The sequence below is a fragment of the Zootoca vivipara genome, chromosome 11 (genome assembly GCF_965207765.1).
Source record: "Zootoca vivipara chromosome 11, rZooViv2.hap1.1, whole genome shotgun sequence".
Taxonomy (NCBI): domain Eukaryota; kingdom Metazoa; phylum Chordata; class Lepidosauria; order Squamata; family Lacertidae; genus Zootoca; species Zootoca vivipara.
The window spans coordinates 46,705,878-46,850,056 of NC_142594.1; the positions used below are offsets into that span (position 1 = coordinate 46,705,878).

Below are 144,179 nucleotides of genomic sequence, written 5' to 3' on the forward strand. Positions count from 1 at the left end.
CAAAAAGTGTTTGACTACATAGAAAGGAACTTTAAAAGGGGGGGGGGGACTTCCCAAGTATTTGGAGTGGGTAACATGGAGTAGCAATGTGAGTTTCTGCACGGATTTCAATAATCTATAATAGGCATGTAGCTAAACAATAGTGAATGGACTGTCAGAGAGATATACAGTGTACTGTTTGCATTAGCTATAATTTTTTTAGTAGAATAAATTGGGAGTGGGGAGTGACAACAGAATGGCATGAGAATGAGGAATTTAAATTATCACTATAAACATGATGTGGCAATACCACTCGCAAACGTTGTTGAATTTTTAAAAAGAAGTTCAAACGCTACATTAAAATGCATGGGTACAAAACTTTTATTTTCAAAAATACACTGTATAGATTATTCAGACCTCACTAGTGACTGTGTTTTCTCTTTTAACAGAAGGATAATAAATACTAGCCAGTTTGAATATCAAACCTAATCCAGCTCCACATTACTGTGAAGGAACTGATCAGAACATGAGGTCTGCTGCTTATGGAAGACCATCCAATTCAAGTTATTCCCCTGCCCCCATTAAGTCTGCATTTCCCATAGATACAAATTATTAGACCTAACACTATAATTTTAATTTAGATTCTTTTGCTTTCAAAGTCCTAGTCACTAGTTCAATTCTCTCTTTTAGCAAAGTGGCTTCTTCAACATTTTTGTGAGCTTGAGTATTCTTCAGCAAGAAATGGGTGAGGAAAAGCTTCAAGCCTTCATGCAGCATTCCCAATTTTGGGTTGTCAGCCAACCTGGAAAAACACAAAGAACTCCAAATTAACCAACCCAGTGTTTTCTTTAGGGCAATGTTACTTCACTAGCAGGGTACAGCCAGGATAGAGGCTTACAAAATATTCTGGAGCATTGTATGGCTAGGCTCGTGACACCATAAGGAAAACCAAATTAGGGCTCTGCAGCAGAACAGATATGCTCCAGGCCTCTGGGGAGAAAAGACAGAACCCCTTTTTGACAGTAAGGTGATGGTTTGACAAATTCTACCTGAGACCAGTGTTCAAAACTCCCATTGTTCTAGGTGCATTTTGTGACAGGGAATTACATTAGTGTGAGCAGTTTCTGAGCTCTAGGAGCGGGATTGCACCTAAGATTTCAGATTAAAATTGCAGAGTGGAAGGAAAGGAAGAATTTTTTCTGCCGCCCCACTTCCAGCTACTCTTTGAAGACTGGAGAAGAGACCCTCTTAAGAATACTGGCAGGTGAGCAGGGGAAGGACTAGACCATGCGAAAAATGAACATAATATTTTAGTTGCAGTTCATTCATTTTCAGCTTTGTATTCTTGTTTCTAAAAAGTGCACCTAGACATTCCGTTGTTGCGCTCATATCCTAGGTATAAGGTGCCATTTAGCTCCCAGCTGAGACAGAACCCCTTTTATCATTAAAATGATCGTTTGACAAATTCTACCTGGAACCCCTAGGATGACTTACTTTCCAAAGATGTGGTTTAGTTCTTCTGGATCTGTTTTCAAGAACAGTGCAGATAGTACTTGTCGTAAGAAGTGGACTTTTGGCTTGTCTAATTCACTGAATTCAATTACCTAGTTAAAAAGCAATGGCATGTCAAAAACTCTTAAGACACTCTCAAGCAATTAAGCTATCATGAAAATGCTAATGTTATTAGTATTAAATAAATCACCTGTACATGATTACCAAAAGAACAGTCATTAATAATTCCAGAGAGCTCAGCTCACCTGTTTGAATATACAATGGGACCTAAAGCTTAATTGTGAATTCAATGCAAAAAAGACATCTGTTTATTGCACATACTGGCCAATTACAAAGAAGTGGGAAAGATTTCATGAAACATGAGGAGATCAACAGCAACTTGCTTAAATCTTAACACCCTCAAGGATAGCTAAGAGGGCACTTGCCAGCTGTTGTCAAACTACAGTTCCCATGCTGGTCATGCTGGTTGGGGCTGACGGCAGATGTGGTCAAACAGCATCACCCTGGGTACCCCCTGCATGGATACCGTTGCAAACCTAGATTCCCCCCATAGAATAACTATTTGCTCTGCCTTGCTTGTTAGGTGACGTTACATACCAAATAACATGTGCATTATGCATGAGCCTAACATGAGATCTAAAAGTAAAGGGTTTTTTTTAAAAACAACAACAACAGTGTTTTGCTTACCTTGAAAACAGTGAGGGACAGAGACTTAGTCTTCAACAGATGAGCCAAGAGATTAACTAAATTTGATAAAGCGGTAGTGGACAGGTTTCTTAAATCTCTTATTTTATCCCACATACTGAACTGGAATGTCATCTAGTTTAAAAAATAAAAATAAAAAGAGAAAAGGCTGTTTATTAACAATCCTACTCTCACAGGTAAGCTGGTTGAGGGGCCGCAAAATGCAATCCAAGTGCTGCTCTGCTGGCAGAGAGGAAGGTAACACTACCAGGTTGACATTTATATCACTGGAGGACCCTGCCCTGCCTTCAGAGAGCTTAGAGGTAAAGCGGGGCATGCTGGGGTGGGCACAGGGGCACTAAATCTAAGCCCCTTTATTTCCTGGACATGTCCCAGAAACTGGCACAACCTTACCCCAGCTCAGGGGTTGGCACAGTTCATTCTCCTCCACTGCAATCAAAACTACCAACCTTCCCCATGGTATTATAGCAGGTCATAGGATATGGTGCTAGCTTCACCAGCTGGCCTCCCCCTCCCCGCCCCAAATCATCAATTTAAGGTAGGATCACTTTGTGCAGTTAATTAATTGTTGCAGCATTGCAAGTTATGTGCAGTGCATTCTGACAGGCCAAATGGTGATAGCCTCTGACTCCAGAGGGAAACTTTTAGACGTAAACCAGTTGGAGGATCAGAAGTGGAAGAGAGTAGGGTACAGGAGAGAGATCTTCCCCCTTTTTTGCTTTTTCTTCTGGTCTAGCCTCTTTGGAAAGGAGGAGAGATCATGCTTGCATCATCAGTCATTCCCTCTCTTGGAGTTGCTTCAAGGAGAAAGAGGACAGAGGGGAGAGGGAGTACAGAATTGAGGATTAATTTAAACACTGGAGCACGCTCTCTCTCTCTCTCTGTGTGTGTGTGTACTTTCATGTGGTCCAGATCATTTAAATGGGTATGGCAGGGAATGACTCTGAAATAGTTCCCATACAATCCATCACTAAGCTGCGGTTCCTTTCTGAGACAATGCTGTTGTTTGGCTTTACAAGCAATATGGAAGGGTTATTGCTCCCCCCAAAAACATATTTTCTATTACATTTAGCAATCATGTGTTTAGCTACCATATATTACCATTTGATAACACCACTTTCATTCCCAGAAATTTAAAAGGTGCAACCAGTAAAGAGAAAGTTCTTAGCTTACCTGGAATCGCTTTTCATATTCGCAAAACTTGGCAGACAAATATGCATAGAAGGGGTTATAAGTCTTCTCTTGCAGGCAACAGTCTATGAGGACATGGACAATCTCTCTCTCCTGCTGATCTTTCAGCCTAAGCCTAAAACATCAATTGCCATTATGTAAATTCCATTTCCTGAATGTTTAGGCTCAACCACCATAAAATGGAAGAGTTACTGCCACCCAATTCATTCTTGACTCGAACTCAATCCATTATGCATCAAGTAAAAAGAAAAGAAAAAAGGATCTAAATAGTTTATGCCAAACCAGTTTCTTCATTGCAGTGTATTCTGCATAATGATTTCAAGAATATATGGACAACAAGATTCATACCATGGATTTCTGGAAAAGAAAGCATTCTTAACTGTGTGCTTTGCATAATATAAAGTTGTGGAACGATTACTAATATTGATAAAGAGAAAAGTCTTGACAGGAAGGTTAGGTAGGAGTATGATCCAATTCAGTGGTGGGCAAAAGAATTGGGAGAGGGAATCCCTCTGTATGACAATATGTGGATAGCTCAGTTGGTTAGTGTGGTGCTGCTAACAAGGTTTGAACCCCAAATAGGACAACTGCAAATTCCTGCATTGCAGGGGGTTGGACTGGATGATCCTCAGGGTCCCTACCAACTCTATGTTTGGCCTCTGGGTTACAAAAATCTGGGTGATTTACAACCAGCTGTCCTTCCTGGGGCTGATGAGAGCTGTAGTCCAAAACATCAAGAGAGGCTGAGGAGAGGCCAAGCTATTCTGAATTAAGAAATTGCTAGTGGGTGACCGAAGGAAAAACTACCCTCTCAAGTTTTTCCAATTCCTAATTGAGGGTGTTGGGGATTTCAACCAACCTACAGTAATTACAAAAATATAATCAGCATTAATGAGTTCCTACTGGCTGTCTCAGCAGAAAGTCTGGCAGGACTGAACGGCCTCCTTACTCACGGAGCTGGACCATGCAGAGGATTAAGACGCTGTTGGCAAGGAATAGTCTTAACTTGTGCTGTACCTGTTCTGTCAAATAAGTCTGATTTAGATTCCAGAGCTGTCAGATGCTTGGCAGCACTAAAGCCAATTAAAATGAAGAATGCTTAATATTATAATGCAGAGAGTGTCAAGCACAAAATTTGCATCCTTTCAAAATGAGGCTTTCATCTATAGTTACCCAGTCGGAGATGGCGGGGATGGCCTGATTTTGCTAAGGTATAGATAAAATGCTTCATTTTACACCAAGTCACTTTTCAGTGAAGTCAATGGAACAATAATGTGCAATTTGTCGCAAACAATGCCACTGATCGCCCCACAAGATGTTATTAGTCAAGAGGATCAAAAGTAATGCAACCAATTTCTGTAGCTAGCGGCAAGGGTCACCAATGGTGCTCTCCCTGTCACATGAGACCCTCCTTGTCACAAACCACTTCCCCGCTGAAATTATGCTTGAAAGAAGCATTCTTTTGTAGCCAATACAATAAATTGTGCTCGGTTGAGGTGTGTATGTGGTGCCCACAAGTTTCTTCAGTTTGCAGATGTGCCCACAGAGTAAAAAATATTGGCAATTTCTGACCTAAGAGCTGAGAGTGAACATAGGGAGATATGTGGATGCCAGAACACTAAGGTTCTCGTATATTTATCCTGCAGGATTTAGTACCGGCTGTTAAAAGAAATGCTGTGGTACATAGGCCATTGTCCAAAGTTTATGACAGGTGGCCTTTAACCTGAAGATGCAGCTGAAGGCTCACCAAAATCCATGAAGTGAGTACCTCACATTTCATACACAACAATGATTCATAGCTGAATTTAATTTTAGATAGTGGGGTCTATGGGACCTCCTGTTACATTTGTGCATATATGCTTGCTTACAGTAATAATGTTTTTGCAAAAAAATATATGCAAGTTTAATTTAAGCCACCTGCAGCTGAGCTGGTTAGACTTAAATTTTTGAGAAACCTCACAAGCACACCCTCTTAAGCATGTTGTCACTGTACCAAATTAAAAACAACAAGGGTGCATAGAAATGTGTTCCTACTAGGCACTCTCCAACTAAGAAACTTGATTGAGCTTCCATATTTACTCTTTCAAGTGCTTCCCCGTTTCGGCTTTCTCTGATTGGGTTTAAACAGAAAAGGATTCCTTCACTTGGTAAGTGTGCCATTTGCCTATGATTTAAGGCAAAAAGCAGCCTCTCTCTCTCTCACACACACCCTTTTGGTTTTCTGAGTGGCAACTAGTTACAGGTAGGTAGCTGTGTTGGTCTGAGTCGAAGCAAAATAAAAAAATTCCTTCAGTAGCACCTTAAAGACCAACTAAGTTTATATTTTGGTATGAGCTTTCTTGTGGATGCACACTTCTTCAGAAACAGTGGCAACTGTTTCTCATCTTTACAGATGTAGGGTCCACTCCTACATCAGAATATTAATGTTGCGGTCTACTTGTTCAAACGGAGGATTCTTGCCGCTTTCTTGAGCAGTGATAAACTCTGGGAGCAACATTACATATGAAAGAGACTTAGTGTTGTGTCCTTATAGTACATGTTTTAGTTAATATTCAAGTAAAGCATATTGGATAGTAACAGGCAGTCCACCGGGCAGCAAACCTGCAAATGTTGCATCAGATCCCAGAGAGCACCTCCTTCCGAGGCTTTATCTCAATTTAGACAACTCTAGCTAAAAATCCCAGGTCTCATCTCTAAATTCAAATGACCCTTTCTCTCCCACGCTCCCTTATATGTATACACCCTGCAGAGTCCTGGTTTTGGACCCCACCCCCTGCAGGTAGATTGCCCATTCAAGAGAACATTCATAGCCATTATAGGAACATTAAGGCTCTTTTGTCAGATCCCATCAGGGGACACTTTAGGGAAAGCCATTTACAGTAATCAGATAGATGGACAAACTCATACCATCCCCTCTCTCAAAAGTGGTTCAGCTACCATTAAATGGCTCCTGGCTGAAAGTTCTCTCGGGAACAGAGAACTGGAGAAGTTAGCAAGTAGAATATTTCCACACCAATTACGTATATTTACTTCTCTAGAGAAAAAATAAATTCCAACAAGTAACAAGGCCCCAGAGCATTCCTATACAGGCACTCCTTTGGCTCCCAGTTTCTCAGAACATGAATCAGAATATCCTTAATCATAAGCAGTTCCTCCTTCTGAGATGAATGGCATTTCAGCAACAAAAGCAGGGTGAGGTTTACTCTTTGTCAGTGCATTTAACCACCAAAATGTGATACCTACCTCCACACCGGAATCGAACAAGAAGCTTGGCAGCTAACATTTGTAAGGCAATTTCTACCTAGGCACCCCAAATCCCTGAAGTAGGGAAGATACCAAAACAGCTGATTCCAAACACACCACTCTACTGACACAACACACCTTGCCCAGGGGCTCCACAGAATTCAATGTCTGTAGCTCTTACGTCTGCTTGGAAAGCCATTTCTAAGCATGCTTCCATAAGGAACATGTGAATGTCAAACAGTCTTGCGGTGAATAGTTCTTTGCCAAGAACCCCCTGAGTAGTTCAGCAGGAATTGTAATGTGCCAGGCTCATGAATCTCCTCCAGATTTGTTACCCCTTCCGCTTTTTACTACACATGCACTGAATCCTGTTCCATTACAATATGTCTTTCTCTACAAGCATATTCTGCTAAGACTGACTCCGCTCCAGAGAGCTGCCATGAAATCTTCCTCTCCTCCCATGCCCCAGTGGTAGTGGACAAGACCTCTAAAAGAGGCAGATAAGCTTCTCCATCTGTTTACTTCCCTAACTTTCAGGCTTCTGAATTATTCCCACAGTATGGCTTAGCCTCTGGGGTGTGCAAATTTAAGGGCCTGGTCCAACCCACTTAAGCTTTCATGGCACAGAGAAGAGGTTCTAAGAGGCTTAAGAAGAGGTTCTTCTCACTCATGGCTGCAGGCTCCAGCTAGTCTCTCTGCAAACCACTCACTTCCAGTGTGGAGAGCATTTTCTCTTGCTCAAGTCTGTCAGAGCCTTTCCCCAGCAGCTTTACTAAAAGTGTTTCTTCCAGCTTTTTTATTCTCATCACTGCTGACAGGCTCCTGAGCAGACAGTCCTTCAGGTGCTCATTCATCCCACACACAACTAAGAGCTAAGAAGCTGGATTTCTGGGTCAACCTTGACCCCTTGTAGCTGATGTTCACTCATGTCCCTCATCTCCTGCCATGCAACCTCCAGGCTCACTTTCAGAACTGCCTCACATTCCTTGGAGTCTTGTTCTTTCCATGTTGGTTCAATTTACACTACCGGTAGGTCCCAGTATGTAATAACAGCTCATATTCCAGACACCAGTGTTAATGCACTCTCTGCTTTGCGCATGGCAAAAGTTTCCAAGAGCGGCACAATAGGGTTTCATTTCATTTTGACAGGGTCCAAGAATTAGCTTGTCTTACCGAGAAACCTCTTTGTCCTCACTATCAAGTACTTGAGTCTTCTTTAAGGCTTGAGGGACAGGTCCCTCACTTGCACAGATATGTACTTAGAAATTTATTTACCATATTTATATTCAAGCTGCTGAGCAAGTGGAGCCTGCTAGAGGCAGCTGGGAGCCTTTCTTGATAAAGGATAAAGAATACTTGACCCAGCAAGTGTGGGCACCTGCCTTTAGATGAGAAAAATTTGTGAGTTTTAAAAAATCATTTAATTTAAAGTTTACAAAAAGAGCTTACGGGAAACAGGCAGACCTCAGAAAGCTGTCAATGCAGCCACACACAAGGCTGCTCCAGTTTAGCTAACCCAAGCTAAAACTCTCCTCTTCAAATTCAACCTCTCACTTTCATGCTGTCCCCTTCACCCTGCAGAGCACTAGCTTGAGATCCCACCCCCTGCAGATAGATTGCCCATTCAGGAGAATGTCCACAGCCATTAAAGGAACATTAAGGTTTTTTTTTTTTTACATCCATCAGGCAACACTTTAAGCAAACCATCAGGACTGCCATCTGATTTCAGTTAACAGGCCTAAATTCACAAAAAGGTGAAAAAAATTTTATTTTATCCTTCTATGTATGAAGCAAGCTCTTTTTCAAAAATTGTATCTTAGGTTTCAATCCTATGTACAATTACTTGAAAGTAAGCTCCACTGAATATTTTACTTCTGAATAAACATGCTTGAGATTGCACTGTAAGAATGTTTCTAACTGTTTCGGGTTTGCACCAGGTAGAATGCTCCAGCTAAGACTCTTATTCATGAGAAAGGTATTTCACATCCAAACAGTGGCTTAGGTTTCTGAAATCATCCTACCCTGGCGACTACTTACTTTAAAAGTTTTTCAAAGGCATCCAAAAAGTCTTCGCTAGTCATCAAGATACAAAATATATTCCTCCTTATATCTGTGTTCATTCTTTGCTTACGAGCAAGCTCCAGAATCTTCGAACTCACCTGAGTAGGGGAAAGGGTTGAAAACTTAACATTTCACAAACTCTTAATATCGCAGATGAATTTCATAATTTCAAACAGTCTAGTAACATCTTCACCAGGAAAATGAGCAAAGTCAAATGTTTGGCTTTCAAGCTACATTACGTTCTCAGGAATTTTCAAAATGTAATCCTCAGGGCCAAAGTACATAGTATGTTATTCATACTTTTTGAAAAGTGTGAGTAAAATGGGTACAGAGGTATAACTTGGTTTAAGAACAGCTTAGTTTATGAACAACTTGGATTAAGAACACTGCAAACCCCGAAGTAGGTGTTTTGATTTGTGAACTTTGCCTTGGAAGCAGAATATGTGCCGCTTCCTGTTGAGTGTGTTCCGTTTGTAAATTGAGTCTCCCGCTGCTAGGGGAAAGCACGCCTTGGTTTAAGAATGCTTTGGTTTAAGAACGGACTTCTGGAACAGATTAAGTTCGTATTATTTTTTTGAAGAAAAAGCAGCAACAAGGATTTGATCTGGAACTTGCTCCCAGCCCAGCACCAGTTTTCTGCCGTGAAGCCCCCTTTCCTACTTTCCCATGTCGTAAGGCGGCTTGAGCTTGGTTTTAACTATGGAAAGGTGGCATACAAATAAAATGATGTATGTCTGTACCTTTGAACAGATTTTGAAAGGAAAAAAATTCTAAGCACAACCACCACAAATACCTTCATTTATGCTAATTCATAAGCCCTGTCTTAAGACACACTTCCAGAATGACGTTAAGAGTGAGGATCCCATTTACCTTTCCTACAGGTAGTATTGGTTGAATTTGGTTGCTGGTGCTGTCAATCATTGGCGCTCCGGTCCATGACGATCCAACAATCCACCACCGACCAACTTGTTCAGCAGTTAGGAGAGATTCCAATGACACTCGAACTTGAGCATCTTTTCCAGAACTATTATGAGTCTTACAGAAAGGAAAAATGCTATGTCAGACAATTTTTTAAATAAAGGGTTTTATACCCAGTTGTTAGCCTAATTAGATGTCCTCCAGTTACATCTGGCAGCAAATACGATGGAAACCTTGGCTGTTGTTTGCTTGAACTGAAAGTGCTCCTCTTTTTGAACCACTGAACCACTTTTTGAACCACTTTTTTGTTGCACTAAGACAGTCAACTGTTCTACATAAGGAGCTCCTAAGGCCCAGGATGTTAGTAGCAGCTTTTGCTAATACTCAAGTCTTTGTTCACAGTGTATGAAAGAAATATAGCAATATGGTTTTTCATGTAGTTTACCAGTGTCCTCTGTAGCTTTCTTAGTTTCTCAACCGGCTCTGGATCGTAACCAGGGATTTTTCTCATGTCATTGTTTTTTAGTGCCAGCATGGTCTCCAACATGAAACAAACCTTTAGAAAAACACAGTAAGTCTGCATTATTGTTCCAGTACCTAAAACGGCAAAGATCTGCAGCATAAAAAAATGGACTAGAACCGAAGTTTTATAGCCATCCCTAAGACCAATTTTTAAATGTGTCAAACAAAATCAAATGTTTGACTGATTTATGAAGAACTGAAGAAGCTCTAGTTTGTAAGTTTTCCAAAGAATGCCCAACCCATCATACCATAGTGCAAGTGGTGTTGGAAAAATATAGGAATACTAAAGTTCCTACCAAACTCTGTTTTAGGGTGGTATTCAGTGCTTTCTGCCTGCTGATGGAACAGGGAGAGGGAGGTGATTATTACTATTACTATTAGTAAATTTGTATATCGCCCTTCATCTGCAGATCTCAGCGTAGTTCACAACATGAACAACAAAAAACAACAACACAAAATACATAAAAAATGTAAGAACAAAAACCAAACCAATAATCCCCTTTCACACAACACATTTAAAAGAGTATCAGATGTTAATCAGCCAAAGGCATGGTTGAAGAGGATTTTTAGGGATTCCTCCCCCCCCCCAGTGCCCCTCAAATCTACTTGAGGGGATGAAGAAGAAATTGCCAACAAATGCCTCGCCTCTTGTTCCGCTGACAGATTCCTTCCATCACAGAAAGCATGGGATACCACATTTTGATAAAAAAGTTATCCCAAAAAGGTACTTTAAAAAGGCATTCATACCCTTGACTGGTCCTGGAATTGCTTTCCTACTGCATTTGCTTTTTTCTGGGCCTCCGTGATAAGTTCTTTTAGGGCCAAAGCATCATCTTTCCTCAAGGAAAAGCCTACATTTTTCAGCAGCAGCAGAATTAGTTCAATATCCTTTTCAGAAAAAGTGCTAACAAGCTTCTTTAAGATGTCGAAGATCAGCAGTGAATGCACTACATAAAAATTATACAAATGAGCAATTAAGATAAGGAGGTTCTCGCATTCTTTCCCTTCAGCTTCACTTTTGTAGACTTCATCAAATTTCCGCACCACAGTTTCCAAAAAGTGAGCACCAACCTGGAACATTTAACACACAAACATGATCCATGAGCTGCTGACCAATTAAGCACTTTAAAACAGATAGCCAACAATTTATAACTAATGTTGTGGTCCTAAAATTTGCTGACCAGCAATTTAAAAGTAATATATAATAATATATAATATTGGCTGCTGTGCTAGCATAAGATTACTAATCACTGCATTAGGCTGCATTACACAGACAAGTCCTTTCACTCAAGATTATTTCACAAGCTGAATGAATTTTAGTTTGGCAGAACACTCTTGCAAATGCTAATGAGCTATATCAAGGTGATTAAGAAAAAACAAAAAAATTCCTTCAGTAGCACCTTAAAGACCAACTAAGTTTTTATTTTGGTATGAGCTTTCGTGTGCATGCACACTTCTTCAGATACAGTGAAAAAACAAGTGTAGCTGTTCAATACAATTCACAAAGCACAGAAGTCCACTTAAGCACCACTTTTGAAAACAGCCTTAGATTGCAGTGGATGGTGATGCTCCTGTACACAGGGTAGGACAGTTATTAAAATGAACCCCTCTTTCTACAAATTTATTCAATTAATTATGGGTATTGGTTGATTACAGAAAACATGAAGTGCTCCTTTGTTTAAACAAATGCCCCCTTTTCAATAAGTGGTCTTTAAGGAGCCTTGGGGCACCTTAAAGACCAACACATTTGTTTCCTTGACATAAGCTTTCCTTGACTTTAGTCCATCAGATGCATGAAGCATATTCCTGAAGTTGCAGGTGTGTGTGTACATATGTGGGCAGAATTGTAAAAAGTAAGGCCAGAGACAGAAGTACAATTATGTGATTAACTGTGGTCCTTTGTAACAAATGCCTCTTTTCAGAAATGGCTGGAAATCAGAACATGCACTCCTGGCTCCTAGAAACCAGTGTCAAACCTCCTATTAGTTTTAATAATAATAATAATAATAATAATAATAATAATAATAATAATAAATTATTTATACCCCACCCATCTGGCTGGGTTTCCCCAGCCACTCTGGGCAGCTTCCAACAGAAAAACAAAATAATCGATTAAACATTAAAAGCCTTTCTAAACAGGGCGGCCTTCAGATGTCTACTAAAAATCTGTTCCTGTTTTTCTTTGACATCTGATGGGAGGGCATTCCACAGGGCGGGTGCCACTACCAAGAAGGCCCTCTGCTTGGTTCCCTGCATCTTGACTTCTCGCAACAAGGGAACCGCCCGAAGGCCCTTGGTACTGCACCTCAGTGTCTGGGCAGAACAATGGGGGTGGAGACACTCCTTCAAGTATACTGGACCGAGGCCATTTAGGGCTTTAAAGGTCAGCACCAACACTTTGAATTGTGCTCGGAAACGTACTGGGAGCCAATGTAGATCTTTCAAGACCGGTGTTTTGTGGTCTTGGCGGCCGCTCCCAGTCACCAATCTAGCTGCCGCATTCTGGATTAGTTGTAGTTTCCGGGTCACCTTCAAAGGTAGCCCCACGTAGAGCGCATTGCAGTAGTCCAAGCGGGAGATAACTAGAGCATGCACCACTCTGGCGAGACAGTCTGCAGGCAGGTAGGGTCTCAGCCTGCATACCAGATGGAGCTGATAGACAGCTGCCCTGGACACAGAATTGACCTGCGCCTCCATGGACAGCTGAGAGTCCAAAATGACTCCCAGGCTGCGCACCTGGTCCTTCAGGGGCACAGTTACCCCATTCAGGAACAGGGAGTCCTCCACACCTGCCCGCCTCCTGTCGCCCAGTACTTCTGTCTTGTCAGGATTCAACCACAATCTGTTAGCTGCCATCCATCCTCCAACCGCCTCCAGGCACTCACACAGGACCTTCACCGCCTTCACTGTTTCCGATTTGAAAGAGAGGTAGAGCTGGGTATCATCCGCATACTGATGAACACCCAGCCCAAACCCCCTGATGATCTCTCCCAGTGGCTGCATGTAGATGTTAAAAAGCATGGGGGAGAGGACAGAACCCTGAGGCACCCCACAAGTGAGAGCCCAGGGGTCTGAACACTCAACCCCCACCACCACTTTCTGAACACGGCCCAGGAGGAAGGAGCGGAACCACTGTATAACAGTGCCCCCAGCTCCCAACCCCTCTAGACGGTCTAGAAGGATGTTATGGTCGATGTTGTCAAAAGCCACTGAGAGATCCAGCAGAACTAGGAAACAACTGAACTATGGCAAACAAATTACTACAGAACACACAGAGTGAAATTTGTAGAAGTACGTTGCTTTTCTCTGTGGTCAACATGCAAAGATCCTTGGCTTTTTAATTACAAAGGTGTGAAGTACTACTTAATGAAAGTTTTCTGAAATAATGACTTTATTTATATTCTACCATTCTGCCTAACAGCACCTGATATGACATTGTTTAAAAAAACCAAGTATCATAAAATCTAAAATGACCAAAGTGTCATGAAATTATTAGTAGAAGCCAAAGGCAGAGTAGAAAAGTTCCTTTATTACTGTGCTACTCATGTAATTACCTCAATTCCCACTGTCCGATGAAGGATGCTAACTAAAAGCACATGCTCCATCACCAGCCTGGAAGGCATTGCTGATTCTGTAACGCAAGCACTGATAAGGATATCTGTCAGCGTTTCATTCATATCTTTTCTACTGTTCCCCATGTAGAGCTCCTCCAACTGTCCACTTATAGAGGCTAAATTTGGTTCACTCAACCTAATGGAAAATAAATCATATAGAAATAAAGTTAAACGTTAGCTTTAATGTTCTGTTTCATTTTAACATACAGTCATATGAAATGTATTTAAAATGTGTGTTCATGGGTGTTTGAAGTACAGTATATATTTATAAATACACTTTTGTCCATTTGAGAAAAACTGATAGGCCATTCAGCTCAATTTATTTGCTTTATTTCCTGCCTTTCTTTCCCTAACTGAACACAAAGTGATGCCAATAATACTTGGACCAACAAATAAAAGTTGCAGTAGGGCAAGTTAGAAGTCCTTAAATGTGCTGTCTTGGCTGATTTCTGTAAGGAAAATTTCAGTACTCCCCATACAAACTGTCCTGTAATCATCACATGAGATACTTCTTCCTGTCTGGAGGTCCAGAGAGTGGCAACAGGCCTTTTCTGAGGTGACTCCCCATTTGTGGAATACTCTCCCCAAGAAGGCTTGCCTTCATTACATACCTTTAGGCACCAAGCAAAAACCATTCTTCTTCTCACTGGTCTTTGGCTAATAAAACAATCTCTGGCCTTTTAAACTGTGTTTAGGGGGTACAGTACTGTTTTTGTTTGTTACTGTTATATATTTCTGCATTTTTACATTGTAAACCACCTTGTGACCCTCGGATGAAGGGTGCTAGAGACATTTAGTAAAATAAATAAAATAAAATACTACCTGTTAATTAGGCCCTTCAGTGTTTTCCTCAGCCTTTCCAATTCTTCCCTTTTTGGGGCATCTATTGTCTCTTCAGACCTTCGCATATGTGGGGGAATATACTTTGTAGCATCTTGGCAAGGATTCTTTAAGAAGGAAAAGAAAAAATAGACGATGTATTAATTAAATAATTTAATATTTGAGAAAAATGGTTGAATATTGAGATCTCATGTGATTTATGAATGAAAATGAACCTGTTCTGTATATTTTACTACAATGTAAGCCATCTATGTGAATGCTTGGCACACTGATATTGCCAAAGGTGGGAAACAAATGCTCTGTGACAATGCAATAGCCGGCGTGGTAAAAATCTTCACATTTTAACATTGGCATCTGTACCTAAAAATGTAAATGGTGACTGTGACAAATGTAGGTTTGCTAACTTATAGACGTTTGAAAGGTACGCTCATTGGGAAGCTTGGATTAGCTGCTGCTTTCAAAGGAGAAAGCTTGTTGCTGTGCACTTGTCAAAGGCATATCTTAGGAAACACAGGGAGCTGCCCGATACCAAGTCTGAACATTGGTTCATATAGCTCATGCTGACTTGCAACAGGCCTCCAGGAGTTTCTTTCAGCCTGACCTGGAGATGCCCGGAAGTTAACCAAGTACCTTCTGATTGTAAAGCAGATGTACTACCAATGAGCTATGACCCATGCCTATCTCACTAAGTATTGGTACACACAGACCCCCTAAATATCCCGCGAGATACTTTAAAAAAAAAACAGACCTCATCCTGCTCTCCAGGAGAGGTGGGTTCCTTGGCTCCAGACTCTGGGCTTCTTAGGTCAGGGGATCTGCTTTCTTCCTCTTCATTCTCGCTTTCTCCTTCCCCACTGAATTCTTCTGAGCTTATTGGGTCTTCTCCCAGTGCGAAATCCTCCTCGGCCTCTTCTCCCAGACCCACTTCCTCATCTCCACTCAGCCCCTCTTCCTCAGACCCCTCTCCTCCCTCTTCCCCCGGCCCCTTTCCTTCTTCCTCTCCCTCTCCTTCCCCCTCGCTGCTCTCGTACAGGCCGGAGAAGGGGCCCCCTGTCACCAGGGCTCCCAGCACGTAACCCAGCCCGTCTCTGGCGAAGCTGGGAGGCAAGGTCGCCTCCATCCCCTCAGCCAGCCCTTCCAGCGGCTGCTTCTTCTTCTTCCGACGCTTGCCGAGCCCCAGCTGCCTCTCCAGCCGCCGGATCTCCCGCTCCTCCTCCTCGTTGGCCGCCAGCAAGGCTCGCTTGCGCGCCAGGGCCTCGGCCGAAGGAGAGGCCTTCCCGGGTCTCTCTCGAGGGGCCTCGGCTGCGGCGGGGGGCCGCTTCTCTGGTTCCGGGGCCGGCAGGGAAACCTGCTTCTTCTTCTTCTCCTTCTTCTCCGGCTGCAGCTCTTTCTTTCCAGCTGGCGCTGCCGAAGGAGGAGGCCGAGGATTTTTCACCGCCTCGCCGCCGTTCAGGAGGCGACGACGCCGGCTCCGTTTCAACCTGCGCTTCTCTCGACGCAGCTCCCGGCGGTTCTTCCGACTGCTCGACACCGGCAGCGGCTCCTGTAGAGGAGTCGAGGGGAGGCCGAGGCCGCCGCCGCCGCCGCCACCACCACCCTCGGACCCCCCGGCAGCCGCCACGAACTCCCGCACCGCCAGCCCCAGTTTCTGCAGATTCCCGGCCTTCTGCTTCTGCCGCCCTCGCCTCTTGCTGTGCCCCTGTCCATTTGTGGCCGCCCGCTTCATGGCCTCAGCCGGCGTACACAATTCAGGCCTTTCTCTCCCCTCAAGCGTTGCGCCTCATGGGCGCCGCCATCTTGACGCGCGGCTGTTTCGAACACGGGCCTTAGAAACGGCAGCGCCACCTGCTGGACCTTCGTTGCAACCTGGACAAGCTTCGGGACCCTTTGCCTGTTTGACTCGTCCTCCGCAAGGAACGCTGGGAAATGTAGTTCCCTCTGGGAACGGATCCTCTTCGCAAAAGCATACAGTAATTCCCTACTTGTGACTATTTCCCAGCCACCTTCCTACCCGGTTTTCAGAAAGTTATTATCGCTCCTTTTCCATACGGTTTTCATTTCGTTGTTCATCTGCCTGTGTGTAGCCGTAACTCTCAACAAAGGCCACCTTGCCATGCTGTGACTATAAACTGAAAGCAAACAGAATTCAGCAATCCATTGCATATGAGATTATATCAACAAAATATCAACAAAAGGCAAATTTTTCAGCCTCCCAAAGCAATTACTCATTAAGAATAAGTAAGAGGCCCAGCCTTCAGACTAAAAAGACAGGTCCTACGCCTAGAAAAGGAAGAGAATTAAGATCAGCTCCTCAAGGCTGCAAAGAACTGTTGAGCTACCGTATAAGCATTAATAGGTCTGATTCAGGTCAGGCTGATGTTCCAAAACTTCCCTCTTCCTCTAGCATAGAAAAAGACCACACATTTGGTAAGAGAAAAATGGTTTACTAGTTTACTGTACTTGCAAACTCTCCAATGGTCAGATTCCTGTACCTTTCCATACAGCATTGAGAAAAAGTTGCACAAGCAGTAAAACGCTGCTTAGTTACAGTGATGAAAGTTCATCGGTATAGGAACTCCAAAGTGGTTTGTGAGAGCCATGTAGTCAGAGTTTGGAGCAAGCAGCTCAGACTTCTTTACTGTATATGCTGAGCTCAGGTAGATTGGAGGATGAAGAACAGGCTTGATTGCCCAGTCCCTCTCAAAGTGAACTAAGGCTAGCCGGACAGCTTACTCTATGGTTAGCCCCTTCATGCTTTAGACTTAAGCATGTTGACTATATGAGGCTGGTTATCCCACATAATGGTCAGAGTAAGTGCTAGGCGCACTTCCCTGGGTATGCATATTTATAATACATGCTTTATTCATAAATTCAAACTTGGATTCAATAGGAATGGATTTGCTTACTGAAAACATTTCTACCCTTCCCCTTAGAATATTTGAGGTGGCTTACAAACTGGTGTAGGCCCATTTACAACCCTTCTCTCACCACTATTCCTTGTGCATCCTCACAAGAGCTGTGCAGGGGGTGGGGGAGGGCATTTAGGGAACTACGTAGGTCATCAGTATCTCCCACAGCATCAGCCACAGTGTTTGATAAAGTACAGTGATTGATAAAAGCACAGCCAAGCAAAAGGCATGTGCATGTGTGAGAGAGTACATTGGGAGGGCGAGGAGAGAAGAAGGAGCCAGGATTCTTTTATTTTTCTTGCTTTGTTCTTACCCTAAAGGTGAAAAGGAAACTGAGTCGCTGCATCTGGCCAACCTTCAGCCATATTACTGATAATTGCCAGCAATAAACCAATTTGCCAGCTTTGTCTTATTTGTATCATCTGCAGTGCCTAGCTAGCCTGGACTTGCTGTCCCTGGGCTGCAGTCCCAAGGCTGTCATTTCTTGTCCTCCTAAGTACTGAGCATTTGCATCCAGCTCTGGCTGGAAAACTTTAATAACTCATTAATTTTCAGAAGATGGTTTGCTACCTTCGATGCATTTCTCCATTTTCAGTCATTACATCATGTATCTTAGGTGGCACGAGCCTCAGAACTACGGCTTTCCGCTTCCAAGACAAAGTCCTTTATGCCTAATGGATATTTCTCCTTCATTGGCACAGGAGGTCCTGCTGATCTGTCAAAGTATTTAGAGGTTATATTTCTAACTATATATAACTATTTCTATATATTTCTCCCCATGAAGAGTCCAAGGTTAAATTGCACTTTACTCATGCATAGGAAAACTCCTATGAAATTGGCATTTGGTTAGTATTTTGCAGCGGATTTACAAATCTGTCCCCGGACAAAATCCGTCCCCGGAATGACCCCGGATTTCATTTAATGTCCCCATATTTATATTTTAAGGGTTGTGGATTTATTGGTAGGGAATGAATGTTGCGTGATTGGTTAACGGCACAAGATGCATCATATGGGGACTTCCGGCGAGGCAAAATGGTGGGCGCTATGGCAGCGGGCAGCTCCTGAAGCCAGCCAGAGCCAACTGTGCTACCAGGCTGGCGCCAGGCTGCTGAGACTGCCGCTGCCACTGCTGAGGGGAAACCGGGGGTGCCCGCCACGTTAACTGGCCCCCCCCGGGCCCAAAATCGAGCTGGGAGTGAGAGCACCTGGCCACCCAGCCAACTGCTCAGTGGTGTTCTGGGGCCAGGAAAACCCCAGAGCCAATGCAGGGAGAAGGAAGAGAGGAGAAAGAGAAGGAAAACAGAGACAGAGGAAGGAGAAAAAAGAGGGGAGCCCCAACCTTGCCCTGCCACTGCCACTGCTGAGGAGGAGAGGTAGGAGAGCACCGGGAGGACAAGGACATGTGGCCGAGCCCAGGCCCGACCCGAGCCTACTCTACCGCGGCTAGCGCTTCAAGAGAGGAAGGCCGCGTGACAGAGGAGAATACAGAAGAGAAGATATTACTTCTTAATTATTTTTTAAATATCTTTTTAAATATCTTCTCTCTCTCTTTCTCTTTTTTAAAAAAGTGTCCCCGGATTCTTTGAAAAAATTCTGGTAACCTTAGTTCTGCTTAACCGCAGTTGTCCATGCAATGGTAACTTCGCAGTTGAATTATTGCAATGTGTTGTACGTGGGGCTCTCCTTGGGGTTGGTCCAAGGGCAGAATGCAGTGACTAGCTTGCTGGGGCAAACTATCAGCAGCATATAACACTTAGCTGCCAATCTGCAACTGGGCCAAATTCAAGGCATTCATACTCACATGTAAGACCCTACATAGCTCAGGACCAGATTACTTGAGAAACCACCTGAAGGACAGTGTGTGTGTGTGTGTGTGTGTGTGTGTATATATATATCTATATATATATATATCTATGATACCCAGTAGATCCCTGGGATCTGCAGTTACCGGTGCCAAATATCACAGAAGCCTGTTCCACAGTAATTTGGAGCAGAGATTTAACCTGGCTGCCCCTGTTTTGTGCAACTGCATTCCTGTCAAGATATGACAGGTGCTCACTATCTGCACTTTGCGGAAACAATTGAAGACATTTTTGTTCTGGCAGGGTTTTCCAGCTGGATAAATGAGTCCTGCCCATGATTCCCTGTTTTGTATTGTTTTAGTTTTGTTTTAAATATAGCAGCTTCTTTGCTGTTCTTATTGCACATAGCTTTGAAATGACTGTGTAAATAAAATAATTTTTAAAACTACAGCTTGAAAAATTGCTATAACTTATTTTTTTTTAGCAGCAGTGTGCTGACTTTTAAATATATGCTGTTTTTCTACCAAAAAACCTATACACGCTAAGTGTTTAATAGCCTTAACCTTTCAAATAAAGGAGGGCTTTTAAACTTGATGTCATGCTTTCAAAGATGAATGGCTTTCAAAGATCTGAAAATTAGCATTAATGGCCAAATGTATTTAATACATCTACAGTATGTCTGTGATGATGTACAAATATATGAAACTTCTGAAAAAGCATGGCGACATTGCATTATAGCTGCTATGAGGTTTTGTTTTGTTTTAGGTTTTTTAAAATAATCAAGCAGTATATGAATTTCATGCAATAAAAATAGAATACAATAATGTGGATGTTAATTCATATAAGACTTTTCTCCACATGCGTCCAGAACTTATTTTCATGTTTTTTAAAAAACACAACAAAAAACCTAGCTTTTATGCAAATAGCACAGCTGCCACTGAAAGTGGTAACTGTGTCTTGCTTCCCTTTCCCTATATAACATCTAACAGAACTGGAAAAGCAATGCCAACCCTCTTTGCAATAGGTTGGATGTGATTGGATTCAGCAGAAGATAGAAGTGCTGCCAACGCAATCCTTGCCAGAAGCAGTGAGCCAAAAGCCCCCAAATGGGGGTATTCCAGTAGGGTGGGGGATAATGACTGAGTTGGCCCTGGATCTGTTGGCTACTAAGCCAATCCTACTGCCATCCCGTGATGGCATCAAACCCAATGTGGGCCCAGTTGCTCTGCCAGCTCCAGGTTGGTGCAGTGATCTGCCTGCCCCCTCCTCACCTTCCTCCCTAGTCAACATTCTCAGCAGGGCCGTGGATGGGTAGCAGACCCTCTGCTTCTTTAAGGGCAGTGACATAGGATTGCATTGTATATTTTCTTCCTCCTGCCGGGAGCAGCCAATGATGTGAAGAAGGGTAGGGTAATGCAGTGGCGGAGCTTCATGCTCCGCCACCGGGGGCAGAGAGCAGGCGCGCTGCCCCCAGTGACATGGCACACATTCTGGGGGCGGGGGGCGCTGCGTGCAGGGGCGGGGCGGGCAGCGGCGATGGTGCCCCTGAGATTGTGTTGCTCGGGGCACACCACCCCTATCTTCCTACGCCCCTGGGGTAATGCAGAGCTTCATGATTTCACAACATAGATGAGTTCTGCTGAGCATTATTGTTGGGCATGTAGGAGGCCGCTGTACAGCTGCTGGTTTTGGTGGTAGCTATGTATTCAGTGTAACATTTAAGTTCTGCCCTACGCTTGGCCTGTATGCCAAAGCTTAAAGAACAGTCAAGATCATAGCAAGGGGGAGATATTTCCTCTGAAATATGCAACGGACAGAAGAAACAGATATAACACAATTTCTTAACACACAATAATTTTATTTTCTCAGTGTGGAAAAAAAGCTGTTGGTTTAGAAATTGGCCTTCCAAAGTGTTAACACAATAATTTTCAAGCTACCAATAGGATTGCTGGAAGCATCGTAAAAAGTTGTGACAGAAACCTAGCTTTTAAATTAGCTGCTTGTTAAATATCACAGTTCAAAAATACACAGCCATAAATCAGAAGAGCATCATTAATCAATGCCACACATTATAGGACTTTGCATTTCCTTTATGAAATTTATATAATTAATGTGTCCATGCCAAGAAATGTAATTCTTCCCTCTATGAGAGACTTAACTTCAACGTGAAAGTTGACCTAACCTTGGGAACACTTACTTGTATTATATTGTCATTTATAGGGTGGTTTTCATCAAAGCTCAAGTGGTAAATATTTAACAAGGGGACATTTCCTTTTACCTCTGTCCTTTCTCCATATTTGTTAAATTAATGGCTTTATTTTTAACTTCAAAAAAAGTCAGTCCCTTCTGATCTAGCCCTTGATGTTAGTCGTTATTCCCATTAAACCACAACCATGCCTGTCATTTTCACGCAGCTGTTACTATGTATGATCAGATCACAGTGGGGAGAAGAGAAAGTAGAAGAAACAGCAGCAAATTACGTGTAACTCCCAAAGCTACAAAGGCCGCATCCTTCATTTGTAGCAGGGCTGGGGGAACCTGCATCCAGCAGGCCAAACTGGGCGCTGTAAGGCTGTTTTTGCAAACCACACCCATTTGTCCCACACCTGTCATCATATGTGATGTCAGATGTGGGACATGTAGAAATGCCCAAGTTTTCCATGGGGAACTTACCACTGATCCCTGCTGAAAGTAGTCTTGAAGTCACTTGCTGCAGTCACCATCCATTAACTCAGGGACCGCCCTCCCTGTTTATAGGTTTTTAATCTCTTCATTGGGACTAGATATGGATTTGATGGCTCATGTAAACAGAAGAGGATCTAGGTTTTTTTATTAAAAAAAATACAAATGGGAATTACTGTAAATTCTCTATATTCGCTCTGTAAATACACATTTGATGTTCTTAGGCAGGCGCCAGCAAACGTTTTCAGCAGGGGGCCGGTCCACTGCCCTCAGACCTTGTCGGGGGCCGGACTATATTTTGAAAAAAAATATGAATGAATTCCTATGCCCCACAAATAACCGAGAGATGCATTTTAAATAAAAGGATACATTCTACTCATGTAAAAACAGTCTGATTCCCGGACCGTCCGCGGGCCGGATTGAGAAGGTGATTGGGCCGCATCCGGCCCCCGGGCCTTAGTTTGGGAACCCCTGTTCTTAGGCATCTTTTGAAGACTTGTCATCAGAAGCTGTGTCCTGCCCTGATCAAAGGGCACAAAAGACATTTGGGCGTGATTTAGTTAGCAAGGAAGCTAGTATCAGGCTGGCGTCGCAGGACCTTGGATAGCTCCTTGTTGCCAATTTGCTGTAAGGAAGTCTCAATCTCAGCTGAGCCCCTTTATCCTTCTCAGCCAAATCAACTCTCCCAGACTCCACACTTTTGCTGAGCAGTGTGAACCTTTAAAGGGGCAGTCCTCCGGCCTGCAATCTTGCTCTCAGTCACTTCTCAAGAAAGCTCTCACTTTGTTGCCTTGTTACTGCCTAGAGATGGCGAGGCTTCTGGTGAAAAAGGGGCTAGTTCCTCATGAGAATTTGGTTCTCAAGGTGCATATTGGGAGTTGGGACAAAAGTTTAAGGGGTCAGTGGCTTGAGGGGCTCCTGTGTTGGGGTCTGAGTCTGGGAATTCAACAGCTCCATGCCTTAAACTTCTGATCTCGCTTATCCAGCTGGTTCCATCCTTGGCCACTGCCATTTTGTGGCCTTTGCTGGTTGCCTAAATGCAGCCTTCCCCAACGTGGTGCCCTCCAGAAGTTGTTGGACTCTCAGCCAACACTGCCAATTCTCAGGGACGATGGGAGTTCTAGCCCAATGACATCTGGAGCACACTAGATTGGGGAAGGCTGCCTTCATGTATCCTGAAATATGTTTATTATTGGCAGGTGTATTTGTTATAAAGCCCTGTTGAGTTCAACTGGACTGATGGTTTATGCATGGCTGGTAAGATTGAATAAGCAGTGATCCTCAGACTGTGAGGGTGGTTACAATACCTGAACAGGGACATAAAATTCAGTAGATGGGTAGGATCCTGAGGTGGGTGGAACCTCCCTCCCTCCACCAACTATGATCAGAGTGTGTAGCCTCCACTGACTACAGTATTTGGAAAATGGAACAGGTGTGCTCTCTGTTGCTGCAGTGGGCAGGACTAGAACCAATGGATGAAAATTGCACCAAAACAGATTTTGGCTAATTCTTAGAAATCTCTTCATAGTATGTGCTGTTAGAGAGTGGAACATGCTGTCTTGGGAGCCTCTGGGCCCTCCTTTGCTGGGGATATTTAAGCAGAGGCTGGATAGGCATATCATGGGGATGATGTAGTTGCCTCCTGCATTGCAGATTCAGATGAGCTCCAAGGTCCCTTCCAACTCTTATTCTTCTGTGATTCTAAGAAGTTACAGGGTAGGGTGCTTCATTCACTATCCCACCCCCTGCTGGGCCCCCCACTATCTCCTGCTGGGGTTCCAGGCTTGGGTTTCCATCATAATTGTAGATCTGGAATCCCCACAAGCAGAAAAGCATTGGTGTGTGTGTGTGTGTTGGGTGGCAGGGTGGAAGCAATGGGTTGGGAAAGGTTAAACATTCCTATATAGCCCAGACCAACATTTCTCCTGTGCATGTCACCACTCTGTCCTGAAGGTCCATTGCAGTGAAGAACTAGCCATTGTGGTTATGTTACAGACACACGCAGCTGCAGTATGTGGTTTAGCCCTAAGGACCTATACAGAGAGGCACCTGCATTTCTGAATGCACACTTTAATTGGAATGGCAGTTAATGTATGTCATTCTGGTACCCATGTATATTCTGCAAAAGGTTAGCATCATTGCAAAGAAATAATTAGCATAATGCTTTGGTTAATGTGGCTTATGTATTTACATATAAACAAAATTTTTCACTTTTAATGACTTTATTTTACCTTACCCATACACATAATTCTTCCTGACACCAGTATAAATGTTTCCGGTCGGTTAAGACAAAACCTTTTTCCTTCTGGGGAGATGCCCAATTCCCTTCAGGAGACTTTCTAAAGAGAAATATTAAAGCAGCAATAACATAATTAGGCAGCAAGGTTAGACTCACCCATTAAATCTCATCTCTCAATAAACATATGCAGATTAAACTGAGATCATGTAAAGAAATCATTGTCAATTGCGTGACGGATGCTCTGCTGCAGGCCCAGAACTTACAGTTCTAGAACAGGCAGCTCACAGCCTCGTAGTGCATCTGCTGGCTTACAAATATCTACTGCTTGGGATTCTTGGTATGGATTTATCATGGGGAAGATGCAAAGAGCACAATCCTGTGCACACTTGTTTGGGAGGAAGCCCCTCTGAAGGCTTAGGATTGCACTGCATGACTTTGTCAACAGGATTGGAAGGTTTGAAGAACACACCCTAAGCTATTCCATTTTGTATTGTTTATAAATTCTACACTCTAAAAAACAAAGACGGGACTGAACAGTCTGGTGTTGCTCAGAGCAAGGAGTATGCTGTAGCAGGCAATGGAGATTAGTAGCTGGGTGTAAATGGGAAAGGAAAGCTAAAGGGAGCAGGATGAAATTTTGTTTTTAAAGGGTGCTGAGAATTGTAGCACTGTGCAGGGGAAAAACTATGGTTCCCATGATTCTTTGGCAGAAGCAACGTGTTTTAAACACATGGCATGTAAACTGAGAGTGTCAGTTCCTCGATAGTTTATTTATTGCATTAGTACAGGCATAGGCAAACCATAGCTGCCAAGTTATCCCTTTTTTACAGGGATTTTCCCTTATGCTGAATAGGCTTCCTCGCGAGAAAAGGGAAAACTTGGCAGCTATGAGGCAAACTCAGCCCTCCAGATGTTTTGAGACTACAATTCCCATCATCCCTGACCACTGGTCCTGCTAGCTAGTGATGATGGGAGTTGTAGTCCCAAAACATCTGGAGGATCGAGTTTGCCCGTGCCTGCATTACTATCCTGATCTTCAGCCAAAATGCTCCCAGAGTGACTTGCATACAGTTAAACAAGACAGTCCCTGCCCACAGACTTATAATCTAAAACTATGCAGTGCAAAAGGAAAAGGGGATAGGGATGGATGGGGGGAGTTAAATAGTACTCCTTATGTTGACTAGCTGGAATGGAAGCAGTTCAGGGGAAGGGGTAACCTGAAGGCACTGACTCTTCCACAGCTGATGGAATGAGTCCTGCTTCCCATCTCTTCCATTGAGGCAGCCTGCTGGAGTGGCTGTAAGTGACTGTCATAGCTGTGGGAGAGGAAGCTCTTCCAGAAGAGCTGATGTTGCTCCTTTCAGGACTGGGCTCCTACCGGTAGTTTATTCCACACTATATGGGCCTCCCAGCACCACATCTTCCAGGTCATTATAAAGAACTGTACTGAGGTTTGGAATATGGTACCATCATGTCCTCTATCAGTACATGGTAAGATTCCCATCTTTTTGGACCAGCTTTCTCTAAAGCTGCATTTGAAGTAGGAGACTTTGATGGTTCCAGCAGGGTTATCCTTGAATCAGAATTGTAGAACTATAGTTCAGAAGATAAAATTCCGAAGATGGCATTTGAGTGTGGGATTTTAACCTTCCCCTTTTATACTTTGGGTAATCTCAGTCCTAACTGCTGTTATCCTCATTTTGGGTCAAGTTCTCCTGACTATCAATACTAAGAGCCGATCAGTTAGATTTGCTGCTCACATAATTACTTTCTGCATTCTGGAAAAGCAGCAGGGCTGGCAATGATCAATCAAGTACCTCACACAGTAATGAGCAAAATAAGAAACATACAAATGTAAAATTATGCCGCACTCATAAATATATTTTTACCCCTAACGCTGGTGTGGGCACTGAAAACAGCCAGGCTGTTGAGCTACTTCTAGGAGGTCAACAATCACATCACATCTCTTTCTCCTTCAATATCTCTTCTGAGTGCTTTGGAATGAGTCAGAATGTGAATCAGATCTACTTTTAGAGCTATCTGACAAGAGGCACACAAGCCTGTCCTTTGCCTTTAGCAAAGTCACAAAATGTGCCCTGGCAGAAAGTTTTACCTTTCAGAAGAGGAAGCTGTGAGTGCAGGACCTGTGATGTAGGGAATCTAAACGTCTTAACAAGCACCAACAGCTTTAAAGCCGTTTGCATTTTGTTTAGTGGTTAGAATCATCTGCTCCAGCACATCTCTGAACAGACGTTTTTAAAGCATTCATCATGCTATGAATATCATGAGAAGACCCTCAATAGTGAGACCCCCCCAAGATACTCCTAGAATCATAGAGTTGAAGGGACCTCAAAGGTAATCCAATCCAAGCATCTGCTCATGGTAGGAAATCCACTACTTAGTCTTAGAGCATCCCTAATAGATTATGGGCTGCACCATAGCTGCTTGAAACAGCAAAATGTCTCATGCAGGCTCTGACCATTTACAACATCCTGCCAAGAATTAAAAAAAATTTTTTTGGAACAAATACTGTACTGAAAATGACCTCAGTTTATACTTCTGCATAATTTTTCTTCATCATACAATTTGAGTTTTCTGGTTGAGAAATAATTATGAGTTTGGAAATCTAGGTCTCCTGTTCATCAGCGGCTATTCCAAGGAGGACAGAAGGACGTAATTCAATATCCCTAGAATCTGTCATGTCCTTGAGCAACATTGAATCCCCATGGTTTCCTCTGCCAGAAGAGTGAACCTATTCATTTTTGTTAATGAGACAGAAGAGGAAGATAAAGATTTTTAAAAATGCCAAGCATTGTGCTTTATAAGCCACCCAATCTAATTATTGACAGGGATCAAGGATGTTAAGGTCCAAAAAAAGGGACTACTTATTATCCGAACACTTTGGAGAGGTATTCAACTCATTTGAATTTAATTAGAAAGGAGCATTCATGATTTAAGAATAAATCTTGCCTCTGTTAATTGTAAGAATTAAGATGATTTATGGCCCTTAAGATTTCTAACATTTTTGGGAGGGAAAAGCCTTTAATAAAAGTGCATGGCTTCTTGTCAAAGAGAAAATGGCAAAAAGGGATTATGTAAACCCATTGGGGGAAAATATATTATAGTTAAATGTTATGATTTCTGAGTGCAGTATCTAATTGTGTGAGCAGCATATAATTTTGGGAATGAAACAGTTGTTACACGGTCTTTAGCTAAATCATTTACCTGTGCAAATGTTCCAACCCCTCCCCATCATGTTTAAATAAACTCATTTGGCAAGTGCATTTAAGCATGGTGGGGAACACTTACTACATGTGATGCAGAGCCCAGACCATTTGCTGATAGTGTTGCCATATTTGCAAATCAGTGACCCAGGTGGATAAGCCACTGGCATACCAATGCCGAATGTATACTGTTAATATTATTTATTAATTTATATACCACTTACATGCCAGAATGGCTTCCAAGTAGTTTACTAATATAAAAATATATCCATGCATAATTGAAATACCCAATAAAACAATTCCAGCAAAACATTTTAAAATTCCATTAATTGGAGTGAACAATGAGGCCATTAAAATAGCATAGCACTTAAAACAGCTGTTAAAATTATTTCATCAGGAGGTTCAGGTTAGGAGAACACTTGTCTAAACAGATGTGCCTTCAAGAGCTGGTTGGAATGCCAATAGGGATGGGGTTACCAGTATAAAAGGCCACCAGTGTTATATGGAACAGTACTGATACCATAGGAACTGCATTTAAAAGGTGGGTGGTGTGTTTGTGGAATACATAGCCAGGTAAGTCACACTTATTTTCGCCCTGAGAGAAACAAACTCTTTCAAAATCTGCCCTTCCTTTGGAGGGAACTGCCCCCTCCCAGTTTTCCAGTTCATGGAAGATGAGATCACACATGGGTTTCCTGACCCTGTGCTGCATTGATGATGACACAAAGACTAATTTGTAGAAGTGAGGAGCTTGGTAGATCGTTGAACTGTCTATTTAGCTCAGTTACTGGTGATTCAGAAACTAAATCTAAATACAAAATTTAAGGGATGGAAGGACAACAACAATTCTTTTATCCTGCTTCGTGTAGTTGCGTCTGAGATTGCAGTGCTTTTGGCTGAAGAGATGGATCCGTCGCAGGACACAGAGCCAGAGTTGGACCAGAGCTGCCCAAGACCCCTCAGAAGCTCCTTCCCCTGAGCCTCAAGGAGCCAAGTACTGTACCTCCAATGCTACCATGCTTGCCCAGTGGCTCAGAGTGTACCAGACATGGGGCAGTGGCGAGAAGAAGCACTCTCCTCCAAGTGGTCCAAGTGGGTGGCCCTTTAAGAGCCTAAAGGTCCCAACACTCAAGGCAGCAGCAATGTCCCAGGGGCCTCTCAGGAGCCTTTTAGCTGTTCAGGCAGGTGGCTTCTGGCAGATGCGAGGAAAAGACAGCATGTGCAATTCCAGAAACCTCCTTACAAAACACAGCACAAGGAGAAGTGCACAAGGTCCTGAAAGATCTGACCAATTACATCCCTATGGAAGCACCTTCAACACGGCCAAAAAGAAGCTTCCTACGAAGAGCCCAAGCTTAACAACAAACTGAGGCATGGTGACCCATTTCCAGATACTGACTTCCTCAGCTCCCCTGTGTACAAAACTAAAGCTTAACTCGAAGATTTATAGGAGCTGAGAAATGCTGGCAGCCCCATCACCTGCTCCCACTTTGGCAACTAATTGTTAACACCTGCCTGAGGGGTCCCACCCAGCAACAACTTGCTTACAGAATCACCCCTTCATGACAGAGACAGGCAGGAGCAGGACCCTCAGGCTCTCAGCAGGGTGGTCCTTGCTGGACAGAAGCAGAAGTCCATATGAAGCCTTTCAGCTCCACCCCCCACCAGACGGATAGATGCTGGAGCAGGGCCCTCAGCAGGGTTCCTATATAAGCACTGCTGCTGCTGCTCAGCAGAGAGGACTTCTTTTAAATTGTTTTTGTAGCGTTTCAACTCTTTAACTGGGCTGTAAGGGTACTTGGTGGGATGTGCCTGGGAGGAGAGGAGGAGGGGAGACCCAATTATGGTGATTCTGGGTAGGGGGCATAGCTGCCAAGTTATCCCTTTTTTAAAGGGATTTTCCCTTATACTGAATAGGCTTCCTCACGAGAAAAGTGAAAACTTGGCAGCTATGGTAGGGGGAGGTATGGCATGGGAGGAGGGGCAGGCACACGGCACAGGCAGTTAGTGCCTTTGGTTGATCTGATTTACATCCTATGCCCTTTCAAAATGTGGATCTTTTTTGGGGGGTGTTAAGTTGTTTTTATTTTGATTATATATATTGTGGTTTTTATGTGTTTTTTTTTAATTAAAGGTTTTCTTGAGTTACAAAAATATGTGCAACGTCTCTTGTAACATCTTTACAAATCAGTTTCATTTGTTGAGACATTGGGAAGAAAAGGGGGAAAGAGGTAGATGGGGGTGGGAGGGAGGGAGGGAGGGGGTGGGGTGCCGATGTTTCTATTTTGCTTAGTGTATGTGGGATTTTTGTTTTGTCAGCGTCGCTTGTGTAGGTTCTCTGCTGTTTGCTTGCGTTCCTTTGGTGGTGAGAGATGTTGGGGTTGGCCTAGGATATGGTTGTTCATTTGTGGTTGGCTGTAGTGTTATTTGTTTCGTGTGTGTGGGTGTTTTGGGTCAGGTTAGCCATATTGATTTGTATGCTGCTGGTGGATTTTTATCATTGTCTTGTTGGGCTGTGTATGTGATAAAGGGGAACCATACCGGGGTGAAGCAGTTGTCTTCTATTTGTCCCAGTGTCAGTTTCAGCTTATTGGTTAATTTTTCTAGTTTGTGGTTTTTATGTTGATCTTTTATGTGAACCACCCCGAGACCTCCGGGTATAGGGTGGTATATAAATTCAATAAATGATAATAAGCCTTTGGAGGAGCAAGTTGCTCACCTGGAGCTATCTGTAGTGTTTCAAATACTGGGCTGTTTTCCAGTCTTCTTATCTGGACTAATGCAAGGCACTCTTCCCTACATTTAAGTGAAAGGGAAAGCCACGGTGCAAGAGCTTTATGTCTGCATCAAGGCTCCTGCACATCCCCGAATCAGGGGTATGGAGTGCAATAAAAAAGACAGCCTGCTTCAGTCCTGCTTCAAGAAGCTGAAAGACATGACATAAGGCAGAGTGTAAGTGTGATGGTATTTTTAGGTTGCATGTTACCCATACAGGTAGATTGCTATGCCATAGTTACCTGCATTATCTATTAACTCACCGGCTGAAAGCAAGCAGCTTAGGGGTGTTAATGGGAAGTGCCCCTCAAACATATTGCAAAAGGATGGATGAATGACTTAAGTGACAGTTGCAAACATTCTTTTTTTGAACTGAGACCAGAGATTGATTGATCTGTCTTTCTCAAGTTAAAATGCAATTACCACTATAGCAGCTGCCCACAAAACATGAGACTCTGAAATTATTGCCCTATAAAAAATATTTAATGCACATAATTAGGATAGTGGAGAATAACTCGATTATAATTTGATATAAATTTAAGGTGTTTCCTATTTGGTCATCTTTTATGTATAATTGGGAGATAATTCTTCCTAAGGGGCTGACGTCAAGAATATAGTTACTTGTATGTGGGCTTTGCCAACCTGGTGCCTTCCAGTTTCTTTGGACTATGAGTCCCATCAGACCCTGCCAGCGCATCTGGGGGGCACCTGGTTGGTGAAGACAGCAGTGATATATTTAAAAATACTGCCCTGAAGTGAAAAATGACTTATCAGAGCCAGTGTGGTGCAGTAGTGAAAGTGTCAGAATAGGGCCGGGTAGACCAGGGTTCAAATCACACCTCGGCCATGAAGCTTGCTGGATGACCTTGGGCCAGCCATTGCCTCTCAGCCCAACCTGCCTCACAGGGCTATTGTACGGTAGGGATTAAATAAGGAGGGGGAGAAGCATTTTGAGCTCCTTGGAGAAAAAGATGGGATATAAATGCAATCAGTCAATCTATCAAATGGTTATCTTCTATACTGGTTTTTCATTTACAAAGGAAAAATTGAAGCAGCTCACAACATAAAAACTTTATAATCAATAAAAATCACTCAATAGTGAAATCAATGACTTTATTATCTGCTTGTCTGTCTGTCCATCCAGCCATCCACCTGAGCAGTTCACACCATAAATATTCAATAAAAAGCAACAGTTGTCATCAGCTGAACACCTACAGTCTATGGACACCGAGCACTGCTATTAACTGTCAGGCAAAGGCTGAGTAAACAGGTTGTCTTCAATCAATGATGGGCTTGAGGCACCATTCTTAGTGCCCCCTTGATCTTAACATACCTCTAACTGTGAATGTTGGTAACACCAAGATTGGATTTTGAGGGTCCTGCCTACCTTGGTGGTGACAGCAGTCACAAAATTAAAAGACGCCTGCTTCTTGGGAGAAAAGCAATGACAAACCTAGACAGCATGTTAAAAAGCAGAGATATCCCCTTGCCGACAAAGGTCCGTATAGTTAAAGCTATGGTTTTCCCAGTAGTGATGTGTGGAAGTGAGAGCTGGATTCAATTCAAATGAGGTCCCACATTTTTTTGCTATGGCTTGAGGCAAGTTTTACTTATTGATTGATTACACTTCTATCTCCCCCTTCTCTAAAGAGCTCAAAGTGCCATAACTGGTTCTCCCACTCCCTCTTTTAGCTTCACAACCAGCTTGTGGTCGAGTGAACGGCCCAAGGTAACCCACTGTCCTGCCTTACACCCAACATCCTCCTCCATAATGCCTTCCATGTTCCTGAAACTTAATAGTTACTATACAATTTCCCACCACACCCCAGTCTATTTTGTCTAATGAGTATTATCTGGCAGGGCCAACCTAGCAAGACACATTGCCCATTCCCTTCCCTTCCTCATCCCTACCCCTGCAACGGATATTAAAAGGACATTAATCAACTATGAAATAAAACCTGTACACAAAGTTAGCTTTCCACGAACTTTAAACTGTTAGAATGGAATACATCCAATAACCCGGAAATTAGAGTGATTCAAGACGGGCACTTCCCAGAATGGCTCACTCTGAAAAATCCATACTCCCACATTAAAAACATGTCAAGAAATACCCCAAACTCATAAATTATTGGTCAAATGTTTTCAACAGATCTGCCCAGTAATTCACAGTGACTGCACTTCCTTAGATCACTCCCCTTTGCACTTTCAAAAGGATGTTATCTGTGATTTATATCATAATGTATTTCTATTGTGGCTGTTATTGATAGAGAGCAGGAGAACCATAGCATGCAATGGAAATCCAGAACAGTTCTGAAAAAAACCCCTGTTTCATGACACATACTATAAACCTCACATTTTGCTGTACTTCCTGTGCATGTCATGGTGACTGCGGGGAATGGTAATGGCACTTCTCCCTCCTCTCCTCTCCCCACTCTCAGAATCTGTTCCAAAGTGTTAAGGGTTTTTTTTTTAAGAGGGACAGGAGAAGTTCCATTATGTGAGCAGAACTCTCTGTACACTGGTACCTCGGGTTGCAGACCTGATCCGTTCCGGAGTGCTGTTCGCACTCTGAAAAGTCCGCAACCCGAGTGGTGCTTTTGCGCATGTGCGAAAGCGCGATAGAGCGCTTCTGCACATAGTGCGCAGAACGCTTCTGCGCATGCGCGAAGTGTGCAGAATGCTTCTGTGCTTGCGTGCGGGGCGAAACGTGAAAGTAAACATTTCCGGGTCCGCCATGTTCGTAACCTGGAAAAATGCAACCCGCAGCGGACGCAACATAAGGTATGACTGTACATGGTTGCATTCAAGCTTAGATCTCTTTAGAGCTTTGCAATTAGAATTAACAGAGTATCTCCAGGGCATTTTTAGTTCATGTGTGTACAGATCCATAACATGCATTTAATGAGAACAAACTGAACATGTCAAGGGACCTATGGTTACTGGGAGGCTGCCTCCCAGAAAGAACATCACTGCAAGCAGGAGACCAGTCTGCCACCACCCACTGTTCAAAGCAGCAGCCACAGGGAGGTCGCTTTCACAATCTGCATGAATGAATGTTTAGCCTCAGTTGTCACTTGCCCTGGGACTGCACTAGAAAATGGAAAGGACATTCTGGCCCCATTCACCGGCCAAAGGAACAAAATAGACCGACTGCTACTCAAGCAAGAACACCAGCAAAGCTTCTTTTCACCAGGCTGAAGATACCCAACTTTTTCAGCCTTTCCTGATTTTGTTGGAATATCTGCTGTAGTGCTGATTCAGATGATTCTTCCACTAGTGATGCAAACATGTATATTTGCAGAGATGATGAATCCCAAATCCTCACATTTGTACAATATCCTTCCATGCAGATTGGTAGATTCCCTGGGCTGGGCTGGTAAAGCATGAGAACACAATGATAATAATAATTTATTATTTATACCCCAGCCACTCTGGGTGGCTTCCAACATAAATATTAAAATACACTAATTTCTTAAAGATTAAAAGCTTCCCTAAACAGGGCTGCCTTCAGATGTCCTCTAAAAGTCTGGTAGTTATTTTTCTTTTTGACATCTGGTGGGAGGGCGTTCCACAGAGCGGGTGCCACTACCAAGAAGGCCCTCTGCTTGGTTCCCTGTAACTTGGCTTCTTATAGTAAGGGAACCGCCAGAAGGCCCTCGGCACTGGACCTCAGTGTCCGGGCAGAGTGATGGAGGTGGAGACACTCCTTCAGGTATACTGGACCGAGGCCGTTTAGGGCTTTAAAGGTCAGCACCAACACTTTGAATTATGCTCGGAAATGTACTGGGAGCCAATGAATAGCACACAGAAATCAGGCTGTGCTAAGAAATAAGAATATAAATTTTAAATACAAGAATATACATTTTTAGTGCAATTTTGGCAGATGGTATTTATTCTGGATGCATACGTCTAGAACAAAAGTGAACTTGAAGATTTATAAGTGACCGATGAGTGAGAATGAATTAAAATAGGTAACTATAGATAGTATGGGACAATGAATTGTTACCCTAGGAACAATGATTCTATCACTGAGTTAAATATCACCTTTTGACAGTTTTAACATTAACACATCCATGGAAGCAAAGTGTAACAAATATGAGCTAAATGAACTGTTTCAAATCATTTGTTAAATAGCCCTCAGCAGTGACTATCAAATCTATCAAAATACTGGTGATGTGTAATGGAAATGATGTCAGTACTTACAGTCTCTTTAAGTAAGTAATTCTATTACAAATGTACAGCTAAATAGGAATCAGCGTCATCTATCTGCTAAATGTAAAAATGATCATAGACCAATTGTGAGATTCATAATTAATAATTCTTGTTGGATGGTTATCTAGTAACTGAAATTCAAAGCCGAAGTAATTAGGAACATAGGAAGCTGCTGTATAAAAAGACAGATCCTTGGTCCATTTACATCAATATTGTGAACACTGACTGGTAGCAGCTCTCCAGGGTTTCAGACAGGGGATATTCCCAGCCTTACCTGGATATGTTGGGGACGAAACTTGGGACCTTGTGCATCTTAAACTGGAAAGAAGGAGCAGCTTGCTTCATCCCCTCTTTCCTGCAGCCACAAAGGACTCTTCCTTCCTAATCTCTGTGAATGTGCCAAACTGCAAGCCCCTTGAACATCACCAAGTTGTTTTCAAATGATGAGAATGAAAAATACTGTTTTCATTTTGCTTTTGGGTTCCATAGGGGCCAACTATTCAGTCAGAAGAGGGAATGTGGTTGATTTATTAGGGACACAGGCTGATAGACACATGGCAATGGAACACAGTAAGAATGCAGAGGAGTCAAGAGAGAGTTCTTACTTTACCCTTCTTTGGATGTGTCATTCCTACGGATGTGTCATTGCTGTTACTTAAAGATGGACCAGTTTTTTGGACTCTGGTTCATACTAAGTGACTCACACTAAACAGTAGAAGCACCACCACTTACTGGACTGTACCATTTTAGCCTGCAAGATGGGGGGAATACCTGAGTGTTCTCTCCGATATAAATTTCCTATACAGTACATGGAAATCTAGAACATAAGGGGGGAAATATTGTGCTACCTGTGGATCCTGCCACTAGAGGCCGTCGTCTCACCTTAGAATCATAGAATTGTAGACTTGGAAGGGGACCCGAAGAGTCATCTAGTCCAACCCCCTGCAACCTTGCCTCATGGGTGGGCCGGCCCTGCAGACAAACATAAATACAAACATAAATTTCCTGTACTGGAAATAAGCATGCACCTGCTGCGCTGTGGGCTTTCCGCTTATAAGAACACCAGCGCCCGCCTGCGCCTCCTCGTGGAATTGCCAGACTGGCTCCGCCTACTGTATTTCGAACCCCGCAAACCTTTGCCTAAACGCCGCCCCACTTTGCATCTTTGGCTCCACCTCTTCCCAAGCCCCTGTCTCTTCCTAAATCAACAACTCCACAGCCACGCCCACTCCCGCTGGCAAGCTCCGCCCTCAAGAGGCGCGCGGGCTCTTCGCAGCATTGGCTCGCGCCCCGCTCTTCCCTCTCTCCTTGCAACGCAGAAGAGGCGGCGGTAGCCACACCCCCGCCGCTTAAGTCCCGCCTTCTCGCGGAGGCCCTGCCCCCTGCCCGCCTTTCGCGCGAGCGGGCCCCGCCTTGTTCGCGCAGGCGCAGCGTCACCTTTGAGCGAGGTACCCCCTCAGAGAGGCTGTCCCATCCGCCCCCCTCAGCCGCAGGACGGTGTGTGACAGACCCCGCGGCAAGGGAGCGAGGAGGAGGCGGCGGCGCGTAGTTAAGCGTAGCCTTGCGCCCGCGCCTCATTCCCGCCCCCTCCGCCCTCTTTCCCTCACCCGCTCGCCCCCAGGTGTCAGGGGCATCTGCCGCCGCCGCCCCCTGCCATGGTCCCCCGCCCGTCGCCCTGGAAGCAGGAGGAGCTGGGGCGGCGGCCGCCATTGCCTGAGGGGGCTGCGAGGCGGCGATGAGAGGATGGACGCAGACGAGGTGACCATCCGCGAGCAGAACTTCCACAGCCAAGTGCGGGAGTACACGGTGCGTAGCCGCCGGGAACCGAGGGCCCTTTCGGGGCTGCTGGCACCGCCTCTCTCGACGGCCCCCTCGCCATCCCTCCTGAACCGCCCCCGACGGTTCTAACGTGTCGACCCCTTTTGCCCGTTCAGTATCTCACTTGCTCTGCCTCCCCATCCCCCTCCCCTCCTCACGAAGGCCCGCCTACACCGCCCCCGCGTGCAAGGAGACGGCGCTGCTCTCTCGCTTTGCAAGCCGCGCTGAGCGGGCTCGTGTGTTTTGCACCTGCGTTTTATGCGCCCGGGCAGTTAGTAGACGCTGCTGCTGCTGCTGCTGCTGCTGCTGCTGCTGCTGCTGCTGCTGCTGCTGCTGCTGCTGCTGCTGCTGCTGCTGCTGCTGCTGCTGCTGCTGCTGCTGCTGCTGCTGCTGCTGCTGCTGCTGCTTTTTAAAAGGACTTCCCTTGTGGTTAAGTTGCACCCTCCTCCCTCGCCTTCCGCAAGTCACGCCTCGACTTTCAGTTCCACGTTTTTCCGTATTTGTGTGCGTGTTGCCCCTACTGTCGCTGCTTAGGGACTAAAGCTAGGCTTTTAAGCATTATGTAGCAGTTGCGAAGACAAGAATGTAATGAGACCATTAACAGCGTTGCACTTTTGTGCAGCTGTGGAAGTGTGTGGTCATAGTTTCTGTCTCCAATGAGGATTGGCCTAAAGAGTTTCTTCACCTGAGCGGGGGTGTCTAATTATTATTTATTTATTTATTTATTTATTAAAGTTCTATAATTCTCTCTCCCCCCACCATAGGCAGAGGAGGTACAATAATAAATAGCACTTTACCAACCTTTAGCAATATCATTCTTCCAAATGGTCTGGGATGTCTCAGAGTTCTGGGTTCTGCTTATGTCAGGTACTTGCTGTAAGATACAGTAGTTGGTTTTATGGTCTGTGACTTTAAAGTATAGCATTGTGTTATTGTATTTATTACTTGCTGTATATAACACTGGGATCCCTTTCAGGTGAATAATAGTTTAGAAATATAATAAATACGTAAACAAACTTGTCTGAAAAAAAAAGGTAATGTGGGTCAAATGTGTTCATGGGATACTTTTGCAGTGACCTTTCGTTTCAGCATATAAAGTGTTGGCCGACTGACACTTAGCTCACTAAGATATTTTCACTTGGAAAAGCTTATGCTCATATGACTGCCCACAGTATGGCTATATACAGGGTAGAGAAAAAAGATTTACAGCCAATATAAGTGGTATGTATCATACATTCCTGCAGGAGAGTGTCTTCCTCATATTCATATTACCCTCTCTCCAAACACAGCCCATACCAAGTACAGCAGCTGCATTGACTGTACCACGCACACATTGTAGCTGTTCTCTCTAGTTCTGATTCTCAGTACCTGTAAGTAAATTATATACTGCTTGATTGTAATAAAACTTTTCATTGGTTTCTTTAGTTTCATTAGTACTAATTTCTGAGTAAAATTGAAACATTCAAAGTTCAGTCCATCACCTTTTGCACAAGTGATGTGTCTTTGATATACAGTGTCCAAATATCCACTGCTTTTACCTCCTTCGCTGAATGTGGGAGTACATTCTACAAAGAAGCTTGTGCCATTCTGATTTGCATATAGAGTGCTTCCTAGCTCCAGATCATAATCCAAACCTTAACCCAAGCCTGGAAGTATATGGTGTCACCACAGCCCTTCTATAAATACCATCTACTACTTTTGCATATCATGTACTGAGCAGGTGTGCAGGATTGTTGCATATATCTCCAACTTCTAGAACAGATGGGAAGCCTCGGGCCTAGGATGCAAATCTGACCCTCCAGGCCTCATTATTTGGCCATTGGGACTTTCCAAAGGTCATGCTCCTGATCAGCTTTTTACTGACTGGAATGTGTCCTTGAACTGGGAAAATGTTTCTTAATTGCCAGAGTAAAGCATGGAGAGATGTATGTGCATAAAGAAACACCCTACTTTTTGTGTGTGGTCATGCCTATTGTTCCACCCAGTTTTGTCTCTAGTCCCACCTAAACTGGCATGCCACTCCCATAAGGTTGCCAGTGGGTGAATACAGCCCTCGTGCTGAAAAAGATTCCCCACACATTTATAGATGAATCCCTAGAGGTCATGATGTTGTTTGCAATTGACTCCCATCATCTGTTGAAAAATAAGTTGTATCTTACTTTCCCCCCAAAGGAGCTCAAAAAGTGCACCCCACTATACTTCATAACAACCCTGTGAGGTAGGTTAGGGTAATGGGTTTAAGGTTACCCATTGAATTTCATGGCCGAATCTTTCTAATGCTGACACACTCTGTTGAACCTATGCCAGTCAAGTACAAGAATACATCATTTGTCTAGCCTTTCCACATCAGTCCTGTAATAGCCAACTACTGGTACCTCATAAGTGCTAAGTACTTTGTGACTCTGTACCCCCTAATGTTTTGCTTTCCCTCACATCATGCTAAATACTATTCTCACAGCATTCTTCCCCAACCTGGTACCTCCCCAACTTTGCATAGTTTCATGCTGGGTACATTCAGAGTTACATAACTGTCTTTATGGCCTCTTCTGAGTTGTCCGCTTTGGTTCTATCACATCTCCCTACCCTTGCAAATACAAAGTGAATTTGCACATCTCCCCATGAAGTGATGTGCCAATTTAATACTGAAAAGTTGGATGTGTGAGTAAATTATACTGCTTATTTATTGCCCGATGCCACCTTGAATTGTTGTGCTGTAAGGCATTATTCAATACCCCTCAGTGTAATATTTTACATTTCTCTCTCTCCTTTTGCTGATTTTAATGTTTGATAAACCACTATGTTGCTTTGTAAATTCCATAGGCAAGTATGGGGTAGCTTGTTGCATTCCGTCTTTCCTTACACAGGTCATTCACACTTTCTCCAGACTGAGCATGGCATGCATCATAATGAGGGAATATGTGGTTAACTCCTCAGTGTCACAGGACTACGTCACCTCCTCTGCACAGTACTTTTGGTAATGGATTTTATAGTTGCTCATCCTGTGTTAAATGCTGTTCTTAACCAGAAATAGAATATATAGTCTTTCTCTAGGAATGTTATGGTATACTTTCCTCAAACTGTGTTTTCAGTTTTGACCTCTAATTTTTTATTGAAAAAACTGTAACAGGTTAGATAAAATTAGTGTTCTTGGAAGCTTTTTGTAACCTGGCATACTTCCTTAATTGCTTTTTTACACTACAGTATTCCCGGAATCAGGCTGGTTCCTGTGGCCTGGGACATATTGTTCATTTAATGCATGGAGAATCCTGCCTTTCAGAGTAGGAGCAGACCAGATTGTTTAGCTTGTTGGTTTTGATTATAGCGACCCTTCTTGTTTTGCTTGTTTTATTAGATCAAGGTGTGAACAGCTGAGGGTCTGTTCTCATTTCTGAGGATTTGTTATTCTCAGCTTTGATCTTTTATAAAACCTTTTTTTTTACTCCAGTTGTAAGCTGATATTTTCAGTAAAGTGAATTTTAAGCCCTTCTTAGAAATTGCAGCCCACACATAGCACAGCAACACTTCTGTGTTGTGCAAAAGTTGCACAATAGCTAATACCTTAAGTTAGCCTGCTTTTTTCATAATTCTTAGCAGCATCTTCTTACTCTTGGTCCAGTTCTCCTGGTGCTATGAACCTAGTTTACATTTTAAATAGCTACAAATTTAGTTTGTGAAAGTGGACTTGGCAGTCATACCATCCTTTTGCTTTTCAGACAGCACAGACGTACAACAAAATTACCAAAGAACAATACAGTGGTCAGTTTCTTGTACCCATGTCATCATGACATCTTTGTTTGGATTCAGCTTCAGATAGCTTTCCTCACCTAGTCCCTTGCTTCAATGAGACTCCGAATAATAGATTAATCAGACTCAAAATACAGATAAACATCAAACAAATTGTAACATTTTCTTAGCAATATATGAGAAAATGGACTTTCTGGAAGTGAAATTGCACTACGGTACCTTCACTTCCTTTCTATTGAATTATAAAACTCCAGTGTGGAATTTCTTTTTATAACACCCTTTTCAGTCTTTGAAGTGATAGCATTCAGAGTGATTGATGGTTGAGATGCACCAAATATGCCAATTTAGCATTTTTAAAGGCTGCATGATTATAAATAATGCACAATACATTTTTCAGAAATTAGATGACTTGCAGTTTAGAAAGTTTGTTGACTGTAAACCATAGAATATGGGTCTGAAACTAGGATTTTGTAGTTCACTATTCATGGAGATCACAACTCAATGAAAAGAAAAGAGTCATAGAATTGTAGAGTTTGAAGGGATTGTGAGGGTCATCTAGTCCACCCCTGCAATGCAGGAATCTCAACTTGCAATTCCCATCCAGTTGAAAGGAGCTTTAACATGTTGATTGATGGCCAGTGATCAAAATAGATAACTTTTCTGGTTGCCTTGCACCAGGCTCCTACAACCCTCTCAATGCTAAATGCATATACCGGTATATCCCTCCAGAAGTTACCAGACCATGGCAACAGTTCTAAGGAGAACCCAGTTGAACAAATGTGAATGATATTAAATTTACAGTTTTGGTGATTTGTGTGTAGAATTTAGGGTTTTCATGCAAAAGTTTAAAGGACTACTCAAGGTGCTATTGTTTCATGAAAATCTTAAATATAAATCCTTAATTAGTTTTCTGGAAAATCTGGAAAACAATTGAAACAATTATTAAATACAGTTTTTTCATCCTCCATACTTGTTTAGTGCCTAAGTAAATGGTATTCATTCTGCTGTATTGAGTGAAATTCCCTGGTATAAATTAGATCCTTTGGGCATTTTTTCCATGTAGGTGTGTTAAATAGAATATGCTGCATTGAGAGAGAGGTAATTTATGGTTGTTAATTCATGGTTTCTCTCAATCTCTTCCCAGAGTTCATTTGTCTACTATGGTGGGAGTCACTACTTTTGTCTATGAACTAATTATGTATGGCAGTTTTTAGTTTCCTGATCCAATGAAAGGGCAAATTTATATGGATGAAGAACATTAACTTGGATCCTAAGTTGCTCCTCTCTTCACATAAGGAGGAGATATCAGCCGACTCCCCCCTCTATCTGCAGCCATGTGCACAATATCGTACACCATTCCCAAGGGTCTCCAAACCCAGGAGAAGATTATTGGGTACTGCAGAGGGTAGGGGGAAGTGAGAAATCCCTCTTCCATGAGTATGAATTTTGTTCTGTTCACAGGTGGAGTGTTGTATTTATGGCCCCTCCTTCAATCCAGATACAGTAACTGCAGTAGAAAAGTCAACGGTTGCATTAAGTGTTCCGAGAGTGTTTTTTTTGGGGGGGGGGGAGGCACATGGACTTGGTTTCCCCTGCTCCTACTCACTCCCATTTCTCTGCTGAAAGGTAGATACGATTTTCTGATAATAGAATCACAGAATTGTAGAGTTGGAATGGACCACAAGGGTCATCTAATCCAACCCCCTGCAATGCAGGAATCTTTTGCCCAATGCATGGCTCAAACCAGGCATAGGCAAAGTTGGCCCTCCAGATGTTTTGAGACTACAATTCCCATCATCCCTAACCACTGGTCCTGTTAGCTAGGGATCATGGGAGTTGTAGGCTAAAAACATCTGGAGGGCCAACTTTGCCTACGCCTGGCTAAAACCCACAACCCTGAAATTAAGAGTCTTATGCTCTACTGACTGAACTATCAGGTTGTGTGCTTACAGTTAGATTGGATCCAGTGTTGTATGTGGCTTCTAAAAATTAAGGGGAAATGTGGGTACTTAATCACATATATTTTTGATTTGGCTGCTGCCATTTGTTCTCAGTTTTTCCACACAAACTATCAATCAATATCTGTCTTTTAAGTAATTTTTAAATGTCTCCTTGGAGATGCTATTTTTTCTTTGGCTGGGTTTGTTCATACTGTTAGACCATAGTTTAAAATAAATTAATGTGCACAAGTGCTTTTCTCCTACCCTGCTCCTGGCTGTGCCAATGTGGGAGAGGAAACATGCCCAAACCAATACAGAATCTGGCTTGTTGTGAAGTGTGAACCTGGGCTCCCAGATTTGTTTTCTTTCCAGACAAACCATGAATGGAAGCCAAGTATTAATGTGAATGTGTTAATGTTACAAGAATATGATAATGTTAGGATTGAAGGCTTTTTCTCTTCTCACTATAACTCTTGATTAATTGGCCTACCTGGCATGTTGCTGAGAATCTTTTAAAGAACAGTACAGTTGGTCCTTTATTTGACCTGTAGGACTTGCATTGCAGACAGTTGTTTTCCTGAGAAGCTAAAAATGGATAGAAATTTATTCAGTTCAAGGTGAAATGTATTCTCTTTCTGTGTGAATGTTGTCCACAATGGGTTTGAACTATTCAGTCCTAATTGTTTTCCACTGTCTTTACATTTTTCCTCTGGTTACTTGAAGCCACAGCAGCATGTGTGTTAGTATTGCAGTGCCTGTTTCACACACTTATAAATGCCTATTTCAAACACTTATAAATCCACATTATTTATTTTGGGTTTTGGTAGTTGGAAGTTGAGCGATAGAAGGGGGGGGGCTGGTGGGCCAGGTCTTTACCTCCCCATGCCTACTGGGCCAAATTTGGCAGGCAGGTGGGGTTACTATAGTCACTATAACATCAGGTGATGTACTTTGTAGCCCCAGTTGTTGCGACTTCAAAGAGTGGTGTGGGCTGTTTGCAAAATGACTTTTAAACAGCCCACACTGTTCTTTGAAACTGTGTCACGTTTGATGTCAGATGTCAGATGTTGGGCAAATGGGCGTGCCTTGCCCAAATGAGGCTTCATAGACTAATCCATGGCTTGTTGAAATTTGATTATTTAAAATTATTGTTCAGTATTGTCAGTGAAGGTGGCAATGTAATACAGTCCTAAAGTTTTGAAGTTGGATCTGAGAATTCTGTTGGCCGGGTAAGAATTTGAATGGTTCCCCAGAATCCAGATGCCTGCTCAGCAAATAAACTTATTCTATAGTCTTTGGGCAACATCAAGTTTTTCATCATTCATTCCTTTTCGCAAATATTTTTTAAAATGGTAAAATGGTACGATCTTCAATAACTGTAGAGAAAACTCAAGAGTCTTGTTTTATTATTTGCACCTCATACTTTCCCCATGGGGTTAACTGTGAGTTTATTATTAATTAGTTTAATTTATTAATTCAGAGGTTTTCAACCTTTTTGAGTCCACGGCTCCCTTGACCAACTGCATTATTTCTATGGCACCCTTGTGCGGCTCAGGAGCCCAGTTATGTCACCCCTTGCTTGCAGAGCTGGCAGCCTCTCACCCTTTTTCAAACACCCTCCTTTGTGGAGTGTTCCCTCAGCCTCCTGATGCCCCTCTCTTCTCCTTGGGAGTCCTCCGGGCAGCAGCAGCAGCTGCTGCTGCTCTCTCTGGTCTCTGAGCTGCCCTCACCCCCATCCTAAAGAGAGCTGCCTCCTACAGGCACCATTCCTTTGCAGAGCTTATAGCCAGGGCTGCTGCAATAAACAGCTGTGCAAGCTTGGGGCAGGCAGAGATGTGAGAGGGCATCAGAGGAGGGAAAGAAAGAAAGAAAGAAAGAAAGAAAGAAAGAAAGAAAGAAAGAAAGAAAGAAAGAAAGAAAGAAAGAAAGAAAGAAAGAAAGAAAGAGGGACAGAGGCTAGTGTTGCCCGTGGCACCCCTGACCATCATTCAAGGCACCCCAGGGTGGCATGGCACACTAGTTGAAAACCACTGAATGAATTAAATTTCTATATCACCCTTCTTCTGAGGATCACATGGTGCTTTACCATAAAAAAATGAAATATGTATCATAGTAACAAATAGAAACAATACACCTTCCAGTTTAAAAGGCCGTAGATTGTTTACGTGGCCAAAGGCCTGGGAGAAGAGGAATGTTTTTGCCTGGTGCCTAATGATATGCAACAAAGGTGCCAGGCAAGACTTTGTCCTAATGTCACCAGCGCAACTTATGGCTGAGTGGGCATCTCACGGACCAAATCCCAGTGCTTTAAATTAGGGCAAGGAACCTCCAGCCTTCAGGTCAGTGTTGGTCCACCAGGCTTCCCCATTTGGCCCCCAAGTCCATTTTGGGCAAGTCACATCCACCTGCCCTGTCCCTGACCTGACATCATACTGATAAAAATTGGGCTTGATCAAAGCCTGCTTTGTGCAGCTGCCAAAGTGCTTGACAGCCAGCTGGTTGTTCGGAGCCTTTGAAGTATTAAGCAGGAACCCAGCATTAAGCAGGATTGCTCTCCCGTCACATTAGCCTATGAGAAGGGGGAGTAATCTGCTTGGTTTTTGATTGTTGGTTGTTGGTTTTTGCTTTTATCCAGTTGTGTTAGGGAGTAATATTCTGCTGTAAACAGAATAATACATTTTTAGTGACTCCAAATCCTGTTTGGGCTTATATTTTGTTCATAAAAGCTTAATGCTAGTTTCTTATTTATTCTAAGGGGAGGAAAGTACTGGTTCTAATTTAATGCTTATGTAGAGTATTATAAATCTGTCATATCAAAAGTATGAAAAATCAATACATTGGAATAATTTTTTTGAGTTATAACTTAGCTTCCATGAATATGCAGGTGTGTAGTTCTATACTAAAGAATATCATAAATAATTTGATATATTGAGTTTTATTTATATAGTTTATTGTAAAAGTGCCACCTTGGAATTTTATTTATTTTATTTAACAAGATATATATACTACTTGATTATAAATAGAATCTCTAAGTGGTTTACAAACAATAAAACAAATTAAGTTCTCAAAAGTTTCAAACAATTCAAAATATAAATAAGCTAAACCTAAGCTAAACACATATTAACATGTGCCAACAACTTCTTTATTTTTAAATTTTCTTCTACATGCCTATGTCTAGAACATACACCTTTTTTACCTTCTAGCATGGGCGAGGAACCTTTTGGCCAAACTGACCAGATCTTTCTCTGTCATCATTCCTGACTGGACAGGTGCGTTGTCCCTTCTGCAGTGCTTCCCAAGTGTCTGACAGCTAACTGGTTGTCAGGTGTCTGGGAACACCAGTGCAAGGGACTTTGTAAGGGGAACTGCTGTACAGATGATCCAGACACACCATTAGCTGCCCCACACTTGACAACATATAAGATGTCAGGTGTGGGGCAGATGGGCATGGTTTGGGGAAACCGGCCTCGTAGATCAAATTAGGAACTATGATACCCCAAATTTGGCCCATTGGCAATAGGTTCCTCACCCCTATTAAAGGTGTGTTACAAAAAGCAGCAGAATATAACTTGATATTGTTGTGGCTTTAACATACTGCCCTCCTGTTTTAATTTGGAACTTCATTTTTAAAACCAATACAGTAATAATAAGCTAAGGCTTGAGAGCATGGAAAGTACAGTCCTTTCCACATTCTTTTCTGAAGCAGTGAGATTGATCTATTCTAGCCCCTTGTTCCTTCCTCAACAATGGCAAGAATTTCAGAGAGCAGCGTGATGGACCTGGGTTTTCTGAGGACATTGCTATGGGTGGATGATTTAGCAGGGTTAACAGACTTGATTCCTTTCTGTTGTTATGTCAAGTAAACTTTGGCTTCCAGGCATTGAAAATTGAGGTAAAGAATGCTTCCACACTCAGAAGCTACATTTCATATAATCATAGTTGGAAGGGATCTCAAGGGTCATCGAGCCCAACCCCATGCAGTACAAGAATCTCAGCTAGATTCATCCAACCTCTAATTAAAAACCTGCAATGAAGGAGAGTCCACCACCTCTCATGGGAGCCTGTTCCACTTTTGAACAGCTCTTACTGTCAGAAATTTCTTCCTGATATTTAGTTGGAATCTTCTTTCTTGTAACTTGAATCCATTGGTTTGGGTCCTAGCCTCCAAAGCAGGAGAAAGCAAGCTTGCTCCATCTTCCATGTGACAGCCCTTTAGATGTTTGAAGATAGCTATCATATCTCCTCTCAGTCTCCTCCGTCTCTTCTTTTCCTAGCTAAACATATCCAACTCCTTCAACCGTTCCTCATAAGGCTTGGTTTCCAGACCCTTGATCAACTTTGTCACCCTCCTCTGCACACACTTCAGCTTGTCAATATCCTTCTCAGTCCTTATCACAATGCTATATGATAGGCCATCATTGTTGTTATACTACAGATGGGTTGGACTGAGAAATTATTGAATACTACCATCATTCTTAAGGTCTTCCAGGCTCACCATTTTCCTAAAGAAGATAGATGGATAACTATTGTCATATGGAATAAATTGTTGATGCTCTGTTCGTCTCTTTAATTGTAATCAAAGCAGTTCATGAGCAAAGGCAACTGACAAGATTATGCCCCCACTCCCATTTCTGTTCTTTTTAAAAGCATTTCTGAGGCACCAAAGAATGCAAATAAAAATGAAATTTTGATTTCATATTCTTTGCAGAAGTCTGTGAGTGGCATATCTTTATTTATGATGCTTGAGATGGATCTGCATGTAGCTATTAGTACTTTGTTTACTTGCCAAATGGCCCTGAAGGACACAAGCATTTCCTTATGGGAACACTCTTGCATTAGAATCAGTCTGTTGCCACCTGCTGTATAGAAGAAAGATTGCTAATTGTAATTATATTCACTGCTTTCAATTTGGGGAAACTGTTCTAAATTGTTCCAAACCTTTTAATGTGGTTTACAGTTATAATGCTTTGCAGACTCAACAGTATTACCACTGAGAAAGAAAGTTTAAGGAACGCATTGTTGTAGATTCCATGTATTTGCGTTGTATCATGAGTCCTAAGATAACCTACAAGATAACCACTTTCTCTATCACTAAGCTTGGGAAATATTGGGATTATTAAATATTGGGAATAATTAAAAATTATTGTGAGGGAGCCATGGTTGTATTTGTAATTATGGCTGTGCTTTTTCGAGCACTTGTGAAAGTGCTTTAACCTGTTTCAGCTTCTGCCCCCTTCAGCCTGGATTCAACCTCATTTGTTTCCATGCAGTCATCTATCCGCATACACATTCAGCATTTTTATCCAACTCCCATTATCCCTGACCACTGGCCATGCTGGCTAGGAGTGATGGGAGTTGTAGTTCAACAACACCTAGGGACCCAAGGTTGAAAAAGGCTGCACTATGGCCTTTCCAGGTTTACATGGAGTTCTGTATCAGCAATTTGAAGATGGTGCACAAATGGTTATATTTCCTGCTGCTTTTACTCAAGAGTTAATATATAGTACTTCAGGGCATTAATGTGGACTGCTTCTCACTTTTTGGGTGTTTATTTGCTTGCTATGAGTTATTATGGCTTCTTGTCTCACCTGCATCATTTGACCTTTTTTGTATATTGTTGTTTAGTCGTTTAGTCGTGTCCGACTCTTCGTGACCCCATGGACCATAGCACGCCAGGCACTCCTGTCTTGCACTGCCTCCCGTAGTTTGGTCAAACTCATGTTCGTAGCTTCGAGAACACTGTCCAACCACCTTGTCCTCTGTCGTCCCCTTCTCCTAGTGCCCTCAATCTTTCCCAACATCAGGGTCTTTTCCAAGGATTCTTCTCTTCTCATGAGGTGGCCAAAGTATTGGAGCCTCAGCTTCACGATCTGTCCTTCCAGGGAGCACTCAGGGCTGATTTCCTTAAGAATGGATAGGTTTGATCTTCTAGCAGTCCATGGGACTCTCAAGAGTCTCCTCCAGCACCATAATTCAAAAGCATCAATTCTTCGGCGATCAGCCTTCTTTATGGTCCAGCTCTCACTTCCATACATCACTACTGGGAAAACCATAGCTTTAACTATGCGGACCTTTGTCGGCAAGGTGATGTCTCTGCTTTTTAAGATGCTGTCTAGGTTTGTCATTGCTTTTCTCCCAAGAAGCAGGCGTCTTTTAATTTCGTGACTGCTGTCACCATCTGCAGTGATCAAGGAGCCCAAGAAAGTAAAATCTCTCACTGCCTCCATTTCTTCCCCTTCTATTTGCCAGGAGGTGATGGGACCAGTGGCCATGATCTTGGTTTTTTTGATGTTGAGCTTCAGACCATATTTTGCGCTCTCCTCTTTCACCCTCATTAAAAGGTTCTTTAATTCCTCCTCACTTTCTGCCATCAAGGTTGTGTCATCTGCATATCTGAGGTTGTTGATATTTCTTCCGGCAATCTTAATTCCTGCTTGGGATTCATCTAGTCCAGCCTTTCGCATGATGTGTATAGTATTTTGTATATAGTATTTTTGTATATAGTATTTTGCAATTGTAGAACCATCTCTTGAGTTGGGGTTGGGGGAATCTAAGGAATAATTTAGGGCTGTATAATCTCCCCCTGCCCCAGATTTTAGGCCTGTAAAAAACAAAAGAAAAAAACCCAACCTTTTAAGTACAGCATCTGATCACTAAGAAGCTCTAGAGCTTAAATTCAGAGACTTTTGCAAGCACTAGCCATGAGAAATGTTGGTCCTTGGACACAATATGCTTGGAATGTGATAATAACATTGCCAACCTTTCTTTGCCCTATTACAGAATACAGTGTTACTGCTGGATACGTACCTGATCCATTTTGGGGTGCCTTTCGCACCCTGAAATGTACGTATTCAGAGTGGCGCTTCCGTGCATGTGTGAAGCGCCGATAGAGCGCTTCTGCGCACGCGCAAAGCGTGTATCATGCTTCTGCACATGCGCATGCGGCGGAACCCAGAAGTAAACACTTTCTGCTCCACTGAGTACTTAACCCAAAAGTACTCAACCCGCAGTGAACGCAACCCGAGGTATGAGACTGTACAGTATATGGTATGTAAATTTCTAGGAATTGGAGAGTAGTTAAATCGCTCGAATGAAACATTGTATGTAGAAAGACATGGCAGTTGCCAGTGTATCCTACTGACAGTTAATTTCACTTGTATCATTTTGTAGTTTGGTTGGTGGAGTCTCAACCACTAACCAAACAACAGAAAGATATTGTGCAAGTGAAATTAACTATCTGTAGGATATGCTGGCAGCTGCCATCTCTTATGTATAATGTTTCATTCTAGCCGATTTATCTACCCACTCTAGTTCCTAGTGTCTTCATCTGCCCCTGCTGCAGCAAAACACATCCCTCCTGTATCGGTCTCTACAGCCACAGTGAATGCTGTAATCCTCCAATGGCACTCTTCCATGTCTCTCGAGACACATACAGTATTGGTTAGTTGTAGATCACTGGATGAATCATAGAGTTGGAAGAGACCACAAGGGCCATCCGGTCCAACCCCCTGCCAAGCAGGAAACACCATCAAAGCATTCCTGACATATGGCTGTCAAGCCTCTGCTTAAAGACCTCCAAAGAAGGAGACTCCACCACACTCCTTGGCAGCAAATTCCACTGTCGAACAGCTCTTACTGTCAGGAAGTTCTTCCTAATGTTTAGGTGGAATCTTCTTTCTTGTAGTTTGAATCCATTGCTCCGTGTCCGCTTCTCTGGAGCAGCAGAAAACAACCTTTCTTCCTCCTCTATATGACATCCTTTTATATATTTGAACATGGCTATCATATCACCCCTTAAACTTCTCTTCTCCAGGCTAAACATACCCAGCTTCCTAAGTCGTTCCTCATAAGGCATTGTTTCCAGGCCTTTGACCATTTTGGTTGCCCTCCTCTGGACACGTTCCAGCTTTTCAATATCCTTCTTGAACTGTGGTGCCCAGAACTGGACACAGTACTCCAGGTGAGGTCTGACCAGAGCAGAATACAGTGGTACTATTATTTCCCTTGATCTAGATGCTATACTCCTATTGTGGTGAGGCCCTCTGTAGCATCACCTGACAAATTGTTTATAGAACCATTTCCTACTCTATCCTAAAAATACACTTTGAAGATTACTGTGATGAAATTATAGGCAGCTGCAGTTGGAAGTAAGAAATTGATTGCATGTGCAAATCCCTGCATGGCGTTAGGTGTTCTCTGCAAAAATGTGAACTACCTTTATTCTGGCTTTAAATCACACTGATTTAATTTGGAATAATAGATCTCTCGCTGTGGGTTGGAAGTACTGTTTCAGAATTAAATATGACCCTGCTTCCAGTCAAATTGAACTTGGCAAAGCAAGCCATTTTTAATCCATAAGTGTTTTTGCATGAGAACGTAAGTGTTAGACAATTAATTGTAGATAATGTATTTTAAAATAGTTTTTGCATAAACAACCCTCTAGTTTTTTCATTATCTCCTTCCTGAAACCCTGAGAATGAAGGATGATAGAAGCACTCTGCAGGGTTTTAATGACAAGTGCTGGATAAGATGAGCTGAACCAGGAATGGGGTACTATATGCTGACAAGCGCTGGCCTGGAGAGTGCTGATGTGTCCAGTCATTTGATATAACTAGTTATTGACATTTAGAGATAGCTAATTCGAGTGAAAGCACAGTGAATAAAGCCAGAGTCCAAAGAAATTGCAAATTAATATACCGTTCAGGTACAATCCAGCTCAGATTAAGTCCTGACATATGCACGGGGGGGGGGGGGGAGGGAATATTCTATTTCCATACAAATATACAGTTAATCTTCTTCTTTGGTGATCACTCATAGCTGAGTAAGATTGTCTTCCATGAATATGGTCTTAACGGTGTGTCCCTAGGCAACCGTGGAGACCAATTTTGGATCCAGATAGGAGTTGATCACAGTGAGGATTTGCCAAGCGTGCCTTTCTCTTAGCTCATATCTCCTTTTCTTCCTGAGTTCGTTCTTCTTCAATGATACCTTTTCAGTCAGTATTTAATGTGAAACTCTACTTTAAAGTTAAAATTTTTTTATGAAGAGTTATTTTTGTTGTTTTATAAATCTCTATTCTGCTTTTCTACTCAGACATTTAAGGCACAGTTGTGCCTTTGTACTTTTAGTATTATTATTAATTACTCTTCTTATATACGTAATGCCAAACCATGGTTTGGTGTTATTCCTAAACCATCATACTGACTACTAAACATGATTAATAGTAAAATGGAATTTGTGTATGTGAGGAGTGCAATCCTTTGGCCATTTGCTATCCATGGGCAACATTACATTGCACAGACACTCATTATTAGAGGAAATACTAACTTTCATGTTGCATTTTTCATTACATTTTGTATCAGAATGTTTCAATTATGGTAAGAGTCAAGTGGGACCTGCAACAGAATGTTGCAGTGTAGAATATTCCTATTCAACCACAACAGTCATTCTTTCTTTCTAGACACTTGATTCCAGGGGCAGTCATCTGGTACCCTTCAGGTTCTGTGAGCTACAACTCCCATCATTCCTCATTGTTGACCCTGCTGACTGAGGCTGGGAGTTGCAGTCCACAACAGCTCAAGGGTACCACATTGCCAATACTGTTGCATTCCATTCTCCTAGTTTCTATTAGTATGATGATGATGATGATTGTAAGATTTTTTTTAACGAAAAAGTTCAAGGTCTGACAGGATTATAAAAGAAGAAATCAGGATAGAAAGATACATTGCCACTGATTTCCACTGATCACTCTGTTCAGTTGCCAGTCATTGTAAGAAGGAAGACATACAGTAGTAGTTGTTTCCCATGTAGCGCAAATTGCAAACTTTATACTTTGTCCTTTGACATGAGATGTTTTGTGCAGCCTCAAATTCTGGAGTCTTTGCTCACTGGTAGGTAAGTGTACATAGGATTGCAAGCCTTGGTCAATATTCGATAGAATTGGGAGTTGACATCCCATAAATTATGAATTTGAATAGTTGGATTTTTAGTGTCAGATTGTGGGGCTGATACAGGAAGTGTAATGTTTTAAAACCTTTGATTAACTTTCCATGCATTTTGTTCCTACTTTATTTCTAACATGTCTGGCTTTGTTTCCCTGTATTATATTCTGGGTACAGTGATTCTCTACATGTCAGTGGTTGAAAGAAATACAAACGATTAGTATAAAGTTCAACACCATTTTAGTGCATAGTTTATTTTCTCACAAGCCTGATCCAGTTAAAAATACCTGGACTTGTGCAGACTTCATGTGTTGCAGGAGTGCTGGAGTGCCATCATTGCATCCTACTGGTGTTCTGGGTCAGTTGCCAGATTATATCTTCAAATGTGTTGTGCAAGCAAAACAGAAGTTTGCTGGCATGCTCACTTGAAAATAAGACTGGCAGTCATCTTGCGTATTAATACACATTGTTCCTGAAAAATGATGGATTAATTCCTTTGCAATCTGGCCTTTTTAATATATCTTGACTAGTTAAGAAGATATGTTGTTGTTGTTTAGTCGTTTAGTCGTGTCCGACTCTTCGTGACCCCATGGACCAGAGCACGCCAGGCACTCCTGTCTTCCACTGCCTCCCGCAGTTTGGTCAAACTCATGTTCGTAGCTTCGAGAACACTGTCCAACCATCTCGTCCTCTGTCGTCCCCTTCTCCTAGTGCCCTCCATCTTTCCCAACATCAAGGTCTTTTCCAAGGATTCTTCTCTTCTCATGAGGTGGCCAAAGTATTGGAGCCTCAGCTTCACGATCTGTCCTTCTAGTGAGCACTCAGGGCTGATTTCCTTAAGAATGGATAGGTTTGATCTTCTTGCAGTCCATGGGACTCTCAAGAGTCTCCTCCAGCACCATAATTCAAAAGCATCAATTCTTCGGCGATCAGCCTTCTTTATGGTCCAGCTCTCACTTCCATACATCACTACTGGGAAAACCATAGCTTTAACTATACGGACCTTTGTAGGCAAGGTGATGTCTCTGCTTTTTAAGATGCTGTCTAGGTTTGTCATTGCTTTTCTCCCAAGAAGCAGGCGTCTTTTAATTTCGTGACTGCTGTCACCATCTGCAGTGATCAAGGAGCCCAAGAAAGTAAAATCTCTCACTGCCTCCATTTCTTCCCCTTCTATTTGCCAGGAGGTGATGGGACCAGTGGCCATGATCTTGGTTTTTTTGATGTTGAGCTTCAGACCATATTTTGCGCTCTCCTCTTTCACCCTCATTAAAAGGTTCTTTAATTCCTCCTCACTTTCTGCCATCAAGGTTGTGTCATCTGCATATCTGAGGTTGTTGATATTTCTTCCGGCAATCTTAATTCCTGCTTGGGATTCATCTAGTCCAGCCTTTCGCATGATGAATTCTGCATATAAGTTAAATAAGCAGGGAGACAATATACAACCTTGTCGTACTCCTTTCCCAATTTTGAACCAATCAGTTGTTCCATATCCAGTTCTAACTGTAGCTTCTTGTCCCACATAGAGATTTCTCAGGAGACAGATGAGGTGATCAGGCACTCCCATTTCTTTAAGAACTTGCCATAGTTTGCTGTGGTCGACACAGTCAAAGGCTTTTGCATAGTCAATGAAGCAGAAGTAGACGTTTGTCTGGAACTCTCTAGCTTTCTCCATAATCCAGCGCATGTTTGCTATTTGGTCTCTGGTTCCTCTGCCCCTTCGAAATCCAGCTTGCACTTCTGGGATTTCTCGGTCCACATACTGCCTTAGCCTGCCTTGTAGAATTTTAAGCATAACCTTGCTAGCGTGTGAAATGAGCGCAATTGTGCGGTAGTTGGAGCATTCTTTGGCACTGCCCTTCTTTGGAATTGGGATGTAGACTGATCTTCTCCAATCCTCTGGCCATTGCTGAGTTTTCCATACTTGCTGGCATATTGGGTGTAGCACCTTAACAGCATCATCTTTTAAAATTTTAAATAGTTCAGCTGGAATATCATCACTTCCACTGGCCTTGTTATTAGCAATGCTTTCTAAGGCCCATTTGACTTCACTCTCCAAGATGTCTGGCTCAAGGTCAGCAACCACACTACCTGAGGTGTACGAGACCTCCATATCTTTCTGGTATAATTCCTCTGTGTATTTTTGCCACCTCTTCTTGATGTCTTCTGCCTCTGTTAGGTCCTTACCACTTTTGTCCTTTATTATGGTAATCTTTGTACGAAATGTTCCTTTCATATCTCCAATTTTCTTGAACAGATCTCTGGTTTTCCCCATTCTATTGTTTTCCTCTATTTCTTTGCATTGCTCATTTAGGAAGACCCTCTTGTCTCTCCTTGCTGTTTTTTGGAAATTTGCATTCAGTTTCCTGTATCTTTCCCTATCTCCCTTGCATTTTGCTTGCCTCCTCTCCTCCGCTATTTGTAAGGCCTCGTTGGACAGCCATTTTGCTTTCTTGCATTTCCTTTTCCTTGGGATGGTTTTCGTTGCTGCCTCCTGTATAATGTTACGAGCCTCCATCCATAGTTCTTCAGGCATTCTGTCCACCAAATCTAAATCCTTAAACCTGTTCCTCACTTCCACTGTGTATTCATAAGGGATTTGATTTAGATTGTATCTTACTGGCCCAGTGGTTTTTCCTACTTTATTCAGTTTAAGCTGGAATTTTGCTATAAGAAGCTGATGATCTGAGTTACAGTCAGCTCCAGGTCTTGTTTTTGCTGACTGTATAGAGCTTCTCCATCTTTGGCTGCAGAGAATATAATCAATCTGATTTCGATGCTGCCCATTTGGTGATATCCATGTGTAGAGTCGTCTCTTGTGTTGTTGGAAAAGAGTGTTTGTGATGACCAGCTTGTTCTCTTGACAGAACTCTATTAGCCTTTGCCCTGCTTCATTTTGAACTCCAAGGCCAAACTTGCCAGTTGTTCCTTTTATCTCTTGATTCCCTACTTTAGCATTCCAATCCCCTGTAATGAGAAGAACATCCTTCTTTGGTGTCATTTCTAGAAGGTGTTGTAAGTCTTCATAGAACTGGTCAATTTCACTTTCTTCAGCACCGGTAGTTGGTGCATAAACTTGGATTACTGTGATGTTAAAAGGTCTGCCTTGGATTCGTATCGAGATCATTCTGTCATTTTTGAGATTGCATCCCATTACAGCTTTTGCCACTCTTTTGTTGACTATGAGGGCCACTCCATTTCTTTTACGGGATTCTTGCCCACAGTAGTAGATATGATAGTCACTCGAACTGAATTCACCCATTCCCTTCCATTTTAGTTCACTGATGCCCAGGATGTCAATATTTATTCTTGCCATCTCATTTTTCACCACATCCAGCTTACCATTATCCATGGTTCTTACATTCCAGGTTCCTATGCAATATTTTTCTTTACAGCATCTGACTTTCCTTTCACTTCCAGGCATATCCGCAACTGAGCGACCTTTCGGCTTTGGCCCAGTCGCTTCATCAGCTCTGAATCTACTTGTACTTGTCCTCCGCTCTTCCTCAGTAGCATGTTGGACGCCTTCCGACCTGAGGGGCTCATCTTCCAGCGTCATAACTTTTATAGTCCTGTTGTCTTTGTCCATAGTTTTCTTGGCAGGGATACTGGAGTGACTTGCCAATTCCTTCTCCAGGTGGATCACGTTTGGTCAAAACATAACTTCTCTAAGTTATTTAAGCCCCTTCCCCACGACAAGGCAGTGATCCATGAAGGGGTAAGAAGATATAGTGGTGAATTTTCTTATGTGTGGCCCTTGCAGCAGTAAAATTAGTACTTCAGGAAAGTGACAAAAATAGCCAAAATAACATAAGCATTGCATATTAGTAATTATACTGTTGGTATAATGTTTTCTTTCTATTTGTTATAAGTTGTGTCACTTTAGTATTTTTGAAAACTAAATTGCTGCTTGTTATATGATGCGAATCTCTTCACTCTGTAACTTTCTTTTTCAGATCTGTTTTCTTCTGTTTGCTATTCTGTATATTGTTTCCTACTTCATTATCAGAAGATACAAGAGGAAAGGAGGTAACTGTTTTTATAGTCAAATGTAGATTGCAATCAAAATGGGAAATAGATGAGATGCTCTTGGTGATATTGGGGCACAGTGCCAAAAATGTGTTTTGGGTGATGAGGGGAAAGTTTGTGTTTGACCAGAGAGCCATACTATTTTACATTATCTCTTTGTTGTATTTGCCCAACCTTTATTTCTTGCAATGTGGGTTTCCCAACTTGTTAGGACTTTAGCTATTAACTTGTGCCTGTTTTCTTCATTTATAATTTTGCAAGTTGGTTAATAGAAAGTGAAGTTTATTTATTTAAATAATTTATATATTGCTTCTGATAAAAGGATCTCCAAGGATCACCGTCTAAAATTCCAGTACTAAATACATATAAGAACAAATAAGTACTAAACTATACATACAATCTAAAAAATAATCAACGACAAGTAAGTAATGCAACAGCACCATATGTAAAATGGGCCAATAACCCATTGGGCCAATAACCTAGTGGGGCAAAACCTGCACAAGCAGATGTTTGTTAACAGTCTTGGAAAGCACCTTACTGCAATTGCCAGAAAGAAAGCTCATTGTCTGTGCCATGCTGCCACCTAGCTTCCAAATGTCTACAGACATGGTGACAATCTAATGAATAGTTGCATGACAGGGATCCTAGTGGTACAAATAGCATTGTGGTTGAAGTCTAAATAAATATGGGTTCAGGATTGCTAATTTAGTTTATCATTACTATGTCAGTAAATGATATACTCTCAAGGGTTTGAGATTAAAGTTTAACTGGAGGGCTTATATTATAACTTGTATTTTTAATGTAAGACCCACATATTGATGGTCACTGTATCCAATATGTTATGGTTTGCTATTACTGTTAGTACTATTTTTCCCGTTTTTCTTCATTTTTACTTTATTCCCCATGTTTTCATGATTCAATTCCTTGTTAAATCTGCAAATTGAAAACTTAATAAAACATAAACTTAACATCCAAATTTATTTGTACTCTGTTATGTTATTATAGACAAATTAATTGACGGCAATGCTATCCAAGGCTACTGGCCATGATGGCTATGTTCTGCTTCCACTGTCAGAGGCATTATTCCACCAACTATCAGTTGCTTGGAATTGCAGGTGGGCAGAAGGCTGTTGTGCTCATGTCCAGCTTGCAGACTTCCCACAGGAATCTGGTTGGTCATTTCTTATCCGTCAAAAACTAAGTTATACTTGGGTAAGGGTAAGCTTCTGGTGGCTTGCACCATCAAGCCATCTTGACATTTTTCTTCCCTTTCATCTCTAACATTGTGTATATTTATAAATGTAGCTTTATGAAAACTTTCACATTTCTCTTTTTTATTAAAAAATCTATGAAATACAGTACTTTTATAAAGTACAAATATGAAGTATGATTAAAAATATGATGTTTGATAAAAAAAACCTTGCATAATATTTTGATCACATTTTCATTTCTTTTCTGACAATATTTTAATGGAGCTTTCTAAAGTTTCAAAATTCCAGAACTGTATTTTTCTTTTTTTCTCTTTAAACATGAAATTCTGCACTGATTTGTCAAATCATATATATAAAATTTCTTAATACAAATCCTAATAACTAATACGGTTTCATATTGTCTTGCACCTTACAGTTGGAAATTTTAAAATTAAACCTCTTTTCAATCTGTTTCTCATTTCCTATCTGCCCAGAGTTGCTTTATTTTGGGGTTGAGGGGTTATTTCTTTTCTGCCAGTTAGGTCTGGAGGGCAGGACGAATTCTCCCCCTGGAAGAGGAGGCAACAGTCTTGATGAGGCAACAGTCTTGAAGACCCTGCCTATCAAGGCCAGAGGGGGGAGTCATCCTATTCAGAGAATGTCTGCTAGTCCAATCTGTATATATAAATTCATGGTAGAACACAGAGGAAGCACAATTTCCATTTTCCATTTTCTTTAACATTGTTAAAATAAAGCCAAAGTGAAAGTGAAGAAAGTGTGATAACAAATTTAGAATTGTACATACAGCCATACCTCAAAGTTGAACAGAATTTGTTCCGGAAGTCCGTTTGACTTCCGAAATGTTTGACTTCCAAAGTGCGGCTTCTGATTGGCTGCAGGACACTCCAACCGGAAGCCACAGAAGCCCTGTCTGACATTCGGCTTCCAAAAGAATGTTTGAAAACCAGAACACTCACTTCTGGTTTTCGATCTTTCGGGAGCTGGAATGTTCGACTCCCAAGGCGTTTGGGAGCTGAGGTATGACTGTATTCTAATTTTCCCCAAAATTATGTGCACTCCCATCTACAAATAAACTTTTAAACCTATGGTTTCAAAGTGCTTTGAGATGTCACTTTTCTTTATTAATGGAATTTATTAATGGAATTTTATTGTTGATGTTATGCTTTGCAGTGCCATGGTATTTCCCCCCCTTAATATTGGTGGTATATACCGTAAGTGTTTGCAAACAAAATAAGCATAAGATGGCCTTAGGACATTCTACCAAAGCAAGCAAGGGAGGAAACCTAATTCACTTGTGCTTCCTCTGTTTACATTTCTGGGTCTCATTTGAGGGTGAAGGGAGGGATGTTTGTTTTGTTTATGCACTGGATAACATGGACTGTGCATTTTGCCACTGAGATGTGTCTCTTGCCTATGTAAAAGTTAAAAACAGCCATAGAGGAACCATGAGCAACTTCCTCATTTGTTGCCTCATTGACTGTCCAAAGGCAGTCAGTCAAGAACAATAGGTTTTGTAAACTGTGATGAAGACTGAAAGAAATGCTGAATTTGAGATTAGTGGAGGAGAAAAGCTTGTATATAGGGGCATTGTACTATGACAGCGCAAAGACTGGGCTATCTTGCTATGTAGGCATCTGTCTTTAAGGCAAAGACTAGGGCAGTCTAAACAAGGTTTTCACTGATTTGTAATCTGCATTTTGATCACTTTTTATATATAAAAATGTTGAAAAAGAAGTAAAAAGCAGGCAACAGTTGTCTTGGAAATAAAATGTAATACAAATATGCATTATTTTTCAGATGAGCAAGAGGATGAAGATGCTATTGTCAATAGAATTTCGTATGTATATGTTTGTGTGTATATGTATATCTTATTTAGGCTTTCATTACCTTTCTGGTGCTATGCAAATATAGGTCTGGCTTATACATAACGCTAAACCCACAGACAATCAAATGAATCGTGGATTGCTTTTCCAAAGTTTTATTTGTTTTCCAGCTGCTCTTCCCCAAGCTGTTGTAGTTTTTCTAGAGTTGGGTGGGCAAACAAACTGTGGTTAAAGAAGGATGCTGGGTTCACACGTAACATCAGGCCAATGTTTCGTGAACCAAAAACAAACCATGGTTTCAAATAACTTTACAAACCGTAGTTACGCTTCTGGTCAGGATTCTTACATAACACTAAGTCATGGTTTTAATTCATTTTAATAAACCATGGTTTAGTATAATGAGTGAATGAGTGAAACCAAATAAGTGTTTTTCTGTTGCAGAAGAAGAATACTCTTGTGCTTTCCAAGCACAAAACTGAAATATATGCTGCTTTCATGGCTTTTTAGCTCTTAGTTTTTGACAATGGATACAGTGTTTATGAATCAAATAGCCTGATGAAAGCAAAATCTGAAAATAGAATCTGCATTCCCGGTATTTAAATTTTCTTTTAAACTGAGGTTTCCACTGAGAATTTTGACTTTTTGAATAACCTTTATAAGAAACTGTTATAAAAGTTATATTATCATAACTGTCTTTCCATATGACATGGGAGCTGCAATCTGACAATTCTAAACGGAGAGCCTTCTTGTGCATGCCAATCTAGTCGTGTTTTTCTTTGGATTGTGGCATATGTGTGTGTTTCCCTTAGTATTCATCTGCAAACCAAAATTTGTTTGAATTTGCTCCCATGCAGAGCTTTTCATCACTTCAGCAGTACTAGACTTTTACAACAGAGGGAGCACTTTCATTAACCTTGACAGATTTGACTTGCTTGGTTTTCTTTAACACATTTAGGAATAGTATTTCGTGATGTTTAAGGAAAGACAAGGAAGTGAGAGGGTGGTGTGCTAATTGAACTGCTTAGAGGCCATTTTGGCATGTGTAAGCCATATATAAATTAATAATAATAGCAGCTAATATTTGATAGGTCTCCATTCTATTTTTTTAAAAATTAAACTTTGCATGTTGAATTAGCTCCATACCTGCAAAGCAGTGGCAGTTATGCATTGAAGCTCTTTTTAAGCTGTTTTCATTAACTTAACAGTTTGTGTCTGAATTGTTGTATTAGTAGTAACAATAATGCTTCTTTTTTATTTTCAGGCTATTCTTGAGTACATTTACTCTTGCAGTTTCAGCTGGTGCTGTCCTTCTTCTACCTTTCTCAATAATCAGCAATGAAATCCTGCTCTCTTTTCCACATAGCTACTATATTCAGTGGTTAAATGGATCTCTAATTCATGGTTTGTATTATATAATTTTAATATTGGTACTTGAATTTGTAACACAAAATTATCTGTACCAGCTATGCATCAAATCAGAACCATTAGGGTACACAGATAAATATTTTCCATCCTAAGTAGGGGCTTTCAGTAAACTGGACAGGTAATCTTACCTGCTTTTCATCTTTAGAATGCTCTTTTTTCATAAGGGCTCTCCAAATCCTGAACTTTTGCATCTTCTGCAATTGATACAATTGATACAAGTTGAATGCTTTCTTTTAGCCAATCCTCAATTATCTATACAGTACTAGATTTGTGGGCTGTGGCGGCATCCCCAATTAGCTGTCATTCTGGTTCTGAGTGGGAAGAATGAAACTTTGGAAGAGTGGCTGCTTTGTTTTCATTATAGGATTTGTTTTTATGAGGTCAGAGATGTCCTACTCTACTTCTGTCCAATATTCAGATTAGTTAGTTAGTTAATTTATTGTTACAGTTCTCGACCAGCACAGCAGATTAGTATTCTGAACCACACAAAACTGGCGTTCCACAGGTGATAAGGCAAGCAGTGTAGCTGAGAGTCAGCAGTGAACTGTATGTGAATCGCAGTCTGATGGCAGTCATACATTCAAACCCAGTGGTAACATGGTTCAAAGGCAGTCTAAAGTCAAAACAGAGGGAGGCCCAGCAAATAGCTAGGTAGACAAGGATAACACAAGTTATGGAGCTGGTGCATAAACCTGAGCCTTCAGTGCCCCACCAGAGCACAGCTTCAGACCATCCATGTTGCCAGAGGAATTTATTTGTTTGGGGAAAGTAGCTTGTTCAGGAGTACTCTTTTACTCCCGAGAAGTTCTTGTTCTTCAGGAGTGTACTACGGTGTCTGGTGGCCGACTGAGCTTGTAATGTTGGGTGCCTGTGTTCCCTAGGCCGCTTGCCCCCCCCCCATTCCGTGAAGGGGCTTCCTCTGTCTTGAGGAGGAGGTTGGGTTGTTGTGCCTTCTGAGGGCCCCTTTGTCTCACAATTCATTGACAGGCTGCTCCTTCATGATGTTTGCCTCAGGGAACTCCTGGTCATCCTCTAGCACGGCAGTAGCAACAAGCTGCATATGAGAACCCACATATCCAGCTGTACGATGAATTGATTTAAGGGGTAATGAGATAAATGAAGATCATCAATGGTAACTCTGCTTTGAGTGACTGATGTGTGGGAATGTGTATATAAAGATTGCCATTCTTTTTGGTCCTTCAGCTTGCAGTGCAGAAGCAAGATTATTGGCTGTGGAAGACAGGAATTATCCCGTTTCTTTGCTTTGAAGATGAGAAAGATAGTGTGGTGTAGCAGTTAGATTAGGATTTGGGAAACCCAGGATCAAATCCACACTTAGCTATGAAGCTTGCTGAGTAGTGCTGGACCAGACACTATCTCACCTGCCTTGAGAGGTGGTGGTGAGAAAAAAATTTGTGTGCCACTTTGAGCTCCTTGAAGGCAAAATGGAATATAAATTGAATAAATAAATTAGTGATGTGTGGAAAAAGGGTCTGTGAAATAACGACCTTGAAGTCACCATATTTTGGGGAGATGGGAGAGTCATAGAACAGGTGGAACATATTGCTTAGTCAGCAGCTTAGAATCTCAGCGTGATATTGGATGTCATATATAAAGCTATATTAACTTTAGTTAGCTGCTGAATTTGTGTGCTTGGGGGGGTCCTCGGTCATTCTGATGAAGTTAATTTGTGGTATTTTTTAAATTAAGCACTAGCATGGATTGTTTTAGATACTTACTATGTTTAATTCTTGCACTAGAATGTGTTACTTCCCTTGAGTCCTTCATAGAGAAATTGAATTAATAAAAATATATTTTTGTATGTTCTGCCCTTATCTGGTACCTGGGGGCGCACATGGTAGTTCAAAACCAGAAGCTCCTACATGAAGTTTGTTTATCTTATTTTGCATAGTAATATCTGTAATCTACATGTAAGCATATAATTTTGCAGTCTGTTCCTATGGTAGATTCCCTTATAAAGGATGTCTAATTGAATTCAGAAACCTTTTGAAAACTTTGAAAATGCATTGTGCTTGATGCAAACACCTAAGGAATGCCAGGTTTATTACACTTAGAATCCTAGAATTGTAGACTCGGAAGGGACCCCAGTGATCACCCAGTCCAGCCTCGTGGAACGTATGGGAACTGAATCCACAACACTGGCATTACGAGCACCACACTCGTAACCAACTGAGCTAACTGGAATAGGCTAGTGATTGTAGTTCAGTTATTCATTTGCAATGATTCTGAAAGCCAAGGTAGATAACCTTTTAAAGTGAAAACAATAATTTTAAAGTATGTCTTACACCAGATAAATTTAGCTCAATTTCAAGACTCTTGAGATATTGGAACTTAAGTACAGTAATGCATAAAATGAACATGGCAAATGTGAGGTTGTTGTTATCTCATATGTGTCCAGCAGATGGGGATAGAATATAGTGAAAATTCCACATCTACACAATGCAGGACTTGCATTCTATTCCACAAGTACTGTCGGCAAGGGTGAGGCTTTATCAGAAGTGGTAACATGCTTGCTTAATTGCAGTTTTCTTTTACTTAAATGCTTTAACATTTAGATTGTATCAGTTAAGCTGGCAAGGTTTGTGTGGGTTGCTCATAAAATCCTTCATACATTGTAGTTTGTCATCAGCCGCATTAATGCTTAGGGTGTGGTTGCTCACCCCATGTTTTGCACACCCAGCCAGTTTGCCCCCTCCTCACACAACCTTTTGTTCCTCCTTTATGATATCTTCCTTTTTGGGGTTAAAAGAGTTACAGGCAGTAATATTCCTATGCTTCTTCATACATATAAAAGCAATTTTTGGCACACAAATATTTGTGGACAAAATAAGCATAGGAGAACAATTAGGTGTGCCTAGCAAAATATTCCAAACATATTTTCAGGGTGTAGTTTGATTCCCTGCCCCCCTTGACGAAGATTTTGCACAAGGTGCTCGCCTCATAGGTTCTTCGAAAGAAAAGAGGACCAAACTTTGAATGGATGAGGTTGAGTTCTATGTTGCACTGCCTGCAGTAATTTTTAGAGAACTAGACGACATGTGGCATGTAACTGAGCCACTTCAGATGCCTATCTATTATTTATTTATTTAGTTGTTTATTTATTTAATATACAGTCTTTCATCCAAAGATCACAGGGCAGTGCACAACATAAATACGGTATACAAAATGAAAACACGAAATGGATTACATAATAACAAAAGAAATCACCCTATAAAAACACATTTTAAAGGCCCTAGATTCCTTAATCTGCCAAAGGTCAGGTATTACAGGAACATTTTTGTGTAGTGCCTAAAGATAAGTCATGAAGGCACAAGGTGAGCCAGAGCCTCCCTGGGGAGAGCATTCTGCAAATGGGGAGCCACTGCAGAAAAGGGCCGTTCTCATGTTGCCATCCTGCAGACCTCTCTTGGGAGGGGGCACATGAAGAAGGGCCTCACAGGATGATTGGAGGGTCTTGGGCAGTTCATATGGGGGGGGCAGTCCTTGAGGTATTGCGGTCCTAAGCCATTTGAAGCTCTGTAGGTCAAAACAAGCACTTTGAATTGGGTCTAGAAATTGATTGGCAGCCAGTGAAGCCGGGCCAGGATCAGAGGTCAAGGAAACTTAACAGGGACATATTTCCCCATCTCTCCTCATGACAGAGGCTATCATACAAGCAGTTTCTGCGCCAAAACCAGGCCAAAACCCTGATTGAAAAGGATCCAGAAAATTGGTTTCCTCCAAGAGAGGAATCTAGTTTTCAAACTAAGTAATTCAGAGTAGTGAAAGTGTCAGTGAGCATTATTTTTGGGTTCTGCTGTCAACACTGGAAGGTAATAAATTATTAAGTGATATAGTGGTCTTTCATAAGCATATGAGAATAAAGTTCAGCAGTGAGCTGAATCGTGGACAAACTTTTGGTATGAATAAATTTCACAGAACCAACATGTTTATTCTGAAGATTTCACAAACCTGGCCTTTTTTCCTACCATTTTGCTCATGTTTGCTGACTCTGGGTAGCTGCTCTGGTATACTGTATTTTTAAAAAATAGGATATCTGTGCAATACAGCCAGCCAGGGATCATACAACCAGTGTACTGATGTCACGCTGCCCCATAGTCAATCAGCGACAAGACATTTGAGAAGCCAAATCAAATCAAGGCCCTGTTTTACATTTCTCCCAAATTGACAGCTCAGGGAAGGGGTTTTGCAGGATAATTTGTTAATTTTCCCACCACCTTCCAGCTTTAGTGAACTTGAAATCATTAGAAATAACTGAGCATGTTCACTTCAGTGAGGGTGTTGTGGAATAAGTGATAGAACTCATTTTGTGTTATACTTTAAAGGTTCTGCAGCTTTCACAAGTAACACATACATTTTGTTTTTCTCTAGGCTTATGGAATCTTGTTTCTCTCTTTTCCAACCTTTGTTTGTTTGTACTGATGCCCTTTGCTTTCTTCTTTCTGGAGTCGGAAGGCTTTGCTGGCTTAAAAAAGGTGCGTGGATATTAAATATATGTGAATGTGATGGTTAAAATACTATGAGCAGCCAGCAACGCTATATTTACAAAACTAATGGCCAGCTTTTAGAATCTATGCTAAAACAAATTGATGATGATAGTAATTGGCATTGGCAATAATTATATATAAACCTGAGTAATAGGCACTTTAAAATATATACTAGTAGCAACAAACTCTTGGTCTGCATTCAGGCTAGTCCTCTTAATATTATTAGGTTTGATAACCTTGCTATTACAATAAAACAAATAACACAGTACACAAATAATATTTTTGAAGGAGTATAACAAGTGAGTGAGAGAGATTTATTTAGGGAATTGATATCTGAAATACATTATGAATCTATGAAATATATTACAGTAAAATTATATATGAATTATGCATTAATAATTTAAACACGATTTATTAAATAACAAGAATATTCTTTGTTGAATGTGACTTAACCTGAATAGTTAACTTTGTGGCATGCTCGCGATTGACACAAGGGACTACTACGAAACTAATGAAGCTTAAGGTTCAGGGCCTCTAATCTTGAAGGGGCCCAGAAGCAACCTTAGTCCCACTGCTTTGCAACTTTCGGTCTAGTAGACCCAAATTGAGTCACACGACTTAAATTGATTAATTTTTTGTTGTATATATTTCAACAATCCCAAAGTTTGAGAGTCAGTAGCACAGTTGTTGTAAAGGTGCAGTGATCTGTTGTGGAACAACCCCATTGAAGAAAATAACAGTGGTTACCCAGACACTGCTGGTTGCAAATGGGCCCCCATAACTGTTCAAGCTTCAGGGCCACAGAAAGACAGGTCCACCATTGGGTTGACACTTTAAAAATTGAGTAAAATTTTGCACCTGGCTCACTGTGACAGGACTCTGGGTCTTCCCCTCAAAACATACTTCAGTTGCAAGCTCCTAGAGACAGCAATCAGCTAAATAGAAAAGCTACTGACTGCTAATTCCTCCCATTGTTTGGTATGGTCTCCTTCTTAGTCTTAGTTTACTTCTGCAAGTTATCCTCCACCTCTGCCATCTGAATTAACCCTTTCCTCTTCATGTGGAGTCCCCATAGATACAATCTAGAAGTCTCCTTCGTATTCCTGTTCAGACAGATATATATTTTGAAGCCCATTCTCATAGCACCTCACCTCACCCACCTTAGTAGTCAGACAGGACAAAATGCATATGACAGTGTATGAGCATGAAAATCGTTCAGATATCCCAGTGATCCTGGAAGCTGCTAGTCAGGTCATTGGCCAATCTTGGTCAGTACTGTCAACATGTCTGACTGTGGCTCTCCAGGTTTTTAGACAGGGGTCTTTCTCACCTGTACCTGGAGATGACATGAATTGAACCGGGTGCCTTCATCATGCAAAACATATGTTCTACCACTGAGCTGTCGCCCTTCACTGAATATCTGATACTTGCATTGTTTCACAGGTGGTGGAGTATGAAAATGTACATACTATGCCTGCAGAGTATCTGTAGTGTGTGTGTGTGTGTGTTTGTTTGTTTGTGTTTATGAAATTTTCTTACACACACAATCATACTCCTCAATAAATGAAATGGAAATAGGTTTTTCCAAAATAAGGAATTTGTTTTTTACTATATAAAAATGTAAATAAATTAGAGCTAAAAAAAATCTGTGTAAATGTGCTTCTGGATAAATTGACTAAATGTAGCAGCCTGAATATAAACAATTAAAACTCTTCACTTTTTCATTGTATCTATTTACACCTTCCTTTAAAATGGCATATTTCAGGGAGCAAGATTAGGTGCTCCCAAACCATTTGTTAATGGAAGTAGGCACAAGTTTCTATGAGGATGTAAGTGATGAAGTGAATGAATTCTGAACTATCTAATTCAAAACATGTGAACTGATGTTTGATATTACTTTATGGTGAGTGTTTTTATAGCATTTGAAAAGCCATTTATCCTCCCCCCGAACAAGTTTTGAGGTTCTCCCATTAGGTAGGAGGGACTTCAATCTGTATCTGATATCTGAGGCCTCCACAGATGTATTGATACCAACCCCCTTATCATCATCATGGAGCTGGGATCCAGCTAAGGAATGTGCATTTTCTTTAGAAACACACACTCTCCCATCAGTCCCTGCTTCTTTCGACATGATTGTTGTTCCCTCTGTGCTGATTTTGGAAACAAGTCTTGGATAGTGTTCACCATGGCTTTGTCTCTGGACCATAGCTATACTGCTTTTGATTAAGGCTGATGGGAATATGTAATTCTGCTACCTTTTCCTAACCCTATTACTGTTGTTGTTGTTTAGTTGTTTAGTCATGTCTGACTCTTCGTGACCCCATGGACCATAGCACGCCAGGCACTCCTGTCTTCCACTGCCTCCCGCAGTTTGGTCAAACTCATGTTCGTAGCTTCGAGAACACTGTCCAACCATCTTGTCCTCTGTCGTCCCCCTTCTCCTAGTGCCCTCAATCTTTCCCAACATCAGGGTCTTTTCCAAGGATTCTTATCTTCTCATGAGGTGGCCAAAGTATTGGAGCCTCAGCTTCACGACCTGTCCTTCCAGTGAGCACTCAGGGCTGATTTCCTTCAGAATGGAAACCCTATTACTACTATTACTGTTTATCTGAAGAAGTGTGCATGCACATGAAAGCTTATACTCAGAACAATCTTAGTTGGTCTCTAAGGTGCTACTGGACAATTTTTTTTATATATTTTGACTGCATCAGACCTACACGGCTATCTACCTGAACCTATTACTGCAGTTAAGGAACAGACAGTGTTAAATTTGCAGTTATGAAAGAAAGTCTTCTGACTCTTTTTGGGTACCGGCTGATGGCTTGACTGCTAGAACTTAACCCTCTACCCCAATGTAATATATTGTATAATAAATTATGACATAATTTGATAATGAAAAGTAGGCCTTAGTAATGTTTATAACAACTAGACTAATATTTTCTGTTTGTTTAAAAAATAAATAAATTCTCATCACTACCACCCTTTTCTGCTTGCAAATTTATTGTGAGTTATTCTGTTCTAATTGATGGCATTCATTCTCTATGGCATATGGTTCCTCTGGAAGGCTCCCATTGATTCCCTTGGGCAAAAGTTGTTGTTTTTTAAACCACTTCCATATTATACAGAGATACAGATACGGAAATTGGCCACTCACCACGGATGGATGCAGTGTTCTGAAAATCAAACTCAACACGGTTCTCTGTCTAGGGTTTTAATTAAACCATTCTGTTAATTCAGACAGGATATTTTAGGCCTAAGGGGATTAACTCACTGCTTTTAAAAAGGGGCTTAAATGGCCTTTTCCCTTAGTCCACTGTTACATTTTTTTATTGGGTCTGCAGTTTTCTCCATATTCTTTAAATTGTAAATCTAGATAGATCCGTCTTCACTCTGAAAGCTGGTTTTCAGTACTTACATCCTCGTTAAATGTCTTGGAGTTCATTATTGCCTTGATAGTAAACAAACATAATTGTTTTAGTTACCCAAATTATTTCACTTAGGCTTACTTTTAGAATCCACTTCACTTATTCACTCATTGTGATGTACAAAGCATTAAAAGCACCTAAGAAGGGCAATATAATTAATTTCCTATATTTTAATTCTTGATTTATATTTTACCCAAGGAGATTTTGTTCATTTGCTGCTGGACTTTTTTTTGGTTAATATGCAGCTGGTGCTTCAGCTGGTTCTTTTGGGAATAATTTACCTATTATGTGAATTGGCAGCTTCTCAGTGTCATTGTGTGAGAGCCAAGCTACACTTTCCTATGTGGAAGGTGTCTTCTGCTTGTGGAAGGACTGTTTTATGTCAGGAACTTGAGCATTGTGTCAGAAAAATGAAACTAAATCAAGGATGTTCTTCTGCTTGCGCAAGCAGAAGCGTGAGAATTGTTACAGCACTGTATGATGGTTTGAGGAACCCCTTCTGCAAGCCTTTCCAAAGCAGCAATGGGAGTGTCCTTCTTTCCCCTCATGGCTCTTTGGAGCTGGTGTGGTGCAGTGGTTAGAATGTCAGACTAGGGAGAATGTCAGACTAGGGAGACCAGGGTTCAAGTTACATTGGGCCAGTCACAATTCCTCAGCCTAACTTACTTCATAGGATTGTTGTGAGCATAAAATGGAATGGGGAGAACTATTATACCACCTTGAGATATAAATGTAATAGGGACGCAGGTTGCGCTGTGGTCTAAACCACCGATCCTCTTGGGTTTGCTGATTGTAAGGTTGGCAGTTTGAATCCGCATCACGGGGTGAGCTCCCATGGCTTTGTCCCAGCTCCTGCCAACCTAGCAGTTCGGAAGCATACCAGTGTGAGTAGATAAATAGGTACTGCTGCAGCGGGAAGGTAAATGGTGTTTCTGTGTGATCTGGCACTCGTCGTGGTGTTCCGTGCACCAGAAGTGGTTTAGTCATGCTGGCCACATGACCTGGAAAAGCTGTCTGCGGACAAAGGCTGGCTCCCTCGCCTGAAGCGAGATGAGCACCTCACCCCAAGGTGCCAAGGTCGAATTCAACTGGACTTAACCGTCTAGGGATCTTTTACCTTTACTTTAGCTATAGATGTAATAATACATACATACATACATACATACATACATACATACATACATACATACATACAACAAAACACCATTGCCTTCTGAGCTTGTGATCCAAAGAACTGTAGAATTAGTTCCTGATAACAAGGTCCTTAAGACATGTTCTTTTCAAGATGGCATCCCCCACCCACTCACACAAAAACTCATGAGTTTTTAAAACAGTTTGTGACAAGTTTATCAGCAACAAAATATCGCAGTATATCTTCAAGAATACTATAACTTGTAAGGAGCTTACAAGTGGTCTTCCTCTGATGCGGCATTCAGCTGCACAGTTTTGCATCAGGTGCTTTGATCGCTAATGTACTGCAATTGGGACCTGTTGAGTTGGAAACCATCGTGGTATGTCCCAAGCAAGTTAACCCCTCATCAACCTACAGAAATAGGACGATAGATGATGAGGATTTAACTAGGGCCCTCCCCTCTTGGGGGTGCAGTTCAGTTTTCTGTTTTCTGTTAAAAATATGTGTTCATTATTTACTTCTTCGTTTTCCTATGTATCCATGTTTTGAGCCAGGGTGGGAGGTATACAATTCTGCTTAGATGTTTTACAGAAGGACACAGTTAACACCTGCTACAGCTTGACGAGTCCGAAAAACTGAGCTGACCTCCTACAAATCATTGCTCCTGCCTAGCCTAGGGCATGTGATCAGAATAGAATAGAATAGGCTTCCCCCTCTGAATTTTTTTTAAAAAAATGTTTTAGACTTCTAAGTTGCTTGACGTTCACCCAAGTAAGCTGATATCTCCCTCTTGTTTCTCAGTAACCTCATTTTGGTTCCATTGTACAGTATTGCCACTCAGCCACCTGAGTTTGCTATTATAGGGAATACGGCATGGGGATGTGTGTTGTAGAAAGGAAAATAATTCTTAAATTTCCCTGGTCCATGATAAACCTTTTGCATTGGCTTAAGCTATTTGGATTTCGGCCTATATGTTGAAATCTCAGCTGTCAGTGTATGTATGTATTTTATTTAATTTCTATCTCTCCCTTCCTCCCAAAGGAACCCAGGGGAGCAGTGCACACAATGTGTACACAAAGGCCATAAGTTCAATTTGTGTTTATTCTCAATTGAAAGATAAATGCTGTTTATATGTGATAACCTAGCTACATAGTGATGCTTCTTGACATATCATCAAATGCATTATCATAGGAAGGGGCATCATTTGTATTTTACTGAAATGCGAAATTTGAAACATGAATAAAAAAACACGCCATAGCATACTTTCACCTTGGGGGTTTTTGTTGTTGTTGTATTGCTTTTTTGCCCTTGAAGTTATGGCATAAAATTTACCACGAGCGACAGCAACATCCTGACCAATTATGCAAAGTATCCAGACATCTTCATGTTTGAAACACAGCACAAAAAGTCTGTGGATTAAGAAGTTAACTCTGAGAACATCAAAAGAGAGTGCTTGATAATAAAAGCAAATGGTAGAAAATTTTGAGGTAACTTCCTTGCTTAATTAATTAGGTAGGCCAGGTGGAAGTGAAGAGGCCAGTGTTGGTGCTCAGAATATCTATAAAGCTGAGCAACATGACAGCACAATAGAGGAGGAACAAAGATTGTTTTAATATACTTCTATCCTGTGTCACAGTTTGAAATTGTCCTGGTTTATGTCCCTTTTGGCAAACTTACATAAAAGTGACCCTGTACTGTATTTTATGACCAGATGACTTTCCCCCCCTCAGTGGCTAATTTGTATCAGGCCCCCAATGTTAAAGAGACAGAGAAATGAGTAGGAAGTCTAAGCCAGTATGTCTCAAGGACGCTTCATTGCGTTCTTTCATTATTTTTGCTCGGGTTTTTTTTTTGCCACTGATCATCCATAAATTGTTGGAAATAAGTGATTAAGGAAGTGCTGCTTAGTGTTAGTGGCACATGGATGTTCTTGGTGAGCCGTTTTTTTGTGGCTGAAAGGAAATCAAGCGCTGCGAAAAACAAGAAGGAAGGCTCCTGCTGGGAACCTTTCAAGGAAATGTAACTTGCATAATGTTTTGATCTTGGTGTTTGTTACAAAAAATAGAGCAATATTTCACCAGCTGTTGTGTGTCAAGTAGTAACCCCATCACCACTTCCACCTCTCTCTCTCTAGCATAGAAGAGTTGTAATAAGAAAACTGTTTAAAAATAAAACAGGCTTAGCCTTGTTTTTTGTACAGATATGAGTGAGAGACCACTGTCCAAAAGACTTTATTTATGACAGCACAGTGCTTCAAGTTACGTTAAACATTTCTGTAGTTCTTCAAAATCATTTCCTAAATTTTCAGCAGTGAGAAACAATTTGCAACAAGAGACTGCATGTACAGATAATACGCAGAGAAAAAAATCTATAAAACTTCAGTTAAATAATTTACACCTTTGTGGTGATTTTAGGTCCTATATGTTTTTTAAACAGAAAAAAAGCAAATTAGTGCTGACTATTTAATATAGATGACTGATACGTTGTGACTCTTTAGTTCAGAGGATCATTCCTGATAGATTTTGGAGTTCATAAACTACGTTATTTGAAATTTCAGCTTTCAAGAATAGCAGGTTTAGAAATTGATGGAGCAGCCTTACATATAGGTTTAATTTTGATTTTTTTGGCAGAGAGAGAATCTTATTTGGCATCATCTTTGAATATAGTTTAGTACAAATGCTTTAGATCTTGGCTTTCTTGCCAGGTATCTTAACAGACTTTTACATGTTTTAAGAAGTAAGTGCAGAATTATCTTAACTGTGATGGAATATTTGTAGTGTATCAGTGGATTTGTTGTTAAAAACATTTTGTTCCTCTAAAAAAAATCTGGAATAACTTTAATCCCTTTTATTTCTTGGTAATACTATTAAAGAAGAGGGTAGCTCTTCACTGGGGAATCATCTCTTGATTAAAATCTTGCCTTTTTTCCAAGAAGGGTTTTTTGTATAGCTTCCCAGAAAAATTGTTAATGAGAAGAGAGTTCCTATATATGACAGAAGCTCACTCTATGCCTGCTTAAATAGCTGAAGTTAGGGATAAGCACAAGCTACTGTGAATATAGGCTTTGCAAACAGAATGATGGAATGTGGTTAGGAGTGTGTGTTTATTTGGCATTTACTCTCATATTTATTTGTCTATAAAATCATTCATCACAGACTGAAATTTTAGTGCTCTGATCTCAGTGAAATGTTTACTGGTATGCAGCTGAATTGTGCTGCACTATATTACACCCCATTTACTTTTTCATTACCAGAACTAGAAGCAAAAGTTATTTAATCAGTGACATCAAAGCCTATCCAATGTTTTGACATGTGCTAACATCTTAAGTTAATATTTTCTTTAAAATTCATTTAAAACATACTACTATAGATGTTTTGTTTAAAGTGGCATCCTCGCTGGCTTAGGGCTTCCTTTGCAACTAGTAGCTAAGGCTATTATTAAACATAAATTTGAAAATCCTCGAAAGCCACAATATAGGACATTTGATACAGTACTATGGTTACTAATTAGAACTGCAACAGCACCAGTGACTTCAGGGTTGTAATCAGTACAGATGATGGGCAAGTAATTTGGTCCATGTCTGCACCATGCAACAACCCTGCTCATTCCTTCTCTGACAAGAATAAATTATACAGTATGAAACAAATGAATTTACCGGTACATATTTTTGCCTCATTAATTTTTACCTAATTATTTTTTTAAAGTCCTGGATTGGTATTGGAATGCTAAATTATTGTGCTAGCTTTAGCAAAGAATATTTTTTATCAACATTTTATTCCTAAGTACAGCTCCTAGAAAAAGAATTAAAGGTAAAGGTAAAGGGACCCCTGACCATTAGGTCCAGTCGTGACCGACTCTGGGGTTGCGCACTCATCTCGCATTATTGGCCGAGGGAGCCGGCGTATAGCTTCCAGGTCATGTGGCCAGCATGACAAAGCCACTTCTGGTGAACCAGAGCGGCACACGGAAACGCCGTTTACCTTCCCGCTGTAGCGGTTCCTATTTATCTACTTGCATTTTGATGTGCTTTCGAATTAAGCAGGTGTAAAAAGTTCTGGTTGGGTCTGTTCCATGGATGTTTCTCAGATTTGCCAGTTGCATAGAGGGCAGTGCCAATAAAAAGTAATGTTAACATACATTGCAAGAGACCAAGATGTTCTGCCAGAATTGTGTGTTAAATCATGAGTTCTGTAGCTTATTGTTCAGGCCCCGCCTCCACTTTTTTTAAAACACGGAATATGACTGTTTTAACTTCATTGATAATTTAGTGTACTTGAACTCCTGCATTGCTGATTCAGTTTGTTGAAATAGACAGCTTAAGTTTAAGATCTTTGAAAAATTTAATTGACCTTAATAATCAGTTTGAATTTTGTCACCTAATAAGGTTTAAAGTGTTGGTATTGAGCTATAAAGCCTTAAACAGTTTGGGGCCAGGATGCCAGAAGGAGCTTGTTCTCCCTGTTTTCCAATGCAATCCTATGGTATTTAAAAAACACAGTTTTGTTCCCCGACCTTTGCTGCTGCTTGTCATGCTATCTCTTTCCTAGTTTCTATTTGCATTTTCTCCCTGCATTTTAAAATTTTAATATTGTTCTACTACACCACTTGAATACTTGACGTGAAAGGTGGTATCGGAATATTTTAAAATAAATATGTATGCAAATATATTATTTTAAAATGACCCTTAGTCTAGTATTCTTATTTGATGTTTTGCTTCCTTTAATATATGTATATATTACTGCTGATAGATAGCACTTTGGGGTAAGCATTGTATGATGTGTAGGTTTCCACCAGCCTACCAAGTTCATTCATTTTTAACGAATGAGAGACAACAATTTTTGTTAGACAGTATGAGGCTTCTGTACGTCATCCATCCATGCATTTTTTACCCTGAGTATATTCAAAAATTGTGTTGCTCCCCTTCCATTTAGGTCTGCTAACTCTTATTCAAGTTTCTTGACTCTCATGTCCCAATAGTGAATAATTGTAACAACAAAGGCAGCTTCTGTGATTTTCACTAATTTAATGAGGACACTAGCTACAAATGCATAGTAATGTAAGCCTCAAGCTACTGCAGAAAGCTCCAAATCTAGTATACCAACCTAACAAGTCAGGCTTTTCTCACAATTAAAAGAAATTTTATCTGTAGTCCAAGACACACTGTCTTGACAATACTTGATATTTTTCATTTGATTCTGAGTCAATAATACTTAATATTTGTTAGCCAACCCATATAATTGTATGTGTGTGGTAGCCTGGTGTGCCTTCTGCTTCTACTTAGTCCTGGAATTTTCCAAAAGTACAAAATCTGAAAATTTTAAGTCAAAAGTTTGATCCAGAGTCAACAGGGAACTGTCATCAGAAAACATACTTCATGAATGGAGCGAAACTACCCTCTAGGTATAAGTTGTAAACACACTTATTGAGGCATGTCTTAATGTGTTTCAATTGACATAATAGTAATCCTCTTTAATACAGATTTATTAGGGGAGGAGAGAGGGCTTCTTTCCTAGTAATTATGCTTTGTGGCTTCCTAGTCTCTCATTGCTTCAAGACTGTAAAGTCAGCTGCCATTCATACATGAGCTGAAAATTTACAGGCATATTCTGCTTTTTAGAAGAATTAATTATCAGGTCCTTTATGCGCCTCTGCAAGATGGCTGTAATCGTGAAAAGAAATGCAATAGACATAGGGAAATTGGATTTGGAAGTATAGAAGGATTTTTGAAGTGCTTTTATGAAAATGAAGCTAAGCTTTTAAAACTTGCAACCTTCTCTTGCTGAATTGAAAGTGGCCCTCTGGCACTGCTGGAATTTTAAAGTGAGTATCTGGGTGTCCAGGAGTATCTGGGCCCAGGAGAAACTGATGTGTGTTGGGCCATGTTTATATCAAACCCAGCCATCTCCAATAACCTACATGCGAAGGAACTGGTATTGCATCTCAAGTATGTACAGTGTCTTAGCTGTGCTGTGCTCTTGAGGGTGTTCACATTGCAAGGAACAGAGCAGAAACCATTACGGTGGAAGACTGTATTTGGATTGGCAGATTGTACTTGAGCAAACTGGGACGCAGGTGGCGCTGTGGGTTAAACCACAGAGCCTAGGGCTTGCCGATCAGAAGGTCGGCAGTTCGAATCCCCGCGACGGGGTGAGCTCCCGTTGCTTGGTCCCAGCTCCTGCCAATTTAGCAGTTCGAAAGCACATCAAAGTGCAAGTAGATAAATAGGTACTGCTACAGCAGGAAGGTAAACGGCGTTTCTGTGTTCTACTCTGGTTCGCCAGAAGCGGCTTTGTCATGCTGGCCACAGCCAACTCCCTCAGCCAATAACGCGAGATGAGCGCCGCAACCCCAGAGTTGGTCACGACTGGACCTAATGGTCAGAGGTCCCTTTACCTTTACCTTACTTGAGCAAACTAATGCCAGCTGGATTATGTACTGTACTTGGCTTTCCATTCTCTTGACAGGAACTGTAGATTACATTTGACCAATATCCTTTCTCAGCTGGGTGACTTAATAAAAGCAACTTGTCATTTGGAAATGCTCCTGTGAAAATATTAAGATTTATTGAATAAAATTATTAAAAACTGTGATGCCAGGTAGCAACTGGAAACTCTTGTCTGTGGCTTTAGAATAAGAAAGTCTAGTTTAGGCTCTCAGAAGTCACTTATGGAAGGCAATATATGGTGATCAGCTGTGTGTGGGTCAATATATATTTGTGCGTGTTTTAAATGCAAGTTATTTTTTGTTACAGGGGATTAAAGCACGCATTTTGGAAACCCTTGTTATGCTCATTCTTCTTGCACTGCTTATCCTTGGAATCGTTTGGGTGGCTTCAGCTCTCATAGACAATGATGCTGCGAGTATGGAGTCTTTGTATGGTACGGACATCTTTATAACATATTCTTTCCCCCCAAAAAACACTGATATGAATAACTTGCAGTTCTAGGTTCTAGCCACTCCAGCAAGCAGAAGATATGGGGAGTTGCATTTCTCTGCTCAACAAAAAGTCTTAATTGAGGTTAAAGCAACTTGACAAATATATGTATTCATAGAACAGATTTGTCCATGTCTTCAGCCAGCCACTGTTAAAGTGTTAAAGTAAATGTTTGCATGCAAAAAAATTGTAAGCTTGGTAGTATAATTATTTACTAAGACAGCAGCAGAATGATTGCACAGTGATTGGCATACTTTTTCCATGTTATTGCCCAAATGAAACATAATAGTGTACAAGTTGAATCCATTTTACCTTTTTTACTTTCAGATCTTTGGGAATTCTACCTCCCTTATTTATATTCCTGTATATCACTGATGGGATGTTTATTACTTCTACGTAAGTCTTGCAGTATATACTAGAAGAGGAAGTAATGCATATGTAATTATTTTTGGTGTCTTAGTATCAACACCTTTATCCTTTCACCCCTGGCTATTTGTTTTCTTTAGACCAGCATTAACAACATTTGTTTATAAATGTGCTCACTTCAGTGCTGGAAAAAACCATATATTGGCATTTATAACAACACCTTTTCATATGTAAAAAAAAATGTAAAGACTTGTTTCTTATATCCCTCTGTTTTGAGTTTTGGCCATTTTACAGAAGGGAAATTGGAGACCACATATTTGAGAGCTAGCAAGGTGTCATGAAAAGTTACAATTGTAGTCTGCAGTGTATGAACAAGAGGAGACATCAACCCATAGCAGCCTGCTTACCAGTTGCCTGAACCTGAACAACAAATAAACATCTCAGGACAAAGCTGCGTACAGTAGAACCTCTACTTACAACCACCTCCACTAATGGATGTTCCAAGTTGCAACCGCGGCAAACCCGGAAGTAACCGACGGATTTGCTGCCGTTCGTGCATGCGCAGGAGCGGCAATTGCCATTTGCGCATGCACAGGAGCTGCGCTCGCTCTTCGTGCCTGCGCAGAAGCAGTGATCGCTGTTCACGCATGCACAGAAACGGGCAATCGCCGCATGCGCCTGCGCACAATGGCACCTCTCCCAGCAACCTGTTTTGCCATAAGGACGGGCCTCCGGAACGGATTGTGGTCGTGAGTAGAGGTTCCACTGTATGCAGAAACAGAGGAGCCTGTCTTATGCCCAGTGTCAAACTGTTCAACAAGCTCAGAATGGTCTAGTCTGACTGGCAGCAGCTTTTCAGATCTCAGACAGCGATCTTTCACACCATCGATATGGCTTTAAAAGGGAGTTAGACAGAGTCATAGAAGAGAAGTCACTCAGTGGCTTTTAGCCATGACAGAAGCTATGTTCTGCCTCCACGGATGGTGCTCAGATCCTCCTTACAGGTTTCCCGTAGGCATCTTGACTACTGTAAGAACAGGATACTGGACTACATGGGCCATTGCTCTGATTCAGCAGCCTCTTCTTATGATGTTATGCTACCTGATGGTATACTTTTAGCTGGAGACGCTGGGTTTTGAAGCAAGGCCTTCTGGATGGGAAAGCATAAGCTCTGCCACTGAGCTCTATTTCTGTCCCATTATATGCTCAAGAGTGTAGATGCTTTTGTTAAAAGGGGAGGGATATTTATTCATTTATCTGCTAAGTATATTTATGTCACTCAGTGACATTGTTGTCTGGGCAACTTGCAGCATAGAAATACAAGCTTACAAACTGTATCTAATTAAACTTTTTACTTGAACGATAAACTTCTACAAGATGCTCCCAGGAAATTAATTATTGGTGGCAGAATATTGTCAGGATATTGACCAGCAACAGGGTGGAGGTAGTTTCCCATAAATTGGACAAAACAACTCATTTTTTAATCATTCTCAGTTTTAAATTTCAGTGATATGAGAATAAGACACAATAATAAAATGGAAAAAGGAAATGTATTTGGCCATAATTCGGACAGCTGTAGGACTAACTCCATACCCCTACTAGAGTTTCTGCCTTACTTTAAAACAGTCAATCCCTATGCTGCATGGCGACAAATTATGAAATTATTTGGCAGAATGGAGCTTTTCTTGCTAACAACAATTGCCTGTTCCATATATTAATTCTTTCAGATTCTGTTTAATGGAGACTAGAACTGTGTTATCTTGCGTTTTCCTCCACAGTATGCACACCAGTGGGACTTTCACGAATGTTTACAGTGATGGGTCAGTTGCTTGTAAAGCCAACGGTAGGTGTTGCCTGCTTTGACGCAATAAGCAAATCCAAACAGGAAAAAAGGCTTGGGGGTGGGTGGGTTGAGATCAGTAGGAGCCCGGTCTGGCCAGGCTGTAACCCCATTACTATGAGGGGATAATGAGGCTAAATTGTAATCAAATAAACCCATTTGTTCTATATTTTGTTCAGTCATAAAATACTTAACTAGGCCCCGATAAACTGGAGGAAACTTCTAAACGTCTGTTTCACAAATACCCCGCATATATTTCAGACATTTCCACCTGAAAATAAATACTCCAAGTCCACTTGGAAAAGAGTGTGAAGTATCATCACTTACCTTACTAAAGGAGATTTGCAACAAACAACTGCAGTTAGTTTTCAGTGAAGTGTGTATAGCCCTCCATACTTTTTGCACACTGCCAGGCTCTCTGTCAGACACTGAAATAAGTGTAAGCAAGCTTGCACTCATCAAAAACTGCAGTTATGGCACCTGCTATTTTGTCGGTCAAGGGATTTAATGAGAAATTGATTTTTTGGGAAAACAACCCATGATTTTGCAAAGAAAGAGTCTAGAAATATAAAGCTGTGAAATGAATTGATTTATTCGTAAAACGTTTGCTGCTGTGTTGGTACAATATGTTAAAAAAGCAAAACATTACTCCCTTTATTTTTTTTTACAAAATAGTCAACAAGCTTTGTAGAACTTTCATTCAGGCTTGAATTTGTGTTCTAACAAAATAGCAGAAATGAGGAGTGTTTGGGGGCATAGCAGAGAAACCTCAGTGTGCACCAGGGTGCAATTTCAGAAATGTGTACAATTTAATTTCAGAATTAAATTAGAAAAATCTCTTTTATGATAACATGAAATTTTATATATGGGATCATGGCATGTGTGTGGAGACACATGTTAACATGTGGGCCGGAAAATATGATGCTTGGGACCTGAATCCCAAACTAGAAAGTGGCTTTACCTAAACAGTCTGTGTTTGACCAAGTTCTGTTAGAATCATAGAATTGAAAGGGACCTTGAGGGCCGCCCAGTCCAACCCCCTACAATGCAGGGATCCTTTGCTCAATATGGGAAGATAGGAAAATGGGCTCGAATCCACAACCCTAAGATTAAGAGTCTCATTTGCTACTGCCTGAGCTATCTCAGGCCAGGGGCTTAAACTATAATACTTTTCTAGAAAAAATATTAGGTGTGAACAAACTTGAAAGTTTTTGTTTCATAGTCTTTGTTATAGATAGGAAAATGCTTTTATGTTGTAACCTGGGTCCTACATATAAATAAATCTGTACTTGCGTATTTTCAGAATTGTAGTCTTGACCTGTGTTGTCAACTGAACATTTTTAAACAAACCTTCCCCATATGTAGACAACATGAAGTATTTTGCTCATCACATAGGATCAATTCTATATGCACAAATTTAAAATTATCCATTGTGTTTGGGAACCAAGAGAGAAACCTAGGAGAATGCCAAAAGCATTGTTTTGAAAAATAAACGTTGCCATTTTGGTCAGCTGAGGGCCAGTTCACACTTGGCCCAGCAGTATAGGTTGTCCTCATGCCTAGGCTCCTATTCTCTCTAGGTTATGCACATGGTGAATTGTGTATGGACTACCTGTAATGCATATTTATGTAGTGTCTAAATTTCTGGCTTAGATCCTTGAAGACTTGGATGAACAAATATATATCATCACCTTAGAAGAAGAAGCTATCATGAGGAGGCTAAATGGTAGGTATGTTTGATACTTACGGTGGTTCTTCTTGTATCTGGTTGTATAGAGGCAATATTTTGTCATTTCTACAGAAATGTTAAGCTTTATGAACTGCCACATTTGTTTTCGATCCAAGCCTGCCTTTGCTTAAGGACAGGAAGCATTGCAGATCACTTGCATTGCGCTCTGAACGGATTGTGGTGTAGCCAGCCATTTTAAATAAAGGCAAAACCAAGAATACATTTCCTTGTATGCCTCCTTCTGGAAGCTGTTGCAGCCAAGCTGGTGCCAAATGCACTCTTGCTTTCCTTTGGACCACATCAGCGAGGCCAAGAGAGGGGGGTCTTGTCATCTGGGCAGCCCAGGACCCCCATACACACAGCCCAGACTTGCACCCTGAGGAGGTTACTTTGGTGCTGCTAATGCTGTGATTTGACTTCAGAACCACTGGAGGCACACTCCGTTGCCTCTCGAAACAGCTGGGTGCCAACCATTTCTTTACATGCTATGCATAAAACGTTACAGGAAACTCACAGAAAGAAATACCACGTTGTCCTTGTTCATCAGAGGGTATGCACATGCTGCTGGATTGTGGCCCAAGTGTTTGTGTACTGTGCTCACAGTATAGAAATGAAGGTGCTATTATAAGAAGGAAAAAACAAGAAACAAATTAGGGTGACAATTACAATGAAGTGACGTTGTTTTGAGGGTGATCTAGCTGTGACATCTGTCACTCCATTGGTCGCCAGGGTTGATTGGGCTGATCTGGCTAACTGGGCAGGTGTCCCCTTCCTCCCTCACCGCTCCATGTGCAAGTTCAGTGGAATAGGACAACTATCTCAGATAAGAATGAATGCACCGTTCTTCGGTCAAGGATATATGATAGCTGTGTTGTCCTGCTAGAACCTCCAAACGAGCTCAAAGGCATTGCATGTCATAAGGTAACCATAGAGAATCGTTTTATTTTTAGAAGCATCTAAAATACAGAGAATTATAGTTGGAATTTCAAAGACTACCTTGAGATTTTTAGAGCAGAGCATCTGTTTCATTGAACAGGTTTATATGTTACCTTTAGCACAAATGTCAGTGAATTTCTTTGAAGCTACAGTGGAGTAATTATTTTTTCCCTAACTACCGAACTTGATGTTATGATGGAACTGCACAATAATTGTTGCTGTGTATTTCATTATTGTTTCCTTGGTGCTCATGGAATGGTCATGGTTCCCTCCCATTCTTTCCTTAAGAGAAATCGTGTTTTGACACAATTGGTTTTGAATTCTGTCCTTTCAGGGAATCAGATGGGAAGACTAAAATAGCATTTCAGTAGCTTAGATGTTTTACTGTATAGCTGAGAAGCTTTGGAATATGTCTGGTTACTATAGTCACATTTCCTTTAGTTTATTTTCAACTTTTTGTGGACAGATGGGCCTGCTACAGAATGTTGCTGTGCTGAGTGCTCCTGATCAGGGAGTCAGCTAGTTAGCCAACCAACCGTTGAGAAGGACCATAGCTTGGTGGTGAAGCATCTGCTCCACATGCAGAAGGTCCCTGGTGTCCAGTGATACCAGACTGGTATCTCCAGGTAGGACTGTCTGAAACTGGAGAGTTGCCACCAGTCAGTGTAAACAGTAATGAGCTGGATGGACCAATTGTCTCATTGGGTAGAAGAAAGCTTTGTATGCTTCCTGCACTTCACCCAGCAATTGCTGGAGATACTGCCCCTCTGACTAATCAGGACTCTGCTGGGAAGGGAAGTTAACCCTTTCTCCCATGCCAGTCCTGATGAAAATCCCCTCTCCCTGAAGAACTCCAAAGAACAGCTTTGGAGTGGCAAGCTGCAGTTCCTATTTATCCACAGTTGCAACAGTGTAGGATTGGAGGTGTTGGAACTGCAGCCACAAAACAGAAAATGTTCTCCTCAGTTTCTTGAATAGGTTAGTTGGTTTGTGTGTTTAAAAGCATTGTTGTTGTTGTTTAGTCGTTTAGTCGTGTCCGACTCTTCGTGACCCCATGGACCATAGCACGTCAGGCACTCCTGTCTTCCACTGCCTACTGTAAATAAAAATTCCCTGGGCTAAACATGGAACCATTTCAGAATCTTCCTTTGTCTTTGGGGCAGTCGACTCAGTGGTGCTGTGGACCTTCGCTTGTCCCACTAATCTATCCAAGAAAAACAAACATACCTATTGAAGAACCGTGTCTTTGTATGCTAGTGAGAATTAACAAATACTGAACAAGGAAGTATTGAGCACCTGTTTGCAAGTGTGGACACACATATACAGTCAAACCTCGGTTTACGTCTACCTCTGTTTGCGACTGCCGCAGACCCGGAAGTGTTTACATCCGGGTTCCACAGCGTTGGATGCGCAGAAACGATCTGTGCAGCATGTGTGTGCGCAGAAGTGCTCTATCGTTGCTTCACGCTCGTGCAGAAGCGTGCCTTCGGGGAGCGACCGCTTCGGTGAGCGACCGCCTCCGCGGAATGGATTGCGGATGCAAACCGAGGTACCACTGTAACAGATGTTAATCACATTTTTGGCAGAAACTCAGGTACTAGCATAATGAAGGGCTATGGAAGCTACCTCTAATCCTGCAAAGAATGAGAAACTTTGGTAGCGATAATCTTCATAATTTCCTAGAGGGTGGATCTGAATCAGCAATATTTTCATTTCGGTTTTGGCTTAGTGGAATGCTTCTAGGAATCAAACTGAAAAAACCTAAATTATTATTAATCTCATGTCTTTTAAAAATGCCCTTTTAAGGTAATGCCAGTCATTAAAACACTTATAATTTATAAAATGTGAATTTTATATAACTTTATTTTCCCCATATGCTTTTTTTGGTGGTGAGGAAATCATCCCTGCAATGGATGATCTGCCTAAACTTTCTTTTTGCGAAAGAGACTGGGTTGGCAGAAGTGTTTCTAGCATATTGTATTTCAATACCCACATCATTCCTACACCAAAAGAATAAAGCTAGGACTTTCTTTATATTAAAAGGAAAAAGTTGCCTTGAGCTATTAGTTTTCCTGAATCCAAGGAGACGGGTGGGGCAGGATCAAAAATGCTTATTTGATCAAAGTTATTGGCTCTGAAGGTATTCTGACCTATGTAAGAAAGATGAAAGGTGTTGTTTTTATTGCGCACTAGTAACAGTGTAATTTTGAACTAATTGGTGTTGAACTGCCAATCACCTACAGGGAATGCAAATAGATACTCCTACAATTTCCTTTGAGGTACTGAAATATTATGTTGGGGCTGGAAGAAAAACAAAATAATACTGTTAAATTGACCTTAAATGAGCTGCTTTGTGGTTTTCTTGGAGAATCCCTTCTAATTTTTCATGACTAGCCTGGACATGTTCTGTCTACCAGTTTGATTTATTGGCTAGACAATGCAGACATTAAACTTTTGTGCTTGTTTGAAATGAAGTTGAGAGGCTGTAGTGCTTTGAATAGTTTGTGCTGTCTTTCAGAGTTCTGATTTGATTGCTCTAAAATGTTGCCTTGCTCTTTGGCAAAATATTGGGATTAGTGTTGCCTTGTTATCATCTCGGAGGAAGTTGTAAGACCTGTCATTTATGCGTCAGTGTAAATATTAAAGATTTGATGTATTTCCCATTAACACTGATGTGAAAATTACTGTAGATGTAGCGAGATTTGGTGAGCATCAAAACACCTGCATTGATAAATAAAGCTTCCTTTATCCAGGGTAGCCCATTATTTAGCTCACTCTTCTCTGCTCCAAGGGGCAGCTGCTCTTTGAGGACTTTCCTAGCTGTGCTGTTATCCTCATTACTGGTGATGCCAGAGGTTGAACCTGGGACCCCATGCATACAAACATTATGCTCCACCTGTGACCTATGGTTCTGTTCCTAATGTAAAATGGTTAAAGAGGTGTTTGCCTTTTTCCATGTGGAAGCAGAGGACAATTTATATTTTTGCAGATGGACCACTGCAGGAAAGGTGCATCCTGGTTTCTGCAAAGAAAGGAAGGGCAATGGAAATGCCAAGGCCTAGAAAATAAGAAAAAAGCAGGAAAGAGAAAGAAAAACAGTAACTCTTTAGGATCCCGATAGTCTAGGATTCAAACAACTCATCAGTCACAGTTCTGATTTAACTCATTGGCTAAAAACATAGCTGGCAGCAGCCGGTGTAAGTCTTCTCACAGAAATCATTTAGAAGGTTGCTTGCACATTTTGCTTCATAATTTTTCTACTTGGAGGGCTAGCAGCTTCAGCTCATAGTCTTGGGCCCCTATTGGCATGGGCCCTGGTGCAGTTTTTTTTTTAATGTACGAAAATGGTTTTTTTATATAAAAAAAATCACATTCTATTTGACTCATATGAATAAGAATAAAGAAAAATGAATACAAGGAAAAACTTAAACACACCCGAAGTGTTAATTCCAAATTATACCTATAGTGCTTCCAATCCTTTTCATTATACCTGATTTCTTCTATTACAGTGGTGCCTCGCTTAACGAACGCCCTGTAAGACGAAATTTTCGCTTAAAGAAAGGTTTTTTCTAGCGGAGGTTGCCTCGCTAGACGAATTCATTTTACGAAAAATTCGTCTAGCGAATCACGGTTTCCCATAGGAATGCTTTGAAATTCAATTAATGCGTTCCTATGGGCAAAAAAAAAAATTCAAAAAAATTCAATGCATTCCTATGGGATTCGCTAGACGAATTTTTCGTAATAAGAATAGACCCGTGGAACGAATTAAATTCGTCTAGCGAGGCACTACTGTATTACTTTTTTCACAGGTTTTTGTTACTGTATTTTCTCCCCCCCTTAAGTAGTTCGTTTGTTTTTCCTTGACAAATATCATTCCAGTTCTGCAAATATGGAATTGTTTGTATAATAAAGATTTATATATTCTTCATATATAATCCACTCTCTTGATACTTTCTGTTTCACTACTCCACGCACCGAACCCGTCAATTTTGCCAATTGCAGATACTCTATCATCAATATCTGCCAATGTGTAGTTGTTGGGAGTATTTCACTTTTCCATTTTCTTCCTACAAGAACTCTGGCTGCAGTCAGACCATCCATGAACAGTGTTTTTATTTCCTTTTTGAATTCTGGTGGTAGTATACCCAATAAAAATATTTCTGATTTTTTCTTATAGGTTATTTTGAATATATTTTTAAATTCTTCATATATATCATTCCAGTACACCTTAATCATTCCACAAGTCCCCCACATGTGATAATAGGACCCCACCTCTTTTTTTGCATCTCCAACACATTGGATTTCTGCCTTTATACATTTTAGCGAGTCACCGGGGGTGGGGGGGGAGAGATGACTGGCACAGTTGCTTCTATTGCACCGTTATAATCCAGCCAGGTTTGTTTTAGTAGTCCTAACCAAGTGGCCATGTCTTTCTTCTTGAACAGGGATGTCTTCACCAGTGGAGTACAACACAAAGCAGCTGAAGCAGGAACTAAGTAAAGTGAAGAGTATGAAGACAAAATTGGGTAATTACATCTGGCCTTTTCTGTGGTTCCCTGTGTGTGTTAGTTCAGTTTAAAACTGTTTCTGGGAGGTGTTAGAAATGTGTGTGCTTATCATATCAGGTGTTATTACTAAGACAATCTCTTGTGTAAATAGGTTTTGTTAACATCACACTTCATGGTGGGAAACCCTGCAGTCCTGTAAATGGGTTTTGATTTATTTATGCCCTGTCCTTTTCCCTGATGGGACTCAGTAAATATGTACATAATAGCTTTTAGTTGTTTTTTAAAATTAAGTATCCCATCTGATGATGGATGGTTATAGTGACACAAGATAAGGAAATAAGAACCCTACTGCATTAGACCAAAGACCTGTGTAGTCCAGCACCCTGATTCCCATAGATGCCTCTGGAAAACCCACAAATAGGTCATGAATGCAGTAGCTGCTGCTCTACCTACCAGCTGGTCTTCAGATGCATTCTGTTTCTGGTCCTGGAGCCATCATAAGCCTTATCCTCCCATGCATTCGTCTAATCACTTTTTAAAGCCACCTGAGTTGGTGAGAATTGCCACACCTTGTAACAAATTCCATGGGTTGACTATGCTTTTGTAAAAATATATTAAAAGAGGAAATAAATCACACATACATTCTTGTGTCAATGGGATGTTAGCTCTTTTTGATAAGCTTTTTGCATGTGATGTAATCTGTAGTGAAAAGGGTACCATTGCAGGGAGCCGAATGGTTGAATGTTCCAAGTACTTCCTCATATGTGAAGCCGGATTGTTGGATAAAACAGTCCAGAAAGATGGGCAGGTGGTTGATGTCCCCAAAACGAATCCTTCCAATACTTTGCCTGGTCATAGTTAGGGACAATTATGTGTGTGCCACTTACTGCCTGGCAGGATAGGGCAATTGACCTATAAATTGCTCCTGAAACCAGAGGTAGGCTAGGAAGTTGTCCTTGGAATTCCACAGTAGTCTTGCTTACAATGTTAATCGGGGGTGCTTTTAGTTAAGTGTGGTGGATCTATATCTTAGAGAACTTCTACTTTCAGAATAGGAAAAGATGTTTGTCTCTGAACACCTTAATATAGCAAGTTTGCTTATTTTTCTCTTAAAAGAACGACGGAAAAAGGCTTCAGCTTGGGAGAGGAATCTTGTGTATCCAGCTGTAATGATCCTGCTGCTAATTGAAACTGTAAGCTGTAATTTCCTTCCATTGCTTAAAACCCATCTGTCCTTTTGAGATTAGTGATCTTTTTCATGTACGTGTGTGAGCTGAGTAACAGAAATAATAAGGAGCTGTTTTTGTCTCCCTAAGCCAGTGGTTCTCAAACTTTTTTCCTCTGGGCCTGGGCCACACTTCCAGAATGAAAATTTCCTTGTGCCACACCAATTTTTTATTGATAAGAAGTACATTAGAAAACAAAAAGAAACCACTCCTATTCGTGCTTGATTTATAACATAGAACACAACTACTTTATAATATGATTGTGGAACATCCAGAGAGTATAACACAATTATATTGATGTGATTTGATACTATACTACACTGAAACGTTTAAATGTTTCTTTGATTGTCCTTGAATCTTCCTGCCGCATTTGCCACCCTCTCCTGCCACACCCTGTGGGAACCACTGCCCTAAGCCATTAGCACTCAATTTTCTTCTCCAGTACAGAGGGGGATTCCTCAGAAATGGTAATCAGTGTGAAATACAGCAAACATTTTTGAACCTTCTTGACTTGATGTTTCTTTTTCTTTTTTAGGCAATCTCTGTCCTCTTGGTTGCTTGCAATATTCTTTGCCTGCTAGTTGACGAAACTGCAATGCCAAAGGGGTCAAGGGTAAAGTGTTACTCTTTTGTGATATTAACACCAGCAAAAGGCACATTGACAGCACAATCTAATACATGCCTACTTGGAAAGGTGCCATTGAATTTAGTGGGCATGAAAATTGCAGCCTTAAGAGACCTGTGTTCAGAAGTATGAATTCTGTCCCTGACTTTGAGTTTAATAGCAGTCACACAACCTCAAGTTTTCATATTGTGAAGTGTGCTTCGCACATTGTTTGGCATGTGGAACATATTTAAAAGGAACAATCTCAATTATCAATGTCTGAAGCAGCAGCATATGTGTACAAGTTAATAATGCACAGAGCTGTTGTTGTTGTTTAGTCGTTTAGTCGTGTCCGACTCTTCGTGACCCCATGGACCAGAGCACGCCAGGCACTCCTGTCTTGCACTGCCTCCCGCAGTTTGGTCAAACTCATGTTCGTAGCTTCGAGAACACTGTCCAACCATCTTGTCCTCTGTCGTCCCCTTCTCCTTGTGCCCTCCATCTTTCCCAGCATCAAGGTCTTTTCCAAGGATTCTTCTCTTCTCATGAGGTGGCCAAAGTATTGGAGCCTCAGCTTCACGATCTGTCCTTCCAGGGAGCACTCAGGGCTGATTTCCTTAAGAATGGATAGGTTTGATCTTCTAGCAGTCCATGGGACTCTCAAGAGTCTCCTCCAGCACCATAATTCAAAAGCATCAATTCTTCGGCGATCAGCCTTCTTTATGGTCCAGCTCTCACTTCCATATATCACTACTGGGAAAACCATAGCTTTAACTATACGGACCTTTGTCGGCAAGGTGATGTCTCTGCTTTTTAAGATGCTGTCTAGGTTTGTCATTGCTTTTCTCCCAAAAAGCAGGCGTCTTTTAATTTCGTGACTGCTGTCACCATCTGCAGTGATCAAGGAGCCCAAGAAAGTAAAATCTCTCACTGCCTCCATTTCTTCCCCTTCTATTTGCCAGGAGGTGATGGGACCAGTGGCCATGATCTTGGTTTTTTTGATGTTGAGCTTCAGACCATATTTTGCGCTCTCCTCTTTCACCCTCATTAAAAGGTTCTTTAATTCCTCCTCGCTTTCTGCCATCAAGGTTGTGTCATCTGCATATCTGAGGTTGTTGATATTTCTTCCGGCAATCTTAATTCCGGCTTGGGATTCATCTAGTCCAGCCTTTCGCATGATGAATTCTGCATACAAGTTAAATAAGCAGGGAGACAATATACAACCTTGTCGTACTCCTTTCCCAATTCTGAACCAATCAGTTGTTCCATATCCAGTTCTAACTGTAGCTTCTTGTCCCACATAGAGATTTCTCAGGAGACAGATGAGGTGATCAGGCACTCCCATTTCTTTAAGAACTTGCCATAGTTTGCTGTGGTCGACACAGTCAAAGGCTTTTGCATAGTCAATGAAGCAGAAGTAGACGTTTTTCTGGAACTCTCTAGCTTTCTCCATAATCCAGCGCATGTTTGCTATTTGGTCTCTGGTTCCTCTGCCCTTTCGAAATCCAGCTTGCACTTCTGGGAGTTCTCGATCCACATACTGCCTAAGCCTGCCTTGTAGAATTTTAAGCATAACCTTGCTAGCGTGTGAAATGAGCGCAATTGTGCGGTAGTTGGAGCATTCTTTGGCACTGCCCTTCTTTGGAATTGGGATGTAGACTGATCTTCTCCAATCCTCTGGCCATTGCTGAGTTTTCCAAACTTGCTGGCATATTGGGTGTAGCACCTTAACAGCATCATCTTTTAAGATTTTAAATAGTTCAGCTGGAATATCATCACTTCCACTGGCCTTGTTATTAGCAGTGCTTTCTAAGGCCCATTTGACTTCACTCTCCAAGATGTCTGGCTCAAGGTCAGCAACCACACTACCTGGGGTGTACGAGACCTCCATATCTTTCTGGTATAATTCCTCTGTGTATTCTTGCCACCTCTTCTTGATGTCTTCTGCTTCTGTTAGGTCCTTACCACTTTTGTCCTTGATTATGGTAATCTTTGTACGAAATGCTCCTTTCATATCTCCAATTTTCTTGAACAGATCTCTGGTTTTCCCCATTCTATTGTTTTCCTCTATTTCTTTGCATTGCTCATTTAAGAAGACCCTCTTGTCTCTCCTTGCTGTTTTTTGGAAATCTGCATTCAGTTTCCTGTATCTTTCCCTATCTCCCTTGCATTTTGCTTGCCTCCTCTCCTCCGCTATTTGTAAGGCCTCGTTGGATAGCCATTTTGCTTTCTTGCATTTCCTTTTCCTTGGGATGGTTTTCGTTGCTGCCTCCTGTATAATGTTACGAGCCTCCATCCATAGTTCTTCAGGCACTCTGTCCACCAAATCTAAATCCTTAAACCTGTTCCTCACTTCCACTGTGTATTCATAAGGGATTTGATCCAGATTGTATCTTACTGGCCCAGTGGTTTTTCCTACTTTCTTCAGTTTAAGCTGGAATTTTGCTATAAGAAGCTGATGATCTGAGTTACAGTCAGCTCCAGGTCTTGTTTTTGCTGACTGTATAGAGCTTCTCCATCTTTGGCTGCAGAGAATATAATCAATCTGATTTCGATGCTGCCCATTTGGTGATATCCATGTGTAGAGTCTTCTCTTGTGTTGTTGGAAGAGAGTGTTTGTGATGACCAGCTTGTTCTCTTGACAGAACTCTATTAGCCTTTGCCCTGCTTCATTTTGAACTCCCAGGCCAAACTTGCCAGTTGTTCCTTTTATCTCTTGATTCCCTACTTTAGCATTCCAATCCCCTGTAATGAGAAGAACATCCTTCTTTGGTGTCATTTCTAGAAGGTGTTGTAGGTCTTCATAGAATTGGTCAATTTCACTTTCTTCAGCACCGGTAGTTGGTGCATAAACTTGGATTACTGTGATGTTAAAAGGTCTGCCTTGGATTCGTATCGAGATCATTCTGTCATTTTTGAGATTGCATCCCATTACAGCTTTTGCCACTCTTTTGTTGACTATGAGGGCCACTCCATTTCTACTACGGGATTCTTGCCCACAGTAGTAGATATGATAGTCACCCGAACTGAATTCGCCCATTCCCTTCCATTTTAGTTCACTGATGCCCAGGATGTCGATATTTATTCTTGTCATCTCATTTTTGACCACATCCAGCTTACCTCCACTCATGGTTCTTACATTCCAGGTTCCTATGCAATATTTTTCTTTACAGCATCGGACTTTCCTTTCGCTTCCAGGCATATCCGCAACTGAGCGTCCTTTCGGCTTTGGCCCAGCCGCTTCATCAGCTCTGAATCTACTTGTACTTGTCCTCCGCTCTTCCTCAGTAGCATGTTGGACGCCTTCCGACCTGAGGGGCTCATCTTCCAGCGTCATAACTTTTATATGCCTGTTGTCTTTGTCCATGGAGTTTTCTTGGCAGGGATACTGGAGTGGCTTGCCAGTTCCTTCTCCAGGTGGATCACGTTTAGTCAAAACTCTCCACTATGACCTGTCCATCTTGGGTGGCCCTGCATGGCATAGCTCATAGCTTCTCTGAGTTATTCAAGCCCCTTCGCCACGACAAGGCATTGATCCATGAAGGGGGCACAGAGCTGTTAGTTGTCACCATTAACACCACTGCTGGTGGGGAAAGCTGTTCAAAGTGGCATGTATCTAAAGCAACAGGGATCACATCAGCAGCAAAACTGAACAAAGCTCCAGTTTTTTACACAATTACCCTTCTTTATATATATCTTAGTTATATTGTGACTTTTCTGTTATTCTATTTAAACATGGAGCATGATTTAGAAAGAATTGCATTTACTGTTGAGATTGCAGTAGCTAGTAAGGCAAGCTGCTGGTTTCCCTTTATTTGCGTCAAATTATTTGTGCATTTCAGTATTTGTTCTGAATGTGCACACTGGCATTCTAACGTAGCTCATATGGATGGAAAATAATTACTGTATGTTTTGGAATGTCTGGCTCATGTTTTCAGCCTTGATAGTGTGCGGTTATTAATGGCTAGGGATTAGCTTAGTAAGAAGATTATCAGAAAATGATGCTTCATAACTCTCATTTTTAGTACTTCTGTCCAATGCACTTGAGATTTTATGGGCAGAAAAATAATAGTGCTCTCTGTGTAATACTTTTATTTCTTAAATCTTGCAGGGCCCTGGCATAGGAAATGCCTCTCTGTCCACATTTGGTTTTGTGGGAGCAGCACTCGAGATCATTTTGATTTTGTATCCTTTCTTTCAGTAGGCGTTCTTGTCTGTTAACAAGTACTCTGTCTAATTTTCTGGGACGCTGTTAATTTACTAAGACACTTGCCTAGAAGAGAGAAAATGACAGGCCAGCCATTCCCATGCACTCAAAAGTGGTTGTTATTTCTCTCTCTCTCTCTCTCTCTCTCTCTCTCTCTCTCTCTCTCTCTCTCTCTCTCTCTCTCTGCCCCCCTTCCCTTTGTGGTGCTTAAGTCTTCTAGGAGTCTGAAACTGGCATTCTTTAGTGGTTCTTTTATTCCTTGATTCTCACAGCTATCTAATGGTCTCTTCGGTTGTTGGCTTCTATAGCTTACGCTTTTTTGGAGATTTCACTCCCAGAAAGGATGACACAACGATGACAAAGGTAGGTTAAAAAGTCTGAGGTGGTGATGTCTCCCTCCTCTTGCTTGCCCATTTCTTCCACCTGACTCCCACAGATGGTAATTGCTCTGAATGGCTCATTTGTGGTGATTAGTGTTTGTAAGTTGCGTAAACAGACTAGAAGATTTTTTTTCAGGCCCTGAATAGTCTTGAGGGGGAGGGGAAGGAAGGAAAAGCCTTGTCCTGTTTAGTTTGGATGGCGTCCATTCACTTGTAAAGTGCTGGAATGGCCAAGCTTGTTAACTAGCCATAGAAAATCTGTTGAAGGGTTCCCTCCCCCCTTGTATTGCTAATGAGTAACTTTTGCAAACTGTACTTTAGGAGCTTCTTTGAAATGCAAAGAATTTGGTTGCTACAAGTAATGCAGGCAAATTAATTCAAATTGAATAACTAAATAGGAAGTAGTTATACAGTATTCAGCAACACTTTTTATTCTGAGGCTACTTTGACTTTTCCAGAACTTTATAGTGGCTTTACAAGAACTAGTGCTGTGATGTACACATTAAAAAGTCATTCCCACAAACAGAGCAAAATTATTTAAACTGAAAACCTACTGGCCATTAACTTTTTCTTTCTTTCTTTCTTTCTTTCTTTCTTTCTTTCTTTCTTTCTTTCTTTCTTTTTTGTATTCAAGGAATTAGAGGAGGGGAAAAAGATTTGCTTTCATCTTGCAAGCAATTCTTGAAAGTGGGAAAGTAAACAACTATAGATGATCCTTGATTAAAAATGTATTATTTTTTTTGCTCAGCCCCTTCACATACAGCATGTTAGAAAAATGATTTGTGGGCCAATTACATACACTGTATTTAGAGAGTTTGAAAACTTTTGGAAAGTTTTAATATAATAGTGCTATACTGATATTAGGTACATCTCTTGCACAAGCACTGTGAAATGTGAAAGAGCAAGTTCTGTAACCAGAGGTGAAGTTAAGGGCAGCTGTTTTTTCATACCTTTGTGAAACTGAAGAAAGGAAACAGTAAGGTTCAGTCCCCATCTATACTATATAATGCTTAACATTTTATTTTATTAGATTGATACACTCTACCTTTGTCCAAAGGAGCTCATCACACATTTGTGTAATCCATGCTTAATGTGCGAGGGTCAGATTCAACTACCCATTGCATAAGCAGAAGCCAGTGCAAGGACACCCTCTAGTGTAGTGGGGCTTCCCCCCTCTTTCCCGCTGTGCCTCCTTCAAATCTGCTCTGGATGGTCAGGAGGCTCCAAGAACAGTGCGCAGGGGAAGGAGAAGGGAGATCATTTTGCTGGGCAGGAAGAAATGTTTGCATTGATGGAACAGTCTCCTTGATGCTGTGTTGAATAACCCCCTAAATCTTGAACATGTAAGCAAGTGTTTCTAGAAGTGGCCTTAAATGCCATAAACTATACAGTGATTTGTATAATGTTCTTTCAGCCCCGTCCCCCCTGCTTCAGCACACAGAAGGATGCCCATTACGGTTTCATCTCTTACCAGCATTCAGATTCCTTTGGGACCAAAAATAGCAAGTCCAGCCTGCTGCTCATTTCAACACAGAGACCAAATGCTGTTCTGGATGCACAGAGGCTGGAATCTCTGTATCTGGGAAGCCAACATAACATTCACTCTTATGTTAAAAAGCATCTGTGGCAGAAAAGGGGGCTTAGTATGCTTTCTTTGTGTTTGTATGATACAGTATATGCCAATTTCAGAAGTCCTTGTGGTCTATATAAGAATTTTTAGAGGAGACTTGAGTTGTTTGGGAACACTTGCCTTACAGCAATACTGGAGAAATCCAGAGGAAACATTAACCTTAGGCGTGGGCAGACTTTAAAATCAAATTAGAGGAAGCTGGGGTGTGTTTTCAGTGCCTTACTTGGTAGACTTAGAACTCATCAATCATATTGAAAAATATTTTTTTGTTCAAACAGATAATTGGGAACTGCGTTTCGATCTTAGTCCTCAGTTCAGCTTTGCCAGTTATGTCAAGGACACTGGGTAAGTCTTATTTCTGTTTTTTAGAGAACTCTTTATTGAGGTGCGTGTAGTTTGGTGTCATTGCCTACAGATCAGTAAATTGTTTCAGTCATATTTTCAGGAAAGAAAATCTAGTCTTTCATGTTTCATAAGACATGAGTGTCTTATGAAACAGCTTTCTGAACATACTTTGCTGGAGCTCTCAAGCCAGTGCAGACTCTGATCATTCATCCCATGTCAGCGCCATACTTTGAGCATTACTGCTGGGGTTCCAGAAACACAAGCAGCAATGCCTAAGTTTCCTTGTAAGCCTGTGGCTTGGGTGGTAGGCCCTAAAGGGACAGAGTTAAGAGCAGACATCCCCAAACTTCGGCCCTCCAGATGTTTTGGACTACAATTCCCATCATCCCTGACCACTGGTCCTCTTAGCTAAGGATCATGGGAGTTGTAGGCCAAAACATCTGGAAGGCCGCAGTTTGGGGAGGCCTGGTTAAGAGGAAAGACCCTGGGAAAAGTCAGGATATATTTGCTTGGTAGCACACCCTTGCCTTCCATGTAGTGTTTTTTTTCTTTCATGCAAGGAGGAAATACAGACAGTAAGAGTCTTATACCGACAAACCCTGGGATTTGTGTGTGTTGATGTGTGCACAGACTTTATGGCCTGATTTCATGCAAATTGCCCTCCCAGTGTGGCTAGCAAAGATTAAAAATAAACAAAGGCATAAATATTAGCAGTAAAAGGACAGGACAGCAAAAGCCTAAAACACAGATGTAATCTAAATTTCACAGAGCTCAGTGGTAGTTTCCCACCAGCACCTGAAATCTGCCTCTGTGATAGGAATGTAGCAACTGATTCAAAGTGCCCCAGTTCTGAAGCTGAGTAGCCTGCCCTTGATTGATGGTATCAACAGCTGCTGAGAGGTCTAGCAGTAGTAACAAGGCCATACGCCTGTGTCCTTCAGGCGTCAGGGCAACCAAGCTAGTTTCAGTGCTAAAACTAGTCCTGAAGTCAAATGGAATGTAGACCATCAGGTACCGGTATGTCCAAGAATGCAGTCATGCAGTTTGGAGGCCAGTGAAGCACAATGGATAGGTCTGGAGTCGGTTGTGGAAAATCCAGATTCAGGTTTCTTCATAGCCACAAACCTCAGTGAGGTGGTCTTGTTGAAAAGCCACACAGACTGTTTCATAACACAAATGATCTTGTCATTGTGGTAAAAGGAAAACAGTTGCAGCCACAGATAACAAAACTAATATACTTGGGCTATTACAATGGGCTGTACATTGTGCTGCCTGTTGCAGACAGTCTGGAAATTGCAAGTAGCTCAGATTACAGCTGCAAGGCTAACTTGGGTGGGTGTGAGATCATAGTCCTCTGTGCTACCGGTAGACTGGCTGCAGTGGTTCTCAGTCTTCTTTCTGAGCTCAAAGTCTTGGTGCCCTTTAAAGCCTTTCATGGTTGCAGTGCAGTGACAGAAACTATCATTTGTGAGCTTCTGCTCCTGATTTCCTGGCCTTCTGAGGTGTGGTGGTTTATAACAGGACAAGAGCAGTTTTAGTTGTGGGACCCCACTGCCCTCGTTTTGGAATATCCTCCTCCAGGAGACTTGCCTGGCACCATATTGTTCTTTTAATGTTTAGATTCTGAAGACCATTTCAGAAGTGCAGGATACAAATAAATAAATAAGACCTCTATAAATAGTTAGCAAATATGAGCTTTTCTGTCATAACTACTGATGGTATTCATGTGCTAGAATCTAGGTAAGTAGAGAAAAAACGAGGTGAACCAAAGCAAACCTAGAAAGAGCTACTTGAGGAACTTTCAATTGTTTGATCATGCCTAGAGGCATATTTTCCCTTTAATGCGCTATTCCACAAACCACTTTTGAAAGTCTCATCAATTTAGCAGTTTTTCCTTAATTTTTAGTACACATTCATTTAAATAATGAAGTGAGTAATTGCAGCCTTTGGGTGTTTCAGCCTAAAAAAATATGAGGGGTAAAAATAGGTCTGTGATCTTTTGCTGCTCATGGCTTTCTAGGGTGGTGGGAAAACCTTATGTTCATTGTCAATTGGCAATAAGATGACCTTCTTATAGAAAATATAATCAGGGAAAAAATGAGTGTGTGCACTGCTACACAGAAAGCAAATTAAAGGCAAGACTCCCTAGTTCCCTGCTGAGGGACACAAATGAAATTCCTATATTGTTTGCCATAGAGATAAAAGGAAGGCTCAAACTGCAAAGATGAACAGTTAAAACACAGCTAACAAAATGCACATACACAGCTGTCCAAACAGGATTAGTGGAGTGCATTAGGGTACAGTGAGTCATGTGGTGCTTTGCAGAATCTCAAAACGCACCACATTGGATGCTATGAAGCTTTTCATAGTATGAGTAAAGCAGGCTTCTGGGTGATAAAATGAGGAGGGCTCTTGTCATCGTGGGAATGGCAAATGGGAAAGTAAAATGATCTGTATTAGAACATTCAGTGACTTTCACCCCACCATCAACCTAACAATGAACCAATCTATGCAAGAAATACATTTTCTGGACACTACTATAAAAATACAGGATGAGTGCATAGACACCACCTTATTCCAAAAACCAACCGACCGACAAACATATCTACATGCTTCCAGCTGCCATCCCAAACATACCAAACAATCAATTGTATATAACCAGGCTCTACGTTACAGCCGCATCTGTTCCAACTCTAGACAGGGATTCTCACCTAAGAGATCTACAGCAATCCTTTTTGGAACTAAAATATCCCCCTGATGAAGTTAAACAGATCAACAAAGCCAGACTGATACCCAGAGAGAACTTGCTGCAAGGCAGACCCAAAAGAGAAAATAACAGAACACCACTAGTAATCACACACAGCTCCCAAGTTAAAACAGTTCTACACATCATCAGAGATTTACAACCTCTCCTAGACAACGACAGTTCCCTTTCTCAAGCTCTGGGAGGAAGACCTTTCATTGCCTACAGACAGCCACCCAAACTTAAACAACTCCTCACCCACAATAATACAGCAACCAGACTTAACATGGACACTGGTACCAGAGCCTGAAATAAACCCAGATGCCAACTTTGCTGCCACATACACCCAGACAACACAATCACTGGACCCAACAACATCAAACATACCATCTCAGGTATGTTTATTTAATTGCTCATCTTCTAACATTGTGTATGCCATCAAATGCCAACGGTGCCCTTCAGCTCTCTATATTGGACAAACAGGCCAAACCCTACGCCAAAGGATAAATGGACAGAAATCTGACATCGGGAATCACAAGACAGAGAAGCCAGTAGGAGAACACTTCAGTCTCCCAGGACATTCAATACAGGATCTCAAAGCAGCTGTCTTATTACAAAAGAATTTCAGAAATAGACTTGAAAGAGAAGTTGCTGAATTACAACTTATTACTAAACTGAAAACTATGGAGAGACCTGGTCTGGTCTGAATAGAGATATTGGATTATTGTCTCATTACATATGCCAAAGCTATTTTTGGTCATCTGCATCCTATCCCTTGCTTTTTCCTGTAGGACTAATTGCAGTCGTTAACAGTCGTCAACAGATTTACCATACCCATTGAGCCAATCAACCATCTCCTACTACCCTACTGAGAAAAACTCCACCCCACCCTCCCACTATATATAAGGGCCTGATGACTTCTGTTTCAGTGTATCTGAAGAAGTGCGCATGCACACGAAAGCTTATACCCAGAACAAACTTAGTTGGCCCCTAAGGTGCTACTGGACAATTTTTAAAATTTATTTCAATTAAAGTACTTGGAGGTCATTTTTCAATCTTAGATATCACCCTCATTCGTTTGCTTTTCTGAATTATGTCACATTCTCCTCCCCCTGCAGGTATTACCAGGTTTGATCTCCTTGGAGACTTTGGAAGGTTTAACTGGTTAGGAAATTTCTACATCGTGCTATCCTACAATATCCTCTTTGCCATTGTGACAACCCTGTGTCTGGTTAGAAAGTTCACCTCTGCAGTTAGAGAGGAGCTTCTCAAAGCATTAGGTAACATTTGTTCTCTTTCTTTTGATAGCCATATTGTGCATAATTTGAATTTAAACTATCCCTCTAGAGTTATAGGGAGAGTAATTTGCCTGGTGTGGGTTTCTAACTTCCTTCATGTGAAACCTACAACTCAAGATGCCCACCTCTCTGGTATAAAAAGACATAAGTGGTGAGTGGTTCTGTGTTGAGTTCACCTAGTTTATTCCTTTTAAGAAAACAATTTATTTGTTTGATTTTATCCCATCTTTCCGTCAAGTGGTGCTCAAGGCAACTTATAATGAAGCAAAAGTAAAAATAAAAACAACTAAAAACAACTAGTTGAACCAATTGTTTTGCATACTTAGTGTCCATAGCAAGCCAGCTTATGAAGCCAAAAGCCTGTTTGAATAAAAGCTTTACCTACCATCAGAATGTTAGTTATGATCTACAAAAGCTACACAATTAGAGGCCAAGTAGTTCTCTGGCTTGTCATCATGATATAGTACTTTTGAATTTTCCCTCAGACTGGTACCAAATGAAGCTCTTGTAATATGGGAATTGCATGCCACCAACAGCTTGCCTTGTTCAATAGACTGGCTGCAATATTCTGAAGCAGTAGAACTTTCACTGTTCAGTCAGCATCAAGAACAGCACATTACAGTTCAGATAAGATGTAACTAAGGAATGTGTTGCCACAATCAAATCCACCAACACTGAGGGTCGGCGCAGGATATTTCTTATTAGGTTTTGACATGCCAATTGGTTTGCTTTAGATAATGATGCAAAAGCTGGAAAGCTTTGATGTGGAAATTTAGGAATTGCAACATTAGAATTGCACCAGAGACTCATAGAGAGATGTTTTGAGTAGACAAATGCTCTCTTCTGTTGTGCTTTTCAAACTGCATGTAGTTTATTGTTTTACGGTTTTTGAGGCTTATTTTGTTACTTGAAAATTTAGTAATAATGAAATTGCAGGTGTATGAATTCAACTTCACATTAACACATTAGAAATCAATAGACAAAGCCATGTAGAATGTTCAGTATTCGGTGTGTAAAAGTGAGATGTGATGGAAAGCTCACATACAGCTCCCCTCCCCCTCTGTAATGACTGATAGAATTTAAATTTGTATAATGATGCCATGACATTCTGCTTCTCCCGTCAGCAACCAAATATTTAGACCTGGGGAGAGGAAATGCCTCCTATTACGACTTTACAGTGTTTACAAGTTCTACTAGACAGTTGCAAGGGGCAGTTAAGTTGCACAGATGCTGTTCTTGTGCCATTTATAATCCTGTCTAGTTTCTCATATTCTCAGATAAGGTCTCCAGACAAAAATCTTCAATTTATTTAGTTATTGGAACAAGGACTAATGTGATTTTTGAAAACACCTATACTTGTCAGAAGTGAAAGAGAAATTTAAATTGACTATCTTTTGAAATGTTTTGCAGGTTTTGACAAGCTTCACCTCTCACACAATGCAAGAGACTCCGAGGCTGCAAAGCCATCTGTAAACGGGCACCAGAAAACACTGTGAAAAGCAGGTGGTGGAACCGAGCCCTTTTGACTTCATGACATTCCTGTCACTTCATAGCACTTGTTTTTGTATTGCTTTTTCTTGTTTGTATATTGGGTCCAAGTTGATAAAAAAAATTTGCACCCTAGAAAGCTGGGTGTAACAGACTGTACTCTTCTTGCCCAGATTGATCCATGTTAAATTACTGTTTCAGCTGGTGCAGAATTGTGTCTTGAAACCTGGAAGCAGAAAAGAAAACTCTGTTCCTCTTTGGATACGCCTCCATATTGATCTATCAACATATTAGGCCAAGAATCTCCCGAGCATAAACCTTTTGCTGAAGAATTAGGCTGGGTGTCTTGAGATGAGCCTTGCTAGTTGAAAATGGTAAATCCCTTACTAGTTGCTGCTTTTTCAGTAAAATTGCATTACGAAAACTGACAACTTAAAGAGAGTACGGTAAGATCCAGGATCAGTACATTCATTGCCCATCTGATGAGTTTCCACCGTCATTGTGTCTTAAGATACCAGCAGTTCCTGGTTCTAAATGACAAACTGAGACTCATGAATTACACAGTAATGTAACCCTAGGTTGCAGTGCTAAATTGTAATTTCACAGACCTCTGATTGTTGTGTACATAATCATGCATTTTAGGGCAATCACACAACTCCATTAAATGCACAGAGAATTCTGTTCATTTCCTTCTGTGTAATGTGTCGCCTTATATGCATAAGCAATGAGAAAAGGATACAATAGCACACAACTTCCACAAGTGTTAAAACAATTATCCCACTCTAGATGCCCTGGGTTAAGTGTGCAGTGCATTCTAGTTAATTAGAATAGACCATTTTTTCATTATTTCCTTTGTTGATCTATCTATTTAAAAAACATGGAGTAATCAGGTAGCAGATTATCAACTCCAGTTTTTTAAATATTAAAATATAGATTCCAATTAAGGCATGCAATTTTCATTGATATTGTTACACTTTAGCAAATCTTGTGTGTAACACAAGAATCTGAAGGAAGTTACCATACATACTGTGAGTAGAGGTAGGTAGATTGTAAAGGCTAGCATGACATTGTATGAAACTTTGCTGAAGGTTTGTAGTTCTTGGATGATGAAGTGACACTGGCCATTCATAGATGAGCACATTTTATAAGTGATCCCATAAGGTTAACTGGATCTTCACAACTTTAATGTTTTACCTCACTTTGAAAATATCAGTATTGTATTAATCTCAGTAAATCCAAAACTGGGTTTTGATGTGTTTTACAATGTTGAAATAATTCTGCAAATTATCCTGCTTTTTATGAAAGATCAGAATGTTACTAGATTCATTGGGGTTCACAAGCATTTTCCGCACTGTTTGACATCAGTGTAGAGTTCCTGGACATTAGACACTATTTTAAGTTTCAGATGATTTCTTATGAAAATTTATATTGCACAAAATTTTGGAAGGTAGCATTTATAGTAAACACATTATAGATTTTTTTCTAATTTTGTCAGTAGAAATGACAAATAGAGCAGATGCAGGACAGAACTTGTTTTTCATAAAACTGTTTCTGGGAACTGGAATAAATTGTAAACTGGGGGCTTTTTGCCAAAGTGGAAGATGTAGAGAAATCGACTGACTCAGATTAAGCCAGGATATTCCCAAGTGCTGTGCACCACATACATCACCCTTCACATAAGTGGGGGAAAGCCAGGAAGCTGTAGTTATGAATTAACTATAACTTCACATCACATGCAAATGCGAAAATCAATGGCTTCTGAACAAACCAGCCAACTTGTGGATAAGCTCGTTTGGAAGCTGTTAAGCAAGAGAAGTTGCAATGAACTTCTGCTTCCTGACTTGTTTTTCCATTCACATGAAGGGAATGGCAAAGCAAGAGCAAAAGGGAGAGTTGAGGGCAGTGTGTTTGTGCCTAGCCCAGCTTATTAAACCAACATTTGATTATCTGAACCAGGCCCAAGAGTTTAGATGTTGATACCTTGTATCTCAATTTGAAATGGTAGTACCGGTAATTGGTTTTAGGATTTTTAGTATGCTTGGCACCTCCACTCAACACCACATTAAAACATACTCATGTGCATGTTATAATAGTAATATGCCTACAGAAAAAAGTGGATTCTGTATAGTAAAGGTACATCAACAGTATGCTTATTACCATAGCTACTGCAGTCAACATATAGATGGATCCAACTGAATTTGAAAGTATTTGTGATTCTGTGGCTATCATGCCTTGGACAAAGTTCATACCAAATTATTGAGAATTTTAATCCATGTTCTTCATAGGTAGAGAGTTGACTTAGACAAATTTGCAAATTAAACATCAAAGACAATAAATGCAGATGGCATGAGGAATCTTCCGTAAGTACCTTAATAAACTTGGGTTAGTTCACCTGTAAGTGCTCTACTGTACAGCCCCATTCATATCAGGAGCTGTGCAAGAGGAAATGCTTCCCTGAAAACATTGCCTTTGGTTATCCCGGTGTGGTTAGCATTAATTGTACATGGTATGACACCTGCCCCCATCCCCAAAAGTCATTTGATTAGTGAAGGCTCCATCTCAATTCTTGTAATTTCTTAGAATCAGGTGTGCAACTTATCCTATGTATTGGTGTGTATCTCAATCAGGGGTGGGGTACTTTCTTTCCCTCTCAAGACCGACATTTGGGACAATATTTGTTGTGCTAAATAGGCCAGTGATGGGTAGGACCTCTTCTTCCCCTTCCATTCTCCGCCCCTTCCCAGCCACTTGAATGAAATTAGGCCAAAGACTAAATTGACCCCTGTAAAGTTTTAATGCCTTTGGCAGGAAAATAGGAGGGACCTATCTAGTAATGTGACCAGTGCCATTGCAGCAAATCATTGTTTCCTGCTGATACTAGAATAATACAGGCCATCTCACCCTGTGAAATTGAAGTATAACCTGGCTATTGCTGCCTCCCACTTCCAAACTTACACAAAAATACACAATGCACCACTCTGGAGATGCATGTGAAATAAGAGTCACTAGAAGGGGGACAGATTCAGCACCCCCCCCCTTATAAATATGTGTGATGGTCTCCTGTTCCTTGACTTTGTCCATGTGAAATTGTTGAAATTGTCATTTTATCCCTCAGTTCAAATTATTTTACAGATGAAGTTCTACTTTCAAATATAGTGATAAAATTATACATAAATACTTAATTATAAAGGCTTAAATGTGTTTAAGTAGATGGTATTAGTAATTCTTTGATGGATACTAGTAATGTATTCCTAGTGGTTTGACTCGTGTAGTCAAGTGTTTTGTACCTTTTTTAAGGTACAAAAACCTCTACTTCAGTCATAAACCATCTGCCTCGTTATGAGGCTAAAGCACAAATATGCTTTACTTGTATGAGCTAGATGTATATAAAATCAGACCAAAAATGTATGCAAGTTAAGTGTCTTAAGTGCGCCATTGTTTGGCTTTCTCCTCCAGTGGTACACTGTGTTAACACAGCGTGACAGAATTGTTGTTGCAAAGTCTGAGCACATCTTTACCCTTTAGCTTTTTAAGCCAATGTCAAGCAGACATAGAGGGGTTATTTAGAAGTTGGATTCACTAGGACACTTTGTTTACAGATTGTAATGTGACGTTTACCTTCACCTCTTTCTCCAATCTTTTACACAGTTGCCTGTTTTACAGTGTCAATTAAAGGATTTGACAATATGTTCTTCTACAGCTTATTTGGTTCAGAGGTGTTTCATTCAGCTCAAGCTTCTGTTCACTTAAAACACTTTGACATTGTGTACAGCCTGGTATTGAGAACATCTCACAGATGTTCTGCCTGCACTGAGATTTTTCTTTTCTCCTCTTAGGGAGCTTGTGAACTTTATTCAGAAGAAATGGGAAGTGGGTAGCAATGTATGTAGTTGTTTGTATGGGTGAAGTTTATGGGCAATCAGATACGCCACCTTTACAAATCTTTGGGGTGTACCGTTAATGTGCCCAGGAACACACTTTAAATAGAGGATGGATGAAAGCACACCCAGGTAGGGGAAGACATACATCCCATGATTTGAAAGCTGACCACAGGCAGAATCTTGTAGAAAGCTCTGGAAGACTAGGAGTGCTGGCGCCTCTCTTTACTCATGTACAATACGTTTTTTATGTATAGTACTAGTGGATTTTAGCCCGTTTAAAAACGGGCGCTAGAGGAAGCGGCCTGCCGGGACTGGCTTGGCGGTGGCGGGTCTTCCCGCCACCACCAAGCCAGTTCGCAGCGGGGGCTTTTCGCCGTTTGCCTTCCCCTGAGGGGGAGGCAAACGGCGAAAAACCCCGCCGCGCCGCAATTCGGCTCCGGGACTGGCTTGGCGGTGGCGGGTCTTCCCGCCACCGCCAAGCCAGTCCGCAGCGGGGGCTTTTCGCCGTTTGCCTTCCCCTGGGGGAGGCAAACGGCGAAAAACCTCGCCGCGCCGCAATTCGGCTCCGGGACTGGCTTGGCGGTGGCGGGTCTTCCCGCCACCGCCAAGCCAGTCCGCAGTGGGGTTTTTTCGCCGTTTGCCTTCCCCTGGGGGAGGCAAACGGCGAAAAACCCCGCCGCGCCGCAAATCGGCTCCGGGACTGGCTTGGCGGTGGCGGGATGTTTCCGCCACCGCCAAGCCAGTCCGCAGCGGGGGCTTTTCGCCGTTTGCCTTCCCCTGGGGGAGGCAAACGGCGAAAAACCCCGCCGCGCCGCAATTCGGCTCCGGGACTGGCTTGGCGGTGGCGGGTCTTCCCGCCACCGCCAAGCCAGTCCGCAGCGGGGGCTTTTCGCCGTTTGCCTTCCCTCGAGGGGGAGGCAAACGGCGAAAAACCCCGCCGCGCCGCAATTCGGCTCCGGGACTGGCTTGGCGGCGGCGGGAAAAAGGGGAGGAATTCCTCCCCTTCTTCCCGCCGCTGCCAAGCCAAAGCGGGCCTCCCTCCGCGCCCGCTGCCGCTTCGGCTTCCTCGGGTTCCCCGAGGAAGCGCCGTCCCATGCCGGAGGTGTGCGGCAAGGCTGCCGGGGGGGGGGAGCGCTTCTCTCCCCCGCCGCCTCACCGCGCACCTCCAGCATGAGACTGGGCTTCGGAGCGGCGGTTGGCGGAGCGGCAGTTGGCTGTTCCCTGTGTCCCGAGAGCACGGGTCCAATCCCTGTGTCCCTGGTTGTCCCTCCGTCCAATCCCTGTGTCTCTGGGGGACATGCGCAGTACCCCAGGGACACACGGGACATCTGGACGCAGGGACAACATGGACATTATTGTATAGGATAAGGAGGTAGAACCAGTGTAATCCTACTTAGTTCCTTTCTGACTACTCAAGAAGGAACCTCCTGTGTTAAGAGGTTCTTTCTTGAGTAGTCGGAAACTGACTAAGCAGAAATATACTAGTTCTATCTCCCAGTGAGTTGGAATTCTGTTCTAGCATTTCCTCATTGCCTTTATACTGGTACTGTCTTTTCTAGCCAGTCTCTAGCCTGTTGTCATACTCACTTCATGGTGAGTGTGGGGAATAAAATTCTTTGAGTGCATTTGGCTTGTGCCTCACTCACCTGGGCAAGGAGCATATGGTCAAATCTTGCAAGTACAGTGGTACCATGGGGTACAAACGCTTCGGGTTACAAACACTTTGGGTTACAGACTCCGCTAACCCGGAAGTAGTACCTCAGGTTAAGAACTTTGCCCCAGGATGAGAAAAGAAATTGCGTGGCAGCAGCGGGAGGCCCCGTATCTCAGGTTAAGAACAGACCTGGAACAAATTAAGTTCATAACCAGAGATTTTTTTTAAAAAAAAAAAGTTTGCTGGCTTCACACAAAGCATGTCTAAGCTATTGAGAGCTGCCTCAATTGTCTCTACTTGCTTGCCTCCTACTCCCATCTCTTGGTGAGCTTGTTATTCTTCCCATTTGGGACTCCGCAGAACCCACAAACAAAAGTTACCTTCCTGTTAACTAGCCTTCAAGTAGCTATCCTGTGGATGAACACAGCCATTCTTCAACCTCGTGAGTTCTTTTATATTTTGCTGAAAGCCGCCGAGAGCGGCTGGGGCAACCCACCAGATGGGTAGGGTAGAAGTAATGTATTATTACTGGTATTTCTATTTTGTGAGGAGCTGACTTTATGGGAGAGAAAAGCTCTCTTAAGGGACTAGGATGGTGGTTCTATAATGTGACTGCAATGTGGAACAATGGGAATTACTCATGAAGGGCAATTGCAGCAGGGAATCTACTCATGGAGGTTTCTTGTATGTTTTAGAACCTGTTCTAAAAATAGGAATGGTGATGAGATTGAGCTAGCATGTATTTTACATCTGACTACTGAAACGTATGAAATGACACCCCTCCCCCCCAGGTTGCTTACAGATATGAGGGTTTGAGCCTTTCTTCCCAGTTTCAGTGCTTACTCCTGGGCAGGAACTGAAACCTCTCTCCTGCTTGGGAGTCAGTGGGGGATGAGATTGAAGTTGGTAGCCTAGTTGCTACTGCTACCACACTTCCGGTGTCCTCTATCTTCAGTCTCTGGTTTCGAGAAACTGGATGAAAGGGATGTAAATCAATGGCTAAGGCCTGGTAAATCCTTCCCCCATAAATTTGACATCTCTTCCACCCCTTTCCCTATTATGGGAAGATATGCTGTATCCAATACCATAAAAGCCCACCCCACTCTGACTTGCCAGAAGGCCATATGCACATATGCACAAAGGAAAAACTTGTGTGGCAGCTCTTGCTGAAAATGGCAAGTAATTCATATATAATTGAAATATATTAATATTTATTCATATATATTAATATATATTTATATAATACACATTCAACTAAGGCCTACTCAAAGTGGACCCATTAAAATTAGGGACTTAAATTTCAATGAGTCTGTTCCAAGGAATATGTCCAGCATTGGATACAACCCAATGCCTTTTTTCAGTTACCTTGAAAAATTGTATTAAAACATTAGTTAAGTATTTTCTTCTGATAATGGGAACGGCATAAAGGACATATGGGTCTTTCTCCCAAGGAGAAGTCTTCAAATGCTTGAACACAGGTACTATGAAACATGTGTGAACAGGAGAGCAGAACAGTCTTGCTGGAGCATGATGGGTAGCTGGCTTGGGGAATTCCATCCTGCAGGTGAGGGGGGTAGATGAGAGGCATAATGCAAATTGGGCAGTCAACTATGTCTTGTCGGAGTGCCTGAAACAAAGAAAATGGTAAGCATAGAAAATACTAAACTGGCTTAATAGCAACACTTTGTATTCATACACAAAAAAGTCCAAAAGAACGTAAAAAAGAAAAAAAAAAGAAAATTGGCTCTGAAACCAACCTGCATCTGTATCTTTTCCCATTCAACTTCATCTATGCCTGGGCCCAACTTCTTGTCTAGCTGCTGAAACACGTTTTGACTTTCAGCTACATTAGAATCAATCTCGGAGAAGAGTTCATCTATGCGGGTATCATATGAATTCAATAATCGTTGGCAGATCTCTGAAAACTGAAAGGTAAGAAAAAGATTTTACTCCCATTGTAATAGGTTCCAAGCGGATCTGAAGAGTATAGGAGGCATCAGTGCCAGTGTTTCCTCCATTGCAGGGAGTTCAGACATACTCTTATGTCTTAAAATAATGAATCCTATTCCCTATTCAAATTGCTAGCTTGGCATCTGCTTCTCACTCAAGATTTAGGGCCACAATCCAGAAGGTGCTCCCAATCAGGATTAGGACCCTTTGCCTATTTTCTACCTAAAACTGCCCATGGCCTAATTGAATGAAGTTTCCTAAAAAAAATTTTTAAATTTATTTTATTTATTCAATTTCAATACTGCCCTTCATCTGAGGATCATAGGGCAATTTTCTTCCTGTCACTAAGACCAAAGTCAGTGTTTACAATTAATCTATTTTTATTTATGAAGTGCTTCCCATGAAACATCCCAAAGTGTTCAGCAATAAAAATATTTATGAAAACAATTTCAAATGTGATACTGTTAAAAAATCTAGTTAAAAGACTTGTTGAAAAAGGAAGGTCTTCAACAGACACCCAAAATATAAACTTGTAATGTAAATTGTATTTAAAAATAAATTTGGGGGGATCCTAATGTTTTCCTTTCTGGACTGAATGGGGCGTTCCCACCTCTCCTTCACCCTGCACTTCCCCTCCTGGGGGTTGGGGAACTTTGGGGGATGGTTTGTGATATTGTGGGCTGAAGACAGAAGGAGAGGTGGCAGAAACCACCTGTCACTTTACATGAATGGATAAGCAACTTAGGATCCAAGCAGTTATATGTTTTCTTCAAAGGAAAGGTAGTTAATTAATGGATAAAAGGAAAATATCCTGTTGATAAAACCCGGGATATCTTTATTTCCCAGAAAAGCTGTTTGGAAAAGAATGCTATATTTAGGAAATTAATTTTGTATCTACTTCGTGACCTCTCTGCCCTTCAACTTGAAGAATATGACAAAGTGGAGGCATTCTAAATATTTTTATCAATATGTAAAGCACCATCAGTCACAAGTTTTAGGCAACAGCCAAGAACAAGATTAAATTAAAGATGCACACAAAAGCATTGAGGTGAACTTTGTCCACCCAAGGGGAACCCTTTTAAAGCAATCCATCTTTATGTCAGCAAATTGCTTACTAATGTGTTGACTTTAAAGTAAAATGAAAAGACTGGAATTTACAGCATATCAATGAATCAGTTGATAAGCTTTTACTGGTTTAAAATCCTCATAGCCTTGCTGCCTGGAGCCACATCAAGTTAGCAACAGAATGTTTGCCATCTCTATGTGATAAAGGAAGTCAAATGGCTAAACAAACTCATGGACCATTATGCTGTTTGGTGGGATTTAAATTAAAATCTTTGGGAAGAAGTCACATGGTGAGGAAGGTGGATACTAGAACAAACTCACTGTTTTACAAATAATATACCTAGCTTCTTAAACAATTGTCTGCATTTTTAGCTAAGTTGAAGATAATGCAATGCATTTGAAAAGATTTAATTACAGCAATAAAATATCTTACTTCAATTAGATGACATATACAAGCACAGTTCTAGATAAGGATCAAAGAAATTCACTACTAAGCACACTGAATTCTAGGCAACACTTTACTCTGTGTATACATTGGTGTTAAAAATTAGCATAGCTTGGTTGCAGTAACCTTTTGCAACCCCTTTGATGTTTATTGGTAAAATCTTGAATGGATTAATAAAAAGGCTACTGTGCCACAGTCAGACAAATAAAATACATTCTACTTAGTAGTGACATTTTAAACACAAGCTCTAACTGTAGAATTTATTTACCAGTACAAAACCTGATCCTTGTTTTGTGTGTGTTACTGCCAAAGGAAGTCAATATATATTTTAATACATTTTAGTCATCTTTTTGTAGCATTTTTAACTGTATGGTTCTGTAACTTTCGAGAAGTTAAGACTTCCATATTAAAATCCTTTTTTGCAATCTAGAAACACCCGTTTTGGAGGATCGCAGGGTGACATTACAATCTTATCCACGTTTACTCAAAACTAAGGCCTGCAAGGATTGACTTCTAGGTAAATGTGCAGAGGATTGCAGACCAAGTACCCTAAGAAACTGATATTTACAGTGCAATCCTATATGTTTACTCAGAATTAAGCCCCACTGATTTGGATGGGACTTACTTCTTGTGTAAGTGCATTGGATAGGGTAAGTGCATTGGATACAGTGATTAATAGCGTGCAGAATCAGCCATAACTTTCACTTGCTAGTAAAATACTACAGTATTTTTTTGTATACCGTATACCGTATATCTAATGGAAATCTGTGTGCATCTTCCTAGGTGCTTGAATTACAAATGATAAAGAGAAACTTGGTTTATTCGTATGTTTTATCTAGGAAAGCCATCTTGTTGTTTCTGCAGGCTATGTTTTTTTTATCTTCAAAGTTGCTGAATCTATCAATAGGTACTTGTAGATAAGTAATGTGAGCAACACAGATGATGCTGATAAGGACACATGCTCATTCTTTTGGTCCTGCATGAAGGTATCCAACAATGGCAACATAATGATTTCATGGAGCAGATTAAGTGGTAAGGGACTGGGAGGGGCTGGTTGGCAGGAGGCAGTACCTGTGTTTAAATTATTGTACATAAGTAGCAGATATATGAACAAGCCTTGTGTCCCCAAATACAGCCACTTCACTTCTCCACTTTTGTGAGCAAGCAAACATACCAGGAAGTCATCAGTTAACGATTGTTTCTCTATCCATTTTCTATACTGTATCACATTCAAATCAGAAGACTACAGTTAACTGCTTTGGGAAAAGCCAAAATATGAACCCAAATTCAAAATGTGGCTTGATATCCTAGCTTGCTCTAAAGCCATTAACTAAAGCCATTAACTATAGATTTTCTGACAGAAAGGAAAATATAATTTACCAATAACTTTCTGGTATGCTTGCTTGTTGACACAAAGAGAGAAGAGCGTAAGGGGGCACAAGCCTTGTTCATAGCTTTGAGACATATCGTATAGTGGAAAGTGGGGCTCAAATCCCTTAAATATATTAATATTAAATAAATGGATAAAGTTCATACTGGTGCAAGCAGCTATGGCCCTATATTTTTTCATCCTTATATTTTTCAGGACCAAGTTGAGTGCCCATGAGGCCTTGAAGTGTACACATATTAAAAAGTATATTTCAAGTGATGACACAAGTGAACAATGAGGCTGGATAACTCTAAAAAGTAGTCTGGAAGCTCTGATTCAAAAGTGGAGGGCAGTACATGATTAGGAACAATGGTTTTCCATAAGGAGAACTGAATGTAAATGTGTTATTTTCTGCAGAGAAGGATGATTGGTTATTACTACCTATCTGTCCATCAAACCTAGCAAGTTGAGTGGATGGAGCAGAGTGAGTTGCAGGTGTTTCTTACTCCACCCCTGGCATAGCATTAAGTCAATGAGAAAAGAACTGTTCATATATACAGAAGAAAACAAATTAGACAAATGCTAGCTTTCCTAGTCTCAGGAGTGTTGCTGGAATACTGTTGATCTGGCCTCCTTCATTTTCTCGTCAACTGGATTCTGCTCTAGACCAGAATAGAGTGGGGAAAGGGATGCCTTCTCACTTTTTGCTCAAGGACAGTGTGTAGACCACACTGAGGGTATAAAATACTGTCCTGCATTCTGGCCCTTTTAATAAGACTAGGTATTAGAGCAGGCCTTTTCTTTTCAAGGGGCCCATGGATCAACTGCAGTTTCTTCCATGGCTATTTGCAACTTCCTGAGAACTTCCTGGTAGTGCAGAGAGGAGGAAGAATATGTATTAGGACTGAGGAAAAATTAGAGGCTAAGAAAAACAAATTAAAGAGTTAACAGTTACAATGTAACACTGTTAATATAATGATGTTGCCTCACAAGTTATGTGAGTGGTTTTAGTAGTGTGCCCCTGTATTAGAAAGAAGCAGCAAGGATATTGCAACTAAGGAAGAGTTGGTATGGTTGATCAGATTTTTTAAAATAATGAAAATAGAAGAAAATCTGTAGAAGGAAAAGGCAAAGTTTACGTAATGGATTGTCTGAGGGGCCTGAACAGCTATTGTCGTGTTTTTGTTGAAATTAATATGAAAGCTTCCTTGTATGTGAGCTGTGTACACACTCTAGTTCAGTATTTCTCAGCCAGGAGGCATCCCATCTCCAGGGGCATATGAAGATATTCTGTGTGGGTGTATTTCCCAAAAAAATATGTACAATATAAGTAAAAAACTGAACATCTTGAAATTTCCATCCATTTGAACATTAAAATAAAATAATTAGTGAGTGGTGGGATTTCTGTTTTAGCTAAAATGGGGCATCAGTTAAAACAGGTTGAGAAGCACTGCTCTAGATCATGGCCAGGGACTATGATTATGCAAGCTGTGGCTCAGCCAACTCTTCTTTATATTTAGCTTTCTACCTTTAATTCCATAAGTGCATATTTTCAAGTTGTACAGATTGCATTTTAAGATTAAGATTGAAGCTTGATTAACATGTTACGTTTTGATATGATAAGGTCACCTTGAGGTGATTTCCCCATATCAGTTTTGAGAGGCAAATATATTGTTTAAATATGCCCTCACATGGTGAGAGCTAGTAATTACTGTGACACAGTGAAGCATTGAAGCAATTTTTTTAACTAGGTGTGGGAAGATTCAAACCACACATCTTAGATTGTAACTGATGCAGTAAAGTCAACTCAGTGATTTTGCTGCATTGAAAAGCAACATGATTGAACCTGAAAGGTCAGAAAGACAGAGAGCATGATGGGTGAGAGGACATGGCTTCTTATTGTTATAACCATTATTTCCTTTTGTTTCAATATACATTTGCTCTTAATATCTGCAACTACTTTGTATCTCTAACACTGGAATGAACACTGCTGTTATTCTACATAGAAGAGATATCCATAGAAATAGATAATATGTGAATAATTTTTGGGAATTGAATCATATCATTAGAAGAGCATTGAATATGGTTTTTGTATAAAACATGACTTTGCCTAACAATTAAATAATCCTTTGAGAATATAATAAGAAAATTCAACAAAACTACAAAGTGTAAGATTCCCGCAGAACTAAGAATAACTATTTTAAACCATTTGAAAAACATTTTTGTTTTCAGCTATTAAACAATGAGAGGCATTTGAAATTATTCCACATGGTAGTGTCCCCAACATATTTCTGTGTAGTGGATTGCTACACAAAGTGGAGACCTTTCTTCTCACTATCCCATAGGTAAAGGTCTAAACTAAAACTGAGATTAAATCAGAGGCACTGTAGCTATCCAGCTCTTCCACCATGTACTGTATAGGAGAAAAACCAAAAGAACACTTACCTGCAAGTTTGATTAAACATAAAATGCATGCAGAAGAGAAAAAAACAGAGTCATTATATATGTTTTAAACATTATCAAGGTCTATTAGATTTCTGTTGTATAAAGTATAACTTATTCTGAACAATTTAATAAATTCTGGACTTCATTTTGTTTTTATAGCAGTATAATTTGAGGTTGAGGAATCTGGGGATCATTATTAAGAATTAAAAAATGCTACACATACCTTTTCTTCAAAGAATTTTTTTCTTAATTTGGCATCTTTTGGAGGCACTGTTTTTCTTAGGTTTTTATACCATTTCCTAACAATATGCCCCCGCCAAAAAGCTTGAATTCTGCAGCAAGAAAAGATACAGATCAAAACACTCAGAATGAAGGCTAGAAATAGGGCTTTGCGAGCTTTGGTGGCTCCTATCTTGGGACTAGCAAATAGGATGAAAAAGAGCTCATTTCTGTCGGCGGTGGCTACTTTAGAGGAATGGCTCTCTATTAAATGGAGCCCAAACTGCTAAGCAAATTTATGTGGCCACCATGTGTCCAGAATGCATTTGCACCAGTTATTGTTTTTGTCTTCCACCACTACTAAAACATGACAGGCTCTCCTACAACGTATCTGAAGAAGTATGCATGCACATGAAAGCTCATACCAATGACAAACTTAGCTGGTCTCTAAGGTGCTACTGGAAGGAATTTTTTTATTTTGTTTCGACTACGTCAGACCAACACGGCTACCTACCTGTAACTCTCCTACAGCAGCAATACATAGCCTTTGATTGTGAGCTTCTGACTGGACACTGCTATTTTTTACCATTTCACACCAATTATTGCTACTACAAGTTAGAAAGATTTTCTATAGATAGAAACAGGGGCTGGATTAAACTGACTGATTAGGCCCCAGAAACGAACTTTGGACATGCCTGATCAAAAGCCAGATTTCCCAAGAACGTTAATTTCTAGTAGTTTCGTAGTAACTACTATTCCACTGTGCCACATGGTCTGGAATGAGCCTGGCAAATGATTACACATTTTCTGAGCAAAATCAACCTTAATCTAAAATTAACTTTGTATCTGGCTCAAAATGAAAATTTGCATAGAAGCTTTGCATCTCTGCTTAAATATGAGACGATTAAATTGTAAAAATTAAATGCTAACAATTAAAATGTAAATAAAAACGTTAAAGTATCATTCTCTAGCTCTGGTATAACATTGCACCCATCACTGTGTAGTGTCTTCTGTATATGCAGATCTTCCAATAAACGTTTCTCAGTGAAAACAGTTTTGTCATTTGCCAGTCATCCTTACCTTGTAGCACACTTTATTTTAAATAGGCGTGCTCCATCATGAATTACTCGGGTCTGATACTGGATCTTTCTACACATTGGACAGGTCTTTTTACCTGCAAATCTTTCAAAAGCTTTCAGGCATGCCTAGAAAAATAACATTCAGTTTTACCTTTAAATCTGCTTGAAATGTGTTCTCCTATACAAACGAGTTTGTGGGTACAATTTATGCAAAGCTTGCACAGGAACTAGCAGCAGGGGAAAGCGAATGTACATGATGCTAAAATTCTGGAAACGTATTATTTCAAAGTATTTCCATCATGTTGTCTAGGCACTTTTTGCCATTCTTATTAGAGCACTACTCAGACTGCCAATTCCAGATTTACTTTAATAAACAGTGTTGGCTCTTTAAGAGGAATATCAAAATATTAATAAAACTACTGTAATAAAATAACTATGAAGCAGCTAGAGTAAATGAAGAGCCATGCATCGTTAAATCTTGCAAATTGTTTATTCTTATACACAGTTAAATCTTGCACATTGTTGATTCTGATACACTTAACTATTAAATGGAATGCAACACTATGCCCACTGACATAACTCAAGAGTGCATAACTACATGCAATTGTGGTACATTTGCCTTTATATATATGAATGATAACATTTCATAATAAGATAAAGGACACTGATCCATCTCACATGTAAAGCTAAGCCAAACTATGGCTTAGTGTGCTCTCTTGAAGATCACAATTACTTTGTTCATTCTTCAATCTTATCATGGAGAACTAAGCCATGGTTTAATTCAGCACATCATCTGAACCTGGGCTCATGGTTTATCTTGCTTCAGACAAGCTATGTGCTGTAAACCAAGATACAGTATGTTCATGATTTACAACATGCCATTGTTGTGTTGAGGAGATAAATCATGAATCTGGGTTTGGACAACACACTATGCTGAACTGCAGCTAAGCTCACAGCAGTAGCAGCACGAACAGAGGGTGAGCAAAACAGCCAGAATCTTTTCTCTAGGAGTCCATGTATTCAGGCTAAACCACGGTTTGGCTTAGTGTTACAAGAAAGAGCAACTACCGGTATCTCAAAACAGTATATCCTCAAATTATTTCAGCTTGTGAACCTTAGAAACAAAAGCCTGACTTCAACACTTTAAATTCACATTAGTTCTACAATGTACAAGACTGTTTTGATGCACATTTCACTTTTAATAAACGTAGGGTTTACTTACTTTGTGAAACACATGAGAACATGACAGCAGCACCTGTTAGGAGAGAATAAAAACATCTTGTGAAACTTAAAGTTCAAAATATATATACTACTTTTGGTATAACTAGTGAAAATTGCCAATGGCATGTCAGATAAATAGCTTTCATTGAAGAAATAGAATATTTAGGGCTCAATCACAATTTGTAATTCTTTATCTAGCAAAACTGACATTAACAATTGGGGGATTTGGCTAGAATAACAATCTGTAACTTCAGATTGCAGTAGTTGCAGTAACTACTTTGAAAAGTCGTTTCCTAATCTATATTGGCTTTCCCTTTCATAAAAGCGTGATAGCAAGCAATTAAGAAATTTTACCTTAGTACAATCAAAATTCCTAAAAATGATCACAAACTCTGCTCAGGAAATGGTGTTATTGACTATAATAAATAAATTTAAGGATCTTCTTCCAAAGTTCTTCAACTCCCGTGGCCTGCTCTCCCCCCGCCGTGCTCGCGGTTGACAAAAATGGTGCAATTTTTTGAGCTATTCACAAGGTCTAGACCTGAGCTACAGTATTTAAAGTAGCTACACAAGGTACTCTGTATTAAAAAGCATGTTCCAGCTCTTTGTTGACAGAAGACTGCTTGGGGAAGAGGAATTCATTGCTTGCTCAGGAGTAGCAAACTATTCCATTCTCAGTTGGGAAGTGGTCCAACTTTTCCTATGCCCAACTTCAGCATACGTACATTATATCAACATACATTGCTACAAAGGCAAAATGATATAATGTAAGTTTTTCTATCCTCTCCCAACTGTCTTGTTCATGCTTTGACTGTAATTTCAGTTCAAATTTCAACATATTCATAGGATAGCCGACTTAATGGTAAGACAGACAAAATACCTGTGGCTGAAGTGCAAATTCTTCTCTGCATATGGCACAAGGTTGAACTGAATCTCCTTGTTTTATGGATCGTTGTTTCACATGTTCCCATTCCTCAGTGGTTAGAGGCAAGGCAGGAGGTTCCACCAACCCAAGTTGCTGAGCTATAGACACAAAGTCCAAAATATGGTAATGACATTGACACACATTAAAGCTTTTTCCTCATGGAAGTTTTCCTCCTCCTGTGTATACAAACATACACCCATATACCATGCCAGCGCAGGTTTGAAAATAATGGCTCCGATAAAAGTAACAGAATAGGCAATCAGTGAATTAAACTATATTTGTCCCTTTTTCAAATGGAATTCTGTTGGACAGAGTTCTTTCAGACAGTGTGCAGGCTGGCTTTAGTCCCACAAGAAACCACCAAAAATTAATGCTTTGTGCATGTGCATATATTAAACTTATTACTAATCTGAATACTAAAATCTACATTTAAATGAAAAATGAAAGTAGCACGCAACAGGAAAACTATATTTTTTACAGGCAAGCAAAACCTCTTACAACTCTTCAACTGAATGAAGTTACTGAGAGAATATGTGCAGTGCAGAGTGCCAATGAGCAAAATCCTGAATCAAAATTAGATGGTCAGAACATCTTATTATAGACTTCAGATCCTATCCATATATGTATATTTGTATTTACCTACTGTAGCACGGAAACCATTCCATGTAATGACTTACAGAAAGTACATTGAACAATAAAACAAATGCAGACTGATCAACTGATTGTAAATTTCTTGGAACTTGCAGGCTTATTTGTTTGAACTAACACAAGGTGTAATTCTTGCAAAGTGAAGAATTCACCCTTCCACCTAGTATCTTGGTCATCAAGCCAGTTCAATGAAGTGTTCTTTGAAGGCAGTTATTAATCCTTTTTGCAGTTGTGAAAGATGTTGCAGGCTTTAATGTTTCTGAGAAATCCTTTGTCATATCATATATGAATTGACTTTCCTCATATATTGCACAATAGCTGCAGCAAGCCCAGTTTGGGCCTATACAGTATGCCTGCACCAGAGATTTGTGTGCATGTCCAATCTGGATCCCTCCCAATTCCGATGGCTTTTTATTTTCATGGGCATTTGCTATGCAGGTTAAAGGTGGGATGCAAGTGCTTTAAATACACAAACAAATGTAAGATGCCTTTTTAAAAATGCAGTTGAGATATTAACAGAAATAAAGCTGCAGAAGAAAGAGGTCCAAGATGTAGGATGACGTACGGAAACCAAGATCTTAACAATTTTGGCAGTGTTGAACTATGAAGTCCCTTTGCCCAGAGAGTTATGTGATTGCATACCTACATATCTTAATGAGCTTCCAGTTGCAGACTTCTAAACATACCTGTATCTAATGTGTTTGCAGGATTAAGAGTTTTAAACCTCTGGAAATGCTTGAGTCACATATTTTAAGTGCTGGGGGAAGGGGTTGAAAGGGAAAGAAAAGCTAAATGCTTTTCTATTATTGGGTTAATAAGAGTGAGCTAGAAACTTTAGGAGTCAGAAAAGTGTAGACATTTGAGCTGGGCAGGCCTTCCTGATTGCCAGATAATATCACATGTTATCTCATGGCAATATTATGTGTTGCCTGTGCAACTCCTGTTTCCTGAGGCAGGATTCTAAGCTTCTGCATCCATGTGTTTTTATTATGAGACACGTCTGCTTCTTGATTTGAAGTAAGTATTTAACTACAGGCATAATTCATGGGTTTGCCCTAAAATCATTATGAAAACATAACTTGTAAAGTTTTGAGCAAGGGGTAGGTAAAGGTTAAGTAAAAGTTTTATGCCCAGACTAGTAACTGCCTTTTGAAAAAGTAATAGTTGCCCAAGTGCTTATACCACCTGCAGTAATAATACAACTCTAGATGGTGCTAATAGTTTAATTACACTGTATTTTCAGTCCACTGATATAAAGAACTCTCTTACAAAAAAGTTATTTATTATGGAAGGTTTGTCTTTTGCTATTTTTTATCACAGTGGCAATTTACATTCTTTTAAAGACATTGCCCCTTAACCCAAAGCCACAGCTACTATTTTAAAGGATGAAGTCACACACTATATTATGCACATGCATGCTAGTAAGTCCTAGCCTTCGTGAGATACCTCTTTATGTTAGCAAACATAATGAGTGAACACAATGATCAAAGATATAGTCAGCACCTTATGTGGTCCCCCCCCCAACCCCTGTAATCTATTACATTTCAAGTGAAGGTAATCATAGCCGTATCAGTTCACAAATTAGGCTTTCACCTTCCTACCAATTTTTTTTTATTTTTACTCTAAGTCTTGAAATGAATTAGCTTTGCTCTCTAAAAGTTTCCTTCTACCTATCATATTTAGAGCCTCCATGTTCAGAGACAGTATTATCTCTGAATAGTAGATGCTTAGGCAAACCAGGTCAGGCTATCTTTGTGCCCTGCTCATAAGCTTCCAAATAGTGGAGAATACATGGGTCTACTTGTAAGGACAAGTAGGACTCTTCTGCTTTGTTACAATATGGAAAAAATACTTCTTATAATTTAATTAATATTCTTTCAAATAACACATTGTCACATAATTTACCTAATGTGAGAGGCTGAGGACAAGGATCAAGAACATACTCCTTTTCTGGATCTTCGTTTTTTTGTTGGTGCCTGCTTGTTTTCTTTAGTCCAGTGTCAACCACTGCTCTGACTGTCTCCTTCTTCACAGGTTTGTATGAATTCTTTTTACTCTGTGTCTTTGACTTAAAAGGATCTGCTAATGAAAGATTCTGCAGCTGAAGATTATGTAAAAGGTGATCTTGTAATGCCACGGCGGTAAGTGCTACAGAGTCTCGTTTGGAGGAACTCCCCTAAATAAAGTTTCATAATTATTATTATAAATTACTTCTGTATGTGTACGTTATGTACTGCATATTAAACAACAAAAGAAATTCAGCCCTTAGCCAATGATAGTTTTTTCACTTGACAGAGGCTTTATACTCTTACAACTCCCATGCTTGAAGTCTTACTAATATACAATTACCATAATATGAAACATAAGATTGATGTTTGACACATCCTAACTTTTACTTATATAAAGGCAAAAGAAATCTTTGATTTATCATTTATATTAAATAAAATAGCAGCAATTTTTAAACTTTTAATTACTGAACCCATAATTATTATGTGCAATAAACTCATTATGAACTATAAAAGTTTGACATGCCTAAACATATTTTGTTTCGATGTAATTAAAAACCAAACCTTAGGCTACTCTTGCCTTCCAAAGCAACTACACATTAAAAAAAACCATGTCAGTAGATAATATTCTATATACATCAAATGGGCCTATTTATAATACCTTATTGTAAAAGTTACAATTTTAGCATGTTTTACAACCATACAATTCATGCACCTTGCTATATTTCGTTTGCATCATGGAACTGGAGGCAATTATGATTTCGTTATCTTCAGTATGGAAGGATGCTTCACTGATCTAAACATTTGATAGAACAGACTGTCAAAATTGTGTCCTAAAACAACAAATACAAACACTAGAGAAGTAATTGGAATGATAACCCAAAATATAATGTGTATGTAGCACACTGGCACGTGTTGAAGTTGCTCTATGAACCAAGTGGGGCCAGTGTATTATCCCATGAGTCAGTTTCAGCATCATGGCTATTTCTGGTGACAAATGTGGTGGACAAAAAGTCTTCAGGAATATATTTGGAAGAGCTGACCTCTTAAAGACTTAAGTGAGCTCTTATAAAATACATTTCTCAGTTCTTCAGTTGTTCCAACAGTTTCCATGTCACAGGTTTAACATTATTTTTCATTGTTGCTTGGCCATCCTCGATGGTTGACCAAAACCTGAAGCAAGCTGCTTTCTTCTAAAATGTTTCAAATAGTCTACATTTTCTATTACATAAAAAACAATTTATTAACTTAAGATTTCCTCTTGACTTCTTCTTTAATAATATTCAAAGCATAACTGACTAGATGAGCTACTAGTTCCTTTATTCTTCCACAATATAAAAATCTTCTTTCTCGGTCATCCTCTGTTTCTAATTGTCTCCCAGTACTACCTCTACACTCACTTATGGTATCTTCTTATTAATCAGAAACCTTGGGCTCCCCATTTGCTAATCTTTGTTGTAACCAAAAATCTTACTCCCCCCCCCAAATTATCTGTAAATATGCAGCACATTACTATCTTAAGGATATAATTCCAAGCATAGTTACTTGAAGTAATTATTACTTTAAATCAACAGGACGTGCTCCAAAGCATGGACAGGACTGAGCAGCAACATTTAATTAGACAAAATCTAGTAAAAGATAATTGCAACTAAATCCCTTTGAAAGCAACGGGATGTGAGTTTGTTGTAACTAAGCTAAGCATCATTTCTTTTAGGGGGCCTTCAGAACAGACTGTTAGTGGATTGTGTGATTGTGTCCATTGTGGTTTTCCCTCTATTGGCACCCAATACCCCGTAACACTGTGCTTTATTTATGATTCCTACTTCGATTATCCCCCTTCACTTCTACATTAACAAGAATTCAATTTTATCCTGATTTTGTAAAAGCTCAAGTACAATGTACAAAGCTCTCCTCCAACTGTCACTAAACTGACCAACAAAAACATTGTCTGGCAGGTAACTGGTATTGGATTCGGCAGGTATAGGGCAGTATATAAATTCAATAAATAAAAATAGAGAGCTACATATTTTTGCACCCCAATTTAAAATTATTGTAAAGCACTTCGAGCATGAATAGCATAGCATAAATGAAATAGAAAAACTTTACAAATAGTCCAGTGGTGGCATAGGAGCAAACTCCTAGGGGTCGAAGTCCCTTTGCCCCCCCCATGAATTATTTGAGGGGCCCCTCCCCCTCCCAAAGTTGATGGGCATTACCTTTCGAATGGTTTATGTGTGCATCGTGTCAAGTGATCGATTATGCAGAGCAGGGCTTAACTTAAGGTTACCAGATTTTTTTTCAATGAATCTGGGGACACTATAAATAAATACTACACGTTCGGGATGTTGATGCTGCAGCGATGGCAGTGGCAGAGGGGTGGCTGGCACCTTGACCTCAACCGCCATGTTCCCCCTTCTTCAGAGGCTTCTATCTCCTTTCTCCATGAGCCTGGGCAGCCCCTGAGTTGTTGGTTCTTCAGTGGTGGTGGGGAGGCGGAGGAGGAGGGCCGAGAGCGGTGGCAGTGGCAAGGCTCGGGCAGTGCAATGGCTCCCCTCCCATCGGAGCAGCCCCAATCCCATTCCTACTTGCGTGCAAGCAGGAGGGGGTGGGGATCCCTCAGCTGGGAAGTGAGGCTTCACACTGCCTTTCAGAGCAGCCCCATCCCAACTCCTACTTGTGTGCAAGCAGGAGGGGGCAGGGATCTCTCAGGCAGCACAATGCCTCCCTTCCCATCAGAGCAGCCCCAATCCTATTCCTACTTGCATGCAAGCAGGAGGGGGGGATCCCTTAGCTGGGAAGGGAGGCTTCCCGTTGCCTAACTTGAGAAATCCCCCCCCCCTGCTTGCACGCAATGAGGAGTTGGAAGGCTGCTCCGATAGGCAGCATGACGCCTCCCTTCACAGCTTAGTTGCTGAGGTCAGGGAAGGTGGAGGCAGCCCGGAAGCTGCATTTTAGAGCCCCTGCACCACCATCATATGGGGACTTCTGAGCAGCTCCTGAAGCCAGCCAGAGCCAACTGCTCTGGGCTGCTGAGACTGCCGCTGCTGCGTTTCCCGGGGACATTAGATGAAATCCGGGGACATTCCGGGGATGGAATTTGTCCAGGGACTTACAATATTCGCAAATCTGGGGGCTGTCCCCAGGAAACGGGGACGTCTGGTAACCCTAGCTTAGCTGCCCCCCACAATACTGTATTTTATTCAAGCTGGCATCCCTGAGCGGTTAGTTAAGAGCATGGGTAGGCAAAGTAAGGCCCAGGGGCTGGATCCGGCCCAATCGCCTTCTAAATCCGGCCTACGGATGGTCCGGGAATCAGCGTGTTTTGACACTAGTAGAACGTGTCCTTTTATTTAAAATGCATCTCTGGGTTATTTGTGGGGCAAAGGAATCCGTCCGCCCCCCACAAAAAATATAGCCCGGCCCCCCACAAGGCCTGAGGAACAGTGGACCGGCCCCCTGCTGAAACGGTTTGCTGACCCCTGGTTAAGAGTAGACTGTTCAATCAGGGCAAGGGAGACTGGTTCAAACTTCCACCATCAGCCAAGCAACTCACTGATGGTGATCAATCTGCCGAAGTTACCGCACAGGCTTTTCGTTAGGATAATGAGGAAAGAGGACGATGTGCGCTGCTTGAAGCATCTTGGAAGAAAGGCGAGATGTTGGTTTTATTTTATTTAACTAATTTTTACCCCGCTCTTCAGAAAAGGGTGGAGGGAAGGCTCCAGAGCGGCTTACAAACGGCTAAAGAAAAGTCCCTGCCCTCAGGCTTCTGCTACATAAAAAAGGAAAAGGGGTTAGGAGGAAGGAGGAAACCTGCAAACTCTTGCATATGAATTATGTAATAAACAGATTAACAGTAGTGCCCCCGCTCCGGACTCCAAATCCCCCCCCCCCAGCTTGCCTGCCTCCCGCGACGTTTCTCTCCCTCGCCCCTCCGACACACCGACCTGGTCAACCGCTCTCTCCCCCCCCCCCCGGGAGGCTCGGCCACGCGCGCGGTTGCTAAGCGACCAGGCTCGCCTAGACTGCGCGTGCGCGCGCGCACCGACGGCGGAGACGGTTGAACGCGAGCTAAAAAGATTTGTTGTGATTGGAGGTTTCAGCGCGCGCGAGCGACGGAACGAACGTCTGCGGCGCGCGGGAGAAGACGCAAAGCGGCGAGGAAGAGGAAAGGCGCAGGCGCGTACGCATCACTGGCTGTGGGCGGCTCAGGTGGATCCGGCGCGTGGTTTACATTGAACGCTGCTGCTGCTGCTGCTGCTGCTTTTGTTTTTGTTAGGAGACCGCAGTAGAACGCGATTCTCTTGGAGAAGAGATGGGAGGTGGTCGGTCTACGAGACCCCTCATTCTCCTAGTTAAGAGTAGCCAGTAGTGAACACCTGATTTGTAGACGCTCCCTATTTCTGTTTCCTCAAGTTTTTAAGAGTTACCAAAGTAAGCATTTTAAGGAACATAGGAATCTGCTTTATACAGTACTGAGGCTGTATGCACGCGCCTCCCTCCAGGACTCCGTGGAGATAGTCTTGAGTCTTTGTTTTTTCTATGTAGTCTACCCACAGTCGAGAGCTATCGCATATTTTTTGTCTCCGAAAAGCGCTTCTTGGAAAGCTGATTTCATTCCGAAAATAAAAGCTCATTGCAGACTAATTCTGTGTTATTCTGCAGTGGGTCCTCTCCAAAGTCTACACTGACTGGCTGGGGTCTCTCTCCGGTTGAACCTGGGACTTGGTGCATGCAAAGCAGGTTCCCTGCCATTGAGTTAAGGCACTTAGGACAATTTAATTTTTTTCTATTTGACTAGGTTGTTCGCTGTAATAATTTGTATGCATTATATTTTCATTACAGTGGTACCTCTGGTTAAGAACGTAATTCGCTCAGGAGGTCCGTTCTTAACCTGAAACTGTTCTTAACCTGAAGCACCACTTTAGCTAATGGGGGCCTCCTGCTGCTGCCGCGCCGCCAGAGCATGATTTATGTTCTCATCCTGAAGCAAAGTTTTTAACCTGAGGTACTATTTCTGGGTTAGCGGAGTTTGTAACCTGAAGCGTTTGTAACCCGAGGTACCACTGTATTACTAGTTAAAATGGTACTTTTGCTTTTTTACTATATTGTTATTTGCCATGAGAACGTAGGTTGATGTTGAAAGTATGGGATATAAATTCATATCAAACCTTGATTGCTGCAGTAAGTGACCAGTGCCAAGGAAACAAAATAAAAAGCACATAAAGCACGTTATCCAAATGTGTATAGCAGAGTGAAATAGAATAAAAATACAATAACCAAAAGAGAGCATCACACTAGCTATCCCTGCTTTAAATTCTCCCTGCTCGATGCATACAATCCCATACTGTATATCATTAGTGTGAATATACAGTATGTATGTATGTATATCATTAGTATCATCATATGTTCACTGGACCAAAGGGAGAGTTGGGTTGTGCCTGCATGCCACACCCCTTGATACTCCCGGCTTGAGTGGCATGCCTGTAACAACTGTGAGTGTAGACATGCAGCTAAACCAGGCATCCCCAAACTTCGGCCCTCCAGATGTTTTGGACTACAATTCCCATCTTCCCCAACCACTGGTCCTGTTAGCTAGGGATCATGGGAGTTGTAGGCCAAAACATCTGGAGGGCCGCAGTTTGGGGATGCCTGAGCTAAACAGACAGATTAGCAGTGTGGCCAGCAATCATAGCTGCCAAGTCTCCCGCTGAAAAATGTGGGATCAGCAGCGGCGCAGCACTGGAAGTCGCTTCTACGCATGTTTGGACATGCGTAGAAGCAACTTCCAGTGCCGCTCTGCCCGATTTCCGGTGCCCAGGCATGGGCAGAGCGGCACCCAAAATGGAGCCTCCCTGGCAGGTAGGAAATCCGGGGGATTTCCGGGATTGTTTTCTGTTTGGGATAACAGTGGGAAACGGATTAAAATCTGGGGGTTTCCCCGCAAAAAACGGGAGACTTGGCAGCTATGCCAGCAATACAACAAGAGGGCCATGGCTTGCGACATTGGTATACATGTTGCAGATGGAACTTCAAAGCAGGGTTATTATGAAACTGTTATTTGCCTTATTCCAGGCTTCCTCAAACTCGGCCCTCCAGATATTTTGAGACTACAATTCACATAATCCCTGACCATCAGTGCTAGCTAGGGATCATGGGAGTTGTAGGCCAAAAACATCTGGAGGGCTGAGTTTGAGGAAGCCTGCTATTCCTTTTGATTATGGAAACGTGTGTACAGATCAGCCTCTATTGGAATGAACGAGGAGCAGGAACAGTGTGTCCTGTTTTGCTGTTGGAGGTGAAATGAGAAGTGCCAGCCTGCCCTGCTGTTGTTGCCGTGCCTCCCAGCTTCGGCCATACTGCTTCTGCCACCGGTGGAGAAGCAGTGCTGATTGCTGGTGAGATCTCACCGATTTCCAGCAAAGTCTTGTGCACTCTACAAGATCTCATGCAATTTCAGCAAGATGTTGTGCCGATGCCAGTGCAACTTCACCACCCACAGGGGTGTCGACTTGGGATGTTCTGGCCCTGATGAGAAGCTTGACCCTGCAGGAATTATGTGCACATCAGGGTTTTGGGTCACATTCATGAGTATAAGCCAGGCACCCCCAAACTGCGGCCCTCCAGATGTTTTGGCCTACAACTCCCATGATCCCTAGCTAACAGGACCAGTGGTCGGGGAAGATGGGAATTGTAGTCCAAAACATCTGGAGCGCCGAAGTTTGGGGATGCCTGGTATAAGCTAAGTTTTCATTGTACTGCTCCCAACTGCACTATTTTGCAGTTCAATATCTACCTTAATGCAGGTATTCATAGAAGGCCTGGTGTTATTTCCAACTGTGTTCAGGCTACAACTAACCAACCATTGTTGCAATATTTAGGTCAAATGAAATTGAGTGAAAAATCTGTGTGTTTGCATGATTTATTTTGCAATAATAGTTTGGGATTTCCTGATCATAGAATTCTGGCTTTGAAATCTAGGACAGCATAGGTTCTAGGCTGTTGAGCTGCATCTAAATCAGAATAGGTATGCAAATACTACTGATATTTGTATGTATTTTTTCAATGTTTGTTTAATTATTGGGGAATCCTTCCAGTAGCACCTTATAGACCAACTAAGTTTGTCATAGGTATGAGCTTTCGTGTGCATGCACACTTCTTCAGATACACTGAAACAGAAGTCACCAGACCCTATGTATATGTACTGTATATGTATATGTATATGTACATAGGGTCTGGTGACTTCTTTTTCAGTGTATCTGAAGAAGTGTGCATGCACACGAAAGCTCATACCTATGACAAACTTAGTTGGTCTCTAAGATGCTACTGGAAGGATTTTATTTATTTATTTTATTTTGTTTTGACTACATCAGACTAACACGGCTACCTACCTGTAACTAATTATTGGGGGTTATTTTCCGTGTTCATGGTTATTTTCTGCAGTTGCATGTATGTTACTATATTGGCTCTAATAAACAAACTGTGCTAAAAGAAATACTTTCTGCTGATGGGAAGCTAATTATTTTCATTTTCTTAGTGCACAATTTTGAAAAAAAAATCTTAACATTGCAATTCCAGTTTAACTTTTGTCAGGCTAGTTATATTTTTGAAAGGGGCTCATTCCTTGAGCGTGAAGTAAACCTAGTTCATAGCATTTCAGGCTTTAGAATTAGGACTGAAAAGAGGGGATTCTTTCTCTTTGTTATTGAAAGCAATTTCTTGTTTGCTTTGCAATGTCAAACAAAGCATACTATTTGTCACAGTGGTTTGTATATGTAATATATATATATATATATATATATATATATATATATATGATAGGCTTTTGACTTTGATCTGAAGTAAAGCACACTGGTAGCAAAGATGACAGAAGTAACAAATCAGTGATGTCCGTTGTCATTCAGACAAACTCTTTAAGTCAATAAAGAGTGAGATTCTGAGGCTGAAAGCCATATGATTTGGGATGAGGCTTGTACATGCTTGTGAGAAAATGCAGACCTTTGCCTCCCTTGGTTCAGACAAAGGTGTGGGGAAATTTATTAGGGATTCAGTTCAGTGTGTGCAATCAAAAGGTGCCTTTTCTAGTCCAGAGACTGGCCTTTGCTTGCATTTCTAGACAAACAATCCTATTTAAAAGGCAGCACCAAGCTAGGCTTGGTGGCACGTAGCAGCTGCTTTATTAAAACTGTCATCACAGTAGATCTCAGGGCATGCTCTGAGCAATTCCAAAGTCAACTACGATGTTTTTAAAAACAACAGTATGAAGCATCTTAAAATTAGTTTTCATGTGAGTTTTAGAATGAAAGCAAATGAGAAGTTTTCCCAGTATGCTAATTGCCAGCATGCAGGGGTTGATTCAAAAACAGGCCATTGCAGGAAGGCTGTCAAAGGCTAAAGCCCTCCTACCCACCCCCACCCCATTTCGAATCTAGATAAACTTCTTGCATTGGCAATTTATGTTACACCCCTATAAACGTAAGGGCAAATATATGAAATCATATTATTATTATTATTATTATTATTATTATTATTAAGATTTTTTTATACCCCACTCCCCATTTTCCCTGATGGGACTCAAGGCAGCTTACATAGAAATATGAGAGCCACTAAAACAAAGAAAAACCAATATATAGTTTGGCCCTCAGAGCTCTGGTGCAGAAGGGCTGGAGCACAGCTGCTTTGTATGTAGAAGGACACAGATTCAATTTTTGGCCTCTCCAGCTAGGGGTGGGAATCACCTCTGCCTGAAATACTTGAGAGCTGCCAGTCCGTGTACAATACTGAGAAAAATGGAAGGCAGTCTCGTGTGTGTGTGTGTGTGTGTGTGTGTTGGGCACTGGAGCTGCTATGGATGCAATGAATTAGCTTGAGCTGACAGGCTAACACATCAGAATTCTGTAAGTGTGGGGCAAATGGGCCTCTGAATGCCTTCTCTGCTGTCAAAGTCACAACATTGTAGAAATTGAATGCTAACACATTTATTGTGGTACAAACGTTTGTAGACTGGAGCTTACTTCATCAGACGCATGAAGTATCCAAAGTTGGAATGGAACATCTACACTGGTACAGAGATGATGTTATAATAATAATAATTTATTATTTATACCCTGCCCATCTGGCTGGCTTTGCAAATGATAGCAGAATGTCTTACATGACTGTTGAAGCCAAATATGCTAATTTAACACCTAAAAGGGGACAATTACATGCTGTAGTGGAAAAAAATACTCCCAAGCTTGACTAGACTGAACAGAATGGAAGTTGCCAATAAATTATAGTGCAGTCATGTAGTGTCATGCTGGACTCTGCTTTTGAAGGACATTTTCCTGTAGGGGGAAAAAGTGGTTGGATGGGTCACAGCTCCAATATCTATGCTCCATAATGGCCTTCTGGCAAAGCCTATCCCAGCAGTTACTACTTGGAAGATCTATACAACTCCCGTTGCCTCAAAAAAGTAAAAAATATTTTACAGGATCCATCTCATCCGGGATATAGTCTTTTTGTACTACTGCCTTCGGGCAAGAGATATAGAACAATTAAATCAAGAACAAATAATAATAATAATAATAATAATAATAATAATAATAATAAATTTTTATTTATACCCCGCCCTCCCCAGTCAAAAACCGGGCTCAGGGCGGCTGACACCAACAGAACCACAATAAAACATAAAAACAATTAATTAAAATACAGATTAAAATACAGTATTAAAATTTAAAGTGCAGCCTCATTTCAAGTAGGCCATAAGTGGCTGACACCAACAGAACCACAATAAAACATAAAAAACAATTAATTAAAATACAGATTAAAATACAGTATTAAAATTTAAAGTGCAGCTAAAAAACTAAAAAACAGTTTTGACCCAAAAGCTATAACCATCTTAAATACTGTAACTAAATAATTGACCTGAAGAGTTGTGTAGGTATGTGAATGTGTGGCTGAAAATGTGTTGGGTTTTTGGGTTTTTTTGGTTTCTTGTTTTTGTTTTTATGGGATAGCATCCGATTTCATTGTAATTACACAGTGACAATAAAGAAATCTAATCTAATCTAATCTGAAGAAGTGTGCATGCTTATACCTAAAACTACTCAGTTGGTCTCAAAGGTGCTACCGATACTTTATAATTTTTAAATTGTTTTGGAAGGATTCTTTTAAAGACTTTCTTAGGTCATACAACTTCTTTGAAGACTTGATTCTTTTAAGGGAGTTCTTAGGTTTTTAAGAAGAGCCTTTTTAACTATCTTTTTAAAGAATTGTTTTAATTTACTTGTCCACATTTGGTTTTGACAAATGGCATTATCAGGGTACTGCCTAGGAGCCACTACGTCCTGACTTATATTAAGTTGCTATTGATCAGTAATAGTAAGTTAAATATATTGACTTAACAGAAGAGCTTTTTGTGATCTCACCTCTGTATGAACACTCAGAGGTACCCTATCCTAGCTAGTCTGCACCCTAGTTAGCCCCATCATCTCATTTCAATACAAGCCTACTAAACATCTATGCGCTCCATTGATTACATCCTTAATTTTTCAAGAAGAGCCAAATGAATAATTCAATGGCCTGCTGAGTGGTGGCATCAAATAATGTCAACATGAATACTGGACTGATGAATGGAAATGTGGGAAGGTTGCAAAATGTCTTTGCTTGGTTAGAATCTTTTCATCTGGCTGGGATGTACTGAATGTAGATTTCCAAATACAATTTTCTTTAATAGATCACTTTACATGACAGTTAATGTAGCATGCATTTTTCATGTATCCCCCCCAACATTCTTTAAAAAAAACATGTTTGTAGAATTGCTGTCTGTGAATTTTATTCTCTTCCCTCTTTATCAGCAGAGGGTGCTATGGGTGTTTTGTGCTCTGAAGAAGCTTCTTTTCTTTATGCATAATTCAATTTAATTTGAGCAGAACTGACTGGTTTCAATGGGAATTAAGCATGTATTTACATCATGTGTGTGAGGGCAGGCTATAATTTAACAGCAAACCATTTCATTAATTGATTCATGTTAAAAGAGGCAGGCATTTTAAAGTGGATAGTTTCAGTCCCTAACCCTTCTCCCCATACCTCCTTCTGAAATGGGTCACTGAGCTTATCCTCAATGTAGTCTTGTTTTTCAGCATCACCAGACAGAACTTTTGAATGTGACTTACCGTAAGTCTATAGGTGTCTCTGTATTTGTAGTTTAAAGTTAATATTTTTGTACAGAGCTGTATGGATACATGTTAAATTCTACACAACACACACACTTCCAGTTTATAATATTATTTTATATTAAAATAAATTTCAGTTTGTTTTAAGTGTAGCATTTACATTCCTTGTACAAAGACGAAATTCTTTAAAGGAATTTGATTCTTATGGAAGCAAAATGTTCTTAGCCTTGATTAGCATTTACATCTTTTGCATTTAAAACTTGCATGCTACAGATCATATTTTGCCGTCTTTTGTTCAACTCCCCCCACCCTTAATATTTTTTTTAAATTAAACATGCCAGGTAATTCATGATCTTAGGTAGAGTTGCCATATTCCAAAAAGTTAAATTCCTGACACCTGCAAAGTTGTTGAGCTATTTTGGGAAACCCACTAAAATTGTTGAGCTTTTTTGGGGACCCCCCCATAGTGATTTCAAGCTTTGGGAGCTGTTTCTGTTGCTTTTTCCATAACATTGCCATACATCTGGGTTTTAACTGACATTTTGCCAATTAGGCAAAATCCCCCCCAACGCCATTTTTACACCCCAAAACCAGGACATGGCAGGAATTTTCCTGATGTATGGCAAACCTGTCTTAGGTCCTGGCACCAATATCTCAATGAAGAATTCAGTCCTCTCCCCCATGTTCTCTGCTGGGGTGTTTGTGTGTGTGTGTGTGTGTGTGTGTGTGTGTGTGTGAGAGAGAGAGAGAGAGAGAGAGAGAGAGAGAGAGAGAGAGAGAGAGAGAGAAAGGGAGCTCTTCTTAAGTGTCCTGTAAGGGTAACTGTCCCCTTCATGGATCAATGCCTTGTCGTGGCGAAGGGGCTTGAATAACTCAGAGAAGCTATGAGCTATGCCATGCAGGGCCACCCAAGATGGACAGGTCATAGTGGAGAGTTTTGACTAAACGTGATCCACCTGGAGAAGGAACTGGCAAGCCACTCCAGTATCCCTGCCAAGAAAACTCCATGGACAAAGACAACAGGCATATAAAAGTTATGACGCTGGAAGATGAGCCCCTCAGGTCGGAAGGCGTCCAACATGCTACTGAGGAAGAGCGGAGGACAAGTACAAGTAGATTCAGAGCTGATGAAGCGGCTGGGCCAAAGCCGAAAGGACGCTCAGTTGCGGATATGCCTGGAAGCGAAAGGAAAGTCCGATGCTGTAAAGAAAAATATTGCATAGGAACCTGGAATGTAAGAACCATGAATGGAGGTAAGCTGGATGTGGTCAAAAATGAGATGACAAGAATAAATATCGACATCCTGGGCATCAGTGAACTAAAATGGAAGGGAATGGGCGAATTCAGTTCGGGTGACTATCATATCTACTACTGTGGGCAAGAATCCTGTAGTAGAAATGGAGTGGCCCTCATAGTCAACAAAAGAGTGGCAAAAGCTGTAATGGGATGCAATCTCAAAAATGACAGAATGATCTCGATACGAATCCAAGGCAGACCTTTTAACATCACAGTAATCCAAGTTTATGCACCAACTACCGGAGCTGAAGAAAGTGAAATTGACCAATTCTATGAAGACCTACAACACCTTCTAGAAATGACACCAAAGAAGGATGTTCTTCTCATTACAGGGGATTGGAATGCTAAAGTAGGGAATCAAGAGATAAAAGGAACAACTGGCAAGTTTGGCCTTGGAGTTCAAAATGAAGCAGGGCAAAGGCTAATAGAGTTCTGTCAAGAGAACAAGCTGGTCATCACAAACACTCTCTTCCAACAACACAAGAGACGACTCTACACATGGATATCACCAAATGGGCAGCATCGAAATCAGATTGATTATATTCTCTGCAGCCAAAGATGGAGAAGCTCTATACAATCAGCAAAAACAAGACCTGGAGCTGACTGTAACTCAGATCATCAGCTTCTTATAGCAAAATTCCAGCTTAAACTGAAGAAAGTAGGAAAAACCACTGGGCCAGTAAGATACAATCTGAATCAAATCCCTTATGAATACACAGTGGAAGTGAGGAACAGGTTTAAGGATTTAGATTTGGTGGACAGAGTGCCTGAAGAACTATGGATGGAGGCTCGTAACATTATACAGGAGGCAGCAACGAAAACCATCCCAAGGAAAAGGAAATGCAAGAAAGCAAAATGGCTGTCCAACGAGGCCTTACAAATAGCGGAGGAGAGGAGGCAAGCAAAATGCAAGGGAGATAGGGAAAGATACAGGAAACTGAATGCAGATTTCCAAAAAACAGCAAGGAGAGACAAGAGGGTCTTCTTAAATGAGCAATGCAAAGAAATAGAGGAAAACAATAGAATGGGGAAAACCAGAGATCTGTTCAAGAAAATTGGAGATATGAAAGGAACATTTCGTACAAAGATTACCATAATCAAGGACAAAAGTGGTAAGGACCTAACAGAAGCAGAAGACATCAAGAAGAGGTGGCAAGAATACACAGAGGAATTATACCAGAAAGACATGGAGGTTTCGTACACCCCAGGTAGTGTGGTTGCTGACCTTGAGCCAGACATCTTGGAGAGTGAAGTCAAATGGGCCTTAGAAAGCACTGCTAATAACAAGGCCAGTGGAAGTGATGATATTCCAGCTGAACTATTTAAAATTTTAAAAGATGATGCTGTTAAGGTGCTACACCCAATATGCCAGCAAGTTTGGAAAACTCAGCAATGGCCAGAGGATTGGAGAAGATCAGTCTACATCCCAATTCCAAAGAAGGGCAGTGCCAAAGAATGCTCCAACTACCGCACAATTGCGCTCATTTCACACGCTAGTAAGGTTATGCTTAAAATTCTACAAGGCAGGCTTAGGCAGTATGTGGACCGAGAACTCCCAGAAGTGCAAGCTGGATTTCGAAAGGGCAGAGGAACCAGAGACCAAATAGCAAACATGCGCTGGATTATGGAGAAAGCTAGAGAGTTCCAGAAAAACGTCTACTTCTGCTTCATTGACTATGCAAAAGCCTTTGACTGTGTCGACCACAGCAAACTATGGCAAGTTCTTAAAGAAATGGGAGTGCCTGATCACCTCATCTGTCTCCTGAGAAATCTCTATGTGGGACAAGAAGCTACAGTTAGAACTGGATATGGAACAACTGAGTGGTTCAAAATTGGGAAAGGAGTACGACAAGGTTGTATATTGTCTCCCTGCTTATTTAACTTATATGCAGAATTCATCATGCGAAAGGCTGGACTAGATGAATCCCAAGCCGGAATTAAGATTGCCGGAAGAAATATCAACAACCTCAGATATGCAGATGACACAACCTTGATGGCAGAAAGCGAGGAGGAATTAAAGAACCTTTTAATGAGGGTGAAAGAGGAGAGCGCAAAATATGGTCTGAAGCTCAACATCAAAAAAACCAAGATCATGGCCACTGGTCCCATCACCTCCTGGCAAATAGAAGGGGAAGAAATGGAGGCAGTAAGAGATTTTACCTTCTTGGGCTCCTTGATCACTGCAGATGGTGACAGCAGTCACGAAATTAAAAGACGCCTGCTTCTTGGGAGAAAAGCAATGACAAACCTAGACAGCATCTTAAAAAGCAGAGACATCACCTTGCCGACAAAGGTCCGTATAGTTAAAGCTATGGTTTTCCCAGTAGTGATGTATGGAAGTGAGAGCTGGACCATAAAGAAGGCTGATCGCCGAAGAATTGATGCTTTTGAATTATGGTGCTGGAGGAGACTCTTGAGAGTCCCATGGACTGCAAGAAGATCAAACCTATCCATTCTTAAGGAAATCAGCCCTGAGTGCTCCCTGGAAGGACAGATCGTGAAGCTGAGGCTCCAATACTTTGGCCACCTCATGAGAAGAGAAGAATCCTTGGAAAAGACCCTGATGTTGGGAAAGATTGAGGGCACTAGGAGAAGGGGACGTCAGAGGACAAGATGGTTGGACAGTGTTCTCGAAGCTACGAACATGAATTTGACCAAACTGCGGGAGGCAGTGCAAGACAGGAGTGCCTGGCGTGCTATGGTCCATGGGGTCACGAAGAGTCGGACACGACTAAACGACTAAACAACAACAACAAGGGTAACTGTTAGCATTATGGGACTGGACAGATAACATATTTAAAGTTTCCACAGTGCCTCCACATGTGGAGAGTGTGTTGACCATAGGAGTCCTTGGTTCAGTGATGTCAGGGCTGGACCATAGTCAACAGTAGTCAGGGCTGAGGTGCGAATCAGTACCAAAGGATACAGGGCCATCTATGCCAGAGCTCAGGAAGACCTTGTTGCTCAATCCAGGCTCAACTGAAACAGGAAGCTCTTTCTGCCCCTGCCTGTCCTGGAAGATCCCAATGGCCTGCCTTGATGGGCAGAAGCAGTCCAGGGTCTGGGAAAGGCACGTCACTGAAAAGGCTGCTATGTGCCATTCTCTGGTTTACCACATGGGGAAAGCTGAGCACAACTCCAAAAGCTCATGACAGGCAGTTGTGCAAGAGCAGTGCCAAGGGGAGGTGAAGGTAAGGTAAGGTGGGCAGTGCTACCTTGAGCAGATTGGCAACATTATTTTACTCTAAACTGTAATTCATGTTAGTTTTGATCCTTCCCCCCCCCCCTTTATGAAACTACTTAGAGACAGTAGTTTGAAGTAGGCAATTTACTTCAAAGAAGCAAATTTTCAGCACAATTCTTGCCTGCCCTCCTACTCTTGTTCAAAGACCACATCAGCCGCCTCTAGAATGGGGAAAGGAAGTGTTTTGAAGAGGTTAAGTGATTTCTTTTCCCCCTTCAGACACTTCTTAATTGAGTTTAGACACATTCTGTACATTTTTACATCAGCATCAAAGGTAGCGTCTTCCCAAAGATAAGCAGCTTCTTCTCATGTTTCCAGAAAGAAAAAAGAGAGAGAAAAAAGTTTCCATCACATATTTTCATCAAGTCCTTAGGATTGAAAGATACCGGATGTCACTGTTGTCATAATAAAAATGCAAGGCTGAGCCAGAAGCAGGCAAACCCCCGCACTGAAGGGCGCATGACAGTGAGCATCGTCCGGTCTCTTGCTTCTCTCACGCATGGTTTGTCTTCAGCTGACTCTCATGAAGCTTGCCTTTTCACTTGATTGTGTCTCAAGCTGTGGAAGGTGGGTTTGATTGTCAAACTGAGAGCAGACATCAGGTGTGGACCACAAGTTGGTGGCAGGGCAGGTGCTTGGTTTGCTGCAACCCCCAGATTCAATCGGCAGCATTTCCAGTTTGAAAGCATCAAGTAGCAGATGTTGAGAGAGGCTGACAACAAGGCCAGTGTCAGATTTCAGTAGGCTTTTGGCACGGTGCAGCTGATAGCCTGACTAGCTCCAACCACAGCTCAAGTTGATCATTGCTGCCACCGCCCCTATTGCCGCCCCCCCCCCCCATTGCTGCTGCTGTTACAGTGGGTGCGACCACTACAAATCGCTCCCCTTCACTGCTACCTCTGGGCCTGGATGAGTGCTCATATGCGTACTTGAAACAAATCATTCCTAGAGGAGGCCTAACTGCTACTTAAGAATCTGAGAATACCCATTTGGCGTAGGAATTTCTTCACTAAGCCAAGAGATCAACGTGTATAATATGGTCTCCTGAGATGATCCGCTCTGAAACATTTCTTGGAAGTAAGCCTGTGTGCTTCAGACAGCCTGTGTGAGGGGGAATTCTCACGCAGATCCTCAGATTTGTAAACATTAAGCACATTTCAAGCATAGGAGTGTTTTCCAGCTCTAAATATTACCCATGGGCAAAGGCCTGGTGGAAGGAAACGAACAGGCACTTGGTAATCGTTGGCATTCATTAGCGCATTTGTAGAGTAGTGGAACTGCAAAAAATAATACAGGTAATTCCCCTTTCATTCATTCATTCACTCACCTTTAAAGTAGACAGTCACTGGTAAGCAAGTGTAGCCTGTTTGCTCTATAATATATCATGTTAACAAGGCTGCACATGCTCAGTGGTAGAATTGAGGCGCAGGGAGCAGCCACCATATGGGCAACTGGCTTATTTTACCTCAGAACAGATGATGCCTGTTGCCGCCTTTCTGTAAGGCCCCAAACCCTCAAGAACAGGTTAGTAGTAAAGTTTCCCCGAAGTGTTAAAAAGAAATACAAATTTCCTCAGTGCTGTTAAGTTCCTTGTTAGGAATAAAAAAAGGGAATAAGCTCCTTATTCATGTGCTGCTATGTGGGGTTTTTTTTTTGAGAGAGAGAGTTTTATGTTCTGCACCCTATAGAAGTCTGCAGGGATTGAAATGAAGATGTAGAAGCTAGACCGATAAATATGGCAGAAGATAGGATAAGTTTTATTTGAATGTTTATGATTGTTTATTTGTATATTTTTTTGGTTGTTGTGTATTTTTGTTGGAATTTTTGTTGACTGTTTTGTTTTATAATTATTTTAAATTCAATAAAGGTTATTTCAATGTAAAAAAAAGAAGTCTGCAGGGACCCTTAATGAAGAGTGTTGATAAACAAAGGTACATTAAGAACAATACAAAATAACGATACTCCCAAGTAAATGGGGTTATACATGCTACTGTATACATTTGTGTTCATGCCTTGACACCATATCTGTGTGTAACGCTTTCTGCGTGGAACTTTCTTTGAGAAGGAGTCGGATTCCTTTTTGTAACGGACCGTCCAATAAAATATGGAGTCGGCGTGTTGTCTTTGTTTTTATGTGGTGTTTCTGGTGTTACTGTTTAAAGGTCTGGGCCCAGGTTATGATGGTCCAGTGCATGTGGGGCAGGGGCCCATTAGTGAGATGGGGAGAACCTTTAATATTGCGGCATGTGAGCGGCTAGTTGAGGAGGATAATGTGTGAGGTACCAAATGCCGGCCATGGAATGGATGGTGACATTGAGGTTGGGTGAGCGGTTCTATGAATAGGTGGCTCTATGTTACGCTGCCTTGTAATGCTTTGACTTTTTATCAATATTTTCATGGATATGGATACTGTTTATGAATTTGTCGTTGCTGCTGTTTAAATGTACATCATTTAACATTGCTTTAATGTTGTGCTGCTGTGGTTGTGGGCTCCCCATGCGCATTTGGTTGGCCACTGCGAGCACAGGATGCTCGACTAGATGGGCCACTGGCCTGATCCAGATCTTGTTGTATTTTGGGCTTATCCACACTTACCTTTCGCCCTTCTCTTTCCAGGCAGAGGCCTGCACTATAATGCTCCGTGTCTTAGCGGTGGTCTTTGCTGTTTTGCCTCAAGCTTCCCCCATGAAAACCCACCCTTTAGAACTGTTTCTCTTGTTTAATTTTCATGACATTTAGTTTGTATTGGTATTTTAAATTTGATATAAGGTTACCTGCCTTAGCAATTGTTATAGAAAGGCAAGCCAGACACATGTAAAAACTCGGATACCTTTTCCACATTGCTGGGCATCTTCCCCTCCAGATCAGGTTCATTCAAGTCTTGCTCAGTGGCCTCTCAGGCTAACTGAAACAAGGACAATGGGCATAGCCAGGATTTTTGTTGGGGGCGGCAGGCCTTTGTTGGGGGGCAGAACCTCAGTTAGCTATGTATTTTTATTGTTTTTTATTGATTTATGGGGGCAGCTGCCCCTCCCTGCCTGCCCTGGCTACGCCCATGAATAGGACATAAAGTTTCAAGACCTTAGCAACCCAACATTATTATATCCTGCCCAGCTATGGAACGTAAGGAAAGTGTGTAGTACATCCCACAGCAGGATTCAGGTGCATAACAGAATAAAGGTATGATTTTGCTTCATATAATCAAACGCTCTGTCTTGTATTGCTTGTCCATGAAAAAAACTAGATTGCCTTCTTCTTTGGCTTTAACTTTCCTGTCAGTTCATTCTTGGGTCTCTGTGTGCATAACGTGCATTTGTCCACTTGCCTTTTCTCTCTTTGCTGGTATGACCTTTTCCAGTTGAAAAGGGATTTTGACTCAGGAGGCTCTGTTTCACTTACGTGACACACAGCATTCCAGTGCAGCAGGGACAAGTTGACGTTCGTAAAATATCTAGTTGTTCCGGTGCCCACTGGAAATGTCACCCATTGCTAAAGCAGCCACATTTAGGCGGTCATCTTCCTTTACATTCCCCATCTACACACTGTACCCACTTTGTTTTTCAGTGGTTCACTGAGATTCTCTCCCCCCCCCTCTTTCTTTTTTCTTTCTTCCTAATAAACCTAAGGATTTTTTTTTAAGGACTGTGTGTGTTTTTTGCAAGTGTTGCATGTAGGCAGATATTTTTTTTTTTTTAAAAAGCGAACTGCAGTCTCAGTTTATTGAGTGTAAAACTGAAAGTCTCTCTAAATTAAATGAGTTTTTGTTAAGCAGTTGGCCACTTCCCAGCATCATGTTCCAAAGGAAACTGGCAGCTGGCTTGGGAAAAAAAGAACCAGGAATCTGGCATCAACCAACTGACGAAGGAGTTCCCCTGGCATTTGTGACTCATTGCCGTTCATATTTCTTTAGCTGGAGTGAGCCCCCCCCCCAAAAAGCCCAGACTCATTTTAGGGGATGATGAAAGCAGCAGCACCTCTGGCACTACTTTATTGTATCTATAGTGAAGTGTGCATCAACATGACAATTGATGTAAGCAACAGAGAATGTGCTGTGAAATTTTAATAAAGTGATCTGTCTTTAGCATACTTAGGGTTGGGCTCGCCAGTCTGCTATCTTATGCATATTTATCTCTGAAGCTGCCTTATACTGAATCAGACCATTGGTTCACCTAGCCCAATACTGTCTCCTCTGACTAGCAGCAGCTCTCCATTGCCAGCTGCCTGGAGATGCTCAGGACTGAGCTTGTTCATTCAAAACTTAGGTGCTTAGTCACTGAGCTATGGTCCTTCCCCACGTTGCATGTTGCTCCACTAGCTCAAATAGCACAAGTCAACCTTGTTACTGCCCATTGCAGTTCTTGTTACGCTGAGGATGGGATGGGACAGGAAAGGGGAAGACAAGGTCAGAGGATGAGCAAGTTTATAGAGATTCATAGCCAGTAAGAGCAGACACCTGTTTGCTCAGAGTCAGGCCAGTGAGCAAGCCTCACCTAGAAGCAGTCTATTGGGGAAACAGATTTCCTTGCTGAATGTGGCTGGTCTCCCATTGGCCATTACTGGTAATGGAGCAGTGCAAAGGGTGAATCCCTGCCTAATGTGACGAATATGCTGTTGTTCTTGCAGGGATGGGGAACCTTTATTTTTGAAGGGCTGGATTTGAAGGGCTGGATTTCCTGGATTTATACTGGACTGTCCACACATCATTCAGTTTTAGTGTAGTGTAGTGGTTAAGAGTGGTGGACTCATAATCTGGTGAACCGGGTTCGATTCCCCGCTCCTCCACATGCAGCTGCTGGGTGACCTTGGGCTAGTCACACTTCTCTGAAGTCTCTCAGCCTCAGTCACCTCACAGAATGTTTGTTGTGGGGGAGGAAGGGAAAGAAGATTGTTAGCTGCTTTGAGACTCCTTAGGGTAGTGGGATATCAAATCCAAACTCCTCCTCCTCCTCCTCCTCCTTTGACGGCTCCCCAGCATTATTGCCAATGTCTTTTGGAGGGGCACTCTTGCACTATAGTGTAATGAAAGCAGGATACCCCCCTTTGAACATTTGTAGTATAAAATAACTACTAATGGGGAGATGATTGAACTACCACAATGGGGGCTCTTGAAGGGAAACTAAGTGACCAGAACTTCATTATCTTTGTCTAGTTGGAACTTCTGCTTTCCCAGAGCTGACCAAATCCCAAATCTAGATCTTAAATCCAGATCTGGTGCATAGCCTATTCATGTTCCCCGCCTCTAATCTGAAGTGGCATGGCATATCAGAGCATGCAGTTTCTGTTCACGTGTAGATCAGCCTACACTTATGATCACAACTTTGAAAGAAAGGTTTTCCATTATACTTTGCTATATGCATGAAATCTCCCATGAACATTGACAATGTTTCTAGCTACCAAAGGGTCCAAATTTAAAGGCTAGGTTTTAATTAATAGTGATGCAAGTGGGCTAACAAAGACTGCCATTATAGCAGTTTCTTTTATGGTGCCATTAAGTTGACAATACCAGTATTTTAATGTAATTTTTATGATTACAATTACATATTAACTTCATTTTATGGGATTGTACGCAATGTGGTTTTATGGAAGCCTAATGGTAAAGTTCAGCCATTTCTCTTGTGTTTTAAAGGGTGTATTTATGCTCGCATGAGATTAAGTGCTAGGTTTCTTCATTTGTGGAACTGTCATTGGATCCTACCAGCAACAGAACAAACCTTTACTTGGAAGTGGACACCTAGAACCACATACTGATGGATGCAAGACCCACAGAAATGTAGTGGCAAATTTTTCATTATATCACTTCAGCTGTATGAGTGAGCAGTGCTTTTAGATCAGCCTTCACCAACCTGGTGCCCTCCAGATGTTTTGGACCACAAGTCAGTTCATCCCCAGAAACTGTTTTAGATGACGGATAAATCAATTAACTATTTGCTGTCACACTTATCCTTGTGAGCATGTTGTGTTCATTCAAATTCTTTCAGCCATCTGGTTTCATTAAGCCATGGAGCTGATTTCAGCGGTGAGACATGTTTGATTGAAAGAGCTATTAAGTGTCTCCTGTGCTAAATAGCACTTCTGTAGGTGCTTTGCTCAATGCTTTTTGAGATTTGAGGTGTGTTCTTTCACCTGCACCTCTCCTACCCCCCAACATGTTAATTACTGATAAACTGTGTTGTTTCCACTCTCAACAAGTTGTTTTTGGATACTTTGTCTTTTACTGTGTGTTTCTTTCTGCTGGGCTATCCTTAACTAGGATTCCAGCACAAGTTAATTTCATTTAAGGTGCTGCCAATATTTTGTGAGAGTAATTTAAGTGCCTACTGGAAATGCAAATTTGTTCAATGAAAGTAGATTAAAATGATCTGTCACCCTAGTGCAACAAATCCACTTTAAAAAAGAATTAGACTGTTTGCAGTTAGGAAAGTGATGGGGAAATTCATTGAAAAGGGTGGAATGAACAAATGATTGATGGGAAGATGTACAAATATCCCATAAGCTAATCAGCATGAATGCTAATTGCTTGCAAACAAATTGGAATAAATGTTCAGTAATGACCCCAGATCTTTGCATAAACTTTGTGCAAATAAATCAGGATGAATGCTCAATAAACAGGTTGTTCGGAGGAGCCCTTAGGCCAGTTGTTAACTGGCCAACATCATTATCTCTCAGCCCCTGTCAATAAGTGCAGGGCAATATCAGAAGAATCCTGGGGTGGTATAATGAACTGTTCCACTTCAGACTGCAAGTGGGTAATCTCATTTTTCAGGGCTAGGACCTTTCTCCCTGAGGTGCTAGTTTTCTGTCTGAAAGGCCACAGCATGCCAGAAAATCCAGTATATTTTTAGACAGACCACTGGGTAAGCGAAAGCTTCCCTTGCTACAATTTGCTTGTAAAACACAGCACAGTGGCACTAATATCAAGTTACCCACCAACTCCAATTTTGCACCTTGAAGAGGAACATGTGAAAATCCAAAGGGCTTTTTAACAGGATGTTGGAATGTAACACAGTATTTGCACGAAATCAATTAAGCTGTTTGTAAACATGCCTTCCCCAGCTTTTAATTTAAGGAGGACAAAGAAAGTGCTTTGTTGTTCTTAGTAGGAATTTGAGTCAATTCAAATGAGACAAACAAGCAAAACAGTGTTTCCTCTTTACCTAATGGGTGTTCAGATTTAATCTGAAAAGGTCAGGTTTTTTTGTTGTTTTAAATCAAATTGCTTAAATTCTTCCACTCATTTTCTTTGGCTCAAGTACTTCTCCGTCTTTCTCCTCTCTCTTTCTTTCCCCCCTCCTCCTTCTTCACGTCCTCATCCGGCTTTGAGGGAACTATTGTGTTCAAAGCACCTTTAGCCATAGAGACAACTCTTGGAACAAGAATTTCACTTTGCTGCCGGCTTGTCACTTGTGATGAATAAGCCTTTGCTGGTTAAGTGGCAGTGACACATCATTGTGGCAGCTTTTGCATCGCAACAGAAAGATAATTAATCTTGCTATCAACATTGCTAAACTGAGGAAAGCTCACTCATTGCTTGATTCTGTAAAGTGGCTTTGTGTAAGGTGGAAGATCTCTTATTTAAAATGTGTGAGGCATCTCCTTCCTGTGACTTTAAAATAGAACAACTTGCTTTGCAAATCAGCGTAGGTAGGGAAATACATAACCTAGGATCCTGACAAGAGCCCTGCTAGATCAGGCCAAAGGCCCATGTCGTCTAGCATACTGTTCTCAGATGCCTTTGGGAAGCTTGCACGCAACAACTTGCCCCCTTGTGATTTCCTGCAACTGGCATAAAGAGGCATGCTTTCTCTGACAGAGGAAGGCGAATATAACTACTGTATGATGACTTGTAGCAATTGATAACCATAGCCTCCATGAATTTGTCTAATCCTCTTTTTAAACTGTCCAAGTGGATAGCCATCACTGCATCTTGTGGCAGCTAATACCTTCTTTTTAACTATATGGTACGTGAAGAAGTACTTTCTTTTGCCTTGAATGTTCTAACATTGAGATCATTGGATGGCTCTGGGTTCTAGTATTTTGGGAGGCAGAAAAATCTCTCTTCATCCACATCATGCATAATCTCATACAGCAGAAACTGTATTTTTTTCTTTGTACTGTAGGTTAGTTTCTACACACACTAACACAATCTGTCCTCAATCCAGGCAAGCAAGAAATGTTATAGGAGTTGAAAAACACATTTCAGCCAAGCAAAAATACTCAAGGAGAGGGTAAAGCGAGGCTGGTGAGTGATGTGGCCCTGGGAGAGTCCTGAGGGCCATCTATTTACTTGCCCATCTCTGCCTGGAAGCAAGTCCCATTGAATTCAGTGGAGCCTACTTCTGAGTAAACATGTAGATGATTGCTGTGTAAGACACATACGTCCTCTAGGCCTGCTGAACAAGGTGCACATTTATTTGGTCATTGTACAGTATTGCCAAAAATGTTTTATTTATATATATCTCTATCTCTATATATGGATTTTCCTTTTTTACTGTGAGCCATCACGAACCTTTGGCAGAGGGACAGATTTTTTTTAAATAAAACAAATCTAAATAATTTTTTTAATCCAATACTTGGAAACTTTACAACCATTTTAGTTCACTGTGTGCTGAGGAGATCCATTTGTTAGCATTTGAGCTTATTTTAGCTCCTCACAAATCTCAGTAGCTGGCATAAAGGAATATTGTGTTTGCCAGGCTATGATGTTACAATTTATTACATTTTTTAACTTCAAAGATTACAAGTTAATCAATATTTCAGAATTTCTACATGCATATATAGTGATAAAGCAATGAAGAAAGAAGATAGAATTTTACCACCACCACTCCTCCTCAGCTGTCTTTTCATTCATTCCACAGATAGATTTTTTTCTTTTTTAGAAAAAGAATCCTGTCCTTATATGAAAGGCCTGCTGATTGAAGATTAAAGGTGTTAACACTTGGCAACCTGGCTCTGTGCCAGCTGGATAATTACACTCTGCCACTCTCCATCGCACTGTAGTTTTCATTATTTAGATGAATTGTTCTTCACATTTTGTCCCAAATGATGAGAATGGGCTTCCTGTCGGAAACCTTTTATTACCTTAGATATGTCTCTGACACCTGCTTTTGACTTGTTTCTAAATGCCTTAGAGCTGATTCGGACATTCGAGGCATGGGGGCAAAATATGTGGTATAGCCTTTGTAGCCAGAACCACTTTCAGAAGGCAGATTCAAAATGTATCCAATAAAAAAGCACAGAAATACAAGTAATCAGTGACCAATAAAATCAAAATGAAAGGCTGGCATTGCTATTCTGAGGAAGCTTTTCTGAATAAAAATGACTTCAGCATGAGCCAAAAGCAAACAAGTCAATGTTTGTTTACTATCATTTAGGAGCCCTAGCCACATAATGGGAACCACCATACTATATGCCCAGCTCTGAGTAACCCCTAAGTTGATGTAAAGGGTGGCCTCACCATGAGGGCCTCTTTAGCTGACCAGGAAGGTCTGTAAAGGAAGGGGCAGTCTTTCAAAGAGCCAGGTCCTCAAGCTGTTGAATGCTTTGTAAACTAAAAAAAGCACCTCAGACTTGGTCTAGTAGCAAATTGGCAGGCAGTGCAGATCCTTTAACAGGGCTGCTGAAGAGAAAAGCAGGCTATAAGACTTATTTATGGCATGCTCACTTTTAACGTAAAGGGCGTTATTAAGGAGCAATAGCATTTAGCATGACCCCTTCCCCAATGCTTAGAAATAATCAGAGTTTGAGCCTGTATATGCTTTATAGAGAATCAATCAATCAATCAATTAATCAATCAATCAATCACAGAATCATACAATTGTGGAGTTGGAAGGAACTATAATAGTCATCTAGTTCAACCCCCTGTGATGCAGGAATCATAGCTAAAGAATCCATTACCTATGGCCATCCAACCTCTTTTAAAAAACA

At 41.2% G+C, this 144,179-nt stretch overlaps 3 protein-coding genes and 1 long non-coding RNA gene across 8 annotated transcripts; 1 reads left to right on the forward strand and 3 right to left on the reverse strand.

Moving 5' to 3' along the window:
- Positions 1–342: 342 nt before the first annotated feature.
- NOM1 (nucleolar protein with MIF4G domain 1) lies at positions 343–17,892 on the reverse strand. The gene is made up of 11 exons (XM_035129708.3): positions 15,334–17,892; positions 14,568–14,692; positions 13,686–13,881; positions 10,879–11,202; positions 10,055–10,165; positions 9,562–9,726; positions 8,668–8,789; positions 3,370–3,502; positions 2,179–2,310; positions 1,474–1,583; positions 343–781 (listed from the first exon to the last, which is right to left on the reverse strand). The coding sequence occupies exons 1-11, from the start codon at positions 16,309–16,311 to the stop codon at positions 604–606; spliced, it is 2,574 nt and encodes an 857-aa protein (XP_034985599.2). The 5' UTR covers positions 16,312–17,892; the 3' UTR covers positions 343–603.
- A 13,425-nt stretch (positions 17,893–31,317) lies between these two features.
- Positions 31,318–36,689, reverse strand: LOC148684298 (uncharacterized). The gene is made up of 3 exons (XR_015946432.1): positions 36,496–36,689; positions 35,277–35,400; positions 31,318–33,589 (listed from the first exon to the last, which is right to left on the reverse strand). It is a non-coding gene; the product is annotated as an uncharacterized LOC148684298 (long non-coding RNA).
- Positions 35,675–103,342, forward strand: LMBR1 (limb development membrane protein 1). 2 transcript variants are annotated; one of them, XM_035129041.3, is made up of 17 exons: positions 35,675–36,234; positions 55,825–55,897; positions 58,906–58,945; positions 60,193–60,332; positions 64,749–64,852; positions 76,173–76,299; positions 76,683–76,751; positions 78,500–78,564; positions 80,215–80,287; positions 85,672–85,752; positions 86,851–86,927; positions 87,496–87,573; positions 91,676–91,749; positions 92,044–92,134; positions 94,060–94,126; positions 97,988–98,149; positions 99,578–103,342. In XM_035129041.3, the coding sequence occupies exons 1-17, from the start codon at positions 36,172–36,174 to the stop codon at positions 99,661–99,663; spliced, it is 1,470 nt and encodes a 489-aa protein (XP_034984932.1). In that variant the 5' UTR covers positions 35,675–36,171; the 3' UTR covers positions 99,664–103,342. The 2 variants fall into 2 exon arrangements, with proteins under 2 accessions (XP_034984932.1, XP_034984935.1); XM_035129044.3 differs by lacking the exons at positions 35,675–36,234; positions 55,825–55,897 and adding an exon at positions 57,013–57,109.
- Positions 103,343–106,381: 3,039 nt separating this feature from the next.
- On the reverse strand, positions 106,382–122,576 carry RNF32 (ring finger protein 32). Of its 4 annotated transcripts, none has more exons than XM_035130079.3 (9): positions 122,464–122,576; positions 119,278–119,358; positions 118,462–118,732; positions 115,864–116,006; positions 114,985–115,017; positions 113,764–113,888; positions 112,688–112,796; positions 106,948–107,115; positions 106,382–106,817 (listed from the first exon to the last, which is right to left on the reverse strand). In XM_035130079.3, the coding sequence occupies exons 2-9, from the start codon at positions 119,299–119,301 to the stop codon at positions 106,578–106,580; spliced, it is 1,113 nt and encodes a 370-aa protein (XP_034985970.2). In that variant the 5' UTR covers positions 119,302–119,358; positions 122,464–122,576; the 3' UTR covers positions 106,382–106,577. The 4 variants fall into 4 exon arrangements, with proteins under 4 accessions (XP_034985970.2, XP_088510379.1, XP_088510378.1 ...); XM_088654253.1 differs by having other exon boundaries at positions 122,510–122,568; XM_088654252.1 differs by having other exon boundaries at positions 122,116–122,515.
- Positions 122,577–144,179: the final 21,603 nt, after the last annotated feature.

What these genes read in the sequence shown, in the direction of transcription:
- LMBR1 (XM_035129041.3), top strand. Translation starts at nt 36,172, where the DNA reads ATGGACGCAGACGAGGTGACCATCCGCGAGCAGAACTTCCACAGCCAA. An exon ending in AGTTGCTTGTAAAGCCAACG is followed by an intron (nt 78,565 to 80,214) that starts GTAGGTGTTGCC and finishes TTTCTGGCTTAG; the next exon opens with ATCCTTGAAGACTTGGATGA. An exon ending in CAATGCCAAAGGGGTCAAGG is followed by an intron (nt 87,574 to 91,675) that starts GTAAAGTGTTAC and finishes TAAATCTTGCAG; the next exon opens with GGCCCTGGCATAGGAAATGC.
- RNF32 (XM_035130079.3), bottom strand. Translation starts at nt 119,301, where the DNA reads ATGATGCAAACGAAATATAGCAAG. An exon ending in TGCAAACGAAATATAGCAAG is followed by an intron (nt 118,733 to 119,277) that starts GTGCATGAATTG and finishes AACTTTATTTAG; the next exon opens with GGGAGTTCCTCCAAACGAGA. An exon ending in AAAAATTCTTTGAAGAAAAG is followed by an intron (nt 107,116 to 112,687) that starts GTATGTGTAGCA and finishes CTTACCTTTCAG; the next exon opens with TTTTCAGAGATCTGCCAACG.
- NOM1 (XM_035129708.3), bottom strand. Translation starts at nt 16,311, where the DNA reads ATGAAGCGGGCGGCCACAAATGGACAGGGGCACAGCAAGAGGCGAGGG. An exon ending in CTCCTGGAGAGCAGGATGAG is followed by an intron (nt 14,693 to 15,333) that starts GTCTGTTTTTTT and finishes TCCTTCTTAAAG; the next exon opens with AATCCTTGCCAAGATGCTAC. An exon ending in AATTCCAGGACCAGTCAAGG is followed by an intron (nt 10,166 to 10,878) that starts GTATGAATGCCT and finishes GTTTTTCTAAAG; the next exon opens with GTTTGTTTCATGTTGGAGAC.